At 43.0% G+C, this 108,612-nt stretch overlaps 1 protein-coding gene across 3 annotated transcripts; it reads right to left on the minus strand.

The window, feature by feature from the left end:
* Positions 1–10,778: 10,778 nt before the first annotated feature.
* Positions 10,779–85,574, minus strand: itga1 (integrin, alpha 1). 3 transcript variants are annotated; one of them, XM_042326579.1, is made up of 30 exons: positions 85,167–85,574; positions 62,770–62,890; positions 58,530–58,642; positions 56,612–56,700; positions 53,890–54,004; positions 51,693–51,820; positions 48,467–48,615; positions 47,874–48,024; positions 46,379–46,553; positions 45,965–46,038; positions 44,225–44,369; positions 39,205–39,347; positions 36,411–36,554; positions 35,573–35,830; positions 35,276–35,406; positions 34,266–34,441; positions 33,909–34,054; positions 29,158–29,265; positions 26,852–26,928; positions 26,327–26,453; positions 26,111–26,191; positions 25,916–25,992; positions 25,655–25,744; positions 19,181–19,289; positions 14,799–14,912; positions 14,518–14,622; positions 14,319–14,423; positions 14,102–14,197; positions 13,770–13,883; positions 10,779–13,383 (listed from the first exon to the last, which is right to left on the minus strand). In XM_042326579.1, the coding sequence occupies exons 1-30, from the start codon at positions 85,207–85,209 to the stop codon at positions 13,324–13,326; spliced, it is 3,564 nt and encodes a 1,187-aa protein (XP_042182513.1). In that variant the 5' UTR covers positions 85,210–85,574; the 3' UTR covers positions 10,779–13,323. The 3 variants fall into 3 exon arrangements, with proteins under 3 accessions (XP_042182513.1, XP_042182512.1, XP_042182514.1); XM_042326578.1 differs by having other exon boundaries at positions 35,573–35,833; XM_042326580.1 differs by lacking the exon at positions 62,770–62,890 and having other exon boundaries at positions 35,573–35,833; positions 85,167–85,573.
* Positions 85,575–108,612: the final 23,038 nt, after the last annotated feature.

Raw genomic sequence — 108,612 nt, forward strand, 5'->3', positions numbered from 1 at the left:
GCTGCTGTGATGGCACACTGTGGAATTTCCCCCAGTAGATATGGGAGTTTATCAAAATTGGATTTGTTTTCGAATTCTTTGTGGATCTGTGTAATCTGAGGGAAATATGTATCTCTAATATGGTCACCTCATTTTGTGGGCAGTGTGCACATAGCCTGTCTTCTCTTGAGAGCCAGGTCTGTCTACTGTCAGGTCTGGTCTGTCTACCTTTCTCAATAGCAAGGCTATGCTCACTAAGTCTGTACATAGTCAAAGCATTCCTTAAGTTTGGGTCAGTCACAGTGGACAAGTATTCGGCCACTGTGTACTCTCTGTTTAGGGCCAAATAGCATTCTAGTTTGCTCTGTTTTTTTTTGTTAATTCTTTCCAATGTGTCAAGTAATTATCTTTTTTGTTTTCTCATGATTTGGTTGGGTCTAATTGTGCTGCTGTCCTGGGGCTCTGTGGGGTGTCTTTGTGTTTGTGAACAGAGCCCCAGGACCAGCTTGCTTAGGGGACTCTTCTCCAGATTCATCTCTCTGTAGGTGATGGCTTTGTTATGGAAGGTTTGGGAATCGCTTCCTTTTAGGTGGTTGTAGAATTTAACAGCTCTTTTCTGGATTTTGATAATTAGTGGGTATCGGCCTAATTCTGCTCTGCATGCATTATTTGGTGTTCTACGTTGTACATGGAGGATAGTTTTGCAGAATTCTGTATGCAGAGTCTCAATTTGGTGTTTGTCCCATTTTGTGAAGATTTGGTTGGTGAGTGGACCCCAGACCTCACAACCATAAAGGGCAAGTGTCTCTCTCTCTCTCTCTCTCTCTGTCTCTCTCTCTCTGTCTCTCTGTCTCTCTCTTTCTCTCTCTCTCTGTCTCTCTGTCTCGCTCTCTCTCTGTCTCTCTGTCTCTCTCTCTCTCTCGTCGGAGTGCATGCTGGGAGTGAGTCGTCAAGCAGGAGTGATTGTGAGAGCGAATGGAATTTCTTTTCACTCTATTGGGTTTTGGTATGTATATATATATATATATTGATTAGTTTAGTTGTTTTAAGGGTATATTGTTTAACTATCACTAAGCACGTATAGGGGTGGTGGGATCTTTGAGGTTGGTTTTTCGCGAGGGCACAACCAGCGGGTGGGGCTGGTTGCAATGGCCACTCGCGGAAGTGTAGAGTTTGAAAAACTTAGTCGGAGGCATGGAATAAAGATTCCTGCTGCGGCCGGGTGTTCAGTGGAAGAATGTAGCTTGGCTGTGGGTGCTATCATTGGGTATGATAGCATCAAATCAGCCTCAAGGATGAATAGCGCTGTAGTGATATTCTTAGATTCAATTGAAAAGGTGAATAAGATAGTTGAGAGGGGTGTTGTGTTGCGGGAGACACAGACGCCGGTATTTCCGCTTATGAATCCGGCGAAGAAAGTTATACTTTCTAACGTGCCACCATTTGTTAGAGATGAAGTGTTGGAGCGAGAGTTATCTCGCCATGGTCAAATCGTATCTACAATAAAGAAGGTTATTTTTGGATGCAAATCTCCGTTGTTGAAACATGTCGTGTCTCATAGGAGACAAGTGCATATGATTTTAAAAAAGGATGGAGATGAACTGAATTTAGCGTTCAGTTTTAAGATTGATGGATTTGATTATGTCTTCTATGCATCTACTGAATCAATGAAATGCTTTGGCTGTGGAAGAGAGGGGCATTTGGTGCGTAGTTGTCCCGAGAATGAGCGCGCTGAGCCTGGTAGTAGCTCTAGTGCTGGTGCAACTAACGCACCACCGCGAAGGGATGAACATGCTAAGGGTGCAGGGGAAGAGAGAAGGTGGGCAGATGTGGTTGGAAAAGTAGGAGAGGAAGGTATTGTGGATACGGGGGCAATTGTGGTAGATCAGAACAAAGAGGGAGGGGAAACAGTAGGTGAGATTGCGACTGCCGTCGCTGAGGTGGTGCTGGAAAATGAAATTGGAGGTCAAGAGGAGATTGAAATAACGGAAAAGGAAGCGGATGTTTTCAAAATACTGAGGAGTAAAAGGAAGAATTTAAGGGGTGGTGAAGGGTCTAATTCTAAGAGAAAGGTAGAGATAAATCAGTTGAAGATGAACAAGTTGTAGAGATGGTGGAGTTTTCTTCTGGGGAGGATAGCGAGAGTGAGTCATCTGACGCGTCACAACAATATAGTGAAATAAATGGGGTGGAAGGGAGGTATGGGATCGAGAAGATACGTCAATTTCTGAAGTTGACAAAAGGGAAGAAATATATGCAGGATTACAATGTAACTGATTTTTTCCCTGAATGTGAATTGTTTATTGAATCAGCAAAGTTTCTGATGTCAAAAATTACAGGGGGAAGTTTGAAAAGCCCTGAAATTACTAGACTTAAGAAAGTGGTCACGAGAGTGATAAGTGATGTAAATTCTAAAGAAAATGAAAGAGTTCAGTTGCAGTTTTAACTCTGTAAAGAGATGTGGTAGCTGTATCTTCCTCTGTATTTTTTTTTTCATCCATGAGCAGTTTTAAGATTTCTTCTTTAAATGTAAATGGGGCAAGAGATGGTAAAAAAAGAGCCATGGTGTATGAGTTAATTGGGGGAAAGGGAAGTGACATACATTTTCTACAAGAAACGCATAGTAATTTGGAAAATGAAGTTATGTGGCAACAGGAGTGGGGGGAAGTGGTGTGTAGTCATAAAAACTCAAAAAGTGGGGGTGTGGTTATCTTGTCTCAAAAGGGTTTTTGCCTTTGTCATATGAGGTTGAAGAGGTAGTTGAGGGAGGTTATTAAAAGTTAGAGCAAGGTATGAAAACATCACTATGTGTCTGATAAATGTATATGCCCCAGTGGCAGTTGAGAGGGTATGTTTTTTAGAGACATTATCAAATACCATTGAGAAATGTAACAAAGAAGATTATTTATTTATTGCTGGGGATTTTAACTGCACAGTTAGCGATTTAGATAGAAATCACCAAGAACCTCATATAGCCTCAAGGACTTTTTTAAAACGCCTCATTGTAACACATGAACTGTGTGATATTTGGCGGAGTCAACATGGAGGAACAAGGCAGTACACCTGGGCGCATGTGAGAGAGAACATCATCTCTATGGCCAGGTTAGATAGGTTTTATGTTTTTGAGCATCAATCTCAGGTCTGTAAATCAAGTGTGAAAACCCCAGTGGGATTTTCAGATCATTGTTTAATAACAGAGGTGGTGTTCATTAACGATGTAAAACCCAAAAGCGCATACTGGCATTTTAATATAACTTTATTGAGTGATGCTCACTTCAGGAACTGTTTCAGTTTTTTCTGGGAGAGGTGGAGGTCTCAAAAGGCCAGTTTTGTATCCCTTCAACAGTGGTGGGATATAGGGAAAATCCAGATTCAACAATTTTGTAATCAATACACGAGGAATGTCACCAAGGATATCACCAGATCAATGAAAGCCCTAGAGTTTGAAATAGTGGAACTCATGACGTTGGTTGAGACCACAGGAGATCGAGGCCATACTCAGGCCCTCAAGAGGAGAAAAGCTGCATTGGCAGACCTGCTGGGTATCAGAGCACAGGGGGCATTGGTGAGAAGTAAGTTTCAGGGAATATCTGAAATGGATGCCTCATCCAAATTCTTCTTTGGTTTAGAGAAAAAGAATGGACAAAGAAAAATGATTCATTGTCTCAAATCAGCTGTTGGACAGGAGCTCACTAGCCCTAGTGAAATTAGAAGGAGGGCAGTAGAGTTCTATGCTGAGCTCTACAAGTGTGAGTACAAAGAGGATAAAACAGTGACACAGCAGTTCTTTGATGGGCTCCCAAAGGTGGCTGCAGAAGCTCAGGTTGAGCTTGAGCAACCATTATCTTTGCAGGATTTATACACTGCATTAAAAGGCATGGAAAATGGAAGGGCACCAGGCATTGATGGGCTTCCCGTTGACTTTTTAAGTCTTTTTGGGCTATGTTGGGAGAGGATTGGTTAGAAGTAGTTAATGATAGTTTAACCGGAGGGTTACTACCAATAAGCTGCAGAAGGGCTGTCCTCACCCTACTGCCCAAAAAGGGTGACCCGAGGGAGGTGAAGAACTGGAGGCCGGTGGCTTTATTGTGCACTGATTATAAGATATTGTCAAAGGCTTTGTCCAACAGGCTGAGGGAGGTGATGGGGCAAATCATACATACGGATCAGTCCTACTGTGTTCCTGGCAGGCAGATAGGGGATAACATTTCTCTGATTTGTGATTTTTTTGGACGTCTCTAGGGCTATTGGGTTGGATGCTGGTCTAATTTCAATTGATCAGGAAAAGGCATTTGACCGAGTTGAACATCAATATTTATGGCACACGTTTGAGGCGTTTGGGTTCAGCTCTGGTTTTATTGCCATGATAAAGGTGATATATGGTGACATTGAAAGTGTATTGAAAGTTAACGGTGGTTTGAGTGCTCCTTTTAAAGTGTGTAGAGGCAGGGATGTTCTTGGTCAGGAATGTTATATGCCATTGCTATAGAGCCACTACTAAATAGCATTAGAAGTCGCATTGCAGGGGTGTACTTTTCAGAGGATATTCCTCCTATTCGTCTCTCAGCCTATGCTGATGATGTAGTTGTGTTAGTGAAAAATCAAGCGGAGGTGGATAGCTTGAGTCTAATGGTTGATCGTTTTAGGGGAATATCCTCTGCAAAGGTAAATTGGGAAAAGAGTTGTGCTTTACAGATTGGAGAATGGTCTGGAGGGATCATGGCTTTGCCAGGGGGGCTAGAATGGTGTAAGGGAGGTTTTAAGTATCTTGGAGTGTACCTAGGAGATGAGGGGACTATGGAAAAAAATTGGAGTGGGGTGGTAGAAATGGTGTAAGGGAGGATGAGGAGATGGCGTTGGTTACTATCTCGTATGTCATATAGGGGGCGCACTATTATAGTTAACAATGTTGCACTGTGGCATCAGTTGTCAGTTTTAGAACCACCATCTGGCCTTCTGGCTAAGATACAGGCAATTATTGTGGATTTCTTTTGGGATAAATATCACTGGGTTCCACAAAGTGTTTTGTATTTGTCAAAAGAGGAGGGGGGACAAGGTCTTGTACATCTTGCTAGTAGGGCTGCTGCTTTCCGGTTTCAGTTTATTCAAAGGTTGCTTTATGGACTGGAAAATGTGGTGTGGAGAGGGGTGGCAGGTCTTGTATTACAGCGGGTTGGAGGATTAGGTTTAAAGAAGGCTTTATTTCTGGTTGATAGTAGCCAGATTTCTAGGGAGGGAGTACCTCCGTTTTACAGAGGCCTTCTCAGAGTGTGGAGCATAATGAAGGTGTCCAGACGAACTTCAGCGGAGTCAGTGCATTGGCTGTTGGAGGAACCTCTGGTGTATGGGACAAGACTGGATTGTACAACTGCAGCTGTTCCACATTTCTCCAAGATTCTGGTGAAGGGGAAAATCATCACCTTAAAACAGTTAATGGCCATGGCTGGGCCCGCCTTAATGGATGGAAGATGGGTGGCAGAACATTTGGGGATGAGGTCGGAAAGGATTGTCGGACAAATGCTGGGGAGCTGCAGGAAGGCTCTGTCAGCGGAAGAATGGGGTATGCTTAGTAGCCACAAGAAGAAGGTACAAGATGAAGACGTCTCATTTCCAAGACTAGGGATTACACCAAATATCCCAGAGTCAGAAAGAAAGGCGTTATTGCTGGATTTGAGAGGGTTGGAGGAGGTGGGTTTGGATGAGGTGAATGGGAAGGACTTGTATAGGGGGTGTGTCAAGGTGTTGAATAAAGATACATTGAAAAATAGAAAAGACACTCCATGGAGGGTAAAATTGGGCATTGATGACAAGGTAAAGCCAGCATGGAGAGCACTGTACAAGCCACCATTACAAAAGGGTACTGGTGATATGCAATGGAGGGTTTTACATGGCATCATTGCAGTTAATGCTTTTGTATCTGTTATTAACTCAGATGTTAGAGATGGATGTCCTTGTTGTAATATAAGAGAAACCATTTTTCACTGTTTTATGGAGTGTGAGAGGATAAAACCTCTATTGGAAATGCTGGAATCTTTGTTTAAAGCTGTAGGTGTCAAGCCCTGGTCGAAGTATTTTGTGTTTAGCTTTATTTATTTGGTCAGGCCAGGGTGTGGCATGGGTTTTTGTATGTGGTGTGTATATATGGGGGATTGTAGCTAGTGGGGTGTTCTAGATAAGTCTATGGCTGTCTGAAGTGGTTCTCAATCAGAGGCAGGTGTTTATCGTTGTCTCTGATTGGGAACTCTATTTAGGCAGCCATATTCTTTGAGTTTGGTGTGGGTGATTGTCCTTAGTGTCTTTGTTCCTGTCGCTGTGTTAGTTGACACAAGTATAGGCTGTTTCGGTTTTCGTTACGTTTATTGTTTTGTAGTGTCTTGTGTGTATTCGTGTTACGTTTGTTTGATTAAACATGGATCGCAATCTACACGCTGCATTTTGGTCCGACTCTCCTTCACCACAAGAGAACCGTTACAGAATCACCCACCACAAACGGACCAAGCAGCGTGTCAACAGGCAGGAGCAGCCCAAAGAGGAGATGCGTAAGAAGGATTTCTGGACATGGGAGGAGATCCTCGACGGGAGAGGACCCTGGGCTAAGTGGGGAGTGTAGCCGCCAAAGGTGAAACAGGAGAAGAGGCAACAGAGGCAGCAGCAGCAGGAGCAGCAGCAGCTACAGTGGGAGAGGTTGCACCACCTGGAGAAATGGACATGGAAGGAGGAACTGGACGGTAAAGGACCCTGGGATCAGCCTGGAGATTATTGTCGCCCCAAAGCCGAGCTGGAGGCAGCAAAAGCAGAGAGGCGGCATTATGAGGAGCTAGCACGGCAGAGCATATGGAAGCCCGGGAGTCAGCCCCAAAAAATTCTTGGGGGGGGGCTCACAGGGAGTATGGCTACGCCAGGTAGGAGACCTGCGCAAACTCCCTGTGCTTACCGGGGGGCTAGAGAGACCGGGCAGGCACCGTGTTATGCAGTGGTGCGCACGGTGTCCCCAGTGCGGGTGCATAGCCTGGTGAGGTATATTCCAGCTCCTCGGATCGGCCGGGCTAGAGTGGGCATCGAGCCAGGTAAGGTTGGGCAGGCTCGGTGCTCAAGAGCTCCAGTGCGCCTGCACGGTCCGGTCTATCCAGTACCACCTCCACACCCCAGCCCTCCGGTAGCAGCTCCCCGCACCAGGCTTCCTGTGCGTGTCCTCGGTCCAGTACCACCAGTACCAGCACCACGCATCAGGCCTACAGTGCGCCTCGCCTCTCCAGCGCTGTCGGAGCCTTTCTCCTCTCCTGCGCTGCCGGAGTCTCCCACCTATCTAGCGCTGTTAGAGCTTTCCTCCGACACAGCGCTACAGGAGTCTCCCGCCTATTCAGCGCAGCCAGAGCCTTCCTCCTCTACAGCGCTGCCGGAGTCTCCCGCCTGTTCAGCGCAGCCAGAGCTGCCAGTCTGCATGAAGCAGCCAGAGATGTCAGTCTGCATGGAGCAGCCAGAGCTGTCAGTTTGCATGAAGCAGTCAGAGCTGTCAGTCTGCATGGAGCAGTCAGAGCTGTCAGTCTGCATGGAGCAGCCAGAGCTGTCAGTTTGCATGAAGCAGTCAGAGCTGTCAGTCTGCATGGAGCAGTCAGAGCTGTCAGTCTGCATGGAGCAGTCAGTGCTGTCAGTCTGCATGAAGCAGCCGGAGGTGTCAGTCTGCATGGAGCAGCCAGAGATGTCAGTCTGCAAGGAGCTGTCAGTCTGCAAGGAGCTGCCAGTCTGCAAGGAGCTGCCAGTCTGCAAAGAGCTGCCAGTCTGCAAGGAGCTGCCAGTCTGTAAGGAGCTGCCAGTCTGCAAGGAGCTGCCAGTCTGCACGGGGCCGCCAGAGCTGCCAGTCTGTAAGAAGCCGCCAGAGCTGTCAGCCTACATGGAGCAGCCAGAGCCGCCAGTCAGCGTGGAGCAGCCAGAGCCGCCAGTCAGCATGGAGCAGCCAGATCTTTCAGTCTGCCAGGATCCGCCAGTCAGCCAGACTCTTCCAGATCTGCCAGTCAGCCAGACTCTTCCAGATCCGCCAGTCAGCCAGACCCTTCCAGATCTGCTAGTCAACCAGACTCTTCCAGATCTGCCAGTCAACCAGACTCTTCCAGATTTGCCAGTCAGCCAGACTCTGCCAGTCACCCAGACTCTTCCAGATCTGCCAGTCAACCAGACTCTTCCAGATCTGCTAGTCAACCAGACTCTTCCAGATCCGCCAGTCAGCCGGGATCTGCCAGAACTGCCAGTCGGCCAGGATCTGCCAGTCGGCCAGTATCCGCCAGTCAGCCAGGATCCGCCAGTCAGCCAGGATCTGCCAGATCCTCCAGTCAGCCAGGATCTGCCAGATCCGCCAGTCAGCCAGGATCTGCCAGTCAGCCAGGATCTGCCGAAACCACCAGCCAGCCAGGATATGGTAGATTTATCTACATGCCTGAGCTTCCTCTCACTCCTGAGCTTCCTCTCACTCCTGAGCTTCCTCTCACTCCTGAGCTTCCTCTCACTCCTGAGCTTCCCCACAGTCCTGAGCTGCCTCAGTCCCGAGCTGCCCCTCAGTCCCGATCTGCTCCTCAGTCCAGTGGGTTTCTGGGTGAGGACTACTAGGCCATGGTCGGCGGCGAGGGTGGACTATCCAGGGACGCGAGGAGAGGGGACTAAGACATTAATTGAGTGGGGTCCACGTCCCACGCCGGAGCCGCCACCATGGACAGACGCCCACCCGGACCCTCCCTATTTGTTTTGAGGTGCGTTCGGGAGTCCGCACCTTAGGGGGGGGGTTCTGTCACGCCCTGGTCGAAGTATTTTGTGTTTATCTTTATTTATTTGGTCAGGCCAGGGTGTGGCATGGGTTTTTTGTATGTGGTGTGTATATATGGGGGATTGTAGCTAGTGGGGTGTTCTAGATAAATCTATGGCTGTCTGAAGTGGTTCTCAATCAGAGGCAGGTGTTTATCGTTGTCTCTGATTGGGAACCATATTTAGGCAGCCATATTCTTTGAGTTTGGTGTGGGTGATTGTCCTTAGTGTCTTTGTTCCTGTCGCTGTGTTAGTTGACACAAGTATAGGCTGTTTCGGTTTTCGTTACGTTTATTGTTTTGTAGTGTCTTGTGTGTATTCGTGTTACGTTTGTTTGATTGAACATGGATCGCAATCTACACGCTGCATTTTGGTCCGACTCTCCTTCACCACAAGAGAACCGTTACAGTAGGGGAGTTTTTCAATAACACTGTTTTTATTTTGGGGTTTCAATATAGTAAACAACAGAAAAGAAAATGTCAAATGTTAAATTTTATTTTGGGACAAGCTAAGATGTCAATTTTTCTGAGTAGGAAACATAAGATAGAAACGGGATATGGGCAGGATGTAAGATGTGTTTTTAAAGGATTAGTGAAAGCAAGAATAAAAGTAGATTTTGAGTTATTTTCAGCTGTAAAAGATCTCCTATTATTTGAGGAGCAGTGGGCCTACGAAGGAGCGCTTTGTTTTGTAGAGGAGGGGAAATTAATTTTTGCTGATGAAATAAGTTGAATGTATATGTTATGTATTTATTTTTGTTTAGGAATTACACAATTTATGTTAACACTTTAGTAAAAAATAAAGGTTTTATAAAAACTCAAAAAAAAAAAAAACTCTCTCTCTCCCTCCCTCTCTGTGCCTCTCTCTGTGCCTATCTCTCTGTGCCTCTCTCTCTGTGCCTATCTCTCTGTGCCTATCTCTCTGTCTGTCCCTCTCTCTGTCCCTCTCTCTCTCTGTCCCTCTCTCTCTCTGTCCCTCTCTCTCTCTGTCCCTCTCTCTCTCTCTCTCTCTCTCTCCCTCTCTGCCTCTCTCTCTGTGTATGTCTCGCTCCCTGTCTCTCTCTCTCTGTGTATGTCTCTTTCCCGGTCTCTCTCTCGTGCTCTCTCTGCCTCTCTCGCTCTTTGATGTGTCTGCCTGTATGCCTGTCTGTCTCGCTCTCTCAATTCAATTCAAAGGGCTTTATTGGCATGGAAAACATATGTTAACATTGCCAAAGCAAGTGAAGTAGATAATATACAAAAGTGAAATAAACAATACAAATTTACAGTTAACATTATACTCACAGAAGTTACAAAAGAATAAAGACATTTCAAATGTCATATTATGTATATATACAGTGTTGTAACGATGTGCAAATGGTTAAAGTACAAAAGGAAAAATAAATAAACATAAATATTGTATTTACAATTGTGTTTGTTCTTCACTGGTTGACCTTTTCTTGTGGCAACAGGTCACAAATCTTGCTGCTGTGATGGCTCTCTCTCTCTCTCTCTCTCTCTCTCTCACACCACAGATTCCCAATGATATCCATGGGTTTAACATTAGCGTTGTCATGAATCATTAACCCAAACTGTGGGTGTGTGTCTTTCTGCAAATCTTCCTGCCTGTCTATGTTCATGTTTTGAGTTATTGTTCTGTAGGCAAAAACACCTACAAAGAAAGGCAGATACGAGATGCAGAATCATACTGGAAGCTGTCTTACCCCTTTTCTCTCAGCTCTCAGTCAGAAACAATGAACCCCATCTGTGTAATGGGGTCAGTATGCCTGCAGGGCCCAAACTGTCCACTGACTGAACAGGATCCAGATGAAAGGATCAACTAGTGTGTACAGTAATCCCAAACGCATGAGCAACCTATCTGCAGAAAAATAGCTCACCTGCTGCCTGCCCTGCAGAGGGAAATAACTTATGACTTCTTAGCATACAATGATCGCACGCACACACACGAGCACACCTGCTATACCACAATACCTATCCAGTGCTATGGCCATTGATGTCCAACATGTATTAATTTAAAACCATTTGTATTTATTTATTTTTTGGCATAAGATCCTTGACAGCTTGTGCAATGCTTTCAAATCTGTGCTGATCAGAGTACATACAGTATGACAAACCAGTGTATTAAACTAACAGTTCACAGCAGTGTGTATGACTGGAGTACATCAGTCTGAAGCAGTCCCTAACCCTCTCTCTCTCCAGTCACCCTCTCCGGTCTCTCGCTCTCTCTCATCCTCAAACCTGCTCCTGGAGAGTCAAAGTACAGTAGGTTTTGTCCCACATGTGCCATCACACCTGATACAGCAAACAACATCCTGTGACAGACTTTTAACACATGAATATAAATTATAATACATGTCAAGTTGCGTAGCTGGTCAGCACACAAGATTTGGTTCTGGGTTCCAAGCATTTCGCTACACTCGCATTAACATCTGCTAACCATGTGTATGTGACAAATAAAATTTGATTTGATTTGATTTGATTTGAATTGAACTAATCAGTAATTAAATCTTCAAAGCCTTGATCAGCTGACTCTATCAGTGCTGAGCTGTGACAAATAAGCTCTCCAGAAGGGGACAGTATGGAGGATCCCCGTGTTAAGGTTATCTTACACATTCTACAGATATTTATTCATTTATTACGTGTGCTTTCAACAGTAATGGGTGAGCTGATGAGTGTCTCTTATATACAATAAAAAGTCAGGGGTTACACCGGACTGCCTGTGCAAAATATGTAAATATGCAGAGGAATGTAGGCGGAGAGAAAGAGGAAACGATGCATGAATCAAACATTTCTACTCACAATCACGACAGTCGCTACCGCTCCGGCCATACCAGAGACTACAGGGCTTTAGGCATAACCTGGTGTTCATATGCATCAGACCAAATCACCCCCTGTGTGTAATGTTCAATGGCCTAGTTTCCAGAGTTTGACCTTCTCTGAGACAAACATGTCTTTGTTTTGTGGTACTGACAGGTTTGAACATCAGGAATCAAGTTACACTCCGCTGAGATCCTTTTTGGATTGCTCTATGTGACTGTAGGCTTCCTCAGAGAAATCATCAAAAAAAATAACATCTTAGCGAATGGATGCAAAATGCATCGAGTTCCAATACACATTTATCAAACATTTACATTTTTACCAATATTTACATATTTTTAAAATAGTATTTCATTTAAAAATACTACATTTGTTTGTTTTATCTATTTCATACTATCGCCATACTATCATCATTCTATCATCAAATTATCCACTTACTATCACCATACTATCACCATACGATCAACATACTATCATAAGTAATACCTGAGAAATGTAGGAGCAAATTACTTATTTTATCTCTATTACTGATATATAGGGCCTTGGTGATACATGCTGGACTTAACTTGATCTTAAATTATAGGAATTATTTCAAACATAACTTTATGTACAAGCTTTACATTACATTTACAGGACAATCAAAGGTTTTCCTAATACTGTAAAGGAGCAATCTGTAAATTCTCTGCCCCCATGTGGGAGCAAAATTAAACAAAAACTAGACTAGTGTTGTATTTAAGTCAATAGCAAATTCCTACTCTTCTTTTATACTGAATATATATTTGGAGAGGGTATATTTGCATAGACCCCTTCAATATTCAAGGGAACACTTTTGTTAAAAAAAAAATCTAATTTACAGATTTGGCTTGTAAGACTAGAAAAACACTCATGTGAAAATATCAGTGTTCCAAAAAGCAAACATTATGCTTAGAAGACGATGAATGTGTCAAAATATAGGTAATAACACATATCAAAATATACCAAACAAAAAGAAATACAGTACATGGTATAGATTTACAGTATATTAGTAAAAAATGTCAAAAACTATAACACAGAATTCTAATCCATTGCAGAGTGCCTTGGACATTTGGACAACTTTGGTGTAATGCCATACTGTAATCTGAGGTGTTTTTAGTGTCTTTGGGATGTTGACGCTGTAAGTGAACCTGAGAACGTTTTGTCCTGTTCTATAAAGCTGGTGTGGCTGCATATGATCAGGTCTGGGTCAGGGTGCCATTATCCTTACGGTCTTCTGATTTCCCTTCTAGCTTAGGTCTGTTAGGTCCAGGTCTTGGTACCCACAATGAATAGATGGAAGAACAAAGTGTACTGTACAAGTTCAATGTTTCCCCAGGCCTCTGTATCCACTGAACCAGACCAGGGTTTTAAGGCTGGTAGATGGGCCACATCACATTCAGGTGAATGGTTGTTGAATAGGGCTTTTCTTCTAACCTGATGGTGTTCAGGTGAATTGGTTGATGGGGTATTTCCTATGGTATCTCTTCTAACTGACCTGAAGACAGACCTGAAGACAGACCTGAAGACAGACCTGAAGACAGACCTGAAGACAGACCTGAAGACAGACCTGAAGACAGACCTGAAGACAGACCTGAAGACAGACCTGAAGACAGACCTGAAGACAGACCTGAAGACAGACCTGAAGACAGACCTGAAGACAGACCTGAAGACAGACCTGAAGACAGTGGGGCACAGACAGATCTGTATGGTGGTGGAAGGATTAATTCTTCATGTCCTCGTTCTCCATGTCCTCTATGGATTTTCTCTTGAAAAATCCAGCCTGGTGGAGCAGAGAAGACAATAGTGAACACAACATAATCCAGAATTCACATCCAAACTCAAGTCTCAAGTTTGAGTTCAAGTTTAATAGATTTAAAAGTGCATTTCACACATGATCACACCATGTTGAGCCTCTCAATAACACAAGCCTTGACCCTACTCTCTAAGGGTGTCTCAGGGAGAGTTGAGATATGTAAAAAAATATATACATATATACATATAATACACACTTGTACATGTGTGAGATAGGACAAATATAAGCACCCACCAAATTAGTGTTATTATTAATAATAATACTTATTGCTGTATTTGGGAAGATCCAATGTATAATCGATTATAAGTTCCCTGCAGACACAAGCAGACAGAAGGTTGTGAACACACACATACCTTCCATAGAGCGAAGATGACCAGTGCCAGAATCAGCAGTCCTATGAGGATACTGACTATAATGATCCACAGTGGTATACCTCCCAAAGCCTCTTTAGAGACCTGGACCTTCACCTGGATGGAAACAACAGTGTTAAAACAAGCAAAGGACAAAAAGCCAACAGATAAAGGCTGTGTTTACACAGGCAGACCAATTTGGATATTTTGCCCAATTATTAGCAAAAAATCTCTTCTGATTGGTCTAAAGACCAATAATTGGGCAGAAGATCAAAATTGTGTTGCCTGTGTAAGTGCAGCGGATCACATGAAAATGAATAGGTAATTGCACTCACATCTCTGGCGTAATTGGTGGCACTCAACACGAAGAGATCAGTGTTCAGGTTCTCCAGAGTGGCATTAACAATCATGTGAAGGCTGGAGAACTCTGCCTGTGGAGCGAAGAGCAATTCAATTCATCACTCAATATACCAATATATTTGTCAGTTAATAAATGTATCAATCAATCAATCAAAAACAATGAATGAACAAGTGACACTTCACTGTACTCACTTTGATAAAGGTGGGCTTCCACACCCTGAAGGTAACATTGACCTGGCTGTTGTTGACGTGAGGGATGGAGCAGATAAATGACTTACACGGGTGGTCCTTACAGCCCTGCAAAGGAGAGTACACACACTGTGAGACTCTCACACACTCACGTACACACACACACTCATACTCACACTCACACACAGTAGTGCTGACTCACCACCAGGAAGACACTGAGGGTCTCTTTTTTAGGATTGATGGTGTGCGTGTTGTTGTTGTTGATCTTTAAAGGGTTAATCAGGTCCCTGATGTGACATCTCACATCCTGTGGGAGAGAGAAAAGGTCCATCAATCAATTATCAACTTGATCCACACCACCACAGTTCTACAGAGTGTTTGACTTCACCGTGTGATTGTCTGATGACTGGTACTGAACCATGTCCAGGAGATACTGGTAGACTGTCTATCTCTATGGTACAGTACACAGTAGAGAAGCCTTACCTGTGAGGAGGTGACATGTGTCAGGTATAGCAGGATGTTCTCTCTAGGTGATAGGTACGGGTACATCACCCTCAGCTTTAGAGGAGGAGTCTCCATATTCACATCCTTTTTAACCTAGAGACCAGAGCGAGAGACAGGAAGTCACAGTTCTTTCAGTCAAAATGTGACCACATGTTGGTTTTTTTGAGCTTGGCAACTTAATTGCAGCCTACTCAGTCACTTTTTATAGCTACTGTTACAGTCCTCCTGGGCTGTATACAGTGTTCCCTAAATTCCTATTGGACCTCGTAGTCATTTTTGGTGACTTCAATATTCATATGGAGAAGTCCACAGCCCTCACTGCTGCTGAATCAGCCTACTTTTCCAACCTGATTGAGGAGAGTAAAAATAATCAAACATTTATTTTTGATACAGTCGCAAAGCTAACTAAAAATAAGCATTCCCCAAGTGAGGATGGCCTTCAGTTCAGCAGTGATGAATTCATTAACTTCTTCGATCGTTCATGATAATTAGAAAGCAAATTCTTTGAGTATGCATATTTCACCAAAACTCAGTTTTCCCGAGTCTGCACAGAACTGCAAAAACCGCGGATCAAAGTTTTTGTATCCTGTATCTCTCGTCACATTCATGAAAATAGTCATGGCCTCTAAACCTTCCAGCTGGCTACTGGACCCTATTCCAGCTAAACTACTGAAAGAGCTACTTCCTGTACTTGGCTCCCTATCCTCTGAATGTGTACCAAACTCACTAAACGCGGCAGTAGTAAAGCCTCTCCTGAAAAAGCCGAACCTTGTCCTGGATGTCTGGTTTTACTATCGGCCTATATTGAATCTCCCATTCCTTTATTATTATTGTTTTTTTAAAGTTGTTGCTCAGCAACTCACTGCCTTCCTGAAGACAAATAATGTATACAAAACGCTCCAGTCTGGTTTTAGACTCCATCGTAGTACTGAGACCGCACTTGTGAAGGTGGCAAATGACCTTTTAATTGTGTTGGACTGAGGCTCTGGGTTGGTCCTTGTGCCCCTAGAACTTAGTGCCACTTTTGACACCATCGATCACCACATTCTTTTGGAAAGATTGGAAACCCAAATTGTTCTATACCAGCGGTTCTTAAACGTTTTCAGCCTGGGACCCAGATGAGAAACTCTGTGTTTTCCTGGGACCCAAGCTTAGAAAAACGACACATAAATATCGGTACATTTCATTGCCCTTATTCCTAAAATGAATGCAATATAGACAAAAACAAATAACAATTAAATTAAATATCCATATAAATATCTATTAATGTTTATTTTCCCCCATTAAAAACACTGTGACATATCTGTCTAGGTTGGAACTGTTGCTGTTAAAATACAATAAATCATTTAATTCTTACCTGGAATAAACAGATTGATCACATCACACAGATGTATAACAGAACACACAGGCTTGTTGATCGTGCAACCCTAATTAACAGTACAGGAGAAAAATGATCAGGCCTGCTGTACATCTTACTGTAGAAATGATCAGGCCTGCTGTGCATCTTACTGTAGAAATTATTGTTGAAAGAAAGTCTAGGTTGGAACTGTCTGTTAAAATACAATAAATATTTTTTATTCTGAACTGGAATAAACTGATTGATCACATCACACAGATGTAGACCAGAAACCCCCCACACAGTCCTAATGAGAGCATGTCTATTCTGGACTCTGTTGACAGTGTAACACTGAGGTCATGCTCAGCCTTGAAACTGTTTCTGTACTTGTTTTATAAGTGTCAGAGTTGAGAACCCTGACTCGCATAAGTATGTGGTGCCAAACTGGACCAGAACATCTACTGCTTTCTCAGTCAGGCAGGAGACTGCTTCCTGCTGTAGATGAACAACCTAGAACTGTGTAAGTGTGTTTGCCTCAAAAAGCATCTTGCTTCAATCAGTTTATTCCAGGTAAGAATGACAATTATAGTTGTATTTTAACAGCAACAGTTCCAACCTAGACTCATTTTCAACAATCATTTCTACAGTAAGATGTACAGTAGGCCTGATAAATGTTCATATTTCTTAATCTGTACTGTCACTAGGTTTGCGCTATCAGTAGCTAGCTTGCTTTGGCAAATGTTAGCTATTAGCTGTGTACAAGGTCAGGGGATTGTTTGAAAGAGAAACTCACATCTACTACTATGACAGTTAGTTAGTACTCCCTTATTTAACAGAAACAGAAAGCGCACTGAACAGAGAGCGCAGATGCACTTGGTCAAACCAATTCCAGTAATTGATGAAATAATTATAAATTTACACTGACATGTTGCGACCCACCATTAACAGGTCCCACTTTGGGTCGCGACCCATACTTTAAGAAAGGCTGGTCTACACAGACAAGGTCTTGCCTGTTTTAGATCTCATCTGTCGGTAAGATATTAGTTCATCTTTGTGGATGGTTCGTCTTCTGACAAATCAATGGTAAGTTTCGGTGTTCCTCAAGGTTCCGTTTTAGGACCACTATTGTTTTCACTATATATTCTACCTCTTGGTGACTTTACCTGCTATGCAGATGACACACAGCTGTACATTTCGATAAAACATGGTGAAGCCTCAAAATTGCCTACCCTGGAAGCCTGTGTTTCAGACATAAGGAAGTGTGATGGCGGCAAATGTTTTCAAATCAAATTGTATTAATCACATGCGCCGAATACAACAGGTGTAGACCTTACAGTGAAATGCTTACTTACAAGCCCCTAACCAACAATTCAGTGTAAAAAATATGAATAAGAATAAGAAATAAAAGGAACAAGTAATTAAAGAGCAGCAGTAAAATAACAATAGAGAGACTATATACCGGGGGTACCGGTACAGAGTCAATGTGTGGGGAACCTGTTAGTCGAGGTAATTGAGGTAATATGCCAGCTCCCCTCTTTCTACTGTGATTCTCTGCCTCTGACCCTATAGAGTACCACAGTATGAAACACAGCACTTATTTTAAGTGTTTCTAAAATCCCCTATGGGAAAAATTTATGGTGGAAAAAATGATTGGAACAATTTCCCTGTTTGACCTCTAGGTTTTATGGGTATTATGATGCCTCCACTGTGGGGCTCTATTACGGGGACTGAGTCACTGGCTTGCTAGTGCTCTACCATGCTTTCCCTAGGAGGGGTGAATCACATCTTGCCAGGCTTTTTTTTTGTTGCTATTCTCGACTTGAATGTGTTGAGTCACTGACATTATGGGTGAGATCTTCGTGGGCTATACTCCGCCTTGTCTCTGGGTAGTAAGTTGGTGGTCTGTTGATATCCCTCTAGTGGTGTGGGGGCTGTGATTTGGCAAAGTGGGTCTGGTTATATCCTGCCTGGTTGGCCTTGTCCAGGGGTATACTCGGGCGGGTCCACAGTGTCCCCCAACCGCCCCGGCTCAGTCTCCAATATCTATGCTGCAATAAACTATGTTTTGGGGGGCTAGGGTCAGTCTGTCCTATCTGGTGAATTTCTCGTGTCTTATCTGGTGTCCTGTGTGATCTTCAGTCTGCTCCCTCTAATTCTCCTAACTCTCTCTCTTCCCTTGGACCAGGCCTCAGGACTACCTGGCCTGACGACTCCTGGTTGTCCCTGACCTGCTGTCAGGTGCGGTAGAGAGCCAACTGACATTTACTCCTGAGGTGCTGACCTGTTGCATTCTCTACAACCACTGTGATTATTATTTGACCCTGCTGGTCATCTATGAACGTTTGAACATCTTGAAGAACGATCTAGCCTTAATGGCCATGTACTCTTACCCTCTCCACCAGCCACCACTCAGAGCCTAGTTCCTCTCTACACAGTACAGCCAGAAGAGGACTGGCCACCCCTCAGAGCCTAGTTCCTCTCTACCCAGTACAGCCAGAAGAGCACTGGTCACCCCTCAGAGCCTGGTCCCTCTCTACCCAGTACAGCCAGAAGAGCACTGGCCACCCCTCAGAGCCTGGTTCCTCTCTACCCAGTACAGCCAGAAGAGGACTGGCCACCCCTCAGAGCCTGGTCCCTCTCTACCCAGTACAGCCAGAAGAGGACTGGCCACCCCTCAGAGCCTGGTTCCTCTCTACCCAGTACAGCCAGAAGAGGACTGGCCACCCCTCAGAGCCTGGTCCCTCTCTACCCAGTACAGCCAGAAGAGCACTGGCCATCCCTCAGAGCCTGGTTCCTCTCTAGGTTTCTTCCTAGGTTCCTGCCTTTCTAGGGAGTTTTTCCTAGCCACCATGCTTCTACATCTGCATTGCTTGCTGTTTGGGGTTTTAGGCTGGGGTTCCGTATAAGAACTTTGTGACATCTGCTGATGTATAAAGGGCTTTATAAATAAATTTAATTTAATTGTTCTTATCCCCTGGCCTTATCTAAGCAGGTATTACTACGGTCTACAGTATGTAGGTCTTACCGTATAGATGATCTTGACCTCTTCTCCTATCACACTGGTGTGGTTGAAGATGCTGGGGTACTGCTCTCCCTCTTTCACTATGATGTGGTCCTCCTTCATATGCCTGTCACTGAGAGATAGAGGGATGATGGATGGAGAGATGAGGGATGAGACAGGAGATGGAAAAATGAGTAAGGAGATGGAAAGATGAGACAGGAGATGGAAAGATGAGAGGAGATGGAAAGATGAGACAGGATATGGAAAGATGAGACAGGAGATGGAAAGATGAGAGGAGATTGAAAGATGAGACAGGAGATGGAAAGATGAGAGGAGATGGAAAGATGAGACAGGATATGGAAAGATGAGACAGGAGATGGAAAGATGAGACACGATATGGAAAAATGAGAGGAGATGGAAAGATGAGACAGGATATGGAAAGATGAGAGGAGATGGAAAGATGAGACAGGATATGGAAAGATGAGAAGGGATATAGAAAGATGAGAGGAGATGGAAAGATGAGACAGGAGATGGAAAGATGAGAGGAGATGGAAAGATGAGACAGGATATGAAAAGATGAGACAGGAGATGGAAAGATGAGACAAGATATGGAAAGATGAGAGGAGATGGAAAGATGAGACAGGAGATGGAAAGATGAGAGGAGATGGAAAGATGAGACAGGATATGGAAAGATGAGACAGGAGATGGAAAGATGAGACAGGAGATGGAAAGATGAGAGGAGATGGAAAGATGAGACAGGATATGGAAAAATGAGAGGAGATGGAAAGATGAGACAGGATATGGAAAGATGAGAGGAGATGGAAAGACAAGACCGGATATGGAAAGATGAGACAGGATATAGAAAGATGAGAGGAGATGGAAAGATGAGACAGGAGATGGAAAGATGAGAGGAGATGGAAAGATGAGACAGGAGATGGAAAGATGAGACAGGAGATGGAAAGATGAGACAGGAGATGGAAAGATGAGACAGGATATGGAAAGATGAGACAGGAGATGGAAAGATGAGACAGGATATGGAAAGATGAGACAGGATATGGAAAGATGAGAGGAGATGGAAAGATGAGACAGGATATGGAAAGATGAGAGGAGATGGAAAGATCAGACAGGAGATGGAAAGATGGAGACAGGATATGGAAAGATGAGAAAGGAGATGGAAAGATGAGACAGGATATGGAAAGATGAGAGGAGATGGAAAGATCAGACAGGAGATGGAAAGATGAGAGGAGATGGAAAGATGAGACAGGATATGGAACGATGAGACAGGAGATGGAAAGATGAGACAGGAGATGGAAAGATGAGAGGAGATGGAAAGATGAGACAGGATATGGAAAGATGGAAAGATGGAAAGATGAGACAGACAGGATATGGAAAGATGAGAGGAGATGGAAAGATGAGACAGGAGATGGAAAGATGAGACAGGAGATGGAAAGATGAGACAGGATATGGAAAGATGAGAGGAGATGGAAAGATCAGACAGGAGATGGAAAGATGGATGGAAAGATGAGACAGGAGATGGAAAGATGAGACAGGATATGGAAAGATGAGACAGGAGATGGAAAGATGAGACAGGAGATGGAAAGATGAGAGGAGATGGAAAGATGAGACAGGAGATGGAAAGATGAGAGGGAGATGGAAAGATGAGACAGGATATGGAAAGATGAGACAGGAGATGGAAAGATGAGACAGGATATGGAAAGATGAGAGGAGATGGAAAGATGAGACAGGATATGGAAAGATGAGAGGAGATGGAAAGATGAGAGGAGATGGAAAGATGAGACAGGATATGGAAAGATGAGACAGGAGATGGAAAGATGAGACAGGAGATGGAAAGATGAGACAGGATATGGAAAGATGAGACAGGAGATGGAAAGATGAGAGGAGATGGAAAGATGAGACAGGAGATGGAAAGATGAGACAGGAGATGGAAAGATGAGAGGAGATGGAAAGATGAGACAGGATATGGAAAGATGAGACAGGATATGGAAAGATGAGACAGGATATGGAAAGATGAGACAGGAGATGGAAAGATGAGAGGAGATGGAAAGATGAGACAGGAGATGGAAAGATGAGACAGGAGATGGAAAGATGAGACAGGATATGGAAAGATGAGAGGAGATGGAAAGATCAGACAGGAGATGGAAAGATGAGAGGAGATGGAAAGATGAGACAGGATATGGAAAGATGAGACAGGAGATGGAAAGATGAGACAGGAGATGGAAAGATGAGACAGGATATGGAAAGATGAGACAGGATATGGACAGATGAGAGGAGATGGAAAGATCAGACAGGAGATGGAAAGATGAGAGGAGATGGAAAGATGAGACAGGATATGGAAAGATGAGACAGGAGATGGAAAGATGAGACAGGATATGGAAAGATGAGACAGGATATGGAAAGATGAGAGGAGATGGAAAGATGAGACAGGAGATGGAAAGATGAGACAGGAGATGGAAAGATGAGACAGGATATGGAAAGATGAGACAGGAGATGGAAAGATGAGACAGGAGATGGAAAGATGAGACAGGAGATGAAAAGATGAGACAGGATATGGAAAGATGAGACAGGAGATGGAAAGATGAGAGGAGATGGAAAGATAAGACAGGAGATGGAAAGATTAGACAGGATATGGAAAGATGACAGGATATGGAAAGATGAGAGGATATGGAAAGATGAGACAGGATATGGAAAGATGAGAGGAGATGGAAAGATGAGAGGAGGTGGAAAGATGAGACAGGAGATGGAAAGATGAGACAGGAGATGGAAAGATGGAAAGGAGATGGAAAGATGAGACAGGATATGGAAAGATGAGACAGGAGATGGAAAGATGAGACAGGAGATGGAAAGATGAGACAGGAGATGGAAAGATGAGACAGGAGATGGAAAGATGAGACAGGATATGGAAAGATGAGACAGGATATGGAAAGATGAGAGAGGAATGGAAAGATGAGACAGGAGATGGAAAGATGAGACAGGAGATGGAAAGATGAGACAGGAGATGGAAAGATGAGACAGGAGATGGAAAGATGAGACAGGAGATGGAAAGATGAGACAGGAAAGATATGGAAAGATGAGAAAGATGAGACATATAGGATGGAAAGATGAGACAGGATATGGAAAGATGAGAGGAGATGGAAAGATGAGACAGGAGATGGAAAGATGAGAGGAGATGGAAAGATGAGACAGGATATGGAAAAATGAGAGGAGATGGAAAGATGAGACAGGATATGGAAAGATGAGAGGAGATGGAAATACGAGACAGGAGATGGAAAGATGAGAGGAGATGGAAATATGAGACAGGAGATGGAAAGATGAGACAGGATATGGAAAGATGAGACAGGAGATGGAACGATGAGACAGGATATGGAAAGATGAGACAGGAGATGGAAAGATGAGAGGAGATGGAAAGATGAGACAGGATATGGAAAAATGAGAGGAGATGGAAAGATGAGACAGGATATGGAAAGATGAGAGGAGATTGAAATACGAGACAGGATATGGAAAGATGAGACAGGATATAGAAAGATGAGAGGAGATGGAAAGATGAGAGGAGATGGAAAGATGAGACAGGAGATGGAAAGATGAGACAGGAGATGGAAAGATGAGACAAGATATGGAAAGATGAGAGGAGTTGGAAAGATGAGACAGGAGATGGAAAGATGAGAGGAGATGGAAAGATGAGACAGGATATGGAAAGATGAGACAGGAGATGGAAAGATGAGACAGGAGATGGAAAGATGAGAGGAGATGGAAAGATGAGAGAGGATATGGAAAAATGAGAGGAGATGGAAAGATGAGACAGGATATGGAAAGATGAGAGGAGATGGAAAGTTTAGACAGGATATGGAAAGATGAGACAGGATATAGAAAGATGAGAGGAGATGGAAAGATGAGAGGAGATGGAAAGATGAGACAGGAGATGGAAAGATTAGACAGGAGATGGAAAGATGAGACAGGAGATGGAAAGATGAGACAGGATATGGAAAGATGAGACAGGAGATGGAAAAATGAGACAGGATATGGAAAGATGAGACAGGATATGGAAAGATGAGAGGAGATGGAAAGATGAGACAGGATATGGAAAGATGAGAGGAGATGGAAAGATCAGACAAGAGATGGAAAGACGAGACAGGATATGGAAAGATGAGACAGGAGATGGAAAGATGAGACAGGATATGGAAAGATGAGACAGGATATGGAAAGATGAGACAGGAGATGGAAAGATGAGACAGGACATGGAAAGATGAGAGGAGATGGAAAGATGAGACAGGATATGGAAAGATGAGACAGGAGATGGAAAGATGAGACAGGATATGGAAAGATGAGACAGGATATGGAAAGATGAGAGGAGATGGAAAGATGAGACAGGATATGGAAAGATGAGAGGAGATGGAAAGATCAGACAGGATATGGAAAGATGAGACAGGAGATGGAAAGATGAGACAGGATATGGAAAGATGAGACAAGATATGGAAAGATGAGACAGGATATGGAAAGATGAGACAGGAGATGGAAAGATGAGAGGAGATGGAAAGATGAGACAGGATATGGAAAGATGAGACAGGACATGGAAAGATGAGACAGGATATGGAAAGATGAGACAGGAGATGGAAAGATGAGACCGAATATGGAAAGATGAGACAGGATATGGAAAGATCAGACAGGAGATGGAAAGATGAGACCGAATATGGAAAGATGAGAAAGGATATGGAAATATGAGACAGGAGATGGAAAGATGAGACAGGAGATGGAAAGATGAGACAGGAGATGGAAAGATGAGACAGGATATGGAAAGATGAGACAGGAGATGGAAAGATGAGAGGAGATGGAAAGATGAGACAGGAGATGGAAAGATGAGAGGAGATGGAAAGATGAGACAAATAGATGAGAAAGGAGATGGAAATATGAGTCAAATAGATGAGAAAGGAGATGGAAATATGAGACAGGAGATGGAAAGATGAGAGGAGATGGAAAGATGAGACAGGAGATGGAAAGATGAGGCAGGAGATGGAAAGATGAGTTAGGAGATGGAAAGATGAGACAGGATATGGAAAGATGAGACAGGAGATGGAAAGATGAGAGGAGATGGAAAGATGAGACAGGAGATGGAAAGATGAGACAGGAGATGGAAAGATGAGAGGAGATGGAAAGATGAGACAGGATATGGAAAGATGAGACAAGATATGGAAAGATGAGACAGGATATGGAAAGATGAGACAGGAGATGGAAAGATGAGAGGAGATGGAAAGATGAGACAGGATATGGAAAGATGAGACAGGACATGGAAAGATGAGACAGGAGATGGAAAGATGGGAGGAGATGGAAAGATGAGACAGGATATGGAAAGATGAGAGGAGATGGAAAGATCAGACAGGAGATGGAAAGATGAGACAGGATATGGAAAGATGAGACAGGATATGGAAAGATGAGACAGGAGATGGAAAGATGAGAGAGGATATGGAAAGATGAGACGGGATATGGAAAGATGAGACGGGATATGGAAAGATGAGACAGGATATGGAAAGATGAGACAGGATATGGAAAGATGACAGGATATAGAAAGATGAGAGGAGATGGAAAGATGAGACAGGATATGGAAAGATGAGAGGAGATGGAAAGTTGAGAGGATATGGAAAGATGAGACAGGATATGGAAAGATGAGACAGGAGATGGAAAGATGAGACAGGATATGGAAAGATGAGACAGGAGATGGAAAAATGAGACAGGAGATGGAAAGATGAGACAGGAGATGGAAAGATGAGAGGAGATGGAAAGATGAGACAGGATATGGAAATATGAGAGGAGATGGAAAGATGAGACAGGATATGGAAAGATGAGAGGAGATGGAAAGATGAGACAGGAGATGGAAAGATGAGAGGAGATGGAAAGATGAGACAGGATATGGAAAGATGAGACAGGAGATGGAAAGATGAGACAGGATATGGAAATATGAGACAGGATATGGAAAGATGAGACAGGAGATGGAAAGATGAGACGGGAGATGGAAAGATGAGAGGAGATGGAAAGATGAGACAGGAGATGGAAAGATGAGACAGAAGATGGAAAGATGAGACAGGATATGGAAAGATGAGACAGGAGATGGAAAGATGAGAGGAGATGGAAAGATGAGACAGAAGATGGAAAGATGAGACAGGATATGGAAAGATGAGACAGGAGATGGAAAGATGAGACAGAATATGGAAAGATGAGACAGGATATGGAAAGATGAGACAGGAGATGGAAAGATGAGACAGGAGATGGAAAGATGAGACAGGAGATGGAAAGATGAGACAGAATATGGAAAGATGAGACAGGATATGGAAAGATGAGACAGGATATGGAAAGATGAGACAGGAGATGGAAAGATGAGAAAGGAGATGGAAAGATTTGAAAAAAGGTCATACTCTGATACTGTACCTGTATTTTTTATGGAACTAAAAATGTCCTGTACGGGTTGTAGATGCTGCTGTCTGTACTCACGCAGTGAATCTGAGTCCAGCCTCGTACTTCACAGGGATGGAGATTCTCACAGAGTTGTCATGGAGGGTGGTCTTCAATTCCTCACTGTCACTGTAGAAATGAGAAAAGTCATTGCATTAGAATTTTGACTTTTCAATATTTCTTCTTTGCTCACTCATTTAGCATGGAACTCGGGACTCCCTGGAAAACACTAGCCATTGTTACTGTGTGGACTATCCTGGCTAAATAAATCAAATGAATGAACACCATGGCTTACTGTACCTGGTTGCAGTTACGTTGATCTGAATCTCTTTCCAGACGTGTGCAGGGTTGACTTCAAACAGGATCTCAAACACCTCCTGGAGGGAGAACAAGCAAAACCGATCAGTGGCCTATTCATCACAAAATGAAACATGAAGTACATAGTGAGTCTTATGGTACGAGGATAGATACGTGTGATTGCAAGAATTGTCTTACCTCTACATTGCTTTTGAGGAATGGATATCCCACAGCACACTCAACTTTGGTATTATTCAGACTGCAGACTTTGTCATTGGCCTGCAGAGTAAACGGTTGAAATCACATATAATGTCAATGTTAAAACTCATACTGACGTACTGATTACCAACATCCAAGAAATCAATGTAAATCAAAGCTTCACAACAGCTCTACAAACATAGAGAAGGATCTCACCTTGACTTTGACGTAGTTTATGTTTTCAGTAAAGCTGAGCATGACTTTGGTATTGTAGGCATTGTCTTGACTGTTTCTAATGGTAATGAGCACATGGAACTTTTCCTTGTTGGCTTTGATCACAAGACTGGAAAGAATAGGAAAGTTATTACTGTAGCAGGGCAGGTTTTACTGTAATTCTACTACTGTTGAAGAGCAGATTTTACTGTAATGTTATTACTGTAGCAGGGCAGATTTTACAGTAATATTATTACTGCTCCAGGGCAGATTTTAATGTAATGTTATTACTATGCCAGGGCAGATGTTACTGTAATGTTATTACCGTAGCAGGGCAGATTTTACTGTAATGTTATTACTGTAGCAGGGCAGATTTTACTGTAATGCTGTGACACTTCATCTGGACCAACACAAGAGGGCGCTAAAGTACAATAAAAGGGCAACAGACCTATCAATGAACTACCACGCAACTGCCATAAAATCATGACAGTTAGATGGATTGAAAGAATACAATCTTTGTGACAATACCTTTGTATACTTGGCACAGCCTTCAGGGATAGGTCAGCTATGCACTTGTCATCGCTCCCACAGTCCACCAAAGGAATCTGAATGACGTGTGCATGGTTACAAGCAGTATGGAATAGACCATGTACAAGACAGTTCTTTCAATGAAGCAGTCGAAAACTGCTTGCATGTACCTGCAAGTACATATTACTTCAATTACCTCAACACCGGTGCCCTAGCACATTCACTCTGTACCAGTACCTCCTGTATATAGCCTCGCTACTGTTATTTACTGCTGCTCTTTAATTATTGTTATTCTTATCTCTTACTTTCTTTAAGGTATTTTCTTAAAACTGTGTTATCATCCTGTTATACCACTGTGTTAACATCCTGTTCTACCACAGTGTTAACATCCTGTTCTACCACGGTGTTAACATCCTGTTTTACCACAGTGTTAACATCCTGTTCTACCACAGTGTTAAGATCCTGTTCTACCACAGTGTTAACATCCTGTTCTACCACGGTGTTAACATCCTGTTCTACCACGGTGTTAACATCCTGTTCTACCACGGTGTTAAAATCCTGTTCTACCACAGTGTTAACATCCTGTTCTACCACAGTGTTAACATCCTGTTCTACCACAGTGTTAACATCCTGTTCTACCACGGTGTTAACATCCTGTTCTACCACTGTGTTAACATCCTGTTCTACCACAGTGTTAACATCCTGTTCTACCACAGTGTTAACATCCTGTTCTACCACAGTGTTAACATCCTGTTCTACCACAGTGTTAACATTCTGTTCTACCACGGTGTTAACATCCTGTTCTACCACAGTGTTAACATCCTGTTCTACCACAGTGTTAACATTCTGTTCTACCACAGTGTTAACATCCTGTTCTACCACAGTGTTAACATCCTGTTCTACCACAGTGTTAACATCCGGTTCTACCACAGTGTTAACATCCTGTTCTACCACAGTGTTAACATCCGGTTCTACCACAGTGTTAACATCCTGTTCTACCACAGTGTTAACATCCTGTTCTACCACAGTGTTAACATCCTTTTCTACCACAGTGTTAACATCCTGTTCTACCACAGTGTTAACATCCTGTTCTACCACAGTGTTAACATCCTGTTCTACCACAGTGTTAACATCCGGTTCTACCACAGTGTTAACATCCTGTTCTACCACAGTGTTAACATCCTGTTCTACCACAGTGTTAACATCCTGTTCTACCACAGTGTTAACATCCTGTTCTACCACGGTGTTAACATCCTGTTCTACCACGGTGTTAACATCCTGTTCTACCACTGTGTTAACATCCTGTTCTACCACGGTGTTAACATCCTGTTCTACCACAGTGTTAACATCCTGTTCTACCACAGTGTTAACATCCTGTTCTACCACAGTGTTAACATTCTGTTCTACCACGGTGTTAACATCCTGTTCTACCACAGAGTTAACATCCTATTCTACCACAGTGTTAACATCCTTTTCTACCACAGTGTTAACATCCTGTTCTACCACAGTGTTAACATCCTGTTCTACCACAGTGTTAACATCCTGTTCTACCACAGTGTTAACATCCGGTTCTACCACAGTGTTAACATCCTGTTCTACCACAATGTTAACATCCTGTTCTACCACAGTGTTAACATCCGGTTCTACCACAGTGTTAACATCCTGTTCTACCACAGTGTTAACATCCTGTTCTACCACAGTGTTAACATCCGGTTCTACCACAGTGTTAACATCCGGTTCTACCACAGTGTTAACATCCTGTTCTACCACAGTGTTAACATCCTGTTCTACCACAGTGTTAACATCCTGTTCTATCACAGTGTTAACATCCTGTTCTATCACAGTGTTAACATCCAGCCACATGTTTTGTCTCCCTCTGTCCCTCTGCCAAACAACTCATTAAAACTATGTGTGTGGGAGCTGCACCATTGGAACTGGATAACAGTCTGTCAGTGTTTTAGAGCCTCTGATAGGAACTAGTGATGGATGGAGGACAGCCGTTGGAGAGAATATTTACCCTCTACAGCACTGGAAGGAGCCAGACTGTATGAGTGTGTAAAGTACTGATTACTGACTCTGCTCACACAGCGCATATTCACTGTTGCAATATATGATAGCTGAGGTCTAAAGTAAGGTAAGAAAATCAGATGTGTGCATGCACACACGTATTGTTAGCCAAGTAGGGCCTGTAGTGGCTAAAGAGGGAAGCAAGCCAAGGTATACAAAATTCATGGAAAGCCAAACGTTACTGGTGTGTGTGTGTGTGTGCTTGTGTGTTAAATCTGCCACATTGTGGTTCATTTTACCGTTTTGTTGAGTGACGTTGGTAAGTCTCCATCCAGGACGGGGCCTGTGTCCTCAGCCAGACCAAACTCGAGGGAGACCATGATGGGGTCTCTGAAGTCCAGATTAGCCTGAGGAGATCATATCATTATATGAACAGTGTATCTACTGCACACTCTTAGCTGTACTTAGACAAGCTTTTTCTAACAGACAGAGTACTGTATCGTTTTTTTAAAAGCATTTTTATCAAACGTTAGTATTTCTCATCTTATGTACCAGTGGAGGCTCCTCAGAGGAGGAAGGGGAGGACCATCTTCCTCAGTGAATTTAATAAAAATAAAAATTGTAAAACATTAAAAAAGTTATCCTTTTAGATTAAACTACACAAAATATAATCATATCACCAAATAACTGATTAAAACACACTGTTTCGCATTGAAGGTCTGCCGTAGCCTCAACAGCACTCTGTAGGGTAGCACCATGGTGTACCCGGATGACAGCTAGTTTCCATCCTCCTCTGGGTACATTGACTTCAATACAAAACCTAGGAGGCTAATGGTTCTCACACCCTTCCATAGACTTACACAGTAATTACGACAACTTCCGGAGGATGTGTTCCAGCCAATCAGAGCTCTTGCAGCATGAACTGACATGTTGTCCACCCAATCAAAGGATCAGAGAATTAATCTAGTACTGAAAGCATAAGATACAGCTAGCTGGCACTGCAGTGTATGAAATGTGATGAGTAGATGGCTCAAAGAGAGAGAGAGACAATAGTCAAACACTTTTGAACAAATTCATTTCTTCAAACATGAAGGCGAAGCAAGAGAGAAATAGAGAGAGTTTTCGTCATTATTTTTCACTTTCAGTTTCATTTACAGTACTTAGCTGTATCAAACAGGCCTGGATAGGACTGCCTATTACGCCTCTCACATATTGTGCTCTTATGGTGTAAATGTTCAGAGAATTATTGTGGAAAGGTAGAGATAGGACTACAACAGAAAAGAGTAACGTTCATCTTGAAAAGTTCGAGAAAGGCTAATCCTGCAAGGGTGATGTGATCTGATATATATATTATTCCCATTCCAAATGAGTTCCTTGTCCCGTGTCAAAGATTTAACATTCAATTAGTTTAGCCTACTGAAACACCCTGCTCAAACAGGGTGATGCTATGTTAGCTAGCTGGCTATGACTTTCCAACACAACACTGGAAGTCTTCCAAGTCAAGGTAATCTTTTGGTATTACTAATTTATGGCCACCAGGGCCCACCGGTGTAACTGCTTACTGACTGTACACTAAAGTTATTGCATGATTGTAGCAAGTTTACTAACACGTTAGTTCTTTTAGATATACTGGCTATGACTTTACTTCAGCTTGATCAGGGGTGTATTCATTCCGCCAATTCTGATGAAAAACGTTTCTTGAACTGAAGCAAACGGAACAAAGCGTGGATAAACATACCTAAATTTGTCCAATAGAAACTCTTGTTTGCAACTGTTGGACTAATATTTACAACCTATATCAGCTAGATGCGGGCAAGAGTGTGCAAAGCGCTATTGAATGACAATGTCTGTCACCTCAAATTTGTCTCTCGACCTGTGTGCACCTACGTCGTAAACTTTCGTTCATAGGATAGGTTGTAGCAACCTCATGATGGGTATAGGGAAAATTGAGTATCATGTAGCAGCCTAAACGTATCACTGTTACATTGAACTGGGGAAATGAAAAATGAATGACAGTCATCCAATATGTTGTCAAAGAAATAAGGCTATGCTCATGAAAAATGTTCTGTCCTCCCTCATCTTAAACGGCACTTACCGCAACTGTTATGTACTGTAGGCTTCTGTATGCCGTGTCGCGAAATGTTTGTGTTCCTAGCTCCAACAGTGCAGCAGTTTTTAACAATACACAACGATACACATGTACAGTTGAAGTCGGAAGTTTACATACACAAATACATTTATACTCTGTTTTTCACAATTCCTGACATTTAATCCTAGTAAAAATTCCCTGTCTTAGGTCAGTTAGGATCACTACTTTATTTTAAGAATGTGAACTGTCAGAATAATAGTAGAGAGAATGATTTATTTAAACTTTTATTTATTTCATCACATTCCCAGTGAGTCAGAAGTTTACATACACCCAACTAGTATTTGGAAGCATTGCATTTAAATTGTTTAACTTGCGTCAAACGTTTCGGGGAGCCTTCCACAAGCTTCCCACAATAAGTTGGGTGAATTTTGGCCCATTCCATCTGACAGAGCTGGTGTAACTGAGTCAGGTTTGTAGGCCTCCTTGCTCGCACACTCCTTTTCAGTTCTGCCCAAAACTTTCAGTTCTGCCCACAAGGATTGAGGTCAGTGCTTTGTGATGGCCACTCCAATGTCCTTAAGCCATTTTGCCACAACTTTGGAAGTATGCTTGGGGTCATTGTCCATTTGGAAGACCCATTTGCGACCAAGCTTTAACTGATGTCTTGAGATATTGCTTCAGTATATTCACATAATTTTCCTTCCTCAGGATGCCATTTATTTTGTGAAATGCACCAGACCCTTCTGCAGCAAATCACCCCCCACAAAATGATGCTGCCACCCCCGTGCATCACGGTTGGGATGGTGTTCTTCGGCTTGCAAGCTTCCGAACATAATGATGGTCATTATGGCCAAACAGTTCTATTTTTGTTTCATCAGACAAGAGGACATTTCTCCAAAAAGTACTATATTTGTCCACATGTGCAGTTGCAAACCATAGTCTGGCTTTTTTTATCAAGATTTTGGAGCACTAGCTTCTTCCTTGCTGAGTGGCCTTTCAGGTTATGTCGATGTAGGACTCATTTTACTGTGGATATTGATACTTTGTACCCGTTTCCTCCAGCATCTTCACAAGGTCCTTTGCTGTTGTTCTGGGATTGATTTGCACTTTTCGCACCAAAGTACGTTCATCTCTAGGAGACAGACCGCGTCTTCTTCCTGAGCGGTATGACGGCTGCGTGGTCCCATGGTGTTTATACATGCGTACTATTGTTTGTACAGATGAACGTGGTACCTTCAGGATAAAGGATGAACCAGACTTGTGGGGGTCTACAATTTTTGGGGGCTGAATTCTTTTGATTTTCCTATGATGTCAAGCAAAGAGGCACTGAGTTTGAAGGTCGACCTTGAAATACATCCACAGCTACACCTCCAATTGACTCAAATTATGTCAATTGGCGTATCAGAAGCTTCTAAAGCCATGACATAATTTTCTGGAATTTTCCAAGCTGTTTAAAGGGACAGTCAACTTAGTGTATGTAAACTTCTGACCCACTGGAATTGCGATACAGTGAATTATAAGTGAAATAATCTGTCTGTAAACAATTGTTGTAAAAATGACTTGTGTCATGCACAAAGTAGATGTCCTAACTTGCCAAAAACTATAGTTTGTTACAAGAAATTTGTGGAGTGGTTGAAAAACGAGTTTTAATGACTCCATCCTAAGTGTATGTAAACTTCTGACTTCAACTGTATATACACCCGTACTGTTATCAGTAGTCCCTCTGGATTATGAGGGCTGCATGTCAGTTAGTTCTCCTCCCGGGAGGACAATGTGGGTTATGTGTGTCCCTATCAGACAGCAGAAAGCATCTATGTTCCAGTTGGGATGGACAGCATGTGATCTGTCTGGCCACATGGTGTACCAGATCACTAGGGGATATCGCCACTGGAATGCATTGTGAATGCACCCCCCCAACCGTACACCATCTCTCTCTCTCTCTCTCTCTACTCCTCTATTTTGTTTCTCTTTCCAACTACTCTCCTCTCTTCACCCCCCTCTCTCTGGGGTGGTTAACCAGTCCTCTCTCTCTCTCTCTCTCTCTCTCTCTCTCTCTCTCTCTCTCTCTCTCTCCCTATCTCAGAGGTACTGGGGGTGGTTAACAAGTCCCCCTCTCTCTCTCTCTCTCTCCCTCCCTTTATAAGAAGTACTGGGGGTGGTTAACCAGTCATTGTCGTGCATTCTCTCTGGTTCTGGTTCCCATTACAGTCAAAGTCTTCTGTTTTATTATACCTCTGTTCTTTTCATCTGCATCCTCAATAAAACCTTATATTGTACTTCTATTTGCTACAAAACAATCAATGTAATGTGAATCGATTTCTAGGCCTCTTTTAAGCCGAATACTTGTATCTACAGTAATGGGCCTTTTGGGAAAGGGGTTGTTTTATTGGAGATGCTTTTCCTTTGATCAAGGGAAGGAGATCTGTCTCCACTTTCATGTTAAGAGCTTTCCTACCATGAATCAATACCAGAGCAACTTGGCCTCCTACTGTACGTCCATCCAATACATTCACTGGCCAGTCTACTGAGATACTATTTAGCCTGGTCCCAGGCTTTATGCTGTCTTGCCTATCAACTCCTATGGTCATTGTCATGCCAAACATAAGAGTTGGCTATACAGCACAAACCAATCTGGGGCCAGGCTTTCTCTGATGCAATCATAATGAAAATGAAACCCATATCCCCTCTCCGGTTCAAACTCTGGGGCCAGTAACACTTTCAACTGTGTTCTACTAGTATGTAAGAGACAGAGTTTTTCTATGGGGGAGTTCTCTCGCTCGCTCTCTCTCTCTTTCTCTCTGCCTCTCTCTGCCTCTCTCTGCCTCTCTCTGCCTCTCTATGCTTCTCATGTCTCTCTCTCTCGCTCTCTTTCTTCCTCTCTCTCGCCGCCCCCTCTCTATCTCACCCTCCTCTCTTCCTCTCTCCATGTTGACCAGGCTGATTGAGGAATGATTTACTTGCCTTCATGGCAAAGGAATGTTCCAGACACAGAGCATCTATGATGTTGGCGGTGACCTGGACCTTCCTCTCACTCTTCTCGTCAGGGTTGACAAACGCTGCCCTCGACTTTGCCCTCAGAGAGTCCAGAGTCAGGTTGTACTTAATGGCTGAAACACAACAAACACCAAATCTGGTAAGTTTCCCATAATTCCCAGGTTTTCCAGAAATCCTGGAGAAAAGACTGTCTGGTTTACAGTTGATATTTTACTCCTTTAGTAGATGCTCTTATCCAGAGTCAGTTACAATCATTGCATTTAATTGAAGTGTTTACACTGTAAACATTCAAACATACTGGAAGTGTGTTTATCAGACTCTCACCTGTGCCCAAGTTAGTGTGGTCCTTCTCAGACTTGACACTGTAGCTAAAGCAGACCCTGGTCTTCACACACACGGTGGCTCTCTCACCCAGCACACAGTCTTCAGAGGGCTGCTGTAGGTTGATCTTGTTTGGGTCAAAGGTCATGTTGGCATAAAGCTCAGCAACATCCTTGGACCTGGATGACAAACAACAGAAATTCAGAAACTTGTACCTGGCATATGAAACTGTTACAATAATCAATGAACTGTGAATGAAAAAAAAAAAAAATGTATCTACAAAAATATAAAGAGGAGAAGCCAAAATGGTATAGCTATAGTTCTTCACACAGTAAACCTCAAAATCGAATTAAAAGCACCTTATTAATTTATAATGTAAAGATGTGTGCAAGCCCTCTATAAACCATGTCGACGGCCATGGCGGCTCTACAATAGGATCCATAGCCAAGTTATACAGTGCATTCGGAAAGTATTCAGACCCCTTGAATTGATCCATATTTTGTTACATTACAGCCTTATTCTAAAATGGATTAAATCAAGAGCCCAGGAGGAAGGGCTGCCAAATCATGTTTTAAGAGCTTTGCCTCCTGGGAGTTGGAGTTTTTCCACATAGCCCTGGTCGGCCTTGGTCAGCTAGGCCTGTTCCAACTGAAACTGAGTAGGCGGATCCCTGGCTGGGGTCCCTGTGGTATGAAATGTTGGCTCAACTCCAGAAGAGAAGAGAAAGAGAGGACAGGACAGTACAGGCTCCATGAGAGAAGAGGAGGAACAGGGGTTTGAACAAGGAGAGGAAGGTGTTGTTGGTTCAAATCCTGAAAGGGACACAGCTGTATAAACCAAAGTGAGAGTCTTTGATAGATGCGATAATGTTATAATAATACAGTTTTGTGAGATGATATTTGAGGTTACTGCTAATACTAATAGTTGAAGTGGAGTGTGTGTGTGTGTGCGTGAATGTGTGTGTGGGTGCATGCGTGTGTTTGATACTGAACGCTGAGGCACTAAACACTCACCAGAACAGAGAAGCCCCTCCCAGCCCTCCGATGGTAATGTCTATAATTCCGTCTCCGTTCAGATCCATGACTCCGTGGATCGACTGGCCAAAGAACTTAGTCTTCACCCCGTCTCCAGGGCCTGGGATACGCTGAAACCACACCAGCACACACATTCAGAAGGCTAACATTAACGACTCTCACTTTTACTGTATACTCTTAATACTGTAATATTGTAATCTTACTGTAATTTACTGTAATATTACTGTAATCTTACTGTAGAATAGTCAGAGAACACATGGTCTTGTCTTTCTTTACCTGCACATATTTTTCCTTGATGGTCTTCTTGGCTCCATGGTAGACGTAGACTGCCCCTTTGTGGTCGTTCTCCAGTGGCGCCCCGATAGCCACGTCCCGGTTCCCGTCCAGGTCTAGGTCACTGACCTCTGCGATGGCGGTGCCGAAGCGGGCGCCACACGGGCCGTTGGTATTGACGATGGTGCAACCGTTGGAGTGGGCCGAGGTACAACACGTCTGGTTGTCTGGCTTCAGCGTGGTCTGGTGCTCAAATAGGCCCTTCTAGGTAGGAAGGGAGGGAGATGGAGAGACAGAGAGGGGGGGATAGAGATGTTGAGTAACAGATAGATAGTTACATTAATTATATGACTGTTTGAATATTATTTACTACCTGTCCCAGACCTGCTGTTTTCAACTGTCTAGAGACAGCAGGAGCGGTAGAGATACTCTCAATGATCAGCTATGAAAAGCCAACTAACATTTACTCCTGAGGTGCTGACCTGTTGCACCCTCGACAACTACTGTGATTATTATTATTTGACCCTGCTGGTCATCTATGAACATTTGAACATCTTGGCCATGTACTGTTGTAATCTCCACCCGGCACAGCCAGAAGTGGACTGGCCACCCCTCATAGCCTTGTTCCTCTCTAGGTTTCTTCCTAGGTTTTGACCTTTCTAGGGAGTTTTTCCTAGCCACCGTGCTTCTACACCTGCATTGCTTGCTGTTTGGGGTTTTAGGCTGGGTTTCTGTACAGTACTTTGAGTTATCAGCTGATGTAAGAAGGGCTTTATAAATACATTTGACTGATTGATTGATTGATGAATCAGGTCAACTACACACACAGTACACCACACACCTCATTGAGTTTGTAGACGTACACCTGTCCCTGTTCCTCCCTCTCTGGGCCCATGAACATAGGAGCTCCCACCAGCAGGATGTCTGTGTAGGAGTCCTGGTCAACATCCACCGTCTGGAGCACGCTGCCAAAGTAGGAGCCAATCTACAGGAGATAAACAGAGGTCAAAGTAGGAGGCAATCTACAGGAGATAAACAGAGGTCAAAGTAGGAGACAATCTACAGGAGGTAAACAGAGGTCAAAGTAGGAGACAATCTACAGGAGGTAAACAGAGGTCAAAGTAGGAGCCAATCTACAGGAGACAGAATGAGGTCAAAGTAGGAGACAATCTACAGGACATAAACAGAGGTCAAAGTCAAATCAAATCAAATCAAATTTTATTTGTCACATACACATGGTTAGCAGATGTTAATGCGAGTGTAGCAAAATGCTTGTAGGAGCCAATCTACAGGAGACAGACGGAGGTCAAAGTAGAAGACAATCTACAGGAGACAGACAAAGGTCAAAGTAGGAGACAATCTACAGGACATAAACAAGAGGTCAAAGTAGGAGACAATCTACAGGAGATAAACAGAGGTCAAAGTAGGAGACAATCTACAGGACATAAACAGAGGTCAAAGTAGGAGACAATCGACAGGAGACAGAACAAGGTCAAAGTAGGAGACAATCTACAGGACATAAACAGAGGTCAAAGTAGGAGCCAATCTACAGGAGACAGACGGAGGTCAAAGTAGGAGATAATCTACAGGAGATAGACAAAGGTCAAATTAGGAGACAATCTACAGGACATAAACAGAGGTCAAAGTAGGAGCCAATCTACAGGAGACAGACGGAGGTCAAAGTAGGAGACAATCTACAGGACATAAACAAGAGGTCAAAGTAGGAGACAATCTACAGGACATAAACAGAGGTCAAAGTAGGAGACAATCTACAGGAGGTAAACAGAGGTCAAAGTAGGAGACAATCTACAGGAGGTAAACAGAGGTCAAAGTAGGTGACAATCTACAGGACATAAACAGAGGTCAAAGTAGGAGACAATCTACAGGACATAAACAGAGGTCAAAGTAGGAGACAATCTACAGGAGACAGACGGAGGTCAAAGTAGGAGACAATCTACAGGAGGTAAACAGAGGTCAAAGTAGGAGACAATCTACAGGACATAAACAGAGGTCAAAGTAGGAGACAATCTACAGGACATAAACAGAGGTCAAAGTAGGAGACAATCTACAGGAGACAGACGGAGGTCAAAGTAGGAGACAATCTACAGGACATAAACAAGAGGTCAAAGTAGGAGACAATCTACAGGAGATAAACAGAGGTCAAAGTAGGAGACAATCTACAGGACATAAACAGAGGTCAAAGTAGGAGACAATCTACAGGAGACAGAACAAGGTCAAATTAGGAGACAATCTACAGGACATAAACAGAGGTCAAAGTAGGAGACAATCTACAGGAGACAGACGGAGGTCAAAGTAGGAGACAATCTACAGGAGACAGAACGAGGTCAAAGTAGTAGACAATCTACAGGACATAAACAGAGGTCAAAGTAGGAGACAATCTACAGGAGACAGACGGAGGTCAAAGTAGGAGACAATCTACAGGAGATAAAGAGAGGTCAAAGTAGGAGAAAATCTACAGGAGATAAACAGAGGTCAAAGTAGGAGACAATCTACAGGAGACAGACGGAGGTCAAAGTAGGAGAAAATCTACAGGAGATAAACAGAGGTCAAAGTAGGAGACAATCTACAGGAGACAGACGGAGGTCACACTACGTTATAATCTCTCAGCCTGAAATAGAAACGTGGCAGGAGCTCATGCTTTAATTTAATGAAGCAATAATGTCAGAGGGGATGTGGTATATGGTATATACACTGAGTGTACAAAACATTAAGAACACCTGCTCTTTCCATAAACCAGGTGCAACTCAATATTAGGAAGGTGTTCCTAATGTTTGGTATACTCAGTGTGTATACGATGCAACGTGGAGTCAATCAAATGTATTTATAAAGCCCTTTTTACATCAGCCAATGTCTATACAGTGCTATACAGAGACCCAGCCTAAAACCCCGAACAGGAAGCAATGCAGATGTAGAAGAACGGAGGCTTGGAAAAACTCCCAAGAAAGGCCGGAACCTAAGAGGAAACCAGGCTCTGAGGGGTGGCCGGTCCTCTTCTGGAGTGCCTGGACACAGCCCTTAGCCATGGTATATTGTCTCATATACCACAGCTTTAAGCCACTCAGCATCCAGGGCATGAACAACCCAGTTTATAATATAACTAGGCAAGTCAGTTAAGTTCATTCTTATTTACAATGACCCCAGTCAAACCTGGACAACACTGGGCCAATTGTGCACTGCTCTATGGGACTCCAAATCACAGCCAGATGTGATACAACCTAGATTTGAAACAGGGACTATAGTGACACCTCTTGCACTGAGATACAGTGCCTTAGACCACTGCACCACTCAGGAGCCCACTATGATCTTAACCTCTACTGAATCTCAAACTAAAGTATAAACACGGTATGAGCTCATGCCTTGACATCAGGGACCTAATCTGAATTTTATGCTCAAATATAATTAGGGACCTAATTGCAGTATTTCAGTGCATTTCTATCTAATGTATAAGAATTATGTCCTCAACCAGTTTGTGTCGCGTTGTTTACAGAATGTATAGTCTCTTCCCACACTGCGGTGTCTAACCTTAACCCATGAGTTTGGCAAAGCAACCTACATAATGTAAAGATGTGTATTATGATGATGGTGGAAGATTGATGAATGACAACTGAACACACCTGCTCTCCTTTCAGTACTTGTGTGACTGTGATGATTTCCCCATCCAGTTTGTAGACGATGACTCTGCCTGTGTGGTTGTACCGTGGTGCTCCTGTGATGTATAATTCACCATTAGGGGTTGATGCTGACTGTACGGCATAACCTGCAGGGAGGGCAGACACACACACATATTAGAGCAGTTCATGATCGTAGCTTAAGGACAGAGCATGTCCCTATTAGTGGGTTATTTTAGTACGTCTTCCTCCTGGTATTAGTTCACTTTAGTCTCATTGTTAAGAGGATGTGACCTTGGGACTATAAGGTTCTATGTGCACAAAGCATAGTTCTGAGATATTGAGCATACATGTTTTCACATACCAGATCTTAGAACTGTTTTGTTGTGAATTCATTTTTATTAACCCATTAAGGTCCTCACCTAAAGTGCAGAGTATCAAAATCCTGAGACATTTGTAAATCCGTTTTTTTTTCAGGGGGTGTAATCGCAGATAGATCCTTATGGCTCTGAAATGTCAATCTGGGTTGAGCCCATATGGTTCTATTTGACACTTCTGAATTAGACATGTCTGTTTTCAAGAAAACTGTAGCTATTTGAATAAAGAAATGATAGAATAACACTATTTTACCACGATAGAGTCAGAACACATCATCGAATACATAAATAAATGCATTATGATCATCAGACCAATTACTGTTATCACTGAACAACGATGTGACAACAGGGAGATGGCAAAGACGTGTTCTGATTGGTCCGTCTGTATTTGTTCAGGCTTGTGATTGGATTGCAGATAAAAACATATAGCGCCAAGTTCAAATGGGTTTATGCAGCCAGAACTTTCTAGTAAAAAAATATTTTATCTTAAAATGTACTTAAAAAAATCTAACTCCACAGATATGAAGAAGCATCTCAAGATCAATTATAGGTGACTAACACATTTTTTGCCAATAATGTCAGCTAGAATCTTATAGTCCCAAGGTCTCAAGGAAGCAGTAAAACATTGAAGAACAGAGAGGAGTGTGTATGTGTGTGTGTGCGTGCGTGCGTGTGTGTGTGTGTGTGTGTGTGTGTGGTGTGTCACAGTGTGTGTCACAGTGTGTGTGTGGTTCATTCTCGGAGCACTGTACCAAAGAGTTTTTAATGATCTGCTGTAACTCTGCCAGTGTTTGAGTTTGTCTGAAACGAACAATCACACAGATTGTTCTCGATGACACTTTTATTAAATCATATTATTCTTGAATCCCTCACAGCGTCTTCACTGTGGTCCAATGCCCCTTGTGCCCCCTACTGCTGGTCAGGTGTATTTATTTGAATGATAGGTATGATGTGAAATGAATAGATTGCATATTAAGGTCGAAATGTGAAATGAATATGGTTGTTTTTTAAGGTTAGGGAGAAGTGCAGTGAATAGTGCCACTTTTTAGGACGTCAATATAAATGAATGTATTTATTTTAATTTTGTCTTGCCTTCTAATCATTATACGTGTTATTGTTTTAACCATCGAGGACCAGTTTGGAAACAAGCATTTTAATTAATACTTTTAATTGATGTCCTCTGGGTCCACATTGTACATTTTGTTGTATCGGTTTGTTACCCAAAGTCAATTCAATTCAATTCAAAAAGTAAGAGTGGGTGAGGTGTGCTACTGTTAACCCTGTGTGTCTGTTATTTCAGTTAGAGTATAAGCATGTCAGCATCCCAAAAGCCACCCTTTTCCCTATATAGTGCACTACACTTGACTAGGGCCCATAGCGCTCTGGTAGCGCTAGAGCAATATAAATGGAACAGGATGCCATATGGGATGCAGTCCATGTTTCTGTCTATTTCAGAGTAATGGTGCTGGACCTGTGCTGTTTATACAGGAGCTGGGAGGCACTAAGGACTTGGACCACTGTCCAGTTTCCAGTGCCAGTACAGGTTGTCATTGGACCACTGTCCAGTTTCCAGTGCCAGTACAGGTTGTCTTATAAATATAAATAAATATAAAACACAGTAGGTCTATACTCTTAACCTACACAGAAAGTACTAAAGTAACAGAGGACAAGGCAAGAATCAAACCATAAAAACAGACATTTTATTTGACTCTTTGCAAACTGGAATCCATATATCCGGAGGCTGCATTCATTGTAGCTGGGGATTTTAACAAGGCTAATCTGAAAACAAGACTCCCTAAATCTTATCAGCATATCGATTGCGCAACCAGGGCTGGAAAAACCTTGGATCATTGCTATTCCAACTTCCGCGACGCATATAAGGCCCTGCCCCGCTCTCCTTTCGGAAAAGCTGACCACGACTCCATTTTGTTGATCCCTGCCTACAGACAGAAACTAAAACAAGAAGCTCCCACGCTGAGGTCTGTTCAACGCTGGTCCGACCAATCTGATTCCACACTCCAAGACTGCTTCCATCACGTGGACTGGGATATGTTCCGTATTGCGTCAGACAACAACATTGACGAATACGCTGATTCGGTGAGCGAGTTCATTAGAACGTGCGTTGAAGATGTCGTTCCCATAGCAACAATTAAAACATTCCCAAACCAGAAACCGTGGATTGATGGCAGCATTCGCGTGAAACTGAAAGCGCAAACCACTGCTTTTAATCAGGGCAAGGTGACTGGAAACATGACCGAATACAAACAGTGTAACTATTCCCTCCGCAAGGCAATCAAACAAGCTAAGCGTCAGTATAGAGACAAAGTAGAATCTCAATTCAACGGCTCAGACACAAGAGGTATGTGGTAGGGTCTACAGTCAATCACGGATTACAAAAAGAAAACCAGCACCGTCACGGACCAGGATGTCTTGCTCCCAAGCAGACTAACTAACTTTTTTGCCCGCTTTGAGGACAATACAGTGCCACTGACACGGCCTGCAACTAAAACATGCAGACTCTCCTTCACTGCAGCCGACGACGTGAGGAAAACATTTAAACGTGTCAACCCTCGCAAGGCTGCAGGCCCAGACGGCTTCCCCAGCCGCGCTCTCAGAGCCTGCGCAGACCAGCTGGCTGGTGTGTTTACGAACATATTCAATCAAACCTATCCCAGTCTGTTGTTCCCACATGCTTCAAGAGGGCCACCATTGTTCCTGTTCCCAAGAAAGCTAAGGTAACTGAGCTAAACGACTACCGCCCCGTAGCACTCACTTCCGTCATCATGAAGTGCTTTGAGAGACTAGTCAAGGACCATATCACCTCCACCCTACCTGACACCCTAGACCCACTCCAATTTGCTTACCGCCCAAATAGGTCCACAGACGATGCAATCTCAACCACACTGCACACTGCCCTAACCCATCTGGACAAGAGGAATACCTATGTGAGAATGCTGTTCATCGACTACAGCTCGGCATTTAACACCATAGTGCCCTCCAAGCTCGTCATCAAGCTCGAGACCCTGGGTCTCGACCCCGCCCTGTGCAACTGGGTACTGGACTTTCTGACGGGCCGCCCCCAGGTGGTGAGGGTAGGCAACAACATCTCCACCCCGCTGATCCTCAACACTGGGGCCCCACAAGGGTGCGTTCTGAGCCCTCTCCTGTACTCCCTGTTCACACACGACTGCGTGGCCACGCACGCCTCCAACTCAATCATCAAGTTTGCGGACAACACAACAGTGGTAGGCTTGATTACCAACAACGACGAGACGGCCTACAGGGAGGAGGTGAGGGCCCTCGGAGTGTGGTGTCAGGAAAATAACCTCACACTCAACGTCAACAAAACTAAGGAGATGATTGTGGACTTCAGGAAACAGCAGAGGGAACACCCCCCTATCCACATCGATGGAACAGTAGTGGAGAGTGTAGTAAGTTTTAAGTTCCTCGGCATACACATCACAGACAAACTGAATTGGTCCACCCACACAGACAGCATCGTGAAGAAGGCGCAGCAGCGCCTCTTCAACCTCAGGAGGCTGAAGAAATTCGGCTTGTCACCAAAAGCACTCACAAACTTCTACAGATGCACGATCGAGAGCATCCTGTCGGGCTGTATCACCGCCTGGTACGGCAACTGCTCCTCCCACAACCGTAAGGCTCTCCAGAGGGTAGTGAGGTCTGCACAACGCATCACCGGGGGCAAACTACCTGCCCTCCAGGACACCTACACCACCCAATGTCACATTAAGGCCATAAAGATCATCAAGGACAACAACCACCCGAGCCACTGCCTGTTCACCCCGCTATCATCCAGAAGGCGAGGTCAGTACAGGTGCATCAAAGCTGGGACCGAGAGACTGAAAAACAGCTTCTATCTCAAGGCCATCAGACTGTTAAACAGCCACCACTAACATTGAGTGGCTGCTGCCAACACACTGACTCAACTCCAGCCACTTTAATAATGGGAATTGATGGGAAATGATGTAAAATATATCACTAGCCACTTTAAACAATGCTACCTAATATAATGTTTACATACACTACATTATTCATCTCATATGTATACGTATATACTGTACTCTATATCATCTACTGCATCCTTATGTAATACATGTATCACTAGCCACTTTAACTATGCCACTATGTTTACATACTCATCTCATATGCATATACTGCACTCAATACCATCTACTGTATCTTGCCTATGCTGCTCTGTACCATCACTCATTCATATATCCTTATGTACATATTCTTTATCCCCTTACACTTGTGTCTATAAGGTAGTAGTTTTGGAATTGTTAGTTAGATTACTTGTTCGTTATTACTGCATTGTCGGAACTAGAAGCACAAGCATTTCGCTACACTCCCACTAACATCTGCTAACCATGTGTATGTGACAAATAACATTTTATTTTATTTTATTTTATTTGACATGTATGGTGCAAAAAATAAAAAGGTAAATAAATACAATGTAATCCATCTGGGTGGTTTGTCTGGTCTGGACCCACCCACGTACCCTGCCAGGCTGTGTGTGTGTGTGTGTATGTGCGCATGTCTGGTCTGGACTGATATGTACTTACCCACGTACCCTGCCAGGCTGTGTGTGTGTGTGTGCGCATGTCTGGTCTGGACTGATATGTACTTACCCACGTACTCCGCCAGGCTCTCCTTCCTTTCATCCAGGGGGTCTTGAAAGTCTGCGTTTAGAGGAACCACGGTACCCTGGTTGGTATGCATCACTACTGTCCCGTTCCACTCATACGCCCCCACAGCACCCAGCATCACACCCTCCTACGAAAGAGAGAATTTGTGAATGAATCAATGAATGCCTTTTTATTTAACAAATGTAAAATACATACTGAGTAGCCACACATGTGAGTACAACAATAAAGTCAGATAAGACAACTTATTTCCATTGTGGTCCTCGTTATTAGACAGGCAACAGAATGACAAGTGCATAGAGATACTAGGCAGCTCATCTCCTGTCTTTGTAATGGCGTCTTCTGTGACAGCATTGGCAGCGCCATTGAGGGCCTCTATCCAACTCTATGGGACAGCTATGCTACAGCACAGGAAACATGAAGAGATCCCACAGGAAGTGGAAAAGTCTTAGTGGAGTAGAGCTAAATGGGTCCAGAGTCACAATACGCCGTGTCAAGAAGACTCTGTTGCAGTAGATACAGGGTAAAGTATTTCACAAGAGGGAGATGTTCTTCGAGTATGAGTGAGACTGGGGTTGGACACAGGGCTTACGATAAGTGCAATGGGATCTTTAGTGACCACAGAGATTCAGGACACCCATTTAACATCCCATCTGAAAGACAGCACCCTACCCAGGGCACCGTCCCCAATCACTGGCCTGGGGCATTGGGATTTTTTTCTAGACCAGAGGAAAGAGTGCCGGCGCTCCAACACCACTTCCAGCAGCATCTGGTCTCCCATCCAGGGACCAACCTTGCTTAACTTCAGAGGCAAGCCAGCAGTGGGATGCAGGGTGGTATGCTGCTGGCCCTGTATGTCTGGGTCTATAAACATTGCGTAAGTGATATAAGGCATGGGCAGGGGAGGAGAATGCAGGGGAGGAAAGGTCAGGAGCCCTGATACAGCTTCAGCTGGGAGTGACGGTGTTTATACTAGGTGACGTAGGAGGAGGGGAAGTGAGAAAGACAGAAACAGGGAGGAAGAGAGGAAGAGGGAGAGAGACAGGGGGAGACAGAGGGAGATAGATAGAGCCAGAGGGAGAAAAAGAGAGAGAGAGAGCGACGCTGACTCAGGAGGACTGGAGGAGAGCATGTTTGCTCACACTCTGATGTTTGGACATCCTCTCACAGAAAATACATATATTTTTTAGTTCTTCCCTCTCTTCCCCCATAGCACAGCACAGGTCTCTCTGGGCTGAGAGAGAAAAGAGGGTCCTTACGTCTCCAGAACATTTGTTGGATCCCAGTGAAACATGGATAGATGAGATGATGAATGACAGATAACACAACACACACCATCATTCTGTACTGTATCTGACTGGGGGCGATCAGTGGGCAGTCACACATTCACAAACATGTGATCTCCTATAAACTGATCCCCATGGTAATATGCTGCACCCTTCAGCCCAGTTGACAAGTAGGAGTTAATACACTATTAAAAGAAAGTGTTTTGAAATATATATTTTTTAAATCAATTCTTGCAACTATTGCCTCCGGGTGTTTTGGTTTTTGGGAAAGAAGAGTTGCATATTTTAAACCCCTTTTTCTTTTAACAGTGTAGGACAGTGGAGTGCAGGGGTGGAAACAGGAGAAGAGGTGTGGGCACTAAAACTATCCTGGATTACAGTTAGTATGAGTTAGTTAGTAGGACAGAGGAAAGGAAAGCAGAGATAGAAACAGACTTACTTTAGAGGTGTGGGCACTAAATCCAGCCTGGGACATCTCCATCTCAAAAGACGAGGTGTAGTTACCTGACGTTGCTGTGGAAAGGACATTCACATTGATCGGTTATTACATTATTACATGGTCTTGTTATCACAATGGGTATTAAAGACCATATAGAGATGATATGAATCTGGTCAATTTCTCTGATCAATTTCACCAGTATTTAGATCTGTAGCGAGGAGGAAATCTAGTGTAGAGGTTAGCATTACAAAGTACTGTCGCCCTGACCCAGAAATGCCTTAGCTTTTTGGGGTCAGTAGTATTGATGGTGCTTATTGAATGATGATCTGCTATAGTGAGTAGGTGAGAATAAACACTGCCATTTTTATCACCGAGTTCAAACATAGAACGTGATTAATGAGGGAGTCATCCTACCCTCCAAGGCAAAGATCCTGCTGCCCAGGGCGTCTACGATGTTCAGCAAGGCAAACTCATCCGACACGTTGAAGAAGTGATCTCCCACAGGATCGCTGGAGATCGACTGGATCTCCTCAATGAATTTCTTCACCTCCTTGATGCTTCTGTTGTTCCTGTTGTAATCACCAAGCACCTAAAAATATATATTTATGTTTTATTTATCTAAACCTTTATTTATGTATTTATTTATCCTACATTTAAATGACGATATCAAGTCTGAGAAACAGTACTTAATATATACTGAGTATACAAAACATTAAGAACACCTTCTCTTTCCATGACATGACAGACTGACCAGGTGAATCCAGGTGAAAGCTATGATCGCTATGACATGACAGACTGACCAAGTGAATCCAGGTCAAAGCTATGATTGCTTATTGATGTCACTTGTTAAATCCACCAATCAGTGTAGATGAAGGGGAGAAGACAGGTTAAAGAAGGATTTCTTAGCCTTGAGACTAATGAGTCATATATTGTGTATGTGTGCCAATCAGAGGGTGAATGGGCAAGACAAAATATTTAAGTGTCTTTAAACGAGGTATGGTATGTTTTGATTTATTTAACCTTTATTTAACTAGGCAAGTCAGTTAAGAACAAATTCTTATTTACAATGACGGCCTACACCGGCCAAACCCGGACAACGCTGGGCCAATTGTGTGCTGCCCTATGGGACTCCCAATCATGACCGGTTGTGATACAGTCTGGATTCAAACCAGGGTGTATGTAGTCATGCCTCTAGCACTGAGATGCAGTTCCTTAGACCGCTGCGCTACTCGGGAGCCCACTCGGGTATAAGGTGCCAGTCGCACCAGTTTGTGTCAAGAACTGAAACGCTGCTGTTTTTCACGCTCAACAGTCTCCTGTGTGTATCAAGAATGGTCCACCACCCAAAGGACATCCAGCCAACTTGACGCAACTTTGGGAAGCACTGGAGTCAACATGGGCCAGTATTCCTGTGGAACACTTGTAGAGTCCATGCACTGATGAACTGAGGCTGTTCTGAGGGCAAAAGGAGAGGGGTGCTACTCAATATTAGGAAGGTGTTCCTAATGTTTTGTATACTCAGTGTACAGAATGTGGTCCATGTAAGAAACAGAACCTGAACCCATAGCCCTGGTCCTGCCTCGGCTGGAAAATTCCCAGTTAGAGGATTCCCTTCCTGCTTATTCTCTCCTGATTCCAAGAAGCCTCCAACCAGGATTTATGGAAAACTTGGGCATTTTGGGAAAGTTGTGCAACCCTTATCCTGCCTGCACCAAGCTAGCGAACCATCTAACCTAGGTGATGGATTGTGTGTTTATTTGAAGTATGTGAAAGGACCTGGATGTGAGCTTGTCCTGACTACAAGGTCTGTTACAGCTCTGCTCTCACTGAGGTGAGGAATACGATGGATGAGGTATTGTGGTTATTGAGGTATTATGGCCTTACACTTTTGAGATGGCCTCATACTCACAGCGATACCGAACCTCTCGATATCGTCCTCCTCACATTCTTTGATGACCTTGTCGAGGTTATAAAAGTCATGTGACTCTCCGTCCGTCACAATTATCATGACCTTCTTGACCCCCGGCCGCGCCCCTCGCTCCACAGTGAAGGCCTCTTTCCTGAAGGGACAACGGGGTCAATCAGAGGTCAAAGGTCAAAGGTCATGGCATAAGTAGTGACATCCCTGTGATCATGAGATGTGGAAAATAGCATTTTACATCAGATCTAGTAACACAAAGGAAAGAGTGTGTTTCTGCGTTCAGGACACACAAACCATTAGGCATTAGAATATTTAATTTAATTGAAGCAAACACCCTTAATTAACCCTTAACCCTTAACCCTTAACCCTTAACCCTTAATTCTAGACATTAAGAGAGAGCAACACCTTGAAAATACTTCATTCATTTTCACTCACTTCACACACTGTACAAGAAATAGACATGCTTAATTAACTGATAGGAACATTCAACTCAGCTGAACTCAATTCAATTAAGTCGAATTGAAATAAATTGAGCAGGACAAAACTGTACCAGACACCCCTGGTTTACTGTTGTACTGTACCTTGCCGTGTCAATTCCCAGGGCGGTCATAGTCTTGAAACCTGTTTGCTGGGGAAGTTTCGCCACTTTGGCCAGGAGGGATTGAGTGGTATCAAACTGGCTGAGGTTGACATTGTGAGTGACTTTCTCTCCATACGACACAATGCCCACCTGGAACAGAAATATTATATTCAGACAGACTGACACTCACTCAAATACTCATCTCATCTTACTCACTCTCTTCCCTTCAACCTCCTTTACCCTCATCTCACTCTTTCCAATTCAACCTCCTTTACCCTCATCTCACTCACTCTAATTCAACCTCCTTTACCCTCATCTCACTCTCTTCCCTTCAACCTCATCTCACACGTTCCAATTCAACCTCCTTTACCCTCATCTCACTCTCTTCTCTTCAACCTCATCTCACTCTTTCCAATTCAACCTCCTTTACCCTCATCTCACTCTCTTCCCTTCAGCCTCATCTCACTCTTTCCAATTCAACCTCCTTTACCCTCATCTCACTCTCTTCCCTTCAACCTCATCTCACTCTTTCCAATTCAACCTCCTTTACCCTCATCTCACTCTCTTCCCTTCAACCTCATCTCACTCTTTCCAATTCAACCTCCTTTACCCTCATCTCACTCTCTTCCCTTCAACCTCATCTCACTCTTTCCAATTCAACCTCCTTTACCCTCATCTCACTCTTTCCAATTCAACCTCCTTTACCCTCATCTCACTCTCTTCCCTTCAACCTCATCTCACTCTTTCCAATTCAACCTCCTTTACCCTCATCTCACTCTTTCCAATTCAACCTTTTACCCTCATCTCACTCTTTCCAATTCAACCTCCTTTACCCTCATCTCACTCTCTTCCCTTTACCCTCATTTCACTCTCTCTAATTCAACCTCCTTTACCCTCATCTCACTCTTTCCAATTCAACCTCCTTTACCCTCATCTCACTCTTTCCAATTCAACCTCCTTTACCCTCATCTCACTCTCTTCCCTTCAACCTCATCTCACTCTTTCCAATTCAACCTCCTTTACCCTCATCTCACTCTTTCCAATTCAACCTCCTTTACCCTCATCTCACTCTTCCCACTTCAACCTCCTTTACCCTCATCTCACTCTCTCTAATTCAACCTCCTTTACCCTCATCTCACTCTCTTCCCTTCAACCTCCTTTACCCTCATCTCACTCTTTCCAATTCAACTTTTACCCTCATCTCCCTTTCCCCTCATCTCACTCTTTCCAATTCAACCTCCTTTACCCTCATCTCACTCTTTCCAATTCAACCTCATCTCACTCTTTCCAATTCAACCTCCTTTACCCTCATCTCACTTTTTCCAATTCAACCTCCTTTACCCTTATCTCACTCTTTCCAATTCAACCTCCTTTACCCTCATCTCACTCTTTCCAATTCAACCTCATCTCACTCTTTCCAATTCAACCTCCTTTACCCTCATCTCACTTTTTCCAATTCAACCTCCTTTACCCTTATCTCACTCTCCTCCCTTCAACCTCCTTTACCCTCATCTCACTCTCCTCACTTCATCTCCCTTTACCCTCATTTCACTCTCTCTAATTCAACCTCCTTTACCCTAATTTCACTCTCTCTAATTCAACCTCCTTTACCCTCATTTCACTCTCTCTAATTCAACCTCCTTTACCCTCATCTCACTCTCTTCCCTTCAACCTCCTTTACCCTCATCTCACTCTCTCTAATTCAACCTCCTTTACCCTCATCTCACTCTCTTCCCTTCAACATCCTTTACCCTCATCTCACTCTCTCTAATTCAACCTCCTTTACCCTCATCTCACTCTCTCTAATTCAACCTCCTTTACCCACATCTCACTCTCTCCAATTCCCTCTTTTCTAACTGTCCCTTCCTGTGACACACTCCAATGCTCCGAGACAGTCTGGTAAGGGAGGATATGTGGTTTGGTCTGGTGATTCTAATGTGATGTCATTCTCTTTTTAAAGCAGGGAGGATACTTATCCGGCTATGGAATATGTGATCTACAAAGGGAGAACTTAATAGGACAATATTTTCCAGCGCAGCACAGAGGAAAATGGTTATTTCACCATTAAACTAAACCACTGTGAACCAGCTCCTCTCCAGGGTCTGGGGTATTCTGAAGAGGAATCTCGACATAATGCCCTTGGACATTAAACTATTAACAGTATGGATGATGATTTAACAGTGGTTATTGTGAGACTAATGAACAATGACTGTAATGAATAGTTTAATAATCATAGAACTCAAAAGCAAGACGGTGACATACTACGCTGTTAAATAATGAGAAGATAGTGAATTGCATCAGTAGAACGTGACGACCCAGTTTATCAGTAGAATGTGATGACCCAGTTTATCAGTAGAATGTGATGACCCAGTTTATGAGGTTAATGAGCTGGTTGTCTCTTTATATCTTCTCTATTTCCGTCCTCTATTCTCCATTCTATCCTCTATCCCAACCTTCTGTTCCTCTATTCTCAGTTCTATCCTCTATCCTAACCTTCTATCCCTCTTTTCTATATTCTACCCTCTATCCCAACTTTCTATTCCTCTATTCTCTATTCTATCCTCTAACCAAACCTTCTATCCCTCTTTTCTATATCCCAACCTTCTATCCCTCTATTCTCTATTCTACCCTCTATCCCAACCTTCTATCCCTCTTTTCTCTATCCCAACCTTCTATCCCTCTATTCTTTATTCTATCCTCTGTCCCAACCTTCTATTCCTCTATTCTCTATTCTGTCCTCTGTCCTCTGTCCTAACCTTCTATCCCTCTATTCTCTATTCTACCCTCTAACCAAACCTTCTATCCCTCTTTTCTCTATCCCAACCTTCTATTCCTCTATTCTCTATTCTATCCTCTAACCAAACCGTCTATCCCTCTTTTCTCTATCCCAACCTTCTATCCCTCTATTCTCTATTCTACCCTCTAACCCAACCGTCTATTCCTCTATTCTCTATTCTACCCTCTATCCTAACCTTCTATCCCTCTATTCTCTATTCTACCCTCTAACCCAACCTTCTATTCCTCTATTATTTACTCTATTCCCCGATCCTAGCCTTCTATCCCTCTCTCATTCATGGGCCAGAGTAGTTGATACTGGGTTCTTACAGGGTTCTTTGATGAAAATGTTCTACCTGTCTGGAATCATAAATGGTTCTCCTACAGTGACAAAGTGGACCTTCATCTAAGGTGAAACCCATGTGTTCTAGTGTACTGAAAGGAGAAATCACCTGGGACAGTTTAGCTCCAATTTCGATATTCTTCAGAAACTTGACCAGGAAATCAATGATGCTGGTCCAGGGCCAGATACTGTTGGAGCCGTCAAGAACCATGACAATGTCAAGCTCTTTGGCACACTCTGTAATGGGGCAGTTATTATTGGTGTAACACAACCAATATACAGTATCACATATCACATACAATGTAGAAGTCCATTAAAGAACATTACATATGTGTTTTGTACAGTATTGTTTAAACTATAGTTGACAACAGTTTTGACAATAAATGCATTAAATAGTTGGCTTGGGCTGTGGAGAGAGATGAAGAGAGGTGGAGAGAGGTAGAGAGAGATGTGGAGAGAGGAGAGAGGTGGAGAGGGGTAGAGAGAGGTGGAGAGAGGAGAGAGATGAAGAGAGGTGGAGAGAGAGAGAGAGATGTGGAGAGAGGTGGAGGGGTAGAGAGAGGTGGAGAGAGGAGTAGAGGTGGAGAGAGATGGAGAGAGAGGAGAGAGGTGGAGAGAGATGTGGAGAGAGGAGAGAGGTGGAGGGGGTAGAGAGAAGTGGAGAGAGAGAGAGTGGAGAGAGGTGAAGAGAGGTGGAGAGAGGAGGAGTGAGGTGGAGAGAGGTAGAGAGAGTGGAGAGAGGAGAGAGGTGGAGAGAGGTGGAGAGAGGTGAAGAGAGGAGGAGTGAGGTGGAGAGAGGTGAAGAGAGGTGGAGAGAGGAGGAGTGAGGTGGAGAGAGGTAGAGAGAGATGCGGAGAGAGGAGAGAGGTGGAGAGAGGTGGAGAGAGGTGAAGAGAGGAGGAGTGAGGTGGAGAGAGGTGAAGAGAGGGAGAATGCTACAACACAGCTCTCCCATCTAGTTCCTCTAAGACCTGTACAAATATTTGTAACTTATATTTTAAAAGTAATGTAATGGACATGCCTTTTAAGTGGTATGCTGGCATGGATTTTGAAACACATTCACAGGCTACATTAGAACCCACTTAGAATTCATGTCCATTACTGTGCCTAAAACTACAGAGTGGTGAGGAGCTGTGGAGTTCACTGTGGAGTTCACTGTGGAGTTCACTGTGGAGTTCACTGTGGAGTTCACTGTGGAGTTCACTGTGGAGTTCACTGTGGAGTTCACTGTTCTGTTTACCTTCACTCACTGATCCCTCAGTGTGAAGAGAAGACAGAGATGACAACTCACTAAACTCGGTCCTAACTTGGGCATGCATGGGGGAGTTGAGAGACTGAACAGTAGTTTACGCTAAGCGGAATGTTCTTATGTACACAAGTGATGTCTCTCTCTGGCCACGTGGCTCTGAGGTATGGGAATGGAGGAATGGAGAGTGTTGGGGCGGGGTGGAGAGAGATGGTGAGTAGAGGTTTGAGGGATAGTGTTTCTCTGGTCTGTGTTTTATTTATAATTTTTTATTTAACCTTTATTTAACTAGGCAAGTCAGTTAAAAACTCATTCTTATTTACAATGACGGCCTACCAAAAGGAAAAAGGCCTCCTGTGGGGACGGTGGCCTGACTTAGAATTCCTCACAATCAAATGTCGACCGCATTATTATCTATTATCTACCAAGGGAATTCTCTTCGATTATAATCACAGCCGTATATATTCCCCCCCAAGCAGACACATCAATGGCCCTGAACTAACTTTATTTGACTCTTTGCAAACTGGAAACCACATATCCTGAGGCTGCATTCATTGTAGCTGGGGATTTTAACAAGGCTAATCTGAAAACAAGACTCCCTAAATTGTAGCAGCATATCGATTGCGCAACCAGGGCTGGTAAAACCAACAACATTAAAATGTGTTCTGTGTTCTGTGCCTTGGGGTGGAGGGAAGTTGAGAGGAATAGGGGGTGTAGCAGCAAGGTTGCTCAAGATTGACTTTGAAATTAGACGTACTAAGGACATTGGGAGATGCCTTCAAAACCCGCCACTAGGGGCAGCGTTGAGCGCGATGCAATTACCATCAAGTAGGCTTGGGTTTTGCTAGGGTGCTGCGGATCAGGATGGCGGATGGGCGTAAGCCGCGAACTCCAGCTCTGAGGGTCATGTGTTTAATAACCCTAACCCAATCCCAAACCTTAACCATTAACTTAACCAATTGGAATGAATGCCTAAACTTAACAGTGTAGTTGTTTCTGTGTGTAAAGGGAGGAGTGTGAGGGGTACTGTCGTCTAGCTAGAGTTAGGGTGAACTTGTACCTTGCACAGCCGGGGCGATGGAGTTGAGCACCTGGAAGGTTGAGCTGACGTTGGTACAGACCCCAGAGATGTATGTCTGCTGACCACACATGTAGCCGTACTGTGGACCACAAGCCTGGAAGACAAGAGCACACATGTGCACACACACACACTTGTCACGGCGGGATCTGAAACAGGGTTTGCCACAGGAAAAACCTTAACTCTTAGCCCAATAGGAAATGCACACAGACACACACACCGGGTTAAGGTGTTTAATTTGGACTCAAAGTAACTGTCTCTCTGAAGTACATGATCTGATTGGTTAAGAAGACTCTCTATTCAACAGTCCTTATATGAGCAGTGAGGTATAAGCCCAGTAAAAAGGCAGAGAGGAAAGTTCTGGTCAGACCCGGGCCTTGTAATTAATCTCTGAGAGAGACAGAGAGAGAGAGAGAGAAACAGGGAGAAACAGAGAGAGAGAGAGAGACAGAGAGAGAGAGAGAGACAGAGACAGAGAGAGAGATAAACAGGGAGCGAGAGAGAGAGAGACAGAGAGAGAGAGAGACAGAGAGAGACAGAGAGAGAGAGAAACAGGGAGAGAGAGAGAGACAGAGAGAGAGAGAGACAGAGAGAGAGAGAGACAGAGAGAGAGAGACAGAGAGAGAGAGAGAGAGAGAGAGAGATACAGGGAGAGAGAGAGAGAGAAACAGGGAGAGAGAGAGAGAGAGAGAAACAGGGAGAGAGAGAGAAAGAGAGAGAGAGAGAAACAGGGAGAGAGAGAGAGAGAGAGAGAGAGAGAGAGAGAGAGAGAGAGAGAGAGAGAGAGAGAGAAAGTGAGATGGGGGTCTGCAATTGCAAACAATATTTGGAAAATGGAATTACTTTAAATACTTTAAATTTAACAACCGTACAGTGTGTGTGATATATATGTCAGCTCTACATACAGTCACAACCGTACAGTGTGTGTGATATATATGTCAGCTCTACATACAGTCACAACCGTACAGTGTGTGTGATATATATGTCAGCTCTACATACAGTCACAACCGTACAGTGTGTGTGATATATATGTCAGCTCTACATACAGTAACAATCGTACAGTGTGTGTGATATACAGTTGAAGTCGAAAGTTTACATACACTTAGGTTGGAGTCATTAAAACTCGTTTTTCAACCACTCCACAAATTTCTTGTTAACAAACTATAGTTTTGGCAAGTCGGTTAGGACATCTACTTATTATTTCACTTATAATTCACTGTATCGCAATTCAAGTGGGTCAGAAGTTTACATACACTAAGTTGACTGTGCCTTTAAACAGCTTGGAAAATTTCAGAAAATTATGTCATGGCTTTAGAAGCTTCTGATAGGCTAAGTGACATCATTTGAGTCAATAGGAGGTGTACCTGTGGATGTATTTCAAGGTCTACCTTCAAACTCAGTGCCTCTTTGCTTGACATCATGGGAAATTCAAAAGAAATCAGCCAAGACCTCAGAAAAAAATGGTGACCTCCACAAGTCTGGTTCATCCTTGGGAGCAATTTCCAAACGCCTGAAGGTACCACGTTCATTTGTACAAACAATAGTACGCAAGTATAATCACTATGGGACCACGCAGTCGTCATCCCGCTCAGGAAGGAGACGCGTTCTGTCTCCTAGAGATGAACGTAAAAGTGCAAATCAATCCCAGAACAACAGCAAAGGACCTTGTGGTCTGGGTACAAAAGTATCGATATCCACAGTCAAACGAGTCCTACATCAACCTGAAAGGCTCAGCAAGGAAGAAGCTACTGCTCCAAAATCGCCATTAAAAGCCAGACTACGGTTTGCAACTGCACATGGGGACAAAGATCATTCTTTTGGAGAAATGTCCTCTGGTCTGACGAAACAAAAATAGAACTGTTTGGCCATAATGACCATCATTATGTTTGGAGGAAAAAGGGGGAGGCTTGCAAGCCAAAGAACACCATCCCAACTGTGAAGCACGGGGGTGGCAGCATCATGTTGTTGGGGTGCTTTGCTGCAGGAGGGACTGGTGCACTTCACAAAATAGATGGCATCCTGAGGAAGGAAAATTATGTGGATATATTGAAGCAACATCTCAAGACATCAGAACTTAAAGCTTGGTCGCAAATGGACAATGACGTCAAGCATACACCCAAAGTTGTGGCAAAACGGCTTAAGGACAACAAAGTCAAGGCCTTGGAGTGGCCATCACAAAGCCCTGACCTCAATACTATAGAAAATGTGTGGGCAGAACTGAAAAAGTGTGTGCGAGCAAGGAGGCCTACAAAACTGACTCAGTTTCACCAGCTCTGTCAGGAATGGGCCAAAATTCACCCAACTTATTGTGGACGGCTTGTGGAAGGCTACCCGAAACGTTTGACCCAAGTTAATCAATTTAAAGGCAATGCTACCAAATACTATTTGAGTGTGTGTGAACTTCTGACCCACTGGGAATGTGATGAAAGAAATAAAAGTTGAAATATATCATTCTCTCTACTATTATTCTGACATTTTGCGTTCTTAAAATAAAGTGGTGATCCTAAATGACCTAAGACAGGGAATTTTTACTAGGATTAGATGTCAGGAATTGTGAAAAACTGAGTTTAAATATATTTGGCTAAGGTGTATGTAAACCTCCGACTTTACCTGTATATGTCATCTCTACATACAGTAACAACTGTACAGTCCACTGGCTCTTGCAGTCCAGGGCTGCCATCTACATTGTCACGTGTCCTCTTACCAGAAAGCCTCCTTGAGGGTTGGTAACCAACGTCGTTCCCATGGTCATGTTTTCCTTGACTTCGTGTAAATTAGGAATTGTTGTGTTTTCTGGGAAAATATGGAATAAAGAAAAAACAGCTGCTCAAATTCCTGTATAATTTTCCCATAGAAAGAGAGACAGACCACCCCTCAAGCCCCTCTTGAACCCCTCCGGACTTCACTTTTAACAATGTGCACTATTGACATGTAGTTATTTATAGGATCGTTCATTACTTGAGCTATGATCTAACTCTACAGTCTTCATATTTTGTTTTCCAGCATAAATACTGTAGTCTGGTAAGAGCATGACTCTAGCTATGCCAGGGTTGTGAGTTTTGATTCCAGCTAGGGTCACAAATAGTCAAATGTATGCATGCTCTCACTGTTGTAAGTCTGTTAGGGTGAACGTGTCTGCTAAATGATATATCCTCTATGTATAATTACATGTGATCTCTGTCTAGTAGCGTTTTTTTAAGTCATCTCATCAGTAATCATGTAGGCTACTCTCATTATGTACTTTCTCTCTGTAGGTATTCTCATATTCACATAATTCACATCACACCCAGTGGCTGCAGAACAAAGAAGCCATCAAGCTATAGGACAATGCAGCCATTGTAAGACTGACACTGTATATGACCAGATTGTCATGTGGAGGACAGATACCCTTATATCTCTTACAACCTTTAGCAGGTTATACATAAACAATGCATTTTCTACACCTACTTCTACACCTGCATTGCTTGCTGTTTGGGGTTTTAGGCTGGGTTTCTGTACAGCACTTTGAGATATCAGCTGATGTACGAAGGGCTATATAAATTGATTTGATTTGATTTGATTTTCTACAGATGCCAAAACAACAGATAATGTTCATGTTAAATATATAATAAATTCTATTATGTATCCCAAATGTAATTGATTAAATTCCATTAAATTGATTTAGTAATCCTAACTAAGCTCAACCCATGGGGCGGTGCACAATTGGTCCAGCGTCGTCGTCCGGGTTAGGTGAGGGTTTGACAGGGGTAGTCCGTCATTGTAAAATAAGAATTTGTTCTTAATTAAAGTGACTTTCCTAGTTAAATAAATGTTCAATAAAATAAATAATAAATCTTGCCTGCTGGAAGTGAGTCAGTATCAGGGTTGGGGTCAAAACCATTTCATTTCAGTCAATGAAGTTTCCTTCCTTGATTTACTTTACTGAAATGGAATTGACCCCAACCTTGTTCAGTATTGAGTCAGCGTCATTAGAAGGCCAGAAGCTGAAGCATGAAGCAGTGGAATGGAGTCATATTGGTTATCTGGTTAGTTAATGATAATACAGTTGTGAGTGGATGAGATGAGACATTAGAATCCTGTTTATGTAGTGTCTTCCTGTTCTGCTGTCGTTCTGCTGTGCTTCACGTCCTGTCCAGCACACTGCCAGGGAGGCAGGGAGTCCCAGACCAGACCAGCACACCATACAATATTAGAGGCTATGCCTTAGATCAGCTAGTGCTGACAACTGGAGAATCAATAACGCAGTATCAATGGCACAAACACACACACGTTTGTGTAACTACCCTTGTGGGGACCAACCCTAACCCTTAACCTAACCCCAAACTTAAACCTAACCCCTAACCCTTACCCTAATTGTAAACCTAACCCTAAGCCTAAAATAGCCTCTTTCCTTGTGGGGACCTGCGAAATGTCTCCAGTTGTCCGAGTTTTCCTTGTTTTACTATACTTGACCTCACAAGGATAGTTAAAACACACGCACGCACGCACACACACACACACACACAAACACGCACGCACGCACACGCGCGCACGCACACGCACACACACACACACACACACACACACACACACACACACACACACACACACACACACACACACACACACACACAGGCTCTCACCAGGCAGCTCCAGTTTGATACATCTAGGGTTTGGTCCTTGACCCACACGGCATTTGTAGACATCTCCAGTCCGTTTGGCTGGCTGGCCGGCCAGGGGAGAACCAATCAGCACCCTTTAAAGAGAGACAGAGGAGAGAGGTTAGCAGACTATTCCATACCCCAGCCACCATACATTTGACAGGATATGGTGACATTGTAAGCAACAACTGGAAATCACCTCATGACCAGGGGTTGAGTTCTTGGTTTTTCTCACTAACAAAACACTATAAGAAAAAGTATCTGAAAAAATGCAGTGGAAAGTATACATTTGAACAGTTAGGCCTACCATGTTTACTCATTACGTTGTTTACATGTTCTGAGTGAGTAACCCACACTCTGCGTTGCAATACAGCTTGTTAGCTGAGTGCCATAACAAACTCCAGCTGGGCTTGGTTCTCTCTCAGAAATCTTTTGAGTAGGATACGAGTCTAAACTATGCTAGTTATCTGCTAGCATGTAAACAGTCCGCTAATTAACATTCCACCCTCCTAATGGCCCCTGATCACCTAAAGAGGGAGCCAGCGGTGGGAACACACACACACAGCCATCTGAGAGAGAGAAAGCTGTAATCATCTCAGATCACACAGCTACAGTTACATACTGTATAGACATCTGTGCCTGACCCTCACTGTCCTAGCACTCTGTCCAGGCACACTGACCTAGCTGTCCTAGCACACTGACCTAGCTGTCCTAGCACACTGTCCTAGCACACTGTCCTAGCACTCTGTCCAGGCACACTGTCCTAGCACACTGACCTAGCATACTGTCCTAGCACACTGACCTAGCACACTGTCCTAGCACACTGACCTAGCTGTCCTAGCACACTGTCCTAGCACTCTGTCCAGGCACACTGTCCTAGCACACTGACCTAGCATACTGTCCTAGCACACTGACCTAGCACACTGTCCTAGCTGTCCTAGCACACTGTCCTAGCTGTCCTAGCACACTGACCTAGCACACTGTACTAGCACACTGACCTAGCACACTGTCCAAGCACACTTTCCTAGCACACTGACCTAGCACACTGTCCTAGCACACTATCCTAGCTGTTCTAGCACACTGTCCTAGCACACTGTCCTAGCTGTCATAGCACACTGACCTAGCACACTGTACTAGCACACTGACCTAGCACACTGTCCAAGCACACTTTCCTAGCACACTGACCTAGCACACTGTCCTAGCACACTATCCTAGCTGTTCTAGCACATTGTCCTAGCACACTGACCTAGCTCACTGACCTAGCTGTCATAGCACACTGACCTATGACACTATCCTAGCACACTGACCTAGCTGTCCTAGCACACTGTCCTAGCACTCTGTCCAGGCACACTGTCCTAGCACACTGTCCTAGCACACTGACCTAGCACACTGTCCTACCACACTGACCTAGCTGTCCTAGCACACTGTCCAAGCACACTGAACTAGCACTCTGTCCAAGCACACTGACCTAGCACTCTGTCCAAGCACACTGTCCTAGCACACTGAACTAGCACACTGTCCAAGCACTCTGTCCAAGCACACTGACCTAGCACTCTGTCCAAGCACACTGTCCAAGCACACTGACCTAGCACTCTGTCCAAGCACACTGACCTAGCACACTGACCTAGCACTCTGTCCAAGCACACTGACCTAGCACTCTGTCCAAGCACACTGAACTAGCACTCTGTCCTAGCACTCTGTCCAAGCACACTTTCCTAGCACACTGACCTAGCACACTGACCTAGCACATTGACCTAGCACACTGTCCTAGCACACTGTCCTAGCTGTTCTAGCACACTGACCTAGCACACTGTCCAAGCTGTCATAGCACACTGACTGAGCACACTGTCCTAGCACACTGACCTAGCTGTCCTAGCACACTGTCCTAGCACACTGACCTAGCTCACTCACCTAGCTGTCATAGCACACTGTCCTAGCACACTGTCCTAGCTGTCCTAGCACACTGTCCTAGCACACTGAACTAGCACACTGACCAAGCACACTGACCTAGCACACTGTCCTAGCACACTAACCTAGCACACTGACCTAGCACACTGACCTAGCACACTGTCCTAGCACACTGACCTAGCATACTGACTTAGCACATTGTCCTAGCACACTGTCCTTGCACACTGACCTAGCACACTGACCTAGCACACTGAACTAGCACACTGACCAAGCACACTGACCTAGGACACTGTCCTAGCACACTGTCCTAGCACACTGACCTAGCACACTGTCCTAGCACACTGTCCTAGCACACTGTCCTAGCACACTGACCTAGCACACTGACCTAGCACACTGTCCTAGCACACTGACCTAGCACACTGACCTAGCACACTGACCTAGCACACTGACCTAGCCCTTGCTTTGAGTGAGAGGTGTCTAATGGTGCCATTCCATCTGTGAATGATCACTCACCTACAGTAACCCAGTTTACGATCACACACCTCACATTTACAGTAACCCAGGTTACGATCACACACCTCACATCTACAGTAACCCAGGTTAAGTAACGTAGGCATCTAGGCACAAATTCTCTCTCTTTCTCTATCTCTCTGACTTTAAGGGAGGTTTGTGTAAATTATAAGCCCAACCAAGGCTCTGCTCCAATATCAACACATACTGCTAGCATATGGTATGTTAGTATGTGTAGTATTTGTGCACTAGAAAGTAACTGGAACTATCAGGTCTTGCTTTAACATGATCTTTGGGTGAAATTACAAGTGTAAACATGCCTTCAAGTGGTATGCAAGTGTGGATATTGGAACAAACACATAACTAACCCTCGTCACTCTTATACAGTGGTATCTATCTGTGTACACGTGAGAGTAACTGGAGCCATCAGGGAATTCTCTACATGAACTCTGTAAAAGAAGAAAGCTGTGGGATCGTTCATCGTTCCTCATCACAGCTGCTCCTGCTGATTGAGAAGGACTGAATTACAGTAACTGGTCCCATATGAGTTTAATAAGCCCATTCCAGCTGAATGTATGTGGATAGTTAGCTAGTTAGAGGTTGAGTCCCAAATGGCCCCCTATATGGCCCTCTTTATATGAGACAGACGGTGTTAGGCTGCAGGCCTAACTGATATAAGCGGGAATGGGATGGGGAGTTCGGGGTGTAGAACAACCTCTTTTTGTTTCTCTTTTCTTTACATACCAATTTTATTATTACAAAATCCTGTATGTTCAATATGTTAATTTCTCTAAAAAGGCAAAAATTATGAAATTGTCAACTTTACAGGGAGGGACACACAAGTCACGATATGATTGCAATCGGTATTGCAAGATACTGTATCTCAATGTTGAACTTGTTCAGCTAACAGGAAACCAAACTACTGTCAGGGTTGGGGTCAATTCCATTTCAATTCCAGTCAATTCAGAAACTAAACCAAATTCCAATTCCAATTGAAAATGTTCCTCATTGAAATTCATTGAAGAGATTTAGAATTGGAATTTCAGTGTACTTCTTGAATTGATTGGAATTTAAATGGAATTGACCCCAACCCTGACTACCAGGACAGTGGTCTTGTCTGAAATCTGTCTTGCCTACTACTTACTAAAACTACATACTGTGTACTAATCGTACTACATCATTTTTTGGAAAGCAGTGATTAGTCAAAAACCAATACAGTGAGCAACAAATAACGAACTAGGCTCACCCATCATGAGAATGCGTCATCCAATGTGCATGCTATTCGTTACATTTATTAAAGAGATCGTCCTCTTATTTCATTATCAGCTGATGATAAGCTGCTGTCAAACACAGGTGAGTCTGGAAAGCCCATTCCCTTCCTCAAAAGTGTGCAGTGAATTCCACTCAATGAAAAGCCGAAATCATCTAAATTAGTATAACATCCTGGAATTTAAAGCATACTCGATTATCGAGATGTCACATACCCAACGTTCTATTTTCGCATACCTAAAATACTACTATTTAGAACGCAAGTATGGGTGTTCAGACATGGCCAGTGACATTTGTTAGAGTGGGTTCAAATAGACCTGGGTTCAAATAGTATTTGTTTTCTCTTTAAATACTTTGTGTTTTATTGAGCCTGGCTGGAGTGCCAGTTGGGTTGAGTTTGCTGTTTAAGCTTTTGGTACTATTTCATTGATTCCATGGAACCAGGCAAGCTTAATCAAGTGCAGCTAAAGTATTTGAAAGAAAACGGACACTATGTGAACCCAGGTCTTGTGGATGATAACACGAATGGACTCACCACTTCCCCTCACTGTTCTCAAACTGCTGGACTGAGTATCCAAACATGTCCTCCAGCGGACCATTGAAAGTCTCCCCATTCTTGTCATCCACGTTAAATGACAACACACACGGTATCAACACTGCAAGAAAAGAACTGTTGTTACTACAGAGAAAACAAAGACTTTTATTTGAGAAAAGATCTAGATGCAGTCAAAAACGTGATTTTCATGGGTTTTATATATATATTTACACACTATGAGGTTGTGAAAATGATGATAATGCCATTTTAGTGTAAGAGCTGTTTGAAAAGACCGCCTGAAATTTAAGCCTGTTTTGGTGGGATGGAGTTTTGGCATTCCATGGTGACATCACCAGGAGGTAAATTAGTTAGTAGACCAATAAAGAAAGAGAGTTCCAAACCTCTCTGCCAATAACAGCTCATTTTCAGTTTTCCCCTCCCCACTAAAACCACTCCCAGACAGTCCTAGCTAAATTCTTGCTTGAGAAATTGCTCTTTGCTAAGAAGCTATTATTGTTCCTTTTTGACCATTTTAATTGAAAATAATCACAGTAAGGTACTTAATTATTACCCAAAAATGATATGATACTGAGATAAAAATGTCATTTTGGTAAAATATTGCAGTGTCAATGATCTTCCCTCATATTTACAGAGTTATTGGCAAGCAGGAAAACTCTAAACCATAAATATTTACACAATATGTTACACAAACAAGAAGCATTGAAAAATCTAAACCATAAATATTTAAACAATATGTTACACAAACAAGAAGCATTGAAAAATCTAAACCATAAATATTTACACAATATGTTACACAAACAAGAAGCATTGAAAAATCTAAACCATAAATATTTAAACAATATGTTACACAAACAAGAAGCATTGAAAAATCTAAACCATAAATATTTACACAATATGTTACACAAACAAGAAGCATTGTAAAATCAACTGCAGAAATGCAGGATGAAAAACTGGTCACTTTTCCCACTTTTAGCACCATTTTGTTATTACAAGTTCTATGGGTGGTATCTTAAATGTTCCTAAATGGGGTTTTACTTGTGTTTTGTTACAAATGTAATGTTCGTCATGCCAATAAAGCATTTTGAATTGACCTGTATAGAATACAGAAGGCAGTGAGATGGACGTACTATAAGGAAATCATAATCATAACATTATATGACATTTGTAATTTCTTTATTATTATGGAACTTCTGTGAATGTAATGTTTATTGTTCATTTTTATTGTTTATTTCACTTTTGTATATTATCTACCTCACTTGCTTTGGCAATGTTAACATAGGTTTCCCATGCCAATAAAGCCCTTTGAATTGAATTGAATTGAGAGAGAGAAAGAGAGTGAGAAAGAGAGAAAGAGAGAAAGAGAGAGAGAAAGAAAGAGAGAGAGAGAAAGTGGGAGAGTAAGAGAAAGAAAGAGAGAGAGAGAGAGAGAGAGAGAGAGAGAGAGAGAGAGAGAGAAAGTGGGAGAGAGAGAGAGCCCTTCCTGTGTTCATAGAAGACAGAGGAATGTCAATGTCTGTCAGAGACCCCTCTGCGTCCTCTGACCTCTAACATCTGACCCCTTCAAGACAATGCCGTCTTCACCAGATCTCCACAGACCGCTATTTAGCTACTGTGAACTATGGATGGACTAAATATCTAAATATAGACTTTGAACGTCTCATTGTGCTTCCGCAACAACGACACTTTTCATTTTTAGTGTGCCATGGAATTCCTCCAAGCAATTTATTCAATTCCTGGATTTGTGAGGGGGATGCGAGGATTAGCAGAGCACTGCAACATGGGCCAAGATACTGAGTAGTAGAGGAGAGAGACAAAACACGAAGACCACAAAACACACAGAGGATGAATACTGGACACAACACAGACTTGTCTTCTAGTGACGAGGATGAGCATCCCACAGCCAAACATCACCAAAAACATACTGTACCGATGCCTACCGTATGGAGATCAGCTGTGGGAGTACACATTCACTTTCTGCTACACTTGGAGTTGGACACGGCGCCATGCAGGAAGCCTTAACACTGGTTGATTATGTATTTGTCACAGACAAACAGAAGCAGACAGAAGAACCAGTGTACTGTACTGAGTGTCAGAGAGCAGAGCAGACATGGTTAATATGAATGGTCCACGTGCAGCCAGTTAGCCACAGGCCTTCCATTCAAAGCTCACTGTAAGACTTCCAAGCCACTTTCCATTTCCAGTGCTTCATCTACTTTGTCTACAGCATATTCTGTAGGTATTTTACAGAGACCTCTTATTAAAATGTATTAAGCTGTCTGTACACTGCAGCCACTTGGACACCACTGCCCTTTCTCCAAATGAGTCCTTCTGTTCACACCAACTCTGACCTGTCCTAAGTTTTAGACAGCAAGACCAGAGCAAGACCATATGCCCCTATGTGGTCATGGTAATCAATCTGGTTCTGTTTTCTATACACCTCCTCCATGAATAACCCTACAGTACAGAACATTCCTAAGACCAGACTGGACTTGGTGAGTCATATTCAGGTTCTGTTTTCTAAACACCTCCTCCATGAATAACCCTACAGTACAGAACATTCCTAAGACCAGACTGGACTTGGTGAGTCATATTCAGGTTCTGTTTTCTATACACCGCCTCCTGTCCTAGTCTAGTGAGCCAGATACTTCCTCCCCAGCAATTCCTTTGTAAACAATTAGCCTGGGGACGAGGTTACTTCGGTCCAGTCCTGAGTTTGAATACCCTAACCAGTATGTGTCTGGGACCAGAGTATGAATGCCTCTATGTCCCCGAGACCAGACTGGATGGATGTGCTCCCAAGTGGCGCAGCGGTCTAAGGCACTGCATCTCAGTGCAAGAGGTGACACTAAAGTCCCTGGTTTGAATCCAGGCTGAATCACATCCGGACGTGATTGGGAGTCCCATAGGGAGGCGCACAACTGGACCAGTGTCGTCCGGGGTAGGCCGACATTGTAAATAAGAATTTGTTCTTAACTAACTTGCCTAGTTAAATAAATGTTACCCTTTGTTTTCTTAGGGAGCAACTGTTTTTCTATGGAGCTGTTCATTGCAGCATCTCCGTCCTGTCCTGACTTTAAATGTGTCCGTGAGCATCAGCACGGATATCATGGCTGGTTATTATCAGCCTCTGTTGTCTTTGGGAGCATCTACTTCGTTTTGGGGTGCTAGATAAACATGATGAGCTTCCTCTGCAATCTCCGATGTGGCTTGTAAACAGGAGCCATAGTTGTGTCCCGAATGGCACCCTACTCCCTTTGTAGTGCACTATACAGAGTCCATAAAGATCTGGTCAAACGTAGTACACTAAATAGGGAATAGGGTGCCATATGGGACACAAGCACAGACATGGCCAGAGACACAGATATACCCTGAGGTGCCTCCCAGAACAGTCAATCTCAGATCCATCGTCTGGACACTGAGAACAGGATGGAGAAGTAAGTCATTACACATCCCATAATTAAATAATACACTAATGCATGTAACAGGATGATAGGGCCAAATGGTGGTAATGCATGATACAGGGTGATAGGGCCACAGGGTGGTAATGCATGTTACAGGGTGATAGGGCCACTCAGTGGTAATGCATGTTACAGGGTGATAGGGCCACATGGTGGTAATGCATGTAACAGGGTGATAGGGCCACACAGTGATAATGCATATTACAGGGTGATAGGGCCACTCAGTGGTAATTCATGTTACAGGGTGATAGGGCCACATGGTGGTAATGCATGTAACAGGGTGATAGGGCCACACAGTGATAATGCATGTTACAGGGGGATAGGGCCACTCAGTGGTAATGCCTAATACAGGGTGATAGGGCCAAACGGTGGTAATGCATGATACAGGGTGATAGGGCCACAGGGTGGTAATGCATGTAACAGGGTGATAGGGCCACTCAGTGGTAATGTATGTTACAGGGTGATAGGGCCACATGGCGGTAATGCATGTTACAGGGTAATAGGGCCACATGGCGGTAATGCATGTAACAGGGTGATAGGGCCACACAGTGATAATGCATGTTACAGGGTGATAGGACCACTCAGTGGTAATGCATAATACAGGGTGATAGGGCCAAACGGTGGTAATGCATGATACAGGGTGATAGGGCCACAGAGTGGTAATGCATGTAACAGGGTGATAGGGCCACTCAGTGGTAATGTATGTTACAGGGTGATAGGGCCACATGGTGGTAATGCATGTTACAGGGTAATAGGGCCACATGGCGGTAATGCATGTAACGGGGTGATAGGGCCACACAGTGATAATGCATGTTACATGGTGATAGGACCAAACAGTGGTAATGCATGATACAGGGTGATAGGGCCACGGGGTGGTAATGCATGTAACAGGATGATAGGGCCACATGGTGGTAATGCATGTAACAGGGTGATAGGGCCACACAGTGATAATGCATGTTACAGGGTGATAGGGCCACACAGTGATAATGCATGTAACAGGGTGATAGGGCAACACAGTGATCATGCATGTAACAGGGTGATAGGGCCACAGGGTGGTAATGCATGTTACAGGGTGATAGGGCCAAGCGGTGGTAATGCATGTAACAGGGTGATAGGGCCAAACGGTCGTAATGCATGTTACAGGGTGATAGGGCCACAATGTGGTAATGCATGTAACAGGGTGATAGGGCCACACAGTGATAACGCATGTAACAGAGTGATAGGGCCACGTGGTGGTAATGCATATTACAGGGTGATAGGGCCACAGAGTGGTAATGCATGTTACAGGGTGATAGGGCCACCGGGTGGTAATGCATGTTACAGGGTGATAGGGCCACACGGTGGTGATGCATGTTACAGGGTGATAGGGCCACACTGTGGTAATGCATGTAACAGGGTGATAGGGCCACTCGGGGGTAATGCATGTAACAGGGTGATAGGGCCACACGGTGGTAATGCATGTTACAGGGTGATAGGGCCACACAGTGATAATGCATGTAACAGGGTGATAGGGCCACACAGTGATAACGCATGTAACAGAGTGATAGGGCCACTCGGGGTAATGCATGTAACAGGGTGATAGGGCCACACGGTGGTAATGCATGTTACAGGGTGATAGGGCCACAGGGTGGTAATGCATGTAACAGGGTGATAGGGCCACTCGGGGTAATGCATGTAACAGGGTGATAGGGCCACACGGTGGTAATGCATGTAACAGGGTGATAGGGCCACTCGGGGGTAATGCATGTAACAGGGTGATAGGGCCACACGGTGGTAATGCATGTTACAGGGTGATAGGGCCACACGGTGGTAATGCATGTTACAGGGTGATAGGGCCTAACAGCCTAGTGCTACCCCCAGACACACAAACACATCTGAACCAAATGAAAGACACACACGCGTGTGGTAGAGGATAACCATGGTCCTGATGAAGTAAAGGGTTTAAGAAAGGCCATCCTCAGGGCCCAAGCCAATTCAAGAAACATACGGGAGGATTTTTTTTTAATGATATTGCTGCTGATGCAGTATCATATAAAATGTTGGTCTCCATACCACCTTCTGTTCTGCCTGTATTAAATAAAGTCACCATCCCTGCATATCTGTTTGATTAATGATGAGTACAGTTCATAGTTGAGAGAGTGACAGAGAGAGATTGTGAGAGAGACAGAGAGAGAGACAGAGACAGAGAGACACACACACACACACACACACACACACACACACAACACCTCCCCTCTTCCATGTCCCTGCCAGAAAACACTGCTCATTTAGCTGATTCAAGATGGCCTCAAGCAAGAGGCCTTTTCCACTGATCACATTCAGGTCTGGATGATGTAGAGCCGTGGTTCCCAAACTTTTATAGTCCCGTACCCCTTCAAACATTCAACCTCCAGCTGTACCCCCTCTAGCAACAGGGTCAGCACACTCACAAATGTTGTTTTTTGCCATCATTGTAAGACTGCCACACACACACTATACGATACATTTATTAAACATAAGAATGAGGGTGAGTTTTTGTCACAATCCGGCTCATGGGAAGTGACAAAGAGCTCTTATAGGACCAGGGCACAAATAATCATAATCAAATAATAATAATCAATAATTTAGCTTTTTATTTAGCCATCTTACAAATGAAACGTTATTTGTTCATCAAAAATTGTGAAGAACTCAACACAGGTTAATGAGAAGAGTGAGCTTGAAAGGATGTAATAACTCTGCAATGTTGGGTTGTATTGGAGAGAGTCTCAGTCTTAAATCATTTTCCACACACAGTCTGTACCTGTATTTAGTTTTCATTCCAGTGAGGGCCAAGAATCCACTCTCACATAGGTACGTGGTTGAAAAGGGCATCAGTGTCTTAACAGCGCGATTTGCCAAGGCAAGAAACTCTGAGCGCAGCCCTATCCAGAAATCTGGCAGTGGCTTCTGATTATTTAAAATTTTCACAGAACCGCTTGTTGCAATTTCGATGAGGCTCTCTTGTTCAGATATTGGTAAGTAGACTGGAGGCAAGGCATGAAAGGGATAACGAATCCAGTAGTTTGTGTCGTCCGTTTCAGGAAAGTACCTGCATAATTGCTCACCCAGCTCACTCAGGTGGTTCGCTGTATCACATTTGACATTGTCCGTAAGCTTGAGTTAATTTGCACACAAAGAAATCATACAATGATGGAAAGACATGCGTGTTGGCCTTGTTAATGCAGACAGAGAAGAGCTCCAACTTCTTATAGCATCAATTCAAATCAAATCAAATGTTATTCGTCACTTACACGGTTAGCAGATGTTAATGCGAGTGTAGCGAAATGCTTGTGCTTCTAGTTCCGACCATGCAGCAATATCTAACAAGTAATCTAACCTAACAATTTCACAACAACTACCTTATACACACAAGTGTAAAGAAATTAATACGAATATGTATGCTTTTCTGAAAGGAGGGAGGGCCTTATATGCGTTGCGGAAGTTAAGAATAACAATGATCCAGGGTTTTTTCCAGCCCGGGTTGTGCAATCGATATGCTGATAGAATTTAGGGAGTCTTGTTTTTAGATTAGCCTTGTTAAAATCCCTAGCTACAATAAATGCAGCCTCGGGATATGTGGTTTCCAGTTTACATAGAGTCGAATGGAGTTCTTTCAGGGCCGTCGATGTGTCTGCTTGGGGGGGAATATATACGACTGTGATTATGATCGAAGAGAATTTTGTGCCGCACAATGAATATAGTAGCAGAAAGTCCCTGTAATCCTAGATTCAGATCATTCAGGTGAGAAACAACATCACCCAGACAGGCCAGTCGTGTGAGAAACTCGTCATCATGCAAGCGGTCTGACAAGTGAAAATGATGGTTAGTAAAGAAAACTTTAAGCTCGTCTCTCAATTTAAAAAAACGTGTCAATACTTTTCCCCTTGATAACCAGCGCACTTCTTCTGTATGTTGTAAAAGCGTGACATGGTTGCTGCCCATATCATTGCATAATGCAGAAAATACACGAGAGTTCAGGGGCCTTGCTTTAACAAAGTTAACCATTTTCACTATAGTGTCCAAAAATTATTTCAAGCTGTCAGGCATTCCCTTGGCAGCAAGAGCCTTTTGGTGGATGTTGTAGTGTACTGCTTGCATGCACGTTACCACTCCACTATGTCTTGCTATCATGGCTTTTGCGCCATCAATACAGATACCAACACATCTTGACCGCCAAAGTCCATTTGATGTCACAAAGCTGTCCAGTACTTTAAAAATATCTTCTCATGTTGTCCTGGTTTTCAGTGGTTTGCAGAAGAGGAAGTTTTCCTTAATTAATTGACCCCCCATAAACGTAACAGACATATACCAGGAGCTGTGCCAGGCCCGCCACGTCTGTTAGCTCATCCAGCTGTAACGCAAAGAATTCACTGGCTTGTAAGCGAAGCAGTAATTGTTTCAAAACATCTCCTGCCATGTCACTGATGCGTCGTGAAACAGTGTTGTTTGATGAAGGCATTGTCTGTATTGTTTTTTTGGCTTTTTCCCCAGCATTGTCCCAATCATATCCGCAGCAGGGGGAAGAATTAAGTCCTCCACAATAGTATGGGGCTTGCCTGTCCTAGCAATTCGGTAGCTCACCATATAAGTTGCAAGAATAACAGTTAATGTGATTGGATGTTAATTATTGGACTAGGTTGTATTGTTATTTCACTGAACACTAGATGGTTTCATTTTATTTTTGGCAGTGAAACAAGGCTACTCAGGCGAGAAAAAAAACTCACCCAAATGTACAGCCCCGTTGGAAAATATAAATGTACCATTTGAAAATGTCAAGAAAAAATGTTTTAAAATGTTTCTTTTATTTGAATCACATTTTTATTTGGGGTACCCCCGACGGCATTGCACGTACCTCAGTTTGGGAATACCTGATGTATAGGAAACGTGCTGCACTGAGGGGGACAGAAGAGGAACGTTTCCTTCCACTGGCCAGCCCTGCCTCCCACTAAGAATATCACAACATCTTGCATGTGTGTCCCGTCTTTGGGTGATTGAATTGAACAAGCACAATACACACATGCACACACAATAAACACCACACAGTACACAGACACACACACACACACACACACACACACACACACACACACACACACACACACACACACACACACACACACACACACAATCTAGAAGTGACTTAACACTCCCAGTGAGAGGCACTCAAATCCTTTCAGCACGTCTCAGATGAAATCCAGTCCTCCTCTGATGTGGGGTGATATATATACCAACCAGACCGACACCCTTTCTGCATCATGTCTGTGGTCGCCCCCGACCTGTCAGCCATGCTTAGCCACAATAAAGCCCACCTTAAATCAGCACTACAGGCCTGTTAGCCAGACTTAACCGTAAAACTGATCCCCAATCAGTGTTAGAAGTGTGATCAGCCACACTTGACAAAAGTAAAACTAACTGACCCTGTGAAAAACATAAAACTTCAGGTCTGGTAGCTATTAAGTGGAGCAACCTGACATTGATCTTACATTTCAGTTCAGGTTAGGTGGTGAGGTGAGCCGTGGTTAAACTGATCCTAAGTCAGTGTCTGGTGTTTGACCCTCTGAGCCAGACGTGATCACTAACTCAGTTCAGGCTAGCTAATGGTGAGCCGTGATAAAAAACGGATCCTAAATCAGTTCGCTAGAATCTGATCATTCCGGGAAGCAGTGTTCACTAACTCATTCCAGGCTGTGGTAAAACTGATCCTAAATCAGTTGGCAGGCAGTGGTCGTCAGGGAGGGAATTAAGAGACGTCAGCAGCACAGTGCTCTGCTCTCTAATGAGAAGGATAGTCTGACTCTGCTTCTCTGAGACATATGTTGGCATGGACCAGGAGCACATTCTCATACTCTCTATCCACCCCCCTCTCTCTCTGTGTTCCTCTCTCTCGTCCTAACTGCTTGGTCACTGTGTTCTGGGGAACACTCTCTTGGGTTGTTTTCTTTATTATGGGTTCTGACATTGGTTCTCTCTTGGGCTCTATTGGGTTCTGAAATTGGTTCTCTCTCTTGGGTTTCATTGGGTTCTGACATTGGTTATCTCTTGAGCTCTACTGGGTTCTGAAATTGGTTCTCTCTTGGGTTCTATTGGGTTCTGACATTGGTTCTCTCTTGGGTTCTATTGGGTTCTAATATTAGTTATCCCTTGGGCTCTACTGGGTTCTGACATTGGTTATCTCTTGGGTTCTGAAATGACTTTTTACTCCAACTGGATAGACTTCAACTTCTGCTGCGATCACTTCATTATGTTCACAGTAGAATTCATCTATTTGCTTAGTCACTGTTTTATGTGCTGCTTAGTCACTGTTTTATGTGCCGCTTAGTCACTGTTTTATGTGTCGCTTAGTCACTGTTTTATGTGCCGCTTAGTCACTATTTTATGCGCCACTGCTGCGCCAATCAGCTCCCGAGTGGTGCAGCGGTCTAAGGCACTTCATCTCAGTGCAAGAGGTGTCACTGCAGTTCCTGGTTCGTATCCAGGCTGCATCACATCCGGCTGTGATTGGGAGTCCCATAGGGCACACAATTGGCCCGGAGTTGGCCGTCATTGTAAATAACATGACTTGCCTAGTTAAATAAAATTTAAAAAATGTGTTGTTATATGATTAGGCTACAAAGTCATCTCTACCCGTAGATGTGGCTGTCTTTTTAGGGTCCCTATAAATCTCAGTGGAAAGTCATTTAATGTGTGCGTAGGATATAACAGAATGTGTGTAGGTTGTGCTCAAACACAGACGTGTCGCAATATGCAATGAAGACAGGACTGAGAAAACATAAGATCCTAAGATCCTAAACATAGTCCTATTGGTCAAGTCAAGTGTTGACTGGAATGGATGTAGGCAGAGGACGTTGTACATTAAACAAGAACAACATTGGCAGCCATACAGTAAAATAATGCCTCAGAGTCAATTGGAACTTACACCATTGACCCATTCATTCAACAGGGACTTTCCCCCATTGACCAATTCATTCAACGGGGACCGTTCACCAATAACCAATTCATTCAACAGGGACCGTTCCCCATAGACCCATTCATTCAATAGGGACTGTTCCCCATAGACCCATTCATTCATTAGGGACTGTTCCCCATTAACCAATTCATTCAATAGGGACTGTTCCCCATGACCCATTCATTCAACAGGGACTGTTCCCCAATAACCAATTCATTCAACAGGGACCGTTCCTCATAGACCCATTCATTCAACAGGGACCGTTCCCCAATAACCAATTCATTCAACAGGGACCGTTCCCCATAGACCCATTCATTCAATAGGGACTGTTCCCCATAGACCCATTCATTCATTAGGGACTGTTCTCCATTAACCAATTCATTCAATAGGGACCATTCCCCATAGACCCATTCATTCAATAGGGGCTGTTCCCAATTTACCAATTCATTCATTGGGGACTGTTCCCCATTGACCAATTCATTCAATAGGGACTGTTCCCAATTGACCAATTCATTAAATAGGGACTGTTCCCAATTGACCAATTCAGTCAATAAGGACTGTTCCCAATTGACCAATTCATTCAATAAGGACCGTTCCCATTCATTCAGTGTGTCCATCTACAGTATGCACTGTGTGTGAAGCCCATGGAGCTGCCTGCCATATCTGATTCCATATTGGAACTGGAACTTCCAAATCTATTCCTTGGACCACTAGTTTTTAAAGGCCTGGAACAAGGAATAGGATTACAAGTCACCACCCACTGAATTACATAATTCTCCCTGCTGGTTGTCAAGGATTTCATGCCAGAATATTCCCCATCCCCAATCGTGCTCTATCACACACCCACAAACTCATCCAAACCCTCATCCAAATATTACTAACAACCGACTCATATTCAAAAGTGCTGATCATAAAGCTTTTTATCAGCGGAGCTAACTTGCAACACAAAGCTGGGATAGGAGTTAAGGGAGCTGCTTAAACATTTCACAGAAAGACAATAAATACACCCTGTGATGGGGTCACAGGGTTCACTTGTAGGCAACCTTCCTCTCCCTGTAGGCAACCTTCCTCTCCCTGTAGGCAACCTTCCACTCCCTGTAGGCAACCTTCATCTCCCCGTAGGCAACCTTCCTCTCCCCGTAGGCAACCTTCCTCTCCCCGTAGGCAACCTTCCTCTCCCTGTAGGCAACCTTCCTCTCCCTGTAGGCAACCTTCCTCTCCCTGTAGGCAACCTTCCTCTCCCTGTAGGCAACCTTCCTCTCCCTGTAGACAACCTTCACCTCCCTGCAGACGCATACAAAGCTCTCCCTTGAAATCCTTTTGGTAAATCTGACCATAACTCTATCCTCCTGATTCCTGCTTTCAAGCAAAAATTAAAGCAGGAAGCACCAGTGACTCGGTCTATAAAAAATTGGTCAGATGAAGCAGATGCTAAACTACAGGACTGCTTTGCTAGCACAGACAGATTCTTCTGATGGCATTGAGGAGTACGCCACATCAGTCACTGGCTTTATCAATAAGTGCATCGAGGACGTCGTCCCCACAGTGACTACGTACATACCCCAACCAGAAGCCATGGATTACAGGCAACATTCGCACTGAGCTAAAGAGTAGAGTTGCAGCTTTCAAGGAGTGGAACTCTAACCCGGAAGCTTATAAGAAACCCCGCGATGCCCTCCGACGAACCATCAAACAAGCAAAGTGTCAATACAGGACTAAGACCGGCTCCGACGCTCGTCGGATATCTCCCTTACGGATCAGTCCATCCTCACCTCCTCCATCACCATCTGGTTTGGGTCTGCGTCTACCCGCTGCACTATGCATTGTGGCAGGTAGCATTCTCCTGACATCCGCCAACCGCAGATTCGACCGTCGGACTGCTATATGGTGAAGCGTGATTCATCATTTTAGAGAACACGTTTCCACTGCTCCAGAGTCCAATGGCGGTGAGCCTTACACCCCTCCAGCCGACGCTTGGCATTGCGCATGGTGATCTTAGGCTAGTGTGCTGCTGCTCGGCCATGGAAACCCATTTCATTAAGCTCCCGACAAACAATTGTTGCTTCCAGAGGCAGTTTGGAAATCGGTAGTTAGTGTTTCAACCGACAGACAATTTTTACGCGCTACGCTCTTCAGCACTTGTTGGTTCCGTCCCGTTCGTTCTTCGCAGCTGAGCCGCTTTTGGTCCTAGACGTTTCCACTTCACAATAACAGCACTTACATTTGACCGGGGCAGCTCTAGCAGGGTAGAAATTTTATGAACTGACTTTTTGGAAAGGTGGCATCCTATGACGGTGCCACGTTGAAAGTAACTGAGCTCTTCAGTAAGGCCATTATACTGCCAATGTCTGTCTATGGAGATGGCATGGCTGTGTGCTCAATTTAATATACCTGTCAGCAAAGGGTGTGGCTGAAATAGCCGAATTTGAAGGAGTGTTCACATACTTTTGAATATATAGTATATGAGCCAACCTCCCTTCAGCAGCCTCCACTGGTATACCCACAGTACATGTGTATATCTGCTCATTCTCTTATAGCTCTATGCTCACTCTACCTAGTTGTATATAATGTATGCAAACTTTCTGTCAATTCCGCTGTCTGTATTCTGTCTCTAAATGTTGTCTATCACTAGCAGCACCATATCACCAGGTGACATTCTGAGTATGTTGTCTATCACTAGCAGCACCATATCACCAGGTAACGTTCTGACTGTGTCAATGTAATTAGTGAATATCGGTGATTCTGAAACGCTCAACAATGGGTTTCGGCGCCAAACCATATGAAGACGCTCCAAACTCAAACTCTAATACATGTTTCTCATATTTTACAGGTGATCAGTAACAATCAAGAGGACATTTCTAACCCACATCATTATCAATGAATAGATGTGCTTCTCATCAACCGTAAATCATCTGTAACTATACAGTAATAACTCAGTGTAGGAACTGTGTGAACTTGAACTAGCTAACTTTTCTCGTGTTCCATGGGTCAAAGTTCAGGGCCATGTACATAAGCCAGGCTGATCCATCATGAAGAATGTCTAAATGCTTTGCAAGTAGGTTTCCCTGACCCGGAAGTGAAACACTGTGTGTTGTGTGTGTTGCATTATTGCCCTCCTGGCCTAGATCAGAAGAGAAAATCAGAAGAAGAAAAAAACATTTGTTTTGGAGAAGAACAACATGGTGGTGCAGTGGATTGTGTGTTGCCCTGCAGTAGCTGAATACTGTGGATAATGTGAACGAGGTGCCCCGTGCAGTCTGTACATCATCTCAGTGTGATGCCACAGTGATGGATGGGTCTGGCCTCTTGCTGCTGGGGGTGAGAGGAAAGAGAGGAGGGTTGAGGGCTGGTCTGATCACTGCTCTGAGGCCTGGTGCACAGATGATGCAGGGCTGAAGCACACACAAAAACACACACAGATGCACACACAGATACAGATGCACGCACACATACACACACACACACACACACACACACACACACACACACACACACACACACACACACACACACATGCACACACCCTCAGGGGCCTTGTGTATCTGCTGACAGCCTCTGATCCTCTGTGTGTGTGTGTGTGTGTGTGTGTGTGTGTGTGTGTGTGTGTGTGTGTGTGTGTGTGTGTGTGTGTGTGTGTGTGTGTGTGTGTGTGTGTGTGTGTGTGTGTGTGTGTGTGTGTGTGTGTGTCTGTGTGCTTCTTTTGGTGGGGTGTTGATAGTGCATCTGGAACACCAGAGTACCATGGACAGAGTTTTCTGGGGGGGGTTTTGGAGCATTGTGTAAAACAGGATTACTCTTAACACAATCAAGACATACCAGAAAAACAATTTTCCATGGCCGGATTATTACATTTCATCAGAAAAAAAGCACAATGTCTAATATCCTATATCTTGACATTTGAAGAGCTTGACTTTCCTTCCCCTCAGAGCTTTGTGGAGCTTCTTATCTTTTCTCAGAGCTGGTGTTTGTTTGTGAACCTATCGACCCTGGTTGCTGTAGCTGGTGCCTGGCGTGTCTCTAGCGTCTCTCCCACTGTTGTTGTTCTTATTGTTGTGCTAAAGTGAAGATAACCAACCTCCCAACCTCCCTCACCTCCCACAGTCCTCTTCCCCTCCTACCCCTTCTCACCCATCCTCCCCACCTCTCCTTCCAAGTTTTATGTGAGATGGGTCTCTTGAGGCTCTGGGACCGGGGTCACCGGAGGTCACGACCTTGGGGTTGCTAGATGACTGGACTCTAAATGTGCCGTCACACCTGCTCCAGTCCCACCAGAGAGTCACGATTGTTCTTTGAAAATAATTAAGGGAGAAACTTGGCTTTTTTCCCTAATATGTTTCATTACATGGGGATTAATCCAATACATGGTGGAATCCAACACATGAGGAGCCCAAAAGCACTGCTTTTTGACTCATTGCTTCCTTAACCCGGAAGCCAGACACACCAATTTATTGGGAGGAAACCATGTCCAACTGGAGAACGAAGTCATCTTGCGGGAGCCCGGCCCACCACAAGGAGTCGCTAGAGCACAATGGGACAAGAAAATCCCGGCTGGCCAAACCCTCCCCTAACCTGGACGAGGCTGGGCCAATTGTGCGTTGCCTCATGGGTCTCCCGGTCAAGGCCATGCTTTCAGTTTTGCACGAATGCTGCCATCTATCCACAGTTTTTGGTTTGTTACATTTTAATCATCACTGTTTCAACATCCTCTATGCACTATCTGATGAGCCCAGTGACAGAGTCAGTGTAGTTGTCGATGTTATTTCCAGAGGTGACCCAGAACATTTCCCAGTCCACGTGATCGAGAAACAGTCCTGTAGCATGAATTCTGATTAGTCAGACCAATGCTGAACAGTCCTTATCACGGGTGCTTCTTGTTTCAATTTCTGTATATATGCGGGGAAGAGCAGAATGGAGGTGTGATCTGATTTGTCAAAGGGGGAGGGTCTTGTAGCTGCCATGGAAGGGAGAATAACAATGGTCACGCGTCCTCTCTCCACGTGTAACACAGGAGAGGTGTTGGTGGAATTTCAGGAAATGTTTTCCTATCAATTCTACTGAGGTTTCCTGGTGGCAAGATTGTCATATTTTACATTCAGCACAAAGGTTTTGATAGTTCCAAACCAATTATTTGTCCAGTTAAATGATTGCAAGTGTATTGACATGAAACTCCTACAAAGCATTATAGTTGGCTGCTTTCCAAGCCAGTAATTGTGTCTATTGGCATACAGTAACAGTGATGTTTGATAGAGGTTGTTTGGTATGCCCGAGCTAAACCCTTCCACAAGGTAATTTTTCTCAATGGCAAACATTACTCATCTGAGCTCTTAAAAGCTTTGTAAACACCAGTATATGGGATCTGTCAAGACATGGGATCAACTTACAGTGGGCTAGGCCCCTTATTGGGACTGTGGACACACATGGTCTTGTTTATTTTACCTGATGTCTTGTTACAGTCAGCAGATACTAGACACTACATACTATTCCCTGGACACACATGGTCTTGTTTATTTTACCTGATGTCTTGTTACAATATTTACATGTTGACTGTTTGTGGAGTCTCATGAAGTCATATTTAGTCATATTTTTCAGTTCTCGTATTTCATTTCTGGGATTGCCATGCCATATTGATGTAACCTCTCAAAGAAAACCTTCTTGATATCTATACTCTTAGAAAAATTGTCCTATCTAGAACATAAAAGGGTTCTTTGGCTGTCCCCATAGGAGAACCCATTGAAGAACCATTTTTGGTTCCAGGTAGAACCCTTTTGTGTTACATGTAGAACCTTCCCCACAGAAGGTTCTACATGGAACCTAAAAGGGTTCTACCTGGAACCAAAAAGGGTTCTCCTATGGGGACAACCGAAGAACACTTCTGGAACACTTTTATCTAAGAGTGTAGTTTCTAGTTTTCAGTAACAAACAACAAGCTGCTTGCTTCCAACGTCTCATGTGAGCCAATAAAAGAGAAGACAGTAGACAGTGGATCAGCCCATCAGACAGCCAGTAAAGGAATGTGTTTTTTTAGGCTCCAAGTATGGAGGGAGACGTTCAGAGTGAGATCTTCTGGGAGATCTGGCGCTTCTGCCAGGGGATGCTCTGGATTTACGACCGACCAAGCAAAGGGGGAGAAGAGACCCTCAATGCCAGGGCCAGGGTTAAGGGGACTGAGTGGCAGCCTGTCTGTTGGACAAAGCTTGACCATCACTCCTTCTCTCACTCCACTGGTATACCCTGACCTGGGTTCAAAATTATTTCAAATACTTTTATTGAACTTGCCTGGAGAGCCAGATGGGTGGATTTGCACTTTTTGGGACTATTCCATTGGTTCCATTGAATGAGGCATGCTGGAGTTCACTGAATGAAAATACATGATGATCTTATTTTGGAATATACAGTGCATATTAAATTAGCAGCGGTTGCAAACATCTACTGTTTCTGCATAGTGAACTACTTATAGAGGATGATGCTGCTATGGGAAAGATTCAGACTGTTGGTCTGTGGGTTCAGTTCAGACTGGCTCCTCTTCTCCAGACTCATAAATACAGCCAGACCACTAATGTCTTCAGACAAACTGCCCGGCCTCCAACCCTTCACTCGTCTTCAAACAGCCAATGAATTAGCTCTTTAATCAAATCAGCTGCAGCAGCATTCCATACATAAAGGAACCTTCAGACAGTGAAAGAAATTAAGAGTTTATTTCCAAAATGCTATATGCACCAATTTGTTTATATATATATTTTTTCACCAGAAATGATGTGCTTATGGATATTTTGATGTGTGTGTAAAATGTATCTATTCTCAGATTTTTTATTCATTGATTTTAGACTATGTGTTTTTTGTTGTTGTTGCTAAATGCTATATGTCCATTGTTTAGCTGGAATGGAATGTTCGTATCCTGTATATTTGACTGTGATATGTGATTGTCTCACCTAGCTATCTTAAGATGAATGTACTTACTGTAAGCTGCTCTGGATAAGAGCATATGCTAAATGATTAAATCATCAAATGAAAAAAGTTTTACATTGATGATAAAACCTATCATTATTTGTCTCTGAAATTAAAACCAGTAAATCCAAGATTTTAAACAAATACATGTCTGTCATTGAACAACCCCATGCCATCAATAGATAGTGAAAAAACACACCAATCTCTTTGATAATTTATTGAAATAAAAAGCAAATATACCAATAATTTTCCATCTATTTGGCATGAAACTCTTCAAATGTATACTGTTGGTCTTATCTAGTGGTGGAGAGATGATACACTGTGGGGAGGGAGATAAACAGTGAGGAGGGAGATAAACAGTGGGAGGGAGATAAACAGTGGTGAGGGAGATAAACAGTGGTGAGGGAGATAAACTGTGGGGAGGGAGATAAACAGTGGGGAGGGAGATAAACTGTGGGGAGGGAGATACACTGTGGGGAGGGAGATACACTGTAGGGAGAGAGATACACCGTGGGGAGGGAGATACACCGTGGGGAGGGAGATAAACTGTGGGGAGGGAGATAAACAGTGGGGAGGGAGATAAACTGTGGGGAGGGAGATATACTGTAGGGAGGGAGATACACCGTGGGGAGGGAGATAAACTGTGGGGAGGGAGATAAACAGTGGGGAGGGAGATAAACTGTGGGGAGGGAGATAAACAGTGGGGAGGGAGATAAACAGTGGTGAGGGAGATAAACAGTGGTGAGGGTGATAAACTGTGGGGAGGGAGATACACTGTGGGGAGGGAGATACACTGTGGGGAAGGAGATACACTGTAAGTAGGGAGATACACCGTGGGGAGGGAGATAAACAGTGGGGAGGGAGATAAACAGTGGGGAGGGAGATACATGGTAGGGAGGGAGATACACCGTGGGGAGGGAGATAAACAGTGGGGAGGGAGATAAACAGTGGGGAGGGAGATACACTGTGGGGAGGGAGATACACTGTAGGGAGGGAGATACACTGTGGGGAGGGAGATACACTGTGGGGAGGGAGATAAACAGTGGGGAGGGAGATACACTGTGAGGAGGGAGATAAACTGTGGTGAGGGTGATAAACTGTGGGGAGGGAGATACACTGTGGGGAGGGAGATACACTGTGGGGAAGGAGATACACTGTAAGTAGGGAGATACACCGTGGGGAGGGAGATAAACAGTGGGGAGGGAGATAAACAGTGGGGAGGGAGATCAACTGTGGTCCTATTTACACCTGCTGATATATGGTGATGGGAACAATCTCACTTGCTGAGGATTCGCTTCTCTGGGTATTTTTGAGAGCGTTCCCTAAAATTTCAGTTGAAAGGCATAGTTCATTTGAAAGACAAAAAACATTACTTCTTGATTGCGTATGTGAACAGATGTACAGATGTTCAATGAACACACTTTGTAAGTATCATACCACACACATCTGTGAGTAACATGAATATGTGAATGTACACAATGTGTTATTATGAGGTGGCTACATAAGCCCTACTGTACATCCCATAAATTGATTATAGACATTGAGACTGACAAAAAAAACATAATGACAGAATTTGAGATATAAGAAACAATCTGCAATACATGAATACACACTCTTGTGTACCACGTTCTGCCTGATGTGTTACAACCACCGTGGCTAAAGATTATGAGCAAGAAGACCATAAATAATTCCTCAACACCTTCATCCTCAAGAACAAACATCACTGTAATCTACATGTCCAAGAGCTTTGTGTGTCCATTCTGTATACGAGTTAGAACATCAGTGTGTGTGGTTTGATTGTGTGCGTGTGTGTGTTCTTACATTCATATGGCTAAGCATATCCGCGTGTTTTCAAGTGTCCAGAGTAAGTTCACTTGTCCCAGTCCCACACACCCCTGATTGAAGCCAGATGAGCTCTCCTCGAGGTCCCAAACCAAAAACACCTGTACTCCCATCTCCGTTAGGAATTTATAAGGTTCAAATGCCGCCACTACAATAACCACATGTGGGCCCCTGGGCCACGCTGGAGCGGCACTTCTAGCATAACATGGGATTTGTGAATATGATCCCAACCAGTAGGTTCCAGCCAAGCCCCCCTCATTCATAAACAATCAGGCAGCTCACAGAGGTAGACAAGGTCATAGATTGGTTCAATACTCAGGACGAGTAGCTAGGACAATAACCACTAAACAAAGCTCCTCACAAATTCATTATTCCAAGGAGGGGAGGGGAGGGGTGGGGGTGGGGGCATGGAACTGATGAGATATGAGTTATCCCACTACTGTAGATGTGTTCCATCTGAACTAAAGAAGTCTAGGGTCAGATTCATTAGCGCATGGAACGGAAAATGTTTTGCAGCAGAAAATGTAAAAGTAGTCTCTCCCTGTTTCCTTCTGTTTACTTCCGTTTGGTGTTTAATGAACTGGGTCTGGGTGTGTAGTCAGGGGTCTGTGGGGAGAGGAACCAGAGCCTAAGTAGGGAGACTCTTGGTCTTTGCACCAAATGGCACCCTATTCCCTATTTACGGACCCTGCTCAAAAGTAGTGCACTAACTGGGGAATAGGATACCATTTGGGACGCAAACTTGGTATGATGTGATAGCGGCTAATGTGAGCCTCTATCTCCAGCTGCATCTCTAACTCAATTCTCTAATGACGGTCACGAGCCGGTGACAAGTCGATGTCACATGTGAGCGTAGGAATCTGAGAATAAGAGGGATACTCACACTGTTGACTTTACAGTAACAGAGGAGCATTTCAAGGTTTCAGACCCAGTCCCAGGCTAAGCCCCAAATGGCAACCTATTCCCTATGTATTGAACTACATATGACCAAGGCCCATGGCTCTGATCAAAAGTAGGCCATTATATGGGGAATGGTGCCATTTTGGAAGCAGACCCAGTCTCAAATACATTGTTGGTACTTTCCCCCTTTTAGAACTACAGGAACATGACCTGAGAAGTTAATTTAGTACTGCTGGACTTATAACTGAGTGTTCAGTCACAAGTCACTGCGAGACTTCCCACACCAGCAACAGGCATATCTGTTTTCAAATACTCACCGGTACAAAATAGGCTTTAAAAGTGTCTGAAAATATAATGAGTTCATATTGATAAGCCCGGAGTTCCAAATGTAAAAACGGTCAATAATTGGTCTTTGGAATATTGAAAATCTAATTATATTGATAATTTATTACATTACTGGCAGTGTCAAAAATCCCACACCTGGTTGCGTGACATGAGGTCTGGCTTTGGACTAACACCACACAGGAACTCCATTTAATTCACTTCAGATTACTTATTATTACTGTAGGTACTTACCCATTTTATCCCAGCACTAGACAAAAACTAAAATTGTTGATAATAATATTCCTACATTCAGAAAGTATTCAAGCCCCATTGACTTTTTTCACATTTTGTTGTGTACCAAACTAAGGATGGATCAACAACATTGTAGTTACTCCACAATACTAACCTAAATGACAGAGTGAAAAGAAGGAAGCCTGTACAGAATTAAAATATTCCAAAACATGCACACCCTGTTTGCAATAAGGCAGTAAAGTAATGGTGCAAAACATTTGGCAAAGCAATTAACATTTTGACCTGAATACAAAGTGTTATGTTTAGGGCAAATCCAATACAACACATCACTGAGTACCACTCGCCATATTGTCAAGCATAGTGGTGGCTGCATCATCTTTTGGGTGTGCTTGTAATGTTTAAGGACTGGGGAGGTTTCAGGATAAAAAATACATGGGATGGCGCTAAGCACAGGCAAAATCCTAGAAGAAAACCTGGTTCAGTCTTCTGTCCACCAGAAACTAGAGGAGGAATTCACCTTTCAGCAGGACCTTTACCTAAAACATAAGGGAAAGTCTACACTGGAGTTGCTTACCAAGAAGACAGTGAATGTTCCTGAGTGGTCAAGTTACTGTTGTGACCTAAATCTACTTGACAATCTATGGCAAGACCTGAAAATGGTTGTCTAGCAATGAGCAACAACCAATTTGATCAAGCTTGAAAAATTGTTTTAATATTAATGGACAAATGTTGCAAAATCCAGGTGTGGAAAGCTCTTAGAGACTTACCCAGAAAGACACACAGCTGTAATCGCTGCCCAAGGTGCTTCTACAAAGTATTGAGTCAGTGGTGTGAATATTATGTAAATGAGACATTTTATTTTCAAAAAACATATTTTCACTTTGTCATTATGGGGTATTGTGTGTAGATGGGTGAGAATTATTATTATTTTTTAATCCATTTGACTTCAGTCTGTAACACAACAAAATGTGGAATAAATCAAAGGGGTCTGAATACTTTTTGAAGGCACAACAAAATGTAATCCAAGCCATTATGACTGTCTCAGTTAATAGGAACCAGGACAGTTCTAGAAACTTGCTTCACTTTTGTATGTTCAATGTTTTTCACAGGAAGTTGCACCACTCACACAAGTGTCCAAATTAGGCTTCAACACCCCCCCCCCCGCAGTACCACACACCCCCGCCGTAAGCCACTGATGACTTTACGTATAACTGCGGAGTTATAGGTGGCGTGGCTATCGGAAATGTTCCTAAACAATTATCTGTAATTGCAGTGGGTTCCAATAGCAACAGATGAGAATGAATAGCGTATGGGTAAATAACTGTATGTGCGTCGTGCCCCACTGTATCACATTGACCAATTTCACACATCTATATACCAGCCGGCGAGGATCATTTCAAAGCCGTTCAGATTCTTAGGTTCGTTCAAATAAGCCATGATGAACTTGCTTACTTGAGGTTAAAAAATTGTAAATTCAATGTAAAAGCAATTTACACCCAATGGATGGTTTTATGAGTCACGATGCATCATTAATAATTGAGTACACGGTTAATGTCTGTGTGCCTGTGGGACGCGCACAGGAACCTGGATAGTGGACACACACAAGTTAAAACATGCGCGCGCGACAGGCTGTTCGCTCGTAGGTTAATAAACTGGTGATAACATGCATATTCAGAGAAAATATCACCTACCGAGTGCTGTCGCTAATTTCAAATATTGCATTTGCCGGAGCATCTTGGAATAATCAGTTTCCACGGCGGCTGGAGCTGGTATTCTTCGGCCTTTCCCGTCAGACGCGCAATATTCAACTGAAGACAGAACTCTCTAGAGGCGTGAGGGGTGATTGAACTACTCTGAGAATTAGTCTGGCATTTCCTGCATGCTAGCATCTGCGTTTGAAGTATTTTAAACTTGCAAGAGGAACCCTGTAACTGTCACTTAAATACTGGCATTTATTCCGTTTTTAAAAAGAAGTGTTATTATTCTCCTGGTCTCCCGGTACATCACTGCTCCATATCCTCTTCTGCTGCGTAGGCTACTGTGTGGAGTGGACGGGACCGGGAGAAGAAGTCAGGACCCAAGACTTCAGTTCACCCTGAAATCATAGGCACTGACTGTGTGGGAGTTGGCTTGCCAAGTCAACCCATGGGAAAATCTTACCATGCAAATAAAACCAGTGACAGAGACGTCTGACTCTGGAAATAATAGCAGTTAGTTATTTTGGAATGGGGAATCGCCACCAAACCAATTTGTCTTGGAAATGTCAACCTTTTTTTGCCAGTACTCCACCGCCACCAGTGTTAAGTTCTGTAGCCTATTTCAAAAGATATTACTTTGCTACAACTTTGGAATTAGGGGAAAATAGCAGGTGCCCCCAGCCCTATACCGGATACTTCACATTTAAATAGGCAACTGGCAACATTTTTTCTTTAACCCTTATTCTATCAGGTAGACTGACTGAGAACACATTCTCATTTACAGCAACGACCTGGAGAATAGTTACAGGAGAGAGGATAAATGAGCCAATTGTAGACTGGGGATGATTAGGTGACCATGATGGTATGAGGGCCAGATTGGGAATTTAGCCAGGATACCAGGGTTAACACCCCTACTCTTACGATAAGTGCCACGGGATTTTTAGTGACCACAGAGAGTCAGGACACCCATTTAACATCCCATCCAAAAGACAGCACCCTACACAGGGCAATGTCTCCAATTATTGGGATATTTGTTCTAGACCAGAGGAAAGGGTGTCTCCTACTGACCCTCCAACACCACTTCTAACAGGATCTGGTCTCCCATCCAGGGATTGACCAGGACCAACCCTGCTTAGCATCAGAAGCAAGCCAGCAGTGGGATGACTGACAACTACCTGATAATGTCAAAGAAAACCAATTAACAATAAAAGCAACTGAGGTCACACGAAATGTTGATGGAACTATTTCAGTAAGAATATTTGCCAGCTAACGATCATTCAGTTAGTTTTTTTTTTAAATGCTGTCATGCCCTGACCTTAGAGAGCCTTTTAATGTCTCTATTTGGTTTGGTCAGGGTGTGATTTGGGGTGGGCATTCTATGTTTTGTTATCTATGATTTTGTATTTCTATGTTTTGGCCGGGTATGGTTCTCAATCAGGGACAGCTGTCTATCGTTGTCTCTGATTGGGAACCATACTTAGGTAGCCCTATTCCCCTCCTTTCTTTGTTTCACGGTTTGTTTTGTAGTGTTAATTTGTTTTTGTCGGCGTCATATAAATAAAGAATATGTACGTTCACCACGCTGCACCTTGGTCTTCCTCCTTCAACAGCCGTGACAAATGCTCTATCATTATCATGTAAAGAACATAGTCTTTACCATCTCCTTATCGATAATACAATCTGTACAAATGACATTTGCTTTAATTTTTGGGTTGTAATAACAGGATAACATTAGATTAAGATTTAGAGGTATGAGGGTGTGCTCCTGGTTTATGACAAGTTATGACAAGCAAGTCCCATGGGTGACTTGGCAAGCCAACTCCCACACACTCAGTGCCTATGATATGATGGTTGACTCTTACCTAACCCTCCTGACAGTTAATTTACTATGCATGTTCTAGAAAAGATCCTTGTGGGTTTCTTATGGTAGACAGGGGGAATAACATCCAGAAATTCGGTTACACTCTTGTAAAAAAAAAAATGGTTTTAAAAAGGTTTCTTCTGCTGTGACCATAGGAAAACCTTTTTGGGGCCCAGGTAGAATATTTTTGGGTCCAGGTAGAACACTTTTGGGGTCCAGGTAGAACACTTTTGGGGTCCAGGTAGAACACGTTTGGGGTCCAGGTAGAACACTTTTTGGGTCCAGGTAAAAATCATTTTTGGGTCCAGGTAGAACACCTTTTGGTTGCAGGTAGAACTCTTTTGGGTTTCATGTGCCCTCTGTGAAAAGGGTCCTACATGAAACCCAAAAGGGTTATATCTGGAGCCAAAAGGGTTCTACGTGGAACCAAAAAGGGATCTTCAAAGCGTTCTTCTATGGGGACAGCTGAAGAACCTTGTTAGGTTCTAGATAGCACCCTTTTTTCTAAGAGTTAGCTATATGAGGGGATTGGGATTAGCCTGGAAACCAAATTGATTTGTTCTGTTTATTAAGATCGTATCCGTTTTGATTACAGGCAAGATTGTGACAACCTCCCATTGTTAAAATATAATAAGTAAGAGAACATGCAGCCACAGAAACCGAGAAGGGGGGTTGATTATTATGGCAAATTCTTCATAACAATTCTCAGATTGAGACTATGCCCTGAGCCTCACGGCGCTGTTGTTGTGGTGTGTGTGGTTTTGGATGCTGGTTACATGAGATGTATTCCTATTTACCTTGACATCATTTTCCATCTGGGAGGTAATGCCATAGTAGATACCTGCCTGTCTGTTTCTACAATCCCTCAGTGGCTTGAACATTGTGTGTCCGTTTCATTACTGTATAATACTGTACATGTTAAAATGGGCAGCTTCAGTCATCTGATTCTAACCATCCCTTCTGGTTAGTTCTAGTCGGGCAGCTTAGTCTCTCATTCAGAGGACCCACACTTTTGTTAGTGTCTTATTGGTCAAGGTTACACCTAATACTTATCATCGCATCTCCTTCAGCCTATCAGTGGCCTTGATTCCCGGGACTTCAGTTTCAGTTAGTCTATGAACCCAGCACACTGTGTGGTCAGAAACGTGCTTTCCCCATTCTGATGAGCACTTCCACGGTTTTCCCTCCTGTTGAACTTTTCCTCCTGTGGACTGAATCGCTTTATGTCTGATGTTTAATTGTGCATCTAAACGACCACATAGTTAATGTCAGTTATCACTGGACATGATTCTCAGTTATCTGAACCATGAGTGGTCAGATGTGTGTGTGATGCCCCCGCACAGTGACACATTGACTCTGAACCGCTACCCCCTGTATAAAGCCCTGCTATTGTTATTTACTGCTGCTCCTTAATTATTTGTTATTCTTATCTCTTACTTTTTTTTTAGGTATTTTCTTAAAACTGCATTGTTGGTTAGGGACTCGTAAGTAAGGATTTCACTGTAAGGTTGGGCGCATGTGACAAATACAATTTGATGTGTGTGTGAACATCTTCTTCAATTAAACTCCTCCTAACCTGGACATCCGCCTCGTCCTTGTTCTGACCGGACGGTCTGTGGTGGTTGCCACCTGCCTTAAGCCAGCACCTAAGATTTCTTATTACGTTTATGGTCCTTCGATTCTCTACAACCCTACCCCTATTTTTCAATTCTTATTTCTAGATGTTTCATACACACAGGAGGTAAATGCTGGGGTTCACTGCATCTGTTAGTTAACACATTGCAGATGACTGTTATTTACTCATGGCTCCTGTAACACACACTGTGAGAATTAGATAGTTCACAACAGTCTTGCCTATCTTCCACCTATCAGATATACATTTTAGTCATTTAGCAGACACTCTTATCCAGAGCAATTTCCAGTAGTGAGTGCATACATTTAAAACATTTTTTTTTATCATACTGGTCCCCTGTGGGAGTCAAACCCACAACACTGGCTTTGTAAGTGCCAAGCTCTACCAACTGAGCCACACAGGACACACAACTATACACCAGGAAGACACTGATTAGTGGTCATATTTAATCCTCCCTTTCTACCCCACCTATGTCTGTTCCCACTGTCACTGCCTGTTATGGGAGATGTATCGTAGTATAGGAAATATACATACTACAGACAGCGAATGAAGATACTTATCCTGAGCAAATCCTTTATAGATGAAGGAAATTAGTTTAGATTGTGTATCATAACAGGTAGATATTTGCCTACTGGACTACCGGTCACCGAATTAGCGTAATGCCACAGTAAAGTAAATCCCTGCTTATTTCATATTCCCTATAGTGAATGGGGTTTTCATTGAACAATCTGTTACATACAAGGAACCTGGAATGTACATAAGAAACTGGAGCTTGTATTTTATGTGTGTTATGTTTGTTTTTATGTATTCTGGATGGTTGACATCTCACTGCTTAAACCACCACTAAACACTGAACTCTGTGGTATTTTCATATTCTCAAAATACTCATCTCAGAACCCAGATCCAAATCTCCCGGATGTTGGAAGAGATGAAGGAAGAGGTCAATCAGGAACTATAAAACAATAAACTGTTAGTTAATGTGAATGACTAAATATGGAAGATAGATAGAGCGAAGGAAGTTCCCCTCTCTGAATCAAATTAGTCATGACAGAAATAAGAAAAGACGGTAAGAAGTTTGTTTTCTCTTATTTCATTTATTTACTGCTTTCTCTCCCTCCCTCGCTCTCTGACCATTTTTAAATCCCTGAATCCACTCCCTGTTAAAGATGAATACCGCAGGCTAGGGAAACCCTGTTTAACTCAATGTGGATATTGAGTCAGTGACCTTTTCCTACACAGGGGACATGGATTGGAAAGGCTTCAAACCATTTTCTGACAACTCAGCATGAAATAAAGCAGTGTGATTCTACTGATTCTATTCTCAGAACTATGACGGAGAAGAAAGGCAATGTAAACATGAACCAGACATGGGAGGGGTTATGAGTCATCTTGTTCTCAAAGAGAAACTAGACTTTTCCTTTTTTACTTCCTTGTTTCATCCTAATTTAGGAATGGTAGAGAGAGAGACAGTTAGTTTAAAACATGCTGCACATACCCAATAAACAGGAAATGCCTTTTAGGGAATGGCAGCTGTGATTTCCAAGGTGATACAATGAATCACCAACATCAGTGCTTTACTTTCTGGGTTTGATGAGACACAACTTATCTTGGCCAATTAGAGCCATGTAAACACTCTGGCTCCGCCCCATGTACCCTCCTCAGGCCCCTGGAGGCCCTATCTGCTCCTCTGTCCTAATGGCCATGCCTAGGCCATCAGGGTGCTGTGGCATTTCGGTTTTGTCAACAATGGCTCAAACATAGCCTCTCGTCTCTCTCTCTCTTAATAATATCCCCCTAAAGTCGATTGACGCTCTACCGTATCAAACAGTGACATCATTTTGAATCTTGAATAGATCCCCGTGAGTTTATGCTAGAGACTTACCGTTTCTTGTAGTGGTGGCAGCTCAATCCCATCTTTCTGCCATTATAAATTATGCACCTATTCCATAACATGGGGCTTGGGAAAGCTGCATTTTTCTACACAAGAGAGGATCTGGACAGGAAAACCGCCATGCAATCATCTGTAAAACCCAAACCGTGTGAGCTACAAACTAATATGTCACCAATACCGAAAGGGGAGACTTTCAGGAACATGACAGTGTCAGTTGTTTGGCTCTACGACATCCACATGCTTTATGACAGTCGTCTCAACTCTCAGTCCTGGACATCCTGATTTAGAAGAGATCTTCTCACAAAACCGACTCTCTCTCTCACTGTCTCTATTTCTCTCTCTCTTTCTTCAACTCTCTCTCTCCCTCTCTGTCTGTCACCTTCTCTTTCACTCGCTCTCCGTTTTCACGACCATGCCTAGGCCATCAGTGTGCCCTTGCCTTTTGACTCTGTCAACAATAGTTCAAAGCTGGGGGTTACAGCAAGGGCATAACCTCTCTCCCCTCTCTCCCAGTTACTTTAGTGTTGTGAAACATGTTCTCTCTCTGAGTCGCTTACAGTTGACAGATTTTATGGGGCTAAATTGGATTGTTGTGAAGGAGCGTTCCGAAGTTGGAAGCCAAGCCATGTTGAAATCAATGCATTTTGCCATTGATCCTAAGTCACTGCATGCTGTGAACTTAAATCTGAATAACAAAGTGAACTCTCTCTTTGTTTTTACGAAAGCTACTTCTACCGGAGTCCATAAAAAAACGAGTCCCCTCTTCCAGTAATTTGTTGTAAGTGGGGTGAACAGTAAAGAATGTCAAACTACACCTCAGCAGTAACTTTTCCCCCAACGTGCAGTTTCACACCAATCGTATTCATAGGGTTGCAGCATGCAAGCAGTGGTTCTGTGAGGTATTGTCATATGAATTCAGAGGCTACCAGTCTACTACACAATTGTTTGCAACGTGACATTACATTCAGTGCATTTCCATCGCTCATTGCAATTGGAGGATATCAGACTACTTGGGCAGCAGTTCTGAACAGGAGAAGCCCCATGCGTGACATATGACATGAGTAGAGAAGTGGTCAGGGGATCAGACTTGTGACCGCAAGGTCAATCCCTAAAAATGATATGGCTTCTAGAATTTGGATCCCTTGAGCAAGGCATTTAAAATATTTATGTTGAGTACATGGGTGGCCCTTTGTAAAGCACAACATTAACAACATAGGCAATGGCATGAACATCAACTGGACCAGCACACTGTACAGTGATGCTGCTCACTGTTGTGCTGCATTTTATACTTTGACTAATTTAATTGACAAACATCTGATCCACTCAGGATCAGTGATAGTCTGACTGGATCCTCTAGTTTGGACTTCCTTCTGGTTTGACTACTTTCCTTTGGTCATGGTGAGTTCAATCTGCCCAGGGCTGTGTGTCATTAAAATTGATACACTTCAGGGGAGTCAAATCTCCTCATGTGTCTGCAGCATTGCTTTCCGGTGTTGGGGAATTGACCCATGTTGTAGAGTATAGATCTGACCCATGCTAAATTGCCTCGACTCGAGTAACAAGACAAGATTGAGATCATAAGGTCTCCATGCTCCCTCGTGGTGATCAAATTAAGACAACTTTTACCCCCTCTAAATCATTCATTTTGGATTGAAGCACATATTAGCCTTTGATACTTTGACCAGAGATAGAGAGCAGCCTGAGGGAAGGGTTATCCATAGATAGCAAGCCTGTGGGCTGGAGGGCAGGGTCATCCTGGGTAGAAAGAGGACCAAAACAGGCTCATCCTGTTAGAAATGAAATAGAAGAAGATTAGCCTTCACACTGCAGTTCTGTGTTAAACTCTCTAATGTCTTTGGGGCTTGGCATGCAGGTCTAGAATTAAGTTAGGTTCTCTATCGTTCTCCTGAAGGGTGCATTTCCTCCCTCTGATGGATTTAGCCACATTGGTAACTCCCACCAGTCAATGTTAACACCAATACAATGCTTTTACTGTAAATCCATGACAGGGAGAAGACCATACTTCAGTAGAAGACCATTCCTCAATAGAACAGCATTCTTCAGTAAAAGACCATACCTCAGGAGAAAATCATGCTTCAGGAGAAGACATTACTTCAGTAGAAGACCATACTTCAGTAGAAGACCATTTCTCAGTAGAACACCATACTTCAGTAGAAGACCATACTTCAGTAAAGACCATTCCTCAGGAGAAGATCATGCTTCAGGAGAAGACATTACTTCAGTAGAAGACCATACTTCAGTAGAAGACCATACTTCAGTAGAAGACCATACCTCAGGAGAAGATCATGCTTCAGGAGAAGACCATACTTCAGTAGAAGAACATCCTTCAGTAGAAGAACATCCTTCAGGAGAAGACCATACTGTTGAAGAAGACTATACTTCAGGAGAAGACTATACTTCAGTAGAATACCATACTTCAGGAGAAGACCATACTTTAGTAGAAGAATATACTTCAGTAGAAGACCAAACTTCAGTAGAACACCATACTTCAGTAGAAGACCATTCCTCAGTAGGACACCATACTTCAGTAGAAGATCATACTTCAGTAGAAGACCATACTTCAGTAGAAGAATATACTTCAGTAGAAGACCAAACTTCAGTAGAATACCATACTTCAGGAGAAGACCATACTTCAGTAGAAGACCATTCCTCAGTAGAATACCATACTTCAGGAGAAGACCATACTTCAGTAGAAGATCATGCTTCAGGAGAAGACTATACTTCAGTAGAACACCATACTTCAGTAGAAGACCATTCCTCAGTAGAACACCATACTTCAGTAGAAGACCATTTCTCAGTAGGACACCATACTTCAGTAGAAGATCATACTTCAGTAGAAGACCATACTTCAGTAGAAGACCATACCTCAGGAGAAGATCATGCTTCAGGAGAAGACATTACTTCAGTAGAAGACCATACCCCAGGAGAAGACCATACTTCAGTAGAAGACCATACTTCAGTAGAAGACCATTCCTCAGTAGAACACCATACTTCAGTAGAAGACCAAACTTCAGTAGAAGACCATTCCTCAGTAGAACACCATACTTCAGTAGAAGACCATTTCTCAGTAGGACACCATACAGTAGAAGATCATACTTCAGTAGAAGACCATACTTCAGTAGAAGACCATACCTCAGGAGAAGATCATGCTTCAGGAGAAGACATTACTTCAGTAGAAGACAATACCCCAGGAGAAGACCATACCCCAGGAGAAGACCATACTTCAGGAGAAGACCATACTTCAGGAGAAGTCCATACTGTTGTAGAAGACTATACTTCAGGAGAAGACCATACTTCAGCATAAGACCATACTTCAGTAGAATACCATACTTTAGTAGAATACCATACTTCAGTAGTGAACCATACTTTAGTAGAAGACCATACTTCAGTAGAATGCCATACTTTAGTAGAAGTCTATACTTCAGTAGAATACCACACTTTAGTAGAAGACTATACTTCAATAGAAGCCCATACTTCAGTAGAAGACCATACTTTAGTAGATGACCATGCTTCAGTAGAATACCATACTTCAGTAGAAGACCATACTTCAGTAGAAGACCATACTTTAGTAGATGACCATGCTTCAGTAGAATACTATACTTCAGTAGAATACCATACTTTAGTAGAAGACCATACTTTAGTAGAATAATATACTTCAGTAGAATACCATACTTCAGTAGAAGACCATTCCTCAGTAGAACACCATACTCCAGTAGAAGACCATACTTCAGTAGAAGATCATGCTTCAGGAGATTAGCATACTTCAGTTGAAGACCATACTTCAGTAGAAGACCATTCCTCAGTAGGACACCATACTTCAGTAGAAGATCATACTTCAGTAGAAGACCATACTTCAGTAGAAGAATATACTTCAGTAGAAGACCAAACTTCAGTAGAATACCATACTTCAGGAGAAGACCATACTTCAGTAGAAGACCATTCCTCAGTAGAATACCATACTTCAGGAGAAGACCATACTTCAGTAGAAGATCATGCTTCAGGAGAAGACTATACTTCAGTAGAACACCATACTTCAGTAGAAGATCATACTTCAATAGAAGACCATACTTCAGTAGAAGACCATACCTCAGGAGAAGATCATGCTTCAGGAGAAGACATTACTTCAGTAGAAGACCATACCCCAGGAGAAGACCATACTTCAGTAGAAGACCATACTTCAGTAGAAGACCATTCCTCAGTAGAACACCATACTTCAGTAGAAGACCAAACTTCAGTAGAAGACCATACCTCAGGAGAAGATCATGCTTCAGGAGAAGACCATACTTCAGTAGAAGACCATACCCAAGGAGAAACCATACCCCAGGAGAAGACCATACTTCAGGAGAAGACCATACTTCAGGAGAAGTCCATACTGTTGTAGAAGACTATACTTCAGGAGAAGACCATACTTCAGCATAAGACCATACTTCAGTAGAATACCATACTTTAGTAGAATACCATACTTCAGTAGTGAACCATACTTTAGTAGAAGACTATACTTCAGTAGAATACCATACTTTAGTAGAAGACTATACTTCAATAGAAGCCCATACTTCAGTAGAAGACCATACTTTAGTAGATGACCATGCTTCAGTAGAATACCATACTTCAGTAGAAGACCATACTTCAGTAGAAGACCATACTTTAGTAGATGACCATGCTTCAGTAGAATACTATACTTCAGTAGAATACCATACTTTAGTAGAATAATATACTTCAGTAGAATACCATACTTCGGGAGAAGAACATACTTCAGTAGAAGACCATACTTCAGTAGAAGACCATTCCTCAGTAGAACACCATACTCCAGTAGAAGACCATACTTCAGTAGAAGATCATGCTTCAGGAGATTAGCATACTTCAGTTGAAGACCATACTTCAGTAGAAGACCATTCCTCAGTAGAATACCATACTTCAGTAAAAGACCATACTTCAGTAGAAGATCATGCTTCAGGAGAAGACCATTCCTCAGTAGAACACCATACTTCAGTAGGAGTCCATTCCTCAGTAGGACACCATACTTCAGTAGAAGATCATACTTCAGTAGAAGACCATACTTCAGTAGAAGAATATACTTCAGTAGAAGACCAAACTTCAGTAGAATACCATACTTCAGGAGAAGACCATACTTCAGTAGAAGACCATTCCTCAGTAGAATACCATACTTCAGGAGAAGACCATACTTCAGTAGAAGATCATGCTTCAGGAGAAGACTATACTTCAGTAGAACACCATACTTCAGTAGAAGATCATACTTCAATAGAAGACCATACTTCAGTAGAAGACCATACCTCAGGAGAAGATCATGCTTCAGGAGAAGACATTACTTCAGTAGAAGACCATACCCCAGGAGAAGACCATACTTCAGTAGAAGACCATACTTCAGTAGAAGACCAAACTTCAGTAGAAGACCATACTTCAGGAGAAGACCATACTTCAGTAGAAGACCATTCCTCAGTAGAATACCATACTTCAGGAGAAGACCATACTTCAGTAGAAGATCATGCTTCAGGAGAAGACTATACTTCAGTAGAACACCATACTTCAGTAGAAGATCATACTTCAATAGAAGACCATACTTCAGTAGAAGACCATACCTCAGGAGAAGATCATGCTTCAGGAGAAGACATTACTTCAGTAGAAGACCATACCTCAGGAGAAGATCATGCTTCAGGAGAAGACATTACTTCAGTAGAAGACCATACCTCAGGAGAAGATCATGCTTCAGGAGAAGACCATACTTCAGTAGAAGACCATACCCAAGGAGAAACCATACCCCAGGAGAAGACCATACTTCAGGAGAAGACCATACTTCAGGAGAAGTCCATACTGTTGTAGAAGACTATACTTCAGGAGAAGATCATGCTTCAGGAGAAGACCATACTTCAGTAGAAGACCACACCGAAGGAGAAACCATACCCCAGGAGAAGACCATACTTCAGGAGAAGACCAAACTTCAGTAGAAGAACATCCTTCAGTAGAAGACCAAACTTCAGGAGAAGACCAAACTTCAGTAGAAGACCATTCTTCAGTAGAAGACCATACCTCAGGAGAAGATCATGCTTCAGGAGAAGACCGTACTTCAGTAGAAGACCATACCCCAGGAGAAGACCATACTTCAGGAGAAGACCATATTTCAGTAGAAGACCATACTTCAGTAGAAGACCATACCTCAGGAGAAGATCATGCTTCAGGAGAAGACCATATTTCAGTAGAAGACCATACCCAAGGAGAAACCATACCCCAGGAGAATACCATACTTCAATAGAATACCATACTTAGTCAGGATACCATACTTTAGTGGAGTAGAAGACTATACTTCAATAGAAGACCATACTTCAGTAGAAGACCACACCGAAGGAGAAACCATACCCCAGGAGAAGACCATACTTCAGGAGAAGACCATACTTCAGTAGAAGAACATCCTTCAGGAGAAGACCATACTTCAGTAGAAGAACATCCTTCAGTAGAATACCATACTTCAATAAAATACCATACTTTAGTAGAAGACTATACTTCAATAGGATACCATACTTCAATGGAATACCATACCTCAGGTGAATACCATACTTCAGTAGAAGACCATACTTTAGTAGAAGACTATACTTCAATAGAATACCACACTTCAGTTGAATACCATACTTTAGTAGAGTGCCATACTTTAGTAGAATACCATACTTTAGTAGAAGACTATACTTCAGTAAAAGACCATACTTCAATAGAATACCATACTTCAGGAGAATACCATACTTTAGTAGAAGATTATACTTCAGTAGTATACCATGCTTTAGTAGAAGACTATACTTCAGTAGTATACCATACTTTAGTAGAAGACTATACTTCAGTAGAAGACCCTACTTCAGGAGAAGGGAAGAGCATTGGGAAGCAGTCTTAGTCATGGGAAAAGAGATTAGGACATTTGACTAGACTTTCTATACAATATGTTCTCTACGCTTCTTCTATAACATATGTTCTCTACCCTTCTATAACATATGTTCTCTACCCTTCAACTTAAGTGTGTATTTACACACTACCTCTCATCGATTTAGCAATGGTGTAAACCCCTCCCCTCCAGCCGATGCTTACGCAAAACTTTGGGTGAAGTGTAGAAAACCGGGAAGCAACCCTAGTGTGTGTGTGTGTGTGTGTGTGTGTGTGTGTGTGTGTGTGTGTGTGTGTGTGTGTGTGTGTGTGTGTGTGTGGTAGTAGGGTTCTATTGTTAAGTGTTTCCTGGGCTGATCCACTGGGGCTGGAGAGGAAAGTGAGCGTGTAGTCCATTGTTTGGATGCAAAACACATTTTGGATTTAATGGATAAATGTAATCCACCATTTGCACAATGAGAGTACCCCCTTAAGAATTAAACCAAAACAAACAGTGTAGGGTAATTCAATTATCTTTATTATGCTGGAGATATTCCAAGGTGTAAAAAACATTTGTTTTCTTTGAGGATTTGTTCCAGTCCTTAGAATTATTTTGAGCTACATACCATTAAAGACGTGAATGCTATGGAGAACACCATGCTCTTGCTAAGCATGTGAGATGATGAAAATCACATTTTGGGGTAATTATTATCGCCTTCATGAATGTGACACTTAACAGCCGAAATGAAATGTCACAATGACATTCCAACAAACACTTACTGTGTGACCCTTACTTACACGCATTGCATTCGTGTTAATGTTGTCTCTCCCTCCCAATTCACCATAACATTATTGTTATGGTACAGTCCACTCTCCTGATAGGAGGCTACAGAACACCACTTCCTACCATTGTCAAGTCTAAGAGCAGATGTTGAAACATGACATCGCTTTCTCTCACTCCTTGTTCTTCTCCTGTAGCTCTCTCTCTCTCTCTCTCTCTCTCTCTCTCTGTCTCTCCCCCCCTCCCTCCTTCTCCCCCTCTCTCTCAATTGAATTTAAATGTAAATTGTCGGGCTTTATTGGCTTGGGAAACATATGTTTACATTGCCGATGCAAGTGAAATAGACAATAAACAAAAGTGAGTTGTATTTACAATAACTGTTGCCCTTTTCTTGTGGCAACAGGTCACAAATCTTGCTGCTGTGATTGCACACTGTGGCATTTTACCCAATAGATATGGGAGTTTATCCAAATTCTTTGTGTGTCTGTGCAATCTGAGGGAAACATGTGTCTCTAATATGGTCATACATTTGGCAGGAGGTTAGGACAAGCAGCTCAGTTTCCACCCCATTTTGTGGGCAGTGTGCACATAGCCTATCTTCTCTTGAGAGCCAGGTCTGCCTTCGGTGGCCTTTCTCAATAGCAAGACTATGCTCACGGAGTCTGTACATAGTCAAAGATTTCCTTAATTTTGGGTCAGTCACAGTGGTCAGGTATTCTGCAACTGTGTACTCTCTGTTTAGGGCCAAATAGTGTCTAGTTTTCATTTTTTTTGTAAATTCTTTCCAATGTGTCAAGTATTTATATTTTTCTGTCCCTCTCTCTCTCTCCCTCCTTCCCTCCCCCTCTCTCTCTCTCTCTCTCTCTCTCCCTCTCTCTCTCTCTCTCTCTCTCTCCCTCCCCCTCTCTATCTCTGTCTCTCTCTCTCTCTCTCTCTCCCACTCTCTACATCTCTCTCATTCTCTCAATTAAATAAAATTTCCTCTCTCTTTCGCCCCCTCCCCCTCTCTCTCAATCCCCTGTTTTCCTCCTTTGTCTAGTGTTTTAGTGCTACTGTAGTATAGTGAGGTTAGGTCCTTATTTAGGCCATCTGGAGCATGGACTCAGCATAGTAATGGTAATGCGTCCTTGACTCTTACCATAATAGGACCATGCTTGGTACACAGCAGCAAAAAAAACAATAGCCTTCTGTTTTACTGTACGTGTCAAGTTCACACCCTAGTTTTGTCGCACCTGGACTACTGTTCAGTCTTATGGTCAGGTGACACAAAGAGGAAAAATTTGGAAAATTACAATTGGCTCAGAACAGGGCAGCACGGCTGGCCCTTAAATGTACACAGAGAGCTAACATTAATAATATGCATGTCAATCTCTCATGGCTCAAAGTGGAGGAGAGATTGACTTCATCATTACTTGTTTCTGTAAGAAGTGTTGACAAGCTGAATGCACCAAGGTGTCTGTTAAAACCACTAGCACACAGCTCGGACACCCATGCATACCCCACAAGACATGCCACAAGAGTTCGCTTCACAATCGCACAGTACTACATAGGGCCATGGCTACATGGAACTCTATTCCACATCAGGTAACTGATGCAAGCAGTAGAATCAGATTTTTAAAAACGGATAAAAATAGATCTTATGGATCAGCAGGCACTGTGAAGAGACACACGTATACGCACACACACGCTAGAACACGCACTATAAACACACGTACACTGTAATATTGTTGTATGGTGGTATTATACATATTGTATTGTAGATATGTAGTGGTGTAATAATGTTATATAATGTACAGTTTTATCTTTTGTTTTATGTGTAATGTAAGCGCCTTAAGGTGTTTGGACCCCAGAAAGCGTAGCTGCTGCCTTGGCAGTAGCTAATGGGGATCATTAATAATTACAAATACAAATACCAGACCAACTTCCTGCAGACCACAGGAGGCTGCTGATGGGAGGACGGCTCATAATAATGGCTGGAATGGAGCGAATGGAATGACACCAAACACATGAAAACCATATGTTTGATGTATTTAATACCATTCCACTTATTCTGCTCCAGCCATTACCACGAATCCATCCTCCCCAAGTAAGGTGCCTCCAACCTCCTGTGCTGCAGACATAGCCAAGTAACTGAATCATGTAAACTAGAGAAACCAACTCCTGGATATGGTCAGATTTGGCATTTCTTCTCTCATCTCACAGATGTTTCTATGCTCCTTTATTAGAGAATAGCCTACATTTCTATTACCGTAACAGGCAGCAAGACAATTGGAAAGACATTCCAGTCCTGTTGAGTCTTTGTGAAGTTCCACAGACTACAGTCCATAATCTGTGGTTCTGCTTATTCTCAGATCTCACGGGGATTTTTTAAATATAGAAATATAATGACCTTTTACAGATGATTGTACTCTTCTCACACGCATTCATTATCTGTAAGACAAGACACATCCTGTGACCTCACTGATGTGAACTATTCAGATCTTTCCTTTCTGGCATTGGTGTTCTGTTCCTCTGTTCTGGAAAATGACTCCCCTTTCTCAGTGTGAGGATGTTGACTTAAAGAGTGGTGCACTGCTTGCCCTGAGCCCTGGCTCGGCTAGGGTGGGGGTTTGGGGGTCCAGGTGCCCCTCTCACCCACTCCAGAGACAGGAAATGGTTCCAATATGGGCTGCAGTGTGGCCCTCTTAAAACCCCAGGGAGTGATTTAAGGCCATTCTCAGGCTCTGGAACTCTGGAGCTTAGGTTCAGCGAGCAAAAATGTGCAAAGTGAAAAATACACTTTTTTTTTTTTGTCGATTTCACACACAAAAAAAAGGCTCCTAGTTCTTTGCTTTTATTGAGTCCTACACACAAAAATGTTTTTGGAGGAGAGCACTTGGAGCTTGTTATTATCGAATTCAAAAATAGATTTAAAAAATCATATACATTTTCAGAGATGGTTTGTTTTGGGGAATAGATCTCAAATTGAAGTTTATTTTGATATTTTCTTGTAAATATTTGAAGGGAAGTTATTAGTTTACTTAGGGGGTATTTTGTTTCACAAACTATCCAATGTCACCATCCATTCATGTTACTCTGAGAAAATATAATGATGGAAAAAAATAATGCAAAATGTTAACATTTGAGATTTAATATCAATTCCTGCTCTAAATATAGTAAACTGTCAACAATTTCTGTTTACAACAGTTGTCTTTGGCTTTTTGCATTTATCAAGACACAGCCAGGAGCCAGAGACTCTTGTATATAACAGACTCTCTCCAGAGAGCATTGCTTGTGTATTTTGTCATCTTGGATGGTGTGCAAATATGTTACCTAAATGGTCGGAGAGACGGGCTACGTGCGCTTGGCTGGGATTGTCTACAAGAGGCAGTTTGTTTACAATGGACATAGTTCCGTACCTTTTGGGGATTATTTCTCTGAAGGCTTCCGGAGATCCTCAGCTGGAGGGCCTCACCCTTTACTTCACAGCTAAGCTCTGATCTGCTCTGCCTGAGGTGTGGATGAAACAGCCTACAAGGTACAATGATAGGATCTTAGAAGTGGTTTCTTTAAATAAACAGAGAAAGAAATCAAAATGTTTTAAGCCTACACTTTCTCACAAAAACATTGATTCTCATCCTCCTCCTCATCATCCTCATCACCATCATTATCCTAAAACACAGTTTTCGTTCCCAGAAATATTTTCTAAATCTGAACACTGGGAATTGAGATGGTATTTTTTTGCTGGAACGAAGCTTCTCCGCTCTTTTCTCACAGGATTGCTGAAGCTATTCCATTTAACTGTGAGCAGGGAGGGCAAAAGGGCAGCTTTTCACTCTGGGAATTCAGGGCCATGTGTGATAAATGTTACTACTTGTATATTCTCTTCTCAAATTGGAGATTTCAGATCACAGAGAGAGAGAGGGGGAAAGACAGAGAGAGAGAAAAATAGAGAAAGAGAGTTAGTAAGAGAGAAAGAGAGAGAGAGAAAAAAGAGAAAGATAGAGAGAGAAAGAAAGAGAAAGAAAAGCCATTGAGAGAGCGCAAGCGAGAGACAGAGCGAGAGAGAGAGCGAGAGAGAGAGAGAGAGAGAGAAGTGATCTGGCTAAAAATACTTGAATCAGTTATAGAACCCATTGCCCTTTATGGTTGTGAGGTCTGGGGTCCGCTCACCAACCAAGAATTCACAAAATGGGACAAACAACAAATTGAGACTGCATGCAGAATCCTCTGTGTACAACGTAAAACACCAAATAATGCATGCAGAGCAGAATTAGGCCGATACCCGCTAATTATCAAAAATACAGAAAAGAGCCATTAACTTCTACAACCACCTAAAAGGAAGTGATTCCCAAACCTTCCATAACAAAGCCATCACCTACAGAGAGATGAACCTGGAGAAGAGTCCCCTAAACAGGCTGGTCCTGGGGCTCTGTTCACAAACACAAACAGAGCCCCAGGACAGCAACACAATTAGACCCAACCAAATCATGAGAAAACAAAAAGATAATTACTTGACACATTGGAAAGAATTAACAAAAAAACAGATCAAACTAGAATGCTATTTGGCCCTAAACAGAGAGTACACAGTGGCAGAATACCTGACCACTGTGACTGACCCAAACGTACGGAAAACGTTGACTATGTACAGACTCATTGAGCATAGCCTTGCTGTTATCCAGTGCCTGCAACTTGGTTCAGGTTGTCAGTCAACCTATCAGGGTAGTTACAAACAGCACAGGAATTAAATCATCAAGATGTATTGATCACATCTGTACTAATGCTGCTTTAAAGCAGTGTCCAAATCCATAGGATGTACTGATCACAAAATAATAGCCAAATCTAGGAAAACCAAAGGTCCAAAGGCTGGGCCTAATATAGTGTATAAGAGGTCATACAAGAAGTTTTGTAGTGATTCATATGTTGATGATGTAAAGAATATTTGCTGGTCTGTGGTGTGTAATGAGGAGCAACCAGGCGCTGCACTTGACACCTTTATGAAATTGCTTATTCCAGTTACTAATAAGCACGCACCCATTAAGAAAATGACTGTAAAAATGGTTAAATCCCCTTGGATTGATGAGGAATTGAAAAATGTTATGGTTGAGAGGGATGAGGCAAAAGGTATGGCAAATAAGTCTGGCAGCCCAACTGATTGGCAAACATACTGCAAATTAAGAAATCATGTGACTAAACTAAATAAAAATAAACTATACTATGAAACAAAGATCAATTCTATAAAGAACGATAGTAAAAACCTTTGGGGCACATTAAATGCTAACTCGGCTCATTCATTGAATCCAATGGCTCATTCATCACAAAGCCCACTGATATTGCCAACTACTTCAATTACTTTTTAATTGGCAAGATAAGCAAACTTGGGGATGACATACCAGCAACAAAAACGGACAATACACATCTAAGTATATCAGACCAAATTATGAAAGACAAGAATTGTACATTTGAATTCCATAAAGTCAGTGTAGAAGAGGTGAAAAAAAATATTGTTGTCTATCAACAATGACAAGCCACCGGGGTCTGATAATCTGGATGGGTAACTACTGAGGATAATAGCAGACAATATTGCCACATCTTCAATTTAAGCCTACTAGAAAGTGTGTGCCCTCAGGCCTAGAGGGAAGCTAAAGTCATTCCGCTACCCAAGAATTAGTAAAGCCCCCTTTACTGGCTCAAATAGCCGACCAATCAGCCTGTTACAAAACTTTAGTAAACTTATGGAAAAATTGTGTTTGACCAGATACAATGCTATTTCACAGTAAAGAAAATGACAACAGCACGCTGACAGGGAAGGACATTGAACAAGCACAGCACTTACACAAATGTCTAATGATTGGCTGAGAGAAACTAATGATAAAATTATTGTCGGGGCTGTCTTGTTAGACTTCAGTGCAGCTTTTGACAGTAGCGATCATATTCTGCTGCTGGAAAAAAATTATGTTATGGCTTTACACCCCCTGCTATAATGTGGATAATGAGTTACTTGTCTAACAGAACACAGAGGGTATTCTTTAATGGAAGCCTCTCAAACATAATCCAGGTATAATCAGGAATTCCCCAGGGTAGCTGTTTAGGCCCCTTGCTTTTTTCAATTTTTACTAACTAACGACTTTGAGTAAAGCCAGAGTGTCTATGTATGCAATTGACTCAACACTATACACATCAGCAACTGCAGCGACTGAAATGACTGCAACACTTAACAACAAGTTGCAGTTAGTTTGAGAGTGGGTGGCATGGAATAATTTAGCCCTAAATGTTTCTAAAACTAAAAGCATTGTATTTGGGACAAAACATTCACTAAACCTTAAACCTCAACTAAATCTTGTAATAAATCATGTGGAAATTGAGCAAGTTGAGATGACTAAACTGCTTGGAGTAACCCTAGATTGTAAACTCTCATGGTCAAAATATATTGATTCAATAGTAGCTAAGATGGGGAGAAGTATGTCCATAATAAAGTGTTGCTCTGCCTTCTTAACAACACTATCAACAAGGCAGGCACTACAAGCCCGCGTTTTGTCGCTCCTTGACTACTGTTCAGTCGTGTGGTCAGGTGCCATAAAAAAAGGACTTAGGAAAATTGCAATTGGCTCTGAACAGGGCAGCACGGCTGGCCCTTGGATGTGCACAGAGAGCTAATATTAATAATATGCATGTCAATCTCTCCTGGCTCAAAGTGGAGGAGAGATTGACTTCATCACTACTTTTATTTATGAGAGGTATTGACATGTTGAATGCACCGAGCTGTCTGTCCAAAGTACTGGCACACTGCTCGGACACCCCACAAGACATGCCATACCCCACAAGACATGCCACAAGAGGTCTTTTCACAGTCCCCAAGTCCAGAACAGACTATGGGAGGCGCACAGTACTACATAGAGCCATGACTACATGGAACTCTATTCCACATCAAGTAACTGATGCAAACTCCTCGATTCCAGTCTGTGCTGTCGAAATAGTTCTGTAGCTTAGCATCCGCTTCATCAGACCACTTTTGTAGTGCGCGCGTCACTGGTACTTCCTGTCTGAGTTTTTGCTTGTTAGCAGGTACCAGGAGGATAGAATTATAGTCACATTTGTCAAAGGGAGGGCGAAGGAGAGCCTTGTATGCGTTTCTGTGTGTGGAATAAAGGTGATCAAAAGTTTTGCCACTTCGAGTTGCACAGGTGACATGCTAGTAAAAATGAGGTAAAACGGATTTTAGTTTCCCTGCATTAAAATCACCAGCCACTAGGAGCGCAGCCTCTGGATGTGCATTTTCTTTTTTGCTTATGGCCCTCTTCAGCTCATTGAGTGTGTTCTTAGTGCCAGCATCGTTTTGTAGACAGCTACAAAACGGCCTGGTACAGCCTGCAGCTTATCGTGAGGTATTCTAACTCAGGCGAGCAAAAACTTGAGACTTCCTAAACATTAGAGATCGTACACCAGCTGCTGTTAACAAAGAAACACACCTTCCCCCTTAGTCTTACCTGAGGCTGCCGTGAGGTCCAGATGATGCATGGAGAAACCCGCAAGATATAGAGTATATTTTGCATGTCCTTGTTCAGGGAAGTTAAAAAAATAATAAAGACTCAGAAAAATATAGAATTCTTCAGGTCCCGTTGATAGGATAGTCTTGAATGGATTTCATCCAGTTTGTTCTCCAGTGACTGCACATTCGCCAACAGAACAGAAGGCAATAGCGGTCTATTTGTTTGCCAAAGTAATCTAGTTAGGAGGCCACCTCGCCTGCCTCTTTTCGCCACCGCTTCCTCTTTCGAGTCCCGGGGATTGGAGCCGGAGTAAGCAGAATATCCAGAGCTGCCGACTCATTGGCGACCACCTCAGTCATCTTTGCCTTTTGCACACAATGTACATAGACTCCCCTTTTTTTTCTACTGTGTTATTGACTTGTTAATTGTTTACTCCATGTGTAACTCTGTGTTGTCTCTTCACACTGCTATGCTTTATCTTGGCCAGGTCGCAGTTGCAAATGAGAACTTGTTCTCAACTAGCCTACCTGGTTAAATAAAGGTGAAATAAAAAATAAAAATAAAATCAAATTTGACTTAAGTGGTCGAGCCCATCGCGTCAACCCTGTTCGCTCAGTTAATTTTATAAAAACTAGAATGATATTAAACTTTAATTCTGTGTGGAACACCATGTGGTTTCATGAACACTATGTGGTCCCATGCTCTTCACCACATGATGATTAATGGCCTATCTCAGCCCTGTTAGAGGCCAAAACTAATTTTATCAGTTTGATATTATATGCAAGTTTATTTGTTCCAAGGATACTTGCTCAATGAGAAAATGTTGGATTTATCTCAAACATGCTTTTAAATAACAGTTTGGCAGTTATATAAGACTCCGTAACAGGGTTGAAAGACACCAGACAGTGTGGTACAAGTGAAGATAAAATGCTCTTAATTCATAGGATTTTAATGACTGAGATGGAACAAGTGTTTTCCATAACCTAAACATATCCTCGATGCAAATCAATGTTGAAAGATATTTTAAAGTTTCTTAAAAGTTTGCATGTCCAAAAGGCACCCATTTCTTGGAAAGACCCTGATACTGAATGGTATAGATTGTTCTCATATAGTTTGATAGTGATTGATGCCAGAGCTAATGAAGGTACAAGGACCGAGGGCACTGATTATTATTATATTGATGACATTAAGAATTGTTTTTATTCAATTTCTTGGTATCCAATTGGTAGTTACAGTCTTGTCTCATCGCTGCAACTCCCGTATGGACTAGGGAGAGGCGAAGATCGAGAGCCGTGCATCCTCCGAAACACAACCCAACCAAGCCTCACTGCTTCTTGACACAATGCCCACTTCACCCGGAAGCCAGCCGGTAGCAGCTGGCAAAGTCATTTCGTACAGCCTCTCGGGCTGATATTTAGAAAACATCTTCTACTGTCTGATTAGAATATAAAGGGCCTGTCTCCAAGAGTCCCGTTAGATATTTTCTCTGTTTCGGTGCTGAAGGTGCCTCCCTGTTGCAACTTGTAATTAAACCTAAATGATTTTTGATTGATGTTATCAACGACTGCACTCCTTCTTGTTCACCTGGAAATTCCTGTTACAACATGTTTGGGTCAAATGTATCTTACCTTGAGTTTCTTTTGTAGGCCTAGCTCAATAATGGGCTAGAGGAGCCTAATGCTTCTCCTTATAGTTTTGTTTAGAGGCGAAAACAGCCAAATACTCCATCTAAACGTGAATTGATTCTCAATTGGGCTATGGTTCTAGAAACATATAGCCCTCTACTTTGACATCACATCAAAATCATTTCACAAATACAAGATCCATATTTACTGTATGATGCTCTAACCTGTTTTGACACAGTTGCAGCCGACAGTATTTTTCATCGACAGCACGTTTATGGCATCCGTTCACACACAGGTGTTCAGAGACACAGATAGCTAATTAGCACAGGTATGCCTTTGTCTTCCATCTGTTTTCCATAAACAAGCACTGTAACATGAAAATATGGCAATCCTAACCCTGTAAGTGGGAACCATAACCCTATAAATGTGTGTAGTAATTTAACCTTTTGTTTTTTAAAAATAATTTATAATTTATTTCTATGAAAGATACTGTAGTATAGTGATTGGAATATCGCGAGATCACCTACTTCAGTTTCCTTTTCCTAGTGATGAAGACAGGACTAGAACAAGAGAATGAAAATGGCTTTGAACTGTGAAACCTAGAAAAGTACTAGTTGCTATTAAAGCGAGTTAAACAAGAACCAGGACTACTTCTTTAATTCAACAACACAACATTTATGGCGACGAGGAAGGAAGGACTGTAAACATACCTCAAGGACATGAATGAAGCTGACTACACTTTCAAACACATTAAAAAAACAAGTTAGCATGTAACAAAATCAAATAAATGTATATTTGTCACATGCACCAAATACAACAGGTGTAGACCTTACCGTGAATTGCTTACTTACAAGACCTTAAAAACAATGCAGTTTTCAGAAAATAAGTGTTAAGAAAATATTTACTCAATAAACTAAAGCAAAAAAAAGTAACACAATAAAATAACAATAGCGAGGCTATATACAGGGGGTACCTGTACCGAGTCAATGTGTGGGGGTACAGGTTAGTAGACTACAGCCACCTGTTCTTGCTTATGGTCAGTTAGCCCCGCCAATTCCATTGCATCTCGAAGCAGCAGACTTGTACACGGACTACAAGATATGGATGGAATCTTGAAACTTATTTGAAATCGCCAGTGGAACCGGAGGAGCCGCGAACCCAATGAGATGAGCTACATTGCTACATTGTATTGGAGCACCAGCACAGAGAATTTCCCATTCTATCCAGAGAAAAAGGTATATTCCTAGCCGCGCTTGATTCCTACTTTACACTGCAGAGACATGTAGTGTTGGAAAGGC

This window comes from Oncorhynchus tshawytscha, linkage group LG09 (assembly GCF_018296145.1).
Source record: "Oncorhynchus tshawytscha isolate Ot180627B linkage group LG09, Otsh_v2.0, whole genome shotgun sequence".
Classification (NCBI taxonomy): Eukaryota; Metazoa; Chordata; class Actinopteri; order Salmoniformes; family Salmonidae; genus Oncorhynchus; species Oncorhynchus tshawytscha.

Bases quoted from the DNA above. Each gene is read 5' to 3' on its own strand.
- itga1 (XM_042326578.1), bottom strand. From the start codon at position 85,209: ATGCTCCGGCAAATGCAATATTTGAAATTAGCGACAGCACTCG. The intron at 56,701-58,529 runs GTGAGAGCCTGT...ATATTTTCCCAG, and splicing joins TATCAAACTGGAGCTGCCTG to AAAACACAACAATTCCTAAT. The intron at 26,454-26,851 runs GTATTGTCACAA...TATTCTTTCCAG, and splicing joins GCTGTGCCAAGTATACAAAG to TCTTGTGATCAAAGCCAACA.